This window comes from Balaenoptera ricei, chromosome 10 (assembly GCF_028023285.1).
Source record: "Balaenoptera ricei isolate mBalRic1 chromosome 10, mBalRic1.hap2, whole genome shotgun sequence".
NCBI classification, from domain to species: Eukaryota; Metazoa; Chordata; class Mammalia; order Artiodactyla; family Balaenopteridae; genus Balaenoptera; species Balaenoptera ricei.
This window is the reverse complement of record NC_082648.1, coordinates 97,086,719-97,227,358: the sequence shown is the minus strand read 5'-3', so window position 1 is coordinate 97,227,358 and position 140,640 is coordinate 97,086,719. Positions and strand designations below refer to the sequence as shown.

Genomic DNA, 140,640 nt, shown 5'->3' with positions numbered 1-140,640 from the left:
AGTGACTGAGGAAGAAGTTGGGCTCTCTAGCTAGAGTCTTCCCCCGGGCAGAATCCGGGGAAGAACCTGGCCCCTTGTCCAGATGCCTTTCCCTCTGTCCCAACCCCTCCCCAGGGGCACAGCAGGAGAGGAGTAGCAGAGTCCTAGAGCCTGGGGTGACATTGAGCTGGAGGTGCCAGGCCCTGGATTGCTGTGACTGGCTTCTGACATGTAGCTCAAAGCTGCCAATCACACAGCAAGAGTCCTCACCTGATTCCAAGCAGAGCAGTGGTAGCAACAGCAGGACCAGAGGTGAGAGAGCTTGTGGGACAGCCTGTGTGCAACTGACAACCTTCTACCCTGTGTGTCCCTCGATAGGGAGGCCCTGCCTGCTGAGGGCAGGCTGGGTCAGTCACCTTGTTGTGCACGAAGCCCTTGTTCTCGTCCAGAGGGACCCAAGCGTCACCATCCAGGATCTCCACCTTGTAGCACAGGTAGGTCTTACGAACCCTCATCTGATTCATGAAGTTCTCAGTGAAGGTGTTTTCATCCAACAGGCATCTACGGTCAAAGGCGGGAGAAGCCCGAAGACACGGGGCTCCTTCTGGGACTGCCCGGCGCTCCTCCCCTCCCCGCACACCCCTTCCTTCTGCACCCCACATCTCTGCTGGAGCCATGAGTCCTCCCCCTCTGACCCCTGCTGGGGGCTCCCAGGGAATTCAGGGTCTCCCCCCAGGAGCAATGCAAGATGCTCAGAGCCTCAATGAAGACCTGGCCCTCTGCTCGAAGTCGGACTGGGTCACGGCCTCTCCCCACCATCCCGCCCCTGTCCTAGCTCCCGCTGCCCTGCTCCCCTGTAGCGTGGTACCTGGTCCTGGGCGCTGTGCTGGCCTCCATGAGTCAGTTTCTTCACCGTCCCTGGCTCTGAGTCTTCAGTTTCTGTTCTCGGTCACAGCCTGTGGTCCCCTCCCTGAAGCTCTTCAAGCACCAGGAGCCTTATATACAATCAGAGCGCCTGGAAACCACTGTGTCAGCAGAGTTGGGCCTCACCCCTTCCTGAACTCTGGCCACTCATGACACCTATGAACTTCTCTGCCCAAACGCCATACCCTCACGGAGAAGTTTAAGTTTCCATTTCCCTGTTCTGACAAGGGCCCGACTTGGATGCCACCAGGACTGACCCTGGGCCAGTGAGGTCTGGGAGGGTGCGGTCATCTGGGCAGCAGGGACCAGCAAGGCAGGCGGTGAGGGGACAGACGAAAGGACAGGTGTCCGTACCCTGGAGGACAAGCTCCATGGCGGCCCATCGCTGAGTCTCCTGCAGCAGCCAGCACGGGCCGTGGCCTGGCGCTGGCTCCCTGGGGCCCGCTGGGCTGAGGGACCTGCGGGGCGCTCTCTGGGGAGGGGAGAAGCTGCTCGGACAGGCAGGCAACCGCCTTCATCCTTGGGGAAGGGAAGGGAGGGGGAGAAACCTGGGCCGAGCTCTCCTTAGGAGCCCCCCGTGCAAGGCCAGCAGACTGGACATGGAGCATTTTCACCCCGTTACACAGAGGAGAAGAGAAAGGCTCCCGGAGGGACCAGGCTGGACCAGGACCACACAGGGACACATGGCTGTGGGACGTACTTCGGCCTCAGGAAGCGTGGCCGCCCAGGCTCTCCCTGTCCCCCTCCAGGCCCAAGGAATGTGGGGACTGTGTCTTCCAGCCCCAAGTGTGACCCTGGCCCTAGCTGGCCCTGTTTGTCCCTGAGGGGCTGCCCCCTGTCCCACTGACTCCCCATCCTGCTCCTCTTAGAGCCCCTGCCCTGGCCCAGCGCTCCTCCCAGGGGAGCTGGCTACCCGCCCGCCCCGCCCCGAGGCCCAGCCTGGCCGCCTGCACTGGGGACCAGGCTGCTGACCCACATCCTCAGGGAGGAAACTCAGCACGGTGTCCCCCTCCTTCTCGGGCGGGTGCTCCTCCTCATGGAGGGTGCCCTCCGCCCCGCCCCCACCCTGGGCTGGGGCCCCTCTGTCCCCTCTGTCCTCTAGACCTGGTGCCCTGGAGAGCAGACACTGTCCTCCGGGTGGTGGCTCAGCCCCCATCTTTGTGGCAGGTGGTTTCTGGGTGAGAACGGCCCTGGGGTGTGGGGTGTCCTGAGCAGCGCCCACACTTCCCGGGTCACAGTCTGCACACCCAGCAGCCTCCATTCCTCCTGAGCAGGAGACGGGGTCTCTACGAGGACCGGGGTTACAGAGACCCGGCTGGGGTCCCTGAGAATCTCCCCAGAACCATCCCCCAGCTCTTGCCTTCCAGGGAGGGGGGATGTGGTCCTGATCCAGACCAAGCTCTCCTCCCGCACCCCTACAGAGTCTCCTCGTCACTCAACCCACTAAGTTCTTCTGGTTCCCCTGTGTCCCCATAGATTTCTGAGGGAGGGTCTCTGGAGCAGGAAGCCCGGTGCTGGGGGCCGAGGGTAACCTGAGGAGTCTGGGGCTCCAGCCGCTAAGCACCTGTGCCGTGGGGCACCCTTGGAGTACTGAGCCCCTGAGCCTGCCCCGCCCCTTGCCAGCTGGTTCCAGCAGCCGGAGCACCAGATCTCACTGGGCTCGGCCCTGCATCGCTTGCCCCTCAAGGCTGTGCTGGAGCATTTTGTGGGGAGACCAAGGAAGGGGCTCCACTGCAGGGAGATGCGCCCACATCTCCAGGGGAGGTTTCCCCGCCAGTCTAGCTCCTCATCCAGTAGCTCTGAGGTGTCCTCTTCTGGAATGTTCTCCAACACCTCCTCCTTCCCCACTCCCCATACCCCAGCCTGGCCAGTCACCCCTGGACCTTCTGCTCCCTGCTGATTCCCGGCTGTCCCTCTTCAATGCAGACAAGCCAGCCTAGCAGCTTGTCTCCACATCTGGGGGGTCCGTGTGGCAGCGATGGACCAGCACACAGGCGGCTAAGAGAATCCATGGTCTGTGAAGGTTAGAGGGACATCACATGTGACAATGTTTGACCTTCTCCCAAACGTTTTAAGTCTTGAGTCACCTGAGTCACAGCGAGAAGGGACGAGAGGATGAGGAGTTGCTAACTCAGATCTGGGTGGGCCTCACCCCCTCTTCTCCTCCTGCCCCAGCGTCTTCCCACATGCTCTCCCCAAAGCCCGAGGCCCTCAGGGCAGCAGGGGCCCAAGGACCAGTCTCCCTGAGGCCAGGGAAGACATGGTTTGGTAAAGGCACCAATAGAACCTAGTGATGAACTGTGGGTCCAAAAGTAGCGCCAAACACCACTGATGTGATGATAAGATGAAAGCGTGCAGCTCACCTCAGTCCAGCAGGTAAGAAGAAAGAAGAAAAGAGGTCCTGTCCTTTCTGGGGAATGACAGCCCCTCCCCCATGTCTGCCTCTGTCACGTAGAGTAAAAAGGTGGGGAAATTCCTACACCCTGCTGGAGTTCTCCACCAAAGTGTGGGAAGGTCCCAGAAGGGAAAACAGGACCTAGGTCCCCCCAGTGAGGGAGGGTGCGTGTGGGGAGAGTGGCCCTCTGAGCACGTGCAGACTGTGCTGGGATATGCCCCGTTCCCCCGTTCCCCCATCAGGAAAACTGGGAACAGGGCTGGATTCCCCCGGGGGAGCCCAGACTGGGGTCAGAGAGACAGACAGGGCCAAAGGACCCTGGGGAAGGGGGCCGGGCTGCTCAGCCTGAGTGCCTCAGGGACTGGAGTGAATGATCCTGAAGTTTCTAGAGTCCTGGCCAGGCTGCTCTGTGCAAGGTCCCAGCTCTGCCCTCCTGAGGGTGCCCCTTGCTCCCTAGAGCAGGATGGAGGACAGGCTGCCTGTGCCCAGCCTGGCTCTCCGCAGTGTCCCCAGGCTGTGTCATGTCCCCAGCACCTCAGGGTCCCTGTGTCATAGGCGAAACTCTGAGACCAGGGCCTGGGGAGATGGGCCCCTGGGAATGGGGGCCCTGGGGTGATGGAGGCAGGTCTGCCAGGAACCTGCCCTCTGACAGCCCGGGGTGGGGGCCCTTCAACCTGTCCACTGAGGTTGCACTCTTTGCCCAGAGGGCGTATACTTTGTGGATTTTGGGGTCACTTCAAGGAATGGAGTGGGGAGACGGGGAGGAGGGGCTGCTGTTGGAGCCCAGAAACCAAAACCAAAGGAGCAGATTTGATGATGAGTTTCTTCCCACAAACCACCCTCGGGAAGTGTCGACATCCTCTGATCTTCGTCAGAGCTGAGATAGTTTGGGTGTGTCTGGGGAACTCGAATCGGTTTCCTTTTTGTCAAGTCACTCTGTGTGTGTGTGTGTGTGTTTGTGTTCCTTGTGGGTCAGGACCATGGTTAGCTCTGTCTGCTCAGGCACAGTTGTGTGCCAGGCCTGATGTTTGTCATATATGTGGTAGCTGAGGTCCCACAGGACATCCTGAGGTGGGACCATCAGCTGTAACCAAGCAAATAAGCCATCAGTCCCAGGCAGGAAGCAGTGCAGAAGGCCCTGGGACAGGCACAGCTGAGCCAGGCCCGAGTCCTCTGTGGTCCCAGCACTGCGGTCCGTGTCTGCTCCCCGAGCCTCCTGCTCCAGGGCCGTAAGCCTCCTGGGGGCTGCTTCTCTTCCCCGCCCCTCTTTCTGGGCACAGCCCTGGACACCCGTCCCTTCCCAGGCTCCTTCCCCAGGAACTGGCCCTGTCCTGGGTCTCAGTCTGACCGCTCTGCGGAGGCTGCCTGCGCACCACGTCCCCTGGTGGCCAGTTGCACGTGGTGTAAGCCAGAACGTAGGAGGCCGGGTGGATTATTTGTGGATTGAGTGATACGCTGAAGGAGGGAGTTCCTCTCCTTTTCTTAAAAATAATAACATCACAATTTGTTGAGTAATAGCTATTTCAGACGATGTCTTAAGACACTCACATGGTCATTTAACCGTCACAACAGCTACCACGGTCGGTCACTGTCCTTGCCTCCGTGTTTCACTGTCCTTGCCTCCGTGTTTCAGGGGAGGATCCCAAGGCCCAGAGGCGAAGTCCCGTCCAAGGTCCCTGAGCATGAAGGGGGCCAGACCCAGGATCAAGTCCTCCTGACTCTGAGGCATCCCCATAGAAAGACTAACGCAGCTGCTCAGACACGGAGGAGGCAGGAGGAACCTCGGGAAGGAGCGTCTGCCCAGGAGTCTGGGTGGGGCTTCAGATGAGGGGTACGGCTGGAGCAGGACCAGACCCAGAGAGAAAGACCTGGAGAGAGGAGAGGGTGGGGCGCCAGGGCTGGGGACGCCCAGAGGGAGGAGCAGGCAGGCAGGAAGGCCTCAGACAGGGAGGAGGGAGGACAAGCGGGGTGGGGCCGAGGCCACCTCACCCAGAAACCACCTGCCACAGAAACGGGGGCTGAGCCACCACCTGGGGGACAGTGTCTGCTCTCCAGGGCACCAGGTCTAGAGGACAGAGGGGACAGAGGGGCCCCAGCCCAGGGTGGGGGCGGGGCGGAGGGCACCCTCCATGAGGAGGAGCACCCGCCCGAGAAGGAGGGGGACACCGTGCTGAGTTTCCTCCCTGAGGATGTGGGTCAGCAGCCTGGTCCCCAGTGCAGGCGGCCAGGCTGGGCCTCGGGGCGGGGCGGGCGGGTAGCCAGCTCCCCTGGGAGGAGCGCTGGGCCAGGGCAGGGGCTCTAAGAGGAGCAGGATGGGGAGTCAGTGGGACAGGGGGCAGCCCCTCAGGGACAAACAGGGCCAGCTAGGGCCAGGGTCACACTTGGGGCTGGAAGACACAGTCCCCACATTCCTTGGGCCTGGAGGGGGACAGGGAGAGCCTGGGCGGCCACGCTTCCTGAGGCTGAAGTACGTCCCACAGCCATGTGTCCCTGTGTGGTCCTGGTCCAGCCTGGCTCCTCCGGGAACCTTTCTCTTCTCCTCTGTGTAACGGGGTGAAAATGCTCCATGTCCAGTCTGCTGGCCTTGCACGGGGGGCTCCTAAGGAGAGCTCGGCCCAGGTTTCTCCCCCGCCCTTCCCTTCCCCAAGGATGAAGGCGGTTGCCTGCCTGTCCGAGCAGCTTCTCCCCTCCCCAGAGAGCGCCCCGCAGGTCCCTCAGCCCAGCGGGCCCCAGGGAGCCAGCGCCAGGCCACGGCCCGTGCTGGCTGCTGCAGGAGACTCAGCGATGGGCCGCCATGGAGCTTGTCCTCCAGGGTACGGACAACTGTCCTTTCGTCTGTCCCCTCACCGCCTGCCTTGCTGGTCCCTGCTGCCCAGATGACCGCACCCTCCCAGACCTCACTGGCCCAGGGTCAGTCCTGGTGGCATCCAAGTCGGGCCCTTGTCAGAACAGGGAAATCAAAACCTATTCGTATTAGAATTGGCCAAACTGAAGGGCAGGGGGGAGGCGTGGCTAACCGTGGGGGAGTGGCGGTGTGGAGCTAGTGACGATTGTCCTCGTGGGAAGACGGCTGCCTGAGGATGGACAGGCGGTAGGCGGCAGTTTCCTCACTGCTCACAAGCACTAGGCTTCAGTGAGCATCGGATGAGCTCCACAAATATAATACAGAATGAAAGATGTCACACATGAAGGAGTTCATTCTGATTCCATCTATATGAAGTTCAAAATCAGGCAAAGTCAATCTATGATCATAGAAGTCCTAATATGTGTTCTCTCTGGGCGGGGGACAGCAGGGAGGGGACACGAGGGATGCCCCACTTGGGATTCTAGAAGTAGCCCCACCTCAGTCTGGGTGGTGGTTACACTGCCTAGAAACCTAAGATTCTGCACTTAACTGTAAGTTATAACCCAATTTTAAAAAAAAGTTACAAAGCCTGTATTTTTAATAAGGAAAAAGTTTTACTAAAAGACATAAATATAATATCCCAAATAAATTGATAGAAATGCAAAACAAATACAAACAAAATCTCCATGATTGTTCTCAGGGTTTTTGGTTTTCTTTTTAATGAGGAAAAAAAAGGCTGTTTATGTCCAAATGACAGACTAAATGTGGTTGAAAGTGAAGAAGTGAGGGAGAAATGAGGAAGTGAGGCGGTCCTTGTAATATACTAAAAACTAGAAAAGCGATAAAGCCACTGTCATCAAAAGAGTGTGGTGTCAGCCAGGACCCGAAATAGACATGAGGAAGACACTGCAAAGAAATACATACAAGTATATCTGGGAACCTAAATGATGACAAAGGTGGAGTGGCAATGCGGTGGGGGCAAGGTGGGCATCATTCATTTCATGTTGTCAGCTGAACGAGAAATAAATCCTCATGGCGTCTCCATCGTGAAGCGAGATTCTCCTACACCGCTGCTCCTATTCAACTCTCTCAGCCCCCAGCCATCCCCACCCCAGCCTTCACCGAACCAACAGAAGCAGAAAGGCCCCCTCCCCTCACCTCCCCATCTAGAAACCTGCCTCCCTTGGTACTCACATTCATTCACCCAACACAAATTTTATTGAGCACCTACTAGGTGCCGCATGCTATCCTAGGGGCTGGATGAACTTTAAGCAAAAGAGACAAGATTCCTGACTCCATGGTCCGCCCGTTCAAAGTCCAACCTTCCATCTGTGCTCTGGGGCTCACGCCCTCTCTCTTCCAGTGGGTTTCTCTTCTGTGGTTTTCCGCATCATGCCCAGCACTACTGGATCATTCCCATCAGCAAACCACACGCTCAGGTACCTCCCACCTTTAAAAACAAACACTCTCCTTTGAGTCACATCTTCCTCCATTCTCTTCACTCCTTCATGGAGAAAAATAGATGTAAATAAATATACTTCTATCCGAAAGTTTTATGCATGTTCTATTCTGCATGTTTTGCTTCCTACCCACCTGTCTGTTTTCCTCCCATGACATTCCCTCTCCGCACCACTCCAGGGGACCTGCTCTCGACAAGGTCACCGATGATCCCCGTGTTGCCAGAAGAAAGGGATAGTTCGGGACTTCCCTGGCGGTCCAGTGGTTAAGACTCCACGCTTCCACTGCCAGGGGCTCAGTTTCGATCCCTGGTCAGGGAACTAAGAGACCACACGCCGCACGGCACGGCCCCCCAAAAGAAAAAGAAGAAAGGGATATTTTTCAGTGCTCCTCTTGCCCCTCCACCCAGCAGCAAGCAACATAGCTGAACGTAACCTCCGTCCTGAGACACTGCTCTCCCACTGTGGTGACAGCCCTGTCGCATGGTCTCCCTCCTCTTTCTGCTCACCTCCCAGCTTCTCTCTTCTCCTGGGTGACCTGGGTCTTCCCCCTGTGCATCCCACCACCTCCCCAGGAGACCCAGCCTGCTCCCCGGGCACACGGCCCACGTCTCCCGTCCTGCTGCTCTCCCGAGCTTGACACTCAGGTACCAGCTTCCTACCAGACATCTGCCCTCGGACATCTGACGGGCACTGCACACTTAACCTTCCCAACAGAACTTTTTGTGGGGTATTTTCCCCCAAAGCTCATTTTCCTCAGATTTCCCCAGCGCTCTAAAGGATATCACTACTTACCCAGCGAGTGGTGAGCTTGAGCCCAAACCCAATGGCAGATCTTGATTCCTCTTTTCCGTAACATCTAATCCATAACCAAGTCCTGATGATCGATGTTGCCGTCAAACTCACCGTTAATCTCCATCCCCACGGCCTCCGCTGTCACCGCTCACTGGGCTGATGGATGAAACTTCCAGCTTCCATTCTTCTTCCCTCTATTCAGTGTCCTCAGAGGTGCTGGATGGAGGCTTTAAACAGGAGGCAGGGCACCTTGATTCAACTCCTTACCCCCTCAACACACACACACACACACACACACACACACACACACACACAGTCTTTTTTTTTTTTTTTGGCCGCACAGCATGCGGGATCTTAGTTCATCAACCAGGGATCGAACCCATGCTCCCTGCAGTGGAAGCGTGGATTCTTAACCACTGGACCACCGGGGAGATCCCACAGAATCTTGTACTTAGCATATGATCTAAACTCCTGCCTATGACCAGCTGCCACCACCTCCCTGCCCCCAAACTTTGCTCCCTAGACATACCTCTCTTTTCTGCTTCCTTCCTGCCTCAGGGCCTTTGCACTTGAGTTATCTCTGCCTGGAAAGCTCTTCCCCCAAGGTCCTCTCAGGGCTTTTTCTCATCCTTTCTGTCCCGGTGCAGAAGGCACCAGCTCTGTGCACCCCATTTAAACAGCTCCCCACCATCTGGTCATCTCTATTACAGCATCCTGTTTATCTCTTCCGCAATTGCCTCGATCTGGAATTATCTTATCCGTTCCCATATTTTCTTATTTCCTTTGTGTCTCCCGCCGTCATGACATCATCGCCTTGTGGTCTGGAGCCCCCTGCACCTTACTCAACTTTGTACCCAGCACCTTGGACCAAGCCTACCTCCCCAGAAGGTACTCAATTAATATTAGTCAAAAGAATGAACACACACAAAAACTGAATAAATAAAGTGATGGGGAAATGAAATACACATTTTTTCTTCTTCCACAGAAGAGGGAGATTAGAGAGGAGGAGGATTGGCGATGAGAGAGAGGCTCTAAGCTTTCCCGTGAGATATCTCTGTACTACTTGACTTGTTGCGTTAAGCAAGCACTTTGTGAATCATTAAATGCTAATAAAGTCGCTGCGGAAGAAGAGGTTTCCAGGCTGACAAAGGTAGGGAGAGCCAGGTTCAGGCTGCCAGGGCCAAAGTCCACCTGGGCATCAAATACCGCCTATAAATACATGGCTGGGAGAAAGAATTCTGGTCCAGAGACAACTGTCAGCGCCCCACACAGGAAACAGGACAGTGAAGCATTGCTTCACCCGGTGTGATAGAACAAACCTCTCTCCTGTCCCCGGGTTATGAAAAAAAAAAAGAAACAACACAACACAATGAAAGGAGACAAGGCAGTGGGAGATGAGCCCCTGAAAACTGGACCCCCAAATGATGACAAGTCAGGATTTGTTAGTTGTCTCAGCAAAGGGTTTTCAGTAAAACCCAGATTAAATTCTGAGCTCTGGAGAGCGTTTCCATGTTAGCGTGTCCAAACTCCCTACTCTCCGCCCCTCCCTGTGGCTGGTCCTCCATGCAAGAAGAGGCAGGGAGCAGGAAGTTGCAAAGAAGGGAAAGCAGGGGTTATGTATTGGATGTGTTGTAGCTTGGATGTTATGTAGAAGGATGTGGCCAAGGATGAGGAGTCCACGGTGAGGCCCAGGTCCCCCTCCCCATCCTCTCCGGGCAATGTCATCTTTTCTCTGCTTCCCGGGTTTCCCAGGTGGTGAAGTTGGTTCCTTCCCCCGAGAGCTCCTCTTCTCCTCCTGGGCTCTCCCTGGATCTTCTCCAGAACAGCCCTGGCCACCTGCTCTCCCTCTGGGCTCCTTCCCCCCAGGAATGGGCCCTGTCCCTGGGGCTGGCTGTGACCGCTCTGTTGAAGCCCCCAAATCGGCTTCTCCAGCCCAACCCCCTCCAGGCTCCTGGCCTGGGCTTTGTGTCACCCTGGATTCTTTTCTGCCTGTAGTGCCAAATCCTGTCATTCCCGCCTTTGTAAGGGCCATGGGGCCTCCAGTATCTCTGTGGCTACTGGACAGACGTGTCCTTACCTTCTAACTTCGTAAGCAGATTTCAGGGCTTTCAGAAACCCTTGGACCTGCTAACCTTTCAGAACGTCGACTGAGGTGGAACTGAAACTATGTCGAAATGGATTTAAAAGTTCACAACATGTTCAGAGAGAATGTCCTTATTTCAGATCTTATGACCAAAAAGCCAGGTAGCCAGGCAAGGTTACACTGGTTCCTATGACGACGCTGTCAACTGTAAGAGCATCTCATTCACTCTTAAGGCCTGCTTACTGATTATTTCTATTATAACTACAGCCTATGTGAGCAATGTTTAAAATATAACTCTGTCATTAAAATGACTCATTCAAAAAAATAAAAAATAAAAAAATAAAATGACTCATTCAATGAGTATCTGATAATATAGAAAATGAGCAAAGTGAAAAGAATCTGAAACGAAAATCGTACTCAAGAAGTCATGGCAGAGGTGTGGAGAAAAGGGAACCCTCTTGCACTGTTGGTGGGAATGTAAATTGATACAGCCACTATGGAGAACAATATAGAGGTTCCTTAAAAAACTAAAAATAGAATTACCATATGACCCAGCAATCCCACTACTGGGCATATACCCAGAGAAAACCATAATTCAAAAAGACACATGCACCCGAATGTTCATTGCAGCACTATTTACAATAGCCAGGTCATGGAAGCAACCTAAATGCCCATCAACAGACGAATGGATAAAGAAGTTGTGGTACATATATACAATGGAATATTACTTAGCCATAAAAAGGAATGAAATTGAGTCATTTGTTGAGACGTGGATGGATCTAGAGACTATCATACAGAGTGAAGTAAGTCAGAAAGAGAAAAACAAATATCGTATATTAACGCATGTATGTGGAACCTAGAAAAATGGTACAGATGAACTGGGTTGCAGGGCAGAAGTTGAGACACAGACGTAGAGAACAAACGTATGGACACCAAGGGGGGAAAACTGCAGTGGGGTGGGGATGGTGGTGTGCTGAATTGGGCGATTGGGATTGACATGTATTCAGTGATGTGTATAAAATTGATGACTGATTAAAAAAAAAAAAAAGAAGTCATGGCAGAAACTGAAAAGGAAGAACGCATGAAAGGAACTGTACACGTCCACATCTGCAGGATTCCATTCCTAGAGCACTCCAATATTTCTCAAAATTTCTCAGTATAGCTTGTCTTTTAGACACAACTGTCAGCCATTTGGTTTTAGCATTTGATACAGGTTTTAAAACATCATTTCCTTCAACAATGAAAACCCTCCTTTTGAGCCTCTGGGGAGACGAGAGCTGCGCCTTTCCTCCTGCTTCATGATCCCCAGATCTGTCTAAACTGCATTTTAGTTACGGCTCCTGCATTTCCTCTCGCCCCATCTTTACTTTCACAGCCTAATGCACTTACTTTACAAGGTTACAGGGCAAAGGCAATAACACAGTGATGTCACCCCACTGTAGAGACGGAGCTGGCATTTCTGCAGACATCTGGGCCTGTGTCGGCTGCCATTCTAAGGCCTTGGTTACAGCAGTGACACTATGGCCAGGCCCCTTCTTTCATATAATCACAGTGATGAATTCTGTACAAAGGAGTGGAAGGCCCATCTGAATACAGCAAAATGTCAGTTTCATAATTAAATGAGAAATAAATGATGGAGAGGTGGATAGATGATAGATAGGTAAGTAGATGATAGATAGATAGATGATAGGTAGATAAGTAGACAGGCAGATGGAAGATGGAAGACAGATAGATAGACGATAGATAAACAAGTAGATAAGTAGACAAACAGATGGAAGATAGATGATGGATAGACAGGTAAACAATAGAGATAGATAGATAGATGGACGATAGATGATAGATAGATGATTGGTAGGGAGAGAGAACTCAATTATTAAAGCAAATGGGGGAAATGCTTACAACAGGTGAATTTGGATAAAGGGTATGTGGATGCTCTTTTTTTTTAACATCTTTATCGGAGTATAATTGCTTTACAGTGTTGTGTTAGTTTCTGCTGTATAACAAAGTGAATCAGCTATATGAATACATATATCCCCATATCCCCTCCCTCTTGTGTCTCCCTCCCACCCTCCCTATCCCACCCTTCTAGGTGGTAGCAAAGCACCGAGCTGATCTCCCTGTGCCATGCAGCTGCTTCCCACTAGCTATCTATTTTACATTTGGCAGTGTATATATGTCAGTGCTACTCTCTTACTTCATCCCAGCTTACCCTTCCCCCTCCCCGTGTCCTCAAGTCCATTCTCTACGTCTTTGTCTTTATTCCTGTCCTGCCCCTAGGTTCATCAGAACCATTTTTTTTTAGATTCCAGATATGTGTGTTAGCATATGGTATTTGTTTTTCTCTTTCTGACTTACTTTACCCTGTATGACAGACTCTAGGTCCATCCAGCTCACTACAAATAACTCAATTTCATTTCTTTTTATGGCTGAGTAATATTCCATTGTATATATGTGCCACATCTTCTTTATTCATTCATCTGTTGATGGACACTTAGGTTGCTTCCATGTCCTGGCTATTGTAAATAGAGCTGCAATGAACATTGTGGTACATGACTCTTTTTGAATTATGGTTTTCTCAGGGTGTATGCCCAGTAGTGGGATTGCTGGGTCATATGGTAGTTCTATTTTTAGTCTTTTAAGGAACCTCCATACTGTTCTCCATAATGGCTGTATCAATTTGCATTCCCACCAACAGTGCAAGAGGGTTTCCTTTTCTACACACCCTCTCCAGCATTTATTGTTTGTGGATTTTTTGATGATGGCCTTTCTGACTGGTGTGAGGTGATACCTCACTGTAGTTTTGATTTGCATTTCTCTAATGATTGGTGATGTTGAGCATCTTTTCATGTGTTTCTTGGCAATCTGTATATCTTCTTTGGAGAAATGTTTGTTTAGGTCTTCTGCCCATTTTTGGATTGGGTTGTTTGTTTTTTTGATATTGAGCTGCATGAGCTGCTTGTATATTTTGGAGATTAATCCTTTGTCAGTTGCTTCGTTTGCAAATATTTTCTACCATTCTGAGGGTTGTCTTTTAATCTTTTTTATGGTTTCCCTTGCTGTGCAAAAGCTTTTAAGTTTCATTAGGTCTCATTTGTTTATTTTTGTTTTTATTTCCATTTCTCTAGGAGGTGGGTCAAAAAGGATCTTGCTGTGATTTATGTCAAAGAGTGTTCTGCCTATGTTTTCCTCTAAGAGTTTAATAGTGTCTGGCCTTACATTTAGGTCTTTAATCCATTTTGAAAAATAAAAGATTTATTAGGAAAAATAAAAATATAAAAGAATCAACAACAATGAATCAACAAGGTAAAACAGAACCCCAATCTAAAAGAGGAAAAAAGAAAAGATAAGAAAAGAAGAAAGTCTTGGCTATGGGGGCGGAGTTTAGGCGGGGGTGGAACTTAGGCAGGGGTGGGGTTTAGGGTGGGGCGGGACCTAGGTGGGTGGCCGGGTGACGTTTGAGCGTGGGGCGGGGCCTAGGCGGGGCGGCGTTCAAGCGTGGGGTGGGGCTTTTGCTTAGGACCTGTGCAGAAGGGGAGCGGTAGCACAGGGAAAGAAGGGTCTCTGGGGTGTGGCGTTCCGGAGTTTGGAGGTAAGGCCCTGAGTGAGGGTGTGTGGGTGGGGTTTAGGCCCAGTTCCTTGGAGGGGGTCTCCGAGTGCAGAGGTAGGACCCTGGGTGGAGGTGTAGGGGTGGGGCTTGGGCTCTGCACGGCAGGAGGGAGGCTCCGAGGGCAGAGGATTTGGCCCGGGAGCCCAAGCGACTTGCCGGTGCCTAAGTGGACAGGGAAAGCACTGGCCCCATTCCCTTCTGTTCCTTCGTGCCCCTCCCCTGCCGTCTCCCCGAGGGTCTCCCCCCTCGCCACTGGACCCCTAACCGTGGGCGGGTCCCTCTGGGTGTAGGAACTCCTCCCCTCCCCCAGCCACTCCTCAGGGGTGCCGGTCCCAGAGGTACGGCCTTTACTTTTGCTCCCCTTTCCCTCCCTCCCATTCCCTCAGGACCCGTGCGGCTGGAGGGGGCCTCCTCGGTGGGCAGAGGATCAGGCCCGGGATCTCAACAAGCTCTTGGGGGGGGGGTCCAAGTGGGCAGGGGAAACCTGGCCACGCTCCCTTTTGATCCTCTGCCCGCCCAATGGTCCCCCAATTGACCCCTTCGGGCGTGGGATCCCTTCCCTTCCCCCAGCCGCCCCTCAGGAGCGCCAGTCCCATCCCGCCTCCACTTCTCCTCCCCCTTCACTGCCCCCAGGTCCCACGTCCCACCCGGTCGCTGGGGGTTCCTCCCGTCCCCTTCGGTGTCCGTGGTCCCCCACCGGTGCCTGGTAGGTGCCCTAGTTGTGCGGAGACGCGAATTCTGCGTCCTCCTAGTACGCCATCGTGACTCCACCCCCCTGGATGCTCTTTATATGCAACTTTCTGTAAGTTTGAACTAAAATAAGAAGCTTAAACAATAAAAAGTAAAATTAAAATGCTCACTATCTCTAGGTGGTAATATGAGTCGTTTTCTGTCGCAAATTATCTCTGCTTTTCAAATTGCCTACAGTGAGCGACTGTTGTTTATATAGTCACAGAAGTTATTAAGAAAGAAAAGTCTCGAAGCCATCATTTCTCCACAGGCCCTCTCAAGGGTGGACCTTGCCCCAGGCACAGTCTAATAAGGCCCCACCACGGGAGCCACCCTTTCAGTCTACAAAGAGCCCGTCAGGGAGGGTAGGGGCCAACCCTCTGCAAAGTGCTGCCCCGGGACCAGGTGGCGCCTCCCACGGGCCAAGAAGAGACAGAACACAGAACGCAGCTCCTCCAGGTAAGCAGCCCACACACGGGCTGCAGGAGCCAGAAGTTGAAGAACTGAAGTCACGTTCACCTAGAGAGAGCGCTCTCCTTTTTTCTCCCTCCTCGGATCTTTTCAATCAAGACGAGTTTTGCTTCTTCTTTTAATACCTCAAAGCCTAAGGACTGAGTGTTACCAACCTGTGCTTCTGGCTGCAGTGACTGATGGGTGATGACAGCCCAGCCTTGCTGGACGCTGGTCCCTTCAAAACCAGAGGTCAACAGAGTCTAATTTTGCCAGAATCCAGGAGAAGAGATGGGCCTGGCTTAGCGCCAAATTTCACGCTTCATGACTCTATATTCTTTAAATTCCGTATCCCAAGATGGCATGGTTTTCTGTTGTTTTAATCTGTTTGGGCTGCTGTAACAAAGTACCATAGACTGGATGGCTTATAAATAATATAAATTTATTTCTCACCATGCTGGAGGCTGGGAGTCTGAGATCAGGGTGCCAGCATGGCTGGGTTCTGGTGAGACCCTCTTCCGGGTGGCAGACAGCTGACTTCTCGTAGCCTCACATGCCCGAGGGCAGAGAGGAATCAAGCTCTGTGGGGACTCTTATAAGGGCACTAACCCTCATGATCTCAGCTAATCTTAATTACCTCCCAAAGGCTCCACCTCCTAATACCATCACATGGCTGGTGGGGTAGGGGGGTAGGGGGCGGTGTTCAACATGAGAATTTTAGGAAAACCCAAACATTCAGTTCATAACATCCTTCAGGACTTCCCAGGACCCTGACGCCTGGACAGTCTGGAGCCTCGCCCCCTCTCCGCTGGAAGTGCTGTGGAGGGGAGTGGGCAGGCAGGGCGTGAGGCTTCGGAACCAGGGGGAAGTTTGCATCAGAACCGCTGGGGCCACACGGGTCCAAGGTGAATGCCAAGAATTCCAGGGGCCCCAGAACTTGCCCAGGCACATTCTGACTTACTGAATACTTAACTGCAGATAAAAAGGGCGGGGCTGGGGGGCAACCTAGATCACGAATGGATTCCCAAAGCTGATTTTCATAAGGCTGTGATTCCCGACTGTCCTCTTCCTAATTCAGAAAGATGGGGCGGGGAGGGCCGGGAATGGACCAGGTGAAGAGGAAGAGGAAGGCACTGCAGACAAGGAGCCGAGCACAGCAAGGATGCAGAAGCAAGTAGAGGCAGGGGTAGGAGGGGTGTGGTCAGAAGTACAGCTCGCTGATGCCGCTGGTTGGTGACCTGAGGGCTAAGGGGCTGAGCTGGCAGTGAAGCCAGGACACAGAAGGCCTTTTTTGAAATTGTGGTGAAATATACACAACATAAAATTTATCTTTTTTTTTTTGTCTTGTAGGGATCTCAGTTCCCCGACCAGGGATTGAACCCAGGACACAGTAGTGAAAGCACCAAGTCCTAACCACTAGACCACCAGGGAACTCCCATAAAATTTACCATTTTTAAGTGGACAATTCAGTGGCATTAAATACATTCACATTGTTGTGCGACCATCACCACCGACCATGTCTAGAATGTTTTCATCTTCCTAAACTGAAACTGTGTACTCATTAAAAACTAACTCTCCATTCCCCCTTCCCCTCCAGTGGCAAAAATGTCACCTGTTTACAAAACATGTAGAACAGTTTCTACTTCGTGTCTGCAAGTCTTAATTTACAATAACAAATTATTTTCTGTTTTTTTATTTGGAAGGCACTTAGGATTGCAAAATTCGCTGCCCAATTTCACTCAGCCACCACACAAAAGACACAAATGACAGTCCCAACACTGCAAATTTTGAAGGATTGAGATAGTTTGTCTATAGTAGTTTTGACTTTTCTAGCCTGAAATTTTTGGCTGATTCTCTTAGGAAAAACAAATCTGTTTGGGGTCTAACTTTGCTAAATGGGGCTCCAGAGCATAGTGAACAAGAACCACAAATTCAAAGTGTGACAACTTTAAAGTCTTCTGTTGCTTATATGAACAGAAGACTCCAGAATTTTGCAAGTAGCATAAAGACAATTTTTTTTTTTTGATTTACAATGTTGTGTTGGTTTCTGGTGTACAGCAAAGTGATTCAGTTATATATATGTTATATATTCTCTTTCATATTCTTTTCCATATGGTTTATTATAGGATATTGAATATAGTTCCCTGTGCTATACAGTAGGACCTTTCTGTTTATCCATTCTATTTATAACAGGTTGCATCTGTGACTCCCAAACTCCCAATCCTTTCCTCCCCCACCCCCCTCCCCCCTTGACAACCACAAGTCTGTTCTCTATGTCTGGGAGTCTGTTTCTGTTTCATAGATAAGTTCATTTGTGTCATATTTTTAGATTCCACATATAAGTGATATCATATGGTATTGGTCTTTCTCTTTCCAACTTCACTTAGCATGGTAATCTCTAGGTCCATCCATGTTGCTGCAAATGGCATTATTTCATTCTTTTTCATGGCTGAATAGTATTCCATTGTATATATGTACCACATCTTGTTTATCCATTCGTCTGTTGATGGACATTTAGGTTGTTTCCATGTCTTTGTTATTGTAAATAGTGCTGCTATGAACATAGGGGTGCATGTATGTTTTTGAATTATAGTTTTGTCTGGATAATATGCCCAGGAGTGGGATTACTGGACCATATGGTAACTCTATTTTCAGTTTTTTGAGGAAGCTCCATACCGTTCTCCATAGTGGCTGCACCAATTTACATTCCCACCAATTGTGTAGGAGGGTTCCCTTTTCTCGACACTCTCTCCACCATTTGTTATTTGTAGACTTGTTAATGATGGTCATTTTGGCTGATGTGAGGTGGTACCTCATTGTAGTTTTGATTTTCATTTCTCTAATAATTAGCGATGTTGAGCATCTTTTCACATGCCTATTGGCCATCTGTATGTCTTCTTTGGAGAAATGTCTATTTAGGTTAAACACAGTTGTTTGTTCAATGGAATTGAAAAAATCCTGACCCAAATGACACTACTTAGCCCAAATGACCAAAGACTATTTTATAACAAATTTTAATTTTGAGAGATGGTTAACATCAATACTATGCATATTTTATGTGTCAAATTAAGAGTTCAAGAGTATATAAAATAGGGTCATGCATTACTACCTCTAAGAATATCACGTAGAAGGTAAACCCCAAGTGCTTATGACAGCGTTTCAGGTGGAAGCAGTCTTACACAAAAACAATCTAGTGTCTCTGCTGTGTGGGTATATATCTTAAAGAAATCTGAGGGATTACTGAGAGAAAAAAATCTTGGTCCATTAAAGATTGATAGAAAAGGTCAGTCTGGGGGATTTTTTTTTTTTTAAGTTTTTTTTTTTTAAATTATTTATTTATTTATTTTTGGCTGTGTTGGGTCTTCGTTCCTGTGCGAGGGCTTTCCCTAGTTGCGGCAAGTGGGGGCCACTCTTCATCGCGGTGCGCGGGCCTCTCACTATCGCGGCCTCTCTTGTTGCGGAGCACAGGCTCCAGACGCGCAGGCTCAGTAATTGTGGCTCACGGGCCTAGTTGCTCCGCGGCATGTGGGATCTTCCCAGACCAGGACTCGAACCCGTGTCCCCCGCATTGGCAGGCAGACTCTCAACCACTGCGCCACCAGGGAAGCCCCTGTGGGATTTTCAATGTTTGCTTTAAAAAAAAAAAAAAAAAAAACAGAATAAATCACTTTCTGTACAAAGAAAAATTGCAGACTTTTGGATGACCATATCTGATCACACGCACTAGATGATTTAGAATGAAACTATGTCTGTGGTTAAAAGCTATTTTCTACTTGACTTCTTCTTTCTTCTTTTATTTTTATTTTTTTTAAAGATTTCTTTCTTTCTATCTTTCTTTCTTTGGGTGTGCCGGGTCTTAGTTGCAGCAGGGGGACTCCTTAGTTGTGGCATGCACGTGGGATCTAGTTCCCCAACCAGGGATCGAACCTGGGTCCCCTGCATTGGGAGTGTGGAGTCTTACCCACTTACCCACCAGGGAAGTCCCTTGACTCCTTCCTTTAACAGCATTAATTTGTGAACTAAAGTTCATCTTTGGTTCAGCTACATTTATGGCTTAAGACCTCGTTTCCAAACCAGTGGTACCAATTTTCCTTAAGTGTAACAGTGCTCAATTTTTAGTAGCAACTATATTTTTAGAAGGTTAACAACTTGGACAAAAATATTTTAGCCATATTTATTTTTTACCTTTTTATAAATTATCAGTTGAAATATTTGCAGAAAGTTTAATCTACCTACAGGATGATCTTTCTCACTCTCCCATCCCACACCTTATTCAAAGGATTTTCCTCCTACCTCATTTCCAGCCTGGTTGGGGGAAGTGCAGGAATTTCAGAATTAGTCAAACACTGACAGCAAGTAGTAAATACAGCTTCTGATGAAAACTGCCTTTTGTTAACAACAACCCCCTAAAAGTCCCCAGCTCTGTAGAGTTGCACTTTGTGTTAAATTGCTCTTGAGTTATTAAAGGAAATAGTCATAGGAGATAGCTAGTGACAAAATACTAGTTGTGAAAACAGAGGCAAATGAGTTGACAAATTCTTGAAAATAGCAAGTGAGATCATTTGCCAAAATAAATACTGCACAATACAACACCAGTCCAAATCTGAAATCTATGAATTAAGATGGTGACCCTACGAAACAAGTTTTGGAATTGATGGAAATTTCTTGAGGCCCAAGAATGAGCATTTTCACCAGTTCCCCCCATAGAAGGAGTGGTGACTATGCAAGTGCTATGAAAGAGAAAACAGGGGGAAATGTACCCACAAGGAAGTGGATCTGACTTGGAGAAGCCACCATTAGAAAACAAACCACAGGATGATGTCAAATGGACCCCCCAAAATTGAATGCTGTGAAGAAAATGACACTCAAAAAACACAAGGTGGTGGTGAGGCACAGTTAAGACACATAAACATTTTTTTAATCCACATGGCTTTGGCCTATTAAAATATTTTACACTTTTTATTTTTTAAAGAGGATTTCAAAGCATCTGGGAAACGTGCAAATTGTTTGAAATCCCGGCATGGCAAATTCGTTTGCAAGTGTCATTCAGATGTTTGCCAAGGATAATAAAGCCGCTTCTCTCGGCTGACACTGTGCTCGGTGTCGGATGCTTACTCCCCTCTTACACTCGGTGTAACCCTGAGGTCTGTGCAGAGTCGCAAACGGTCTGCAGGAAAGGGGCGTGGCGTCTGCATCGCTCGAAAACAACTCAGCTCTCGCTCTCCAGATTTATGGGAACTGTGATTGCATCTTCCACGTGGAATCATTCTCCCCTTTGCCATATTCACAGAATCTCTCCCAATCTCATATTTCAGTGACGGTAAGAACATAAACATATGTGCTGCGCTGCGTTTATGGCATAAAATTTCGTTTTCTAAACCGTGGCCCCGATTTTCCGGTAGTATAACAGCACTCAATTTTTAGCGGCAATCCTATTCTTAAAAGGTTAACAACTTGGAGTCTTGGTGCCGCTCAAATCTGCCCAGGTGTCTCCCTAATTTTCCTCTGACGCCAGCCTCTTCGTAAACCTGCCTTCCGACAGCCCAGCCAGCCTCTCGCTGCAGCTCCATCCTCCCTCCAGCTGCGCGGTCTCGGGCCCGGAAGCGGTGCCAGGTCTCCCGCTCGCTGCTGCTCCGGCCGCCGCTCGAGGCGGGGCGATGGGGAGTCGGGGGCGCGGACGGCGCGCGGAGGCCGGCCAGGCGGGTTCCTGGGGTGCGCGTCCGCCTTTCTCCAACGAGCCCGGGCCGCAGCCGGACCCCCGCACCGCCTTCCTCCCCGCGCCCCGCGACATCCCCACCGCTATCAGGGCAGAGCGAGGCTCACGCTGGGCGCGGCGATGCCAGGGACTCGGCCGACTGCGCAGCAGCGCCGCGCTCCGGAAATCTCTGAATATTGCACAGATTCTTGTAATTACCATGGGCGACTTCAGGCCCAACATTAGCTTCAGTTTTTGTAAAAAAAAAATACTGTCGAGATTATTTCTGCTTGATGAAAATCCATACCAATAAAGTGATGTACTGAAAATATTCCTGATTTTGGGTGTGTGATTGGCAAACAAAAAAAGAATGGCGACTAGAATAATGAAAGCTTGAAAATATAGGAGTGTGCGTCTCTGTAAAAAAGAAGGCCTTGGGGAGTCAGGGGTTGGGGGTGAGGGTAGACCCGCTCATGGGATTCTGTGGGGCACCAATCAGGGGAAGCTCTCAGAAAGCGAACCTGGCAACGGGATCCACGTTCTTTATTTATATGCGCACCCACCTGTTTGGGTCAGAAGAGGCTAGTTATGCTGCAGGAACAATCAATCCTTGAAATCTCAGTGGCTTAAATCAGTGAAGTCTTATACAGATGGCCAAGAGACACATGAAAAGATGCTCAACATCACTAATTATTAGAGAAATGCAAATCAAAACTACAATGAGGTATCACCTCACACCAGGCAGAATGGCCATCATCAAAAAATCTAGAAACAATAAATGCTGCAGAGGGTGTAGAGAAAAGGGAACCCTTTTGCTCTGTTGGTGGGAATGTAAGTTGATACAGCCACTGTGGAGAACAGTATGGAGGTTCCTTAAAAAACTAAAAATAGAACTACCATATGACCCAGCAATCCCACTACTGGGCATATACCCTGAGAAAACCATAATTCAAAAGGACACATGTACCCCAGTGTTCATTGCAGCACTATTTACAATAGCCAGGACATGGAAACAACTTAAATGTCCAATGATAGATGAATGGATAAAGAAGATGTGGCACATATATACAATGGAATATTACTCAGCCACAAAAAGGAATGAAATTGGGTCATTTGTAGAGATATGGATGGACCTAGAGTCTGTCATACAGAGTGAAGTAAGTCAGAAAGAGAAAAACAAATATCATATGTTAACGTATACATGTGGAATCTAGAAAAATGGTACAGATGAACCTATTTGTAGAGCAGGAATAGAGACGTAGACGTAGAGAACGGACATGTGGACATGGGGGAAGGGGAGGGTGGGACGAACTGGGAGATTAGGTTTGACATAAATACTCTATCATGTGTAAAACAGATAGCTAGTGGGAACCTGCTGTATAGCACAGGGAGCTCAGCTCGGTGCTCTGTGATGACCTAGATTGGGGGGGGGCAGGGAGGGAGGTCCAAGAGGGAGGGGATATAGGCATACATATTGCTGATTCACTTCATTGAACAGCAGAAACTAACACAACATTGTAAAGCCATTTTACTCCAATAAAAAAAAAAGATTAAAAAAAAATCAGTGAAGGCTTTTTCTTGCTTATGTTCACCGTGCATGGTAGAGGGTAGGGAACACTCTATCCCACCATCCTTGCCAGCCTCCTGGATGCAGGTAGATGCCACTGCGCCTCCACCTGATCACTTAGGAACCTGGCAGGGACACTGCACATTACTCTCCCAATCTTAAAGCTTCTGCCAGGAAATGATGTGTCACTTTTGCTAACATCTCATTGGCCAAAGCAAATTACATGCTCACACCTAACCACAAAGGTGTCGGAAAGTGAAACTTCACCAAGGGCTGGAAGAAGGATAATGGGAATGTTCTAAAGTAGCCCTGATGGCCATCACATTATCGTATCACTGTGCTTAGCCAACTTTTTAAAAAAATTTATTTTATTGAAGTATAGTTGATTTACAATGTTGTGTTAATTTCTGCTGTACAGCAAAGTGATTCAGTTATACATTCTTTTTCATATTCTTTTCTGTTATGGTTTACCACAGGATGTTGAATATAGTTCCCTGTGCTATACAGTAGGACCTTGTGTTTTATACATTCTATATATAACAGTTTGCTTCTGCTAATCCCAAACTCCCAATCCATCCCTCCCCCAGCCCCCTTCCCCCTTGGCAACCACAAGTCTGTTCCCTATGTCTGTGAGTCTGTTTCTGTTTTGTAGATAAGTTCATTTGTGCCATATTTTAGATTCCACATGTAAGTGACATCATATGGTATTTGTCTTTCTCTTTCTGACTTACTTCACTTAGTATGATAATCTCTAGGTCCATCCATGTAGCTGCAAATGGCATTATTTCATTCTTTTTTATGGCTGAGTAGTATTCCATTGTATATATGTACCACATCTTTATCCATTCATCTGTCGATGGACATTTAAGTTGTTTCCATGTCTTGGCTATTGTGAACAGTGCTGCTATGAACATAGGGGTGCACGTATCTTTTTGACTTATAGTTTTGTCTGGATATATGCCCTGGAGTGGGATTGCTGGATCATATGGCAACTCTACTTTTAGCTTTTTGAGGAATCTTCATACTGTTTTCCAGAGTGGCTGCACCAATTTACATTTCCACCAACACTGCAGGAGGGCTCCCTTTTCTCCACACACCCTCCAGCATTTGTTATTTGTAGACTTTTCAATGATGGCCATTCTGACCGATGTGAGGTGGTACCTCTTTGTAGGTTTGATTTTCATTTCTCTAATAGTTTAGCTAACTTCTTTGTGAAAGTCTGAGCCAATAAATAAGCCCAGGAAAGGGAAAGAGGTATGATAATTCCAAAGAAGCTACATTTGTCAACACTATTTCTAGATTATTTTTCTATCATAGCTCCCCTTAAAAGGACAGAGGCCACAGCCTGGCAGAAGTTGGCATCAGTGTCCCAGCTCAGCACAGCATAGGCACAGAGCATGCACCTGCCTGGCATGTTCCTTACACACCTTACCTACCAGCCACCTCCTGGCCAATGAAAAAGCAAAATGTTTCTATAGAAAGGTGAGAACTGAGGGAAAGAGACTTCAGACAAAGTATTAATGGTCTCTCAATCCTGATATATTTTTTCAAAGGCTTGCTTGCTCTCACCCATCTACTTCCACCCCCACCCCATCTCGCTCACTCTCTCACACACACCAAAAAGATGCCATTGTGAAGCTTCAGAACATCAGGAACAAAAATAAAATCTTAAAAGCTACCAGTTAGAAGGGATATATTGCCTAGAAAGGAACGAGAATCAGACTGGCAGAGGGCTTCTCACTTGCAAGTTGTTTATATTTTTGAATTTCTATGGTTACTGTTATGTTGCATTTTATCTCCAGTTCCCAAAAATGGATCAATGCCTTGAAAGAGGTTCTTCAAAATGTAAAGTAATGATGAAATGGCAGCATAAATCATCAGAAGAACACAGTAAACATAATGAATAAATAGTTCTCCAGTGTATCTATGAAATATTAAACTGCGTATTCTAAGACAAACAAATTCTGGGGCAATGATTTTTACACATGTAGCCATAAATGAAAATTGTGAGTATAAGTTCAATGAAAAATATTTGAAAATTTCATTTATTGGACCAGCAGTCCATTGCTCCTAGTCCTCAACCTTACCATTAAAATTAAAACTTTGGTAAATAGTAGTCTGAAGCCATAAAAAAGGCTCCATTATCTTCCCCCAAAGCAACCAATCCAGTTTTTCCAGAACAAACACGAAATAATGCTTTCTAACATAAGATTAATTATCCTTGTTGCTAAAAGTGCAGAGGAGACCAAAGCTACCGAGGGATCGCTCTAAGCTGCTGCCCTCCTTTAAAAATGCACATAAAATGCACATAAAAGTCAGTCACAAAATTACCAAGAAGGCTGTAAACCAGCTGCAAAAACAATGATAAAGACTATTCTTGGAGAGAGAGCCAAAGGGACTATTGACAAAATTCCTTTATCAGATTACATTGTTAGACATTGCACAACATTAAGAATACACAAAGTAGAAGAGCAATTAGTGCGTACACATGCCAGTGGATACTTTGCTTTTCAGCAAGCCAAAACTGCTCACGTGTGGGGTATGAAGCAAGCCCTTGGCATATATGGGGTTCAGACATGAAGGAAAAAATGCTGCCTGGCTTGTCATTTTGTTTGTCGTGCCAAAGTATGATAAGAGGCTTCTCAGTTATAGATTATTTACTTTGTGAGTCATGTGCTAGAAATGGCACTTTGGGATCGGTGCCAGAGTTGAAGCAGCCATGGCTGCCATAAGCAAGGACTCTGCTCTGTGAATAAAAGAGGTTGCTCTTTTACACGCTGCTTTATTCACAGAAAAGCATTTATGGTCAACAAAATGCAGCTGGACCTTGATTCAGGGTTAAAGGAAGTAAAAAACAAAACAAAACAAAAACAGATATCATCTAATCCCAATGAAGTTAAATGCACATCTATTCTGCATACTGTGAGAAAAAAAAAACAGTATACAGGTCAGTATGCTTTTAGTCAGGGACGACAGAAACCCAATTCCAAGTGGATTAAACAGTAAGTGGAACTAATTAGATCGTTTGTGATGTCAGGGCTCTGGCTCCATTTCACCGCAGGTGCCTTGGCTCCGTCCTCCTCCTTGTATTGGCTTCTTTTCAGGCTAGCTTCCCTTGTGGTAGAAAATGGTTACAACAGAACCAGTCCCCACACGTTCAGCCCACACACTCCAGAGGAACAGAGTAGCTGTATCCCCGAATTCCCAGAAAAAGTCCTGAGACTCAGTGATTGGACGGGCTCAGGTCACATGTCCACTTCTAAACCAATCACAGTGTGGCTGGGGGGTGGAACCCACTGATTGCTCCACCCCTGGCCTAAAGACAAAAAGCCCGCAAAGCACAGCGGGAAGGGCGGGAAGGCGATCTTACCGATATGAAATTATTCTTAACGTTTAAAATACTGTTTTATCTTGTAATTTAAAATCATTGATGAAACTCTGCTTTTTTTTGTTGTTTTTTTTAATACTACAAATTGGTGATGTGTGGTGTGAAACCTTTGAGGAACTGTGCTTCAAGAGGATGCTTCAAAGATCTAATACCTAACGAATATCCCTTGCAAATCCATGTTCTCCTAAGTAGCAAATGCTTAAACAATTATTACAAATTCATACCCCCTAATAAAACTCTCCTTCATCCGTTCCCCTCATTGGGAATGGAGTCAGCAAGTGGCAGGGAGAGAGCTGGAAGCGGCAGGCCTGACTTTCCACTATGCTGTTATTCCGAACTCTGTGCTGACCTGGCACCAGCCCCACAATGTCAGTGTTCCCTGCAGGCTGTCCTCCCCAAGGCAGCGCCTCTGTCCGCCTCGTCCTTTTCTGTTTCTGCTTCTCCTTCTGCAGTTCCTTCATTCCATCCCTCATCAGTCTGGTGTCTCTTTCTGCACAAGGACTGTCATGCCTGTTCCAAAATGGCCCACACAGCCCCAGGGCTCTCTGACCTTCCAGGTCCAGCAGCCAAAGCTCACCTAGGAGAACCACTGCCTCTTAAGTCTAAGTCTCCAGAAGGGAGAATCTGATTGGCTCTGCTTGCATCAGGTGTCCACACCTGGTCCTATTGGCCATGGAAGCCTGTGGTTCCCACCAATGTGGGGGAGGAGGGAAGATCACAGCAAAGGGGACGCTGGTTCCATAAGTACTTCAAAGCTTGTCTGTAGATCCTTTGGAAGACAACCTCACATCCTCCTTTAAGGGTACTTTTCGAAGACAGTTTATAGGCCAGCATCGTCCATGCTTAGTGTATTAGCAGCACTAGTGGAGAGCAGCACTCAGGTGGACCAAGTGTAATCAAGATAAGCTCCCTGTAGGCTAGAAACTCCATTCTCTGGTGACATGAGGAGAGAGCTGGCCTGACGCGGATCCAGAGTTGGCTGCACCTTTGGATCTGATTGAAGTCTGGGTGACTGCCAAGGTGACTCATCCAGGAGCTGGAGAAAACCACCTGGCTGTAGCTTAGACCAAGCCTCATACCACATCACCTGAGCCATATCTTGTTCCCCTGCCAGATCTGTTGCATCTTTATTGGCTCTCCTAATGACTTCTTCTGTCACTGGAAGTTACTCATTACTTTTGCTGTCCAAAGCTGGAACATGCATGAGGCATTGAGATAGGGAAAAACCCTAGGCCCTGCTGAGGGTTGAGCCCATACTCTCCCTCCACCCCCAACCCTAGACCTAAGCTCCTGACCCCAAACCCTGATCGGCAATAGTTGCCATCACAAAACCAGCTCTCTAACCTTTTAACATGATCTCCAGACATTAAACAAGATGCTTGTACAGATTGCAAGCCCCTTTTTCCCTCGTGGAATTTATGTCTCTCTCCTTGCAAAAGAAGAAAGTAGCCAGTGATGATGGGAAACACATGGCCTTTGGAGTCAGCAAGACCTGGGTTTGAGCCCTAGACTCACCCACATGGGAGCAATGGGATCTCATTCAGGAGGCTTGCCTCTATGAGTCTGATTCTTGACTGGGAAATTCGTGATAAATCTCTCATGAGGATTAAACTAAAGAACCTAATATCAAATGGCTGAAACAGCTGAATCTCAAATGTTAGCCCCTATGCCCTCCTTCAGGGCAGGGATGAAAGCAAAACTTATTCTAAGTATCTAGTTCACACCCTTTCTCTTACACCCATCTTATCAATTCCACCAACACCTATTGAACACCTGCCACATACACTGGCAAGGCAATAAGGGAATCCAGCATGAAACCTGAACTCCAGGAATTCACAGTCCCATGTCTCTATCCTCATCTATACATTTACCATCAGTGGGAAATGGTGGGGTCATGTGCTTCTCAACTTCCCAGATGTCTTGGTAACCGTAAAACTTTGTGAATGACAGTCACAATAGTCCCAGTCTCTTCTCTCTGGAAATGTCTCAGCAGCAGTATTCTCCAAAGGGCTCAGTCTGTTTTTTTCCCTTCTCTCTATCTCTTACATCCTTGCTCACTTAATTCCCAGTCCCTGGGAGGGGTTGAACAGGAGTCACCACTGCCCCAGTGGAAGTGGAATAACAGCGCAATAAAGACCAGCAGCTGTGGTTCAGGACCACGAACAGCGCCAGATGGGCGCCTCCTGGTCCAGACAGGTGAGTCCTATTAGCCCAGGGCCTCACTGTATACAAGAGCCATTCTGACGGCAGAGCCTCCCTGCCTCTCATAGGTGTGGCTCCAGCTGCTGGAGTAACTGGATGGACACCAGCACTTGTGCTGTGACTTATGACAACCCTCCTCTCAGGGCTGAAAGACAGCTCTGAAAACCAAAAATACCCAGGAACACTTTCCATTTGGACCCATGTATGAGAAAGGGGAGCTCCAATTGTCAGCTTCTGGGGTAAGCAGATATAAAAGGATGGGACATCTGTGGATTTCCCTAAGAGCAATTCCTAAGCCAAGTCACATTGCTTTTCTGCTTTAAGCCCCCTATTCAAGTTAGTCAATGACTTTCAGGTACAGGAGTTCATGGAGGAGTGCCCCAGCAAAGGGCACCCAGAGCCAAACACAAAGGAGGGCTGAGCCTTTTCTGCTGGCCTGTCTGTTGCACCTGGAAGGTGAGATTTCCCTCCCCGAGAGTCCGCTTTTAGAGCAATGCCCCTCATAGCAAAACTCCTTGACTGACATTCCTTCCCCCTCCTCCTACCCCCTCACTGAAGGCCTTGACAAACACAAAGTCTGGGCCACTCTGTTGACTCTCTCCCTGTCCTCCTTTCCTTCTGTCTCCAACCTCAGGTCTCACCTCCTGTCTTTGCCTCCAAAATCTGCTTCACCATCCTGGATTCTTAAACTCTGGTCCCTGAGGCTATAGCCATATGGAATCACCTTTGGATCTTCCTCTCCTCTGTTATATATGCTAGTGACAACATTTATCCTTTCTTTAGAAAGTCTCTAAATCAACCATTCATCCAAAATCTGTGTAGACTGAAGAACAGGGTTTTTAATTATTTTACCAACTGCTAGTTGAAGTCGATGGGGTGATCACACACATTCAGCCGATTCCCCCCTGGAGACCCCTCCAAGATGACAGTAAAGAATAAAAAGGGAATAAACCCATAATTAAGAAGAGAATGAAAGAGAGGTCCTAGAGAAGAAAATAATCTGAAAGACTGAAAATAGATGGAAAAGAAAAAACCGATGATGCTTAGGGTATGCACAGAGGGAAATGCAACCAAGAAATGAGCTGATGTGCCCCCAAGGACTGCTCACAAAATGGAGGGGAGGGGCCAGCCTCACTGTTTGAAACCTTGGATCTTGGGTGGATTGTCCCCTGCTTGTGAAAAGAAGATCTGGAAGCCGGTGGGGGGGTACAGGTAGGGAGATAGAAACCTTGTGACCAGGGGCTGTGCTAACTTCCCGCTGCTCTGTCATTGGATCAGTCATTGCCCAGAGTAATACCAGAACGGTAACCACCTGAGCTACTGCTGTGAAACGGGATCAAGGTTGGGGCCTCAAAGACCCAGCAATTGAAAGATGCTCACAGGGAGGACTATCTAGAGGGAGAGAGGGGAAAAAAGAGAAACAGAAACAAAAGTTTCCTCTCAAAATAAGTCTGCAAACCAAAATTCCCAAAACATATAAAGAAATCTAATGCTAAGAAAGGAAGCCAACAAAATCAACACATGAAGTCACTACAGATTAAGTAATCACAGAACAATATGACAATGGCTTTAAAGAAGTAAATATATGGAGAAGAGTCAAACACCTGGACGTCTGCACGGACTCAAGACTGGGAGACACTGCAGAGAAGTTTCCTCTGGGATTTCCGGGAGGTGAGATTACTGACAGACGCTACCCTTGAACTGGCACTCATGGTGTACAACTTCTCTGCCTTTCACCACTTGCCAAACACCTAGCTTTGAGACTATTCCAACAGGCTTCCCAAGGAAGGTAACTGAGGCACCCCTGCGACCAGAGGAAGGAAGATCAAGCTGGACAATTAGAACACAGGCCTAGTGTGGTAGGCTGAATAATGCACCCCCAAAAGATGTCCATGTCCTAATCTCAGAACCTATGAACATGTTACCTTATATAGCAAAAGGGACTTTGCAGATGTTATTAAGCTAAGGGTTTTAAGATAGGAGAGTAGCCTGGATTATCCAGGTGGGCCCAATAAAATCACAAGAGTCCTTATAAGAGGGAGGCAAGAGGTCAGAGTCAGAAAAAGGAGATGTGGCAACAGCACCAGAGGTCAGAATGATGTGCTTTGAAGATGGAAAAAGTGGCTGTGAGCCAAGGAATGCAGGCGGCCTTGGGAAGCTGGAAAAAGCAGAGAAGCAGATTCTCCCCTCAGAGCCTCCAGAAGGAACCAGCCTTGCTCACACCTTGATTTTGGCCCAGTGAAACTGATTTTGGACTTCTGACCTCCAGAACTGGTAAGATAACAAATTCATGTTGCTTTAATACACCGAATTTTTGGTAATTAGTTACTGAACAATAGGGAACTAATATACCTAATGAAATAGAATCCAAGTGGATCTCATTTTTTAAATTACACACACACAAGATTTCTTGGAGCATAAAACATGGTTTTCAACTAAAAAAAATTCAACAGGTAAATTGAAGCTTATTGATACCCGGTTAGCAACGCTGAAGGTGACATACAGGAAATATCTCAGAAACACGGAGAAGATCACCCCCACCCCACCCCCAAATGTAATTTATGAGGGAAAGCAGAACAAAACCAGTAGATCTAATGGACAAATAATAGCTGTTCCAGATGGAGACGAATGCAAACAGATGGCGAAGAAGTCATAATTAAATACTAGAAGAAATTTTTCCTGAGCTGGGGGAAAATACGCCTACCAACTGATTTAAAGGCTCACTGAATTCTATCTGGATTGATGAGAAAGTCACACATGAGGGCACATCCTGGTAAAAATGCATGCTCTTAGAAGATAAAGAGAAAATCTTCCAGGCTACCAAACAGAAAGAACAACTTGAAAGGATGGAGTTCTAACTTACAGGATGCAGTTTATTCTTTGGGTTAGAAACCGATATATGGTGCTTTCTCTCTCATCGCCAGAATATATGAGTCTAAGAATTAAGGGATAGAAATAGGAGTGGGTCCTCTCACTATTACACCTAATAAGCTGCCTGCAGAACTTTTGCTTCCCTACCCCACAACTCTGAGCTCTGTGGGTTTGGAGGTTGCAGTTCCCAAGAGTTGCAGCTGCTACCAGCCGTTTTGGGTCTCCCTGCCACTAAACCGAGAAAGGGATTACTGCCTGGGGTGATTGATCTTGACTACAAGGAGAAACTGGTTTGCTACTACACTGCGGAGGCAGGGAGAGCGATATCTGAAACCTAGAGGATGTTCTGGGGTGCCCCTTAGTACTTTATGTCCAATCATAAAAATTAATGGAAAACTACAGCAGTCAAAAAGTCAGGAGCACTAAGAATTCAGAGGCTTCAGGAATGAAGATTTAGGTCACCTCATCAGCTAAAGAACCCCAGCCAGTTGAAAGCAAAAGATATGCAGAATGAGCAGTAGAAGAAGAAATTATAAATGTCAACTACAGCCTCATGACTTGTTACAGAAACAAAGACTGTTATCAACTGTGAATATGTTCTTCCATGCTTGCTATATGGGATGTGTGTGTGTGTATTTTTTTCTTCTCCCTCCCCTCTCCTATTATTATTTTATGTAAGTTTTTTTGGAGGTTAACTTTCCGATTTCGTATTTAGGTAACAGATAATTCAGATGGGATTGTGACTGGATTTGAGGAGTTATTAACATTACCCAGATATGGATACATGCCTGTTGGGACTTTGCATCTTCTCATTTGGGGGAGAGACTGAGAATGTCTTTATCTGCATGAAGGATTGTGGCATCATGTTAAATGGAAAGTTAGAGTTGGGACTTCCCTGGTGGTGCAATGGTTGGGAGTCCGCCTGCCAATGCAGGGGACACAGGTTCGAACCCTGGCCCGGGATGATCCCACATGCCGTGGAGCAACTAAGCCCGTGCACCACAACTACTGAAGCCCACGCATCTAGAGCCCGCACTCCGCAACAAAGACAAGCCATCGCAATGAGAAGCCCACACACCGCAACAAAGAGTAGCCCCCGCTCACCACAACTAGAGGAAGACTGTGCAAAGCAATGAAGACACAATGCAGCCAAAAATAAATAAATAAATTTATATTTTAAAAAAAAGAAATAGAGTTGTTTTCTTCTGTGAAAGTCAAATGCATGTATAATGGTGACTATGTATGCTGAGAAGCCCACAAGGTGGACTTGCCCCTTCTGAAGCTATTGCCTCTCAGCTCTAAACCCCCTTCTATATTCTGTGTCGTGATGCTGGAGCTGGGACACCAAACCTCATTTCAACTTGGCCAGCTGGTGCCATATTAGACTTTGCCAGTAGGGGAACGCTAGAGGGATAATAGGATTCCTGGGGAGGAAGATAGGGCTGCCTACTTTCCATCTGCTTCCTACGGAGAGTCGCCTAGCAGTTCGTCCTGCAACAGCAGCTGAATCCAGTTTGAAGTTTTCCAACACTTGTAGATCCAGCCTGATCTCACACCACATGCACACCCCAGAGACACCAGCACTATCCAGACTGTGCTCCCTCCTCACAAGTCTTGTTTCCAAGCCTGTGGGGCGTCTCCTCCGAGCTGAAAAACCCCTGCACCAGCCTGACAGTCCCTGCTCATTAGAAATCTGAGTTTCGCCTTTATGAGACCCCCCCAAGTCACTAAGTTTTAATAATTCTGACTTCATCCCTTTGTTTCCCCAACCCTAGGAGAGATACCTGCATCCTGAAGTTGCTAGCTGCAAATCTTAGATTTATCTTTTTACCCTTTCAGTTACCTAGTTAATGTCTTTGTACCTAGTTAACAATTCTTTCCATTAAATTCTCTCTGCTCAAATAACCGGTGTGTTTTGTATTTCCTGAGTAGACCCTGCCTGATACACTATTCATTCCGTGTATTTAATGGTTATAGGACTCTTCGTGTTTTCTACATCTTCTTGAGTCAATATTAGTAAGGTATATTTTTCTAGGCATTTATCCAGTATAAAATTTCAAATATATTGGTATAAGTTTGTTCATAATATCCCACTATTATCTTATGGATATCTGCAACGTGTGGAATTATGTCCTCCTTTTTTCATTCTGGATATTATTATATTATTTGTACCTTCCCTCTTTCTCTTGATCAATTTCAGCAGAAGGTTACCAAGTTCACTAGTATTTTTAAAGACTTACTGTTCTCTTTGTTGATCTGCTGTACTATATGTTTTCTCTTTCATCAGTTTCTGTACTTTAATATTTTTTCCTTCCCTTTTTGGGGGCTTTGTTTTGCTGCATTTTTTTTTAAACTTCTTGAGATGGATGAGTAAATGATAAATTTTTCGTCTTTCTTATCTTCCATTGCATGAAATTAAGGCTTTAAATTTCCGGGACTTCCCTGGTGGTGCAGTGGTTAAGAATCTGCCTGCCAATGCAGGGGACACAGGTTCAAGCCCTGGTCCAGGATGATCCCATATACCATGGAGCAACTAAGCCTGTGCGCCACAACTACTGAGCCTGCACTCTAGAGCCCGTGAGCCACAACTCCTGAGCGTGCATGCTGCAACTACTGAACCCGCACGCCTACAGCCCGTGCTACGCAACAAGAGAACCACTGCAATGAGAAGCCCACGCACGGCGACAAAGAGTAGCCCCTGCTCACCACAACTAGAGAAAGCCCGCACACAACAACGAAGACCCAACACAACCAAAAATTAAAAAAAAAAAAAGAACCAACCTGTACTTTAAAAAAAAAAACTTTAAATTCCTTCTAAATACTATTTTAACTGAATGACACAAGTTTTAACATGTGATATTTTCAGTATTATCTTTCACTTTAACATTATAATTCATCTTTGACTAATGGATTATATAAATGTGAGCACCTTAATTTCCAAATACATTAATAATCTATTATCTCTTTGTTGATTTTTAACTTACACACTATAATCATAGAAAGTGATCTGTATAATTTTAATCTTTGATATTTGTTGAGACTTGCTTTGTAGCATAGCGTGGTTAATTTTCACTAATGTTTCAAACCAATGAAAAATAGACAAATTGGGCTTCATCTTAATTTAAAACTTTTGTAATTCAAAGGACACTATCAAGAAAGTGAAAAGACAACCCACAGAACGGGAGAAAATATTTGCAAATCATATATCTGAAGCTATTGTCTCTCAGCTCTGAAACCACCATTCTATACTCTGCTTTGTACAGTATCAAGAATATGTAGAGTTCTTACAACTCAACAAAAGAAAGACAAGCAACACAATTTTTAAAACAAGCAAAGGACTTGAAAGGACATTTCCCCAAAGAAGATATACAAATGGTCAATAAGCACAGGAATAGATGCTCAACATCATTAGTCATTAGGGAAGTGCTAATCAAATCACAAGATACCATTTCACACCCACTGAGATGTCTATAATCAAAGACAGACAATAACAAGTGTTGGTGAGGATACAGAGAAACTGAAATTCTTGTACATTGTTGGTGGGTATGTAAAATGGTTCAGCCACTGTGGAAAACAGTTTTGCAGTTCCTCAAAAAGTTAAACAAATTACCATATGACCCAGCAATTCTACTCCAAGGTATATACCCAAAAGAATAGAAAATAGGTATTCAAACAAATACCTGTGCACTCATGTTCATAGCACCACTATTCACAATAGCCAAAAGATGGAAATAACCCAAATATCCATCAATGGATGAATGGATAAACAAATTGTAGTATATACATACAATGGAATATTATTTAGCCATAAAAAGGAGTGAAGTATTGATACATGCTACAACATGGATGAACCTGAAAACATCATCCTAAGAGAAAAAAGCCAAACACAAAAAAGTCACATGTTGTGTGATTACATTTATATGAAATATTCAGAACAGGTAAATCCATGGAAACAGAAAGCAGATTTGTGGTTGACAGGGGCTGGAGAGAGAGGAGAATGGGGAGAAACTGCTTAATGGGTATGGGGTCTTCCTTCGAGGTGATGAAAATGTTTTGAAACTAGATAGAGGTGGGAGTTGCACAACATTGTGAATGTACTAAATGCCACTGAATTGTTCACTTTAAGTGGTTAAACAACTCAATTAAAAAATGGGCAGAGGACCTGAATAGACACTTTTCCAAGATAACTTTTTACTCATACAGTGCTGTACTGTCAATTATATCTCAATAAAACGGGAAGAAAAAAATAATGCAAGTGAGGAAAAATAAATAGATGGTGACTTTTATGTTATGTGAATTTTATAGCAATTTTAAAAAGGCAAGAATTTTGCAGATTTGATATAAAAACAAAATCTAAGTTGCAAAGTAAACAGATAAAAAATATATACTGGGAAAATACCCAAAGAAAGCAGGTGTACATATTTTAATATTCAGAGGGGAAAAACAAGGGATTTCAGGGCAAAAATAAATAAAATAACTAATGACGCAGTGAGTCAGTTTATCTTTGACGCAAGGGATACAAGTTTCATCAGGAAGATAGAAAAATTCTAACCTTCATTGCCAATGTAGCTTCAAAATATATAAAGAAAAAGTTAACAAAACTACAAACAGAAATCGACAAATCACTGTCAGAGTGAATTATTTTTACACACTTTTCTCCATCCAATCATGCATTCATTCATTCAACTAATATTTTTTGAGTGCCTACCGTGTGCCAGGCACAATTCTCAGCAACTCCTATATAGAGAGAGTGATCAGATCATCTGTAAATAATGGCAGCTTTGTTTCTCCTGTTCCAATTTTATGTTCTTTATTCATTTTTCCTGGCTCTACCGTACTTTAATGTTGAATAAAAATGGTGAAAGTAGGCATCTTTGCCTTGTTCCTGATCTTAACATTTTATCACTTACTAACATGTTCAATTAATGTTTTTTTTTTAAATATCTTTTATTAAGTTAAGAGAATTTCTATTCCTAGTTTGCTTGGAATTTTTTAAGATCATAAATGGAGGTTGAATTTTATCAAACATGTTTTCTGCATTTATTGAGATGATCATATGGTTTTTCCCCTGTTATCTGTTAACGTGACGAATCACATTGCTTGATTTTCTAATGCATTGCTGGGACAAATCCAACTTGGTCATGATGCATTATCTTTCATATGTACTGTTGGATTCGATTTGCTGACGTTTTGTTTATGAAAAAGATTGGCCTATACTTCCTTTCTCCAACAGTCTTTGGTTTGGATACCAGGATTAAGCCAACTTCATAAAAAATGAGTTAGGGAGTATTGGTATTTTTTCTGTTCTCTGAAAGAGTTTGTATTAGATTGAAATTACTAAGTCTTTAAATGTTTGGTGAAACTCCTGATTTCTTTAAGAAGTTCAGTTTTGATATTCTTTGATATAAAGATTTTTGGTAACTAATTCAATTATTTATTTTTTTTTTAAAGCTTTTTTTGATGTGGACCATTTTTTTTTAAGTCTTTATTGAATTTCTTACAGTATTGCTTCTATTTTATGTTTTGGCTTTTTGGCCACGAGGCATGTGGGATCTTAGCTCCCCAACCAGCAACTGAACCCGCACCCCCTGCGTTGGAAGGCAAAGTCTTAATCGCTGGACCACCAGGGAAGTCCCTCAATTTTTTAAATAGTTACAACATTGTTCACATTTTAAATTCCTTCTGGAGCCAAATTTTATTACTTGTAAGTGTAGAAAATTGTGCACACTTGATTTAAATTTTCAAAATTTGATTTGATTTAAATTTTCAAAATTACTGGCCAAAAAGTGCTCCTAATATTCTCTTAACATATTTTAAATTTATTCTTTGTCTGCAGTCATGTTTCCTTTCAATTCCTCTCAATAGTTTATGGGTGCCACCTCTCTGTTTCCTGTTTAGACTGGCCAGAGGTTTGCCCGTTTTCTTAGTCTCTTCAAAGAACCAGAATTTGGCGTCATTAGTCACATCTACCTTATGGATGTTCTTTGTTTCATTTATTTCTATTCTTATCTTTTACATTTCCTTCTTCCTACTTTCTTTGAGTTTATTCAGCTGTTCTCTTGCTAACTTCTTGTGTTGAATGTTTGGCTTGTTGATTTTCAGCCTTTTTATCTCATAGAAGCCTCCCCTAGGTTCTGATGTGTGGAATTTTCATTATCATTCATTTCTAAGCATACTCAAAAATTTATTATGCTTTCTTTTTAGTCATGAATTATTTAAAGAGGATTTTTTTATTTCTACATTTTTTTGTTACTAACTACTTCTTGAATTACATGGTGGTCAGAAAATGTTATTTGTTCAAGACAACTTTTTGACATTAACCAAACATTGCTTTCTGATGGGCTAAATGGTCAATTCGCACAAATATTTCAGGTGTGCTTGAAAAGAATGTCACGTCTCCAGTTACTTGGTGAAATGTTCTAGAAATTCCCATGAAGTGACACTTGTAATTCCATAACTCTCATCTTCTTATCTTCATAGATTTTGTGGGGTGGAGGGCTGCTTGCTCCATCTGAGTTACTGAGTGAGGTAGGTTAGACACAGGGGGGAAAAAGAAGACAAAAGGACCAGCTGAACTCACGTCATGACAAGGAACCAAACAGACAAATCCAGAAGGTAGAACATTCTACAGGACAATAGCTTAGTTCCTTCAATTCACATTAGCAAAATAGGAACTGTTCTAATTTTTAAAAGATTTACAGTGTAAACAGGTTGGGCCCTGGATCCTAATTTAGAAAAACAGCTATAAAGGATATTTTGAGGATAATTGCTTTGGGGCTCTCTGAAGCCTGGGCCCCCCCCTGCCCAGGTCCAAGGGCATCCAAGTGTCCTGCCTTTCCAGATGGCCGGTGCTTTGGTTGTGCCAGAGGAAGGCTGACATTATCATCAACCTATTCCAACGATGATAAAAGGTCCAGTTGCTATAATAACAAAATATGGTCCCTAGCACCCGGAAGAGTGCCTGGAAAATGATAAGAACTTGAAAATACTGTTTTGAGTGATTTACCGGTGGATTTTAGAAACCGACTGTGTGGCTGGTCTTGCTGGGAAGGCTCCTTCGAAGTCTCTTGACTGCGGTGATGGTTTCACAGGTTTATGCATATGTCAAAACTCACTGATTGTACACTTTAAATATATACGTTTATTATAGGTAAATTATACCTCAATATAGCTGTTTTTAAAAAAGAATAAATGAGGGCTTCCCTGGTGGCGCAGTGGTTGGGAATCTGCCTGCCAATGCAGGGGACACGGGTTCGAGCCCTGGTCTGGGAGGATCCCACATGCCGCGGAGCAGCTGGGCCCGTGAGCCACAATTGCTGAGCCTGCGCGTCTGGAGCCTGTGCTCCGCAACAAGAGAGGCCGCGATAGTGAGAGGCCCGCGCACCGCGATGAAGAGTGGCCCCCACTTGCCGCAACTAGGGAAAGCCCTCGCACAGGAACGAAGACCCAACACAGCCAAAAATAAATAAATAAATATTAAAAAAAAAAAAAGAAGAATAAATGAGTATTGTTTTAAACCACTGAGTTTTGGGGTGTTTTGTTCGATTGCAAAAGCTTACTGATACTTCCCCATTGTTTATGTTTTGCTAAAACGTTTCCGCACTATCTCTTCAGACTGAGAAGCAAGGGCCATTTCCCAAAATGTAAAGATCAGTTTATCAGGGCTAGCTCAGAATGGATACGTCTGAATAGCAGACATCAGACCCATGTGACGTGTGTGTCTAAGTGTGGAGTCCTGACTCAGTAGTCAACGTCCTGAGAGAGAGCAGAATTCTTTTAATTGTTGTGAGAGTTAAGTGGTCCTACCAGGATTTTTTTTACAACAGCAAGGTCCCAGGTAAGCATGGGCTCTGAATCCCGAATCATCTTTCAACTGCCCATGTGACCCTGGACAAATGACCTAATCTCTCTGTGCTTCAGTTTCTTTATCTGTAAAATGGGAAAATTAATAGCACCTACCTCAAGAGTTGATAGAATTGAATGAATTAATACGTGAAAAGCACATAGAACTATTCCTGGCACAGAGTAGGCCTCCAGTAAACGTTAGCTACTAATATCATCACATGCAAAGGACTTTAGGTATTTTTATATATTTTAAGAGGCAAAATGATACAAAATCCAATCAATGATGTAGAAACGAAGGTCAGAGTTACAGATTTCCATGAACAGAGGGAAGAATTATGTAATGATATGATTCAAACCCAAGGATATGGACCAAGGGCTCTGAGATGACCCCACATGGGAGATCTTGAGATAAGCATCTATATATAGATCTCTGAATGGCCCATGAGGATCACAGGCGAGAATCCTGGCCTATAGGTCTTGGATCATTATGTGACTTCAAACGGCTGAGTAGGTATCCTCAAAAATTGCTTCAAATGACTAGTGAGTAAGTACTTTTTACCCCCAGGAAGATTTAAATTAGGTACAGAAATGTAAAAACAACAAAAACTGAAGTGTTCATATTTTTATGTGAAGGCGGTTTTGCTATTTTATATCCTTACAATGTTAAAGAGAACTTGGCTTATTAGAATAATAGATTGCCTTGTGATTCCAATTTAAAATATGTAATCGAGTAATTGATCAGCACTTAAGATTTTACTCTTTCATACACAGAACTGGGATAGCTCATAGAATTTCAAAGTCACCATAGTTTTAAGCTAAATGTGTTAGGCTTATAAGAATGTGTTAGGCTTAATTACTTGAGAAGGTTTGTCAGCCTATTATACTTAGGAAGTTAGGCAAATATATGTCCTGGATAATGCAGTATGAAATGTTTAAAGGAGTTTAAGTTTGGAAATGAGACCAAAATTTATCAAAGCCTTCTTAAAAGTGATTGCTAAACTTTGCTAGACCTATAATTAAAATAATAAGTAATGTAAGCTGAAATTAAGAGCTTAAGGATGAACTAGGGTTTTTCCTTTTATGCATAACTTTAATAAATTGAATATTAATTTTTAAAAACCGAAACAAACCCCTGAATCATCTTTTCTGCACACAAAAACCGCTTTTAAGGATATCCAAAAAATTCACAGTAATGTGTTTGTTATCTGAGACAGTCTAATCACCTCTTATTTCTGTTCATGCGGGGTCTAGAATAGGACAAATGCCAGCAGGCCCCTGAGCTGACCACCGGGCCCTCTTAAATCCACTCAGGAACTGGGCATGGGTCACGACTCTGCCTGCTATAAACAGCCATCACCAGTTACGGGTCCCACAGGACTTGGAGGGCAGAAGCGTCCCCAGCCCTCCTGCAACTAAGGTTGTGGCCCACGGTGTCCCCCAGAGAGATGTCCCATTTCTGTTTGAGAGATGGTGGCCTGAAGACCTAACCCAGAGTCTGAGGCCGAGATGCCCCAGGCCTCCTGCTCCCTCCAGGGCTCAGAACAAGAAGATCAAGATGCAAATTCTCTTCGGCAAAATCCTCATGGGCACCCCCTCCAGGTGAAGGCCTGTGCCCGACAGCAGGACTGCCCGGGTGGAAGAGTCCACCTTACAAATCGGGGTCACAGACACAATACTGGAATATTCTCTGACAGCCTTGGAGGAACGGTGATGAACTTGGCTGGTGACAAAGGTCGGGGGCAGCCTGCCCCAGCCGGGGGCCTCTACCAGAGTGACTATTTCTAAACTTCATAATCAGGCCGACACATTCTTTTGTCCTCTGGCTGCGGCCTACCTGCTCACCTGAGAACTCACACCCCTGGGAAATCCCTCCCAGTAATGGCTGAGAGGCCCAGATGTGTCCCCAAGCTCTGGAGACCCACTCCCCTCCCGCTGTATCTGGGCTGCGTAGCTGCACACAGCAGCTTTCTCTGCGGGGCGTGCATTTCACAGACAGAACTCAATAAATCCATTGGAGGGGTTCTTTCTAATTGAACCCCTAGAAGTTTATCTTTTAAACAGGCCCAGAACCGCTGTGTCACAGTAAGATTTTGGTCTTTACTATCATTTACCCTCGAGACCCCAGGGAAGGAGACAAAGAGGAAAAGGCAGAGGTGATGGGACACAGTGAGAGGTTCTCCTTCTCCGGCCAGGTCTGCCAGCTCTGGAGTGACACTGGTCCCCACTGTGAGCAGGAGCGGGGATGAAGCCAGGATGGTGAGGAGGGCAGGCCGCCAGCAGCCGAAGGCAGCAGCCAGCCTTCTCTGGCCCTCATGCTGGCCCACTGCCCCAGGGCGGGGGCCACGCGGCTTAGCAGAACTGGCTGGAGGAAACCAAAAGGAACACCGGCCTCTTGCTTCTCTTTCTCCCAGATGCAGCTTCCCAGCACCACCTGTCAGGTTGCACTAACCTTTCCTCGCAGTGAAAAAGGATCTGGAGAAATTAACATTGCCTCCCAAACAACCAAAAAGTATTCGGGGCGGGGGGAGTTTCTCAGCAAAACAGGAAGAGCAGGAAGAGGGCAAGTTCGCACAGAGCTGGCTTCACTCTGCTGGGAGAGGAAAGAGAACAGCCGTGAACTTTGTATTTCTTCTCATCTGTTTTGCATTCACTAGAAGAGGGAGGGTTCGCCAGGGCCAGGGGGCCCACAGGAGATGGAATCGGCCCTGGATTCTATCTGTAATTGCTCAGGAGTGAGCTTCTTCCAATCATGGCCTTGACCACCTCCCCCCAGTTCAGTCCTGCTGACCTCGCTGGGGGCCGCCAGCCTCAACAGCCAGACGGTTGTTGAAGAGAGAAACAAATTGTTCTACTTTGGGGCATCTTTGTAGAGAAGCTTAACAAACCAGCAGAGGAGGGGAACAGCTTCCTCCCCCTTGCTCACCTCTGTTAGAGGGTGCCCAAGCTTGGAGATTCCTGACACAGCTCTTTCCCTTTTTATCTACAGCCCTCTGCCTCTGCCCTGGACTTACATCCAGGAGGCTGGGCCGTGGCTGATTTGAGAAGCAGCCACAGCTTGGCTCTCAGGACCACTCCAACCACCCAAGGCTTTGCCTCTGTGTTAACCTCGCTGTGCCAGGACCCTTCTCCTCTTGCCGTGAGTTCTCTCCTGGAGCTTCCTTACTGCACTCAGAACAACGCCCAAGCTCTCCTTCGTGGCCTGTAAGACTCTGCATGTGGGCGCCCTGCCTTCCTGGAAGACCTCAGTCTCCACCTCAGCCCCCCAGGCTTCCTTCTGTCCCTCAGATATGCCGAGCACGTCCTTGCCTCAGGGCCTTTGCACCTGCTGCTTTTGCTTGGAAAACTCCCAGGTCTATGTAGCTGCCTCCTTTTCCTCATGCAGGGCTCACCTCAGATATGGCCCCGCAAAAGACCTGCTCTGACCACCCTAGCTGAGCACCCCATCCACCTACCCTGTTCCTCCCTACCATGCGATCTTAGTCTTTTTATAATACATATCCGGCCTGAAAATCATCTCCTTGTCTTGTGTGTTCGATGTCTGTCTGCTGCCCTCATAAGAATCTAAGCTTCTTTGTTTTTTTTTAAAGAAATTCACGTTCTTTTATTTATTTATTTATTTATTTATTTGTGGCTGTGTTGAGTCCTCGTCTCTGTGCGAGGGCTTCCTCCAGTTGCGGCAAGCGGGGACCACTCTTCATCGCGGTGCGCGGGCCTCTCACCACCGCGGCCTCCCCTGCTGCGGAGCACAGGCTCCAGACGCGCAGGCTCAGTAATTGTGGCTCACGGGCCCAGCTGCTCCGTGGCATGTGGGATCTCCCCAAACCAGGGCCCGAACCCGTGTCCCCTGCATTGGCAGGCAGACTCTCAACCACTGCGCCACCAGGGAAGCCCGAATCTAAGCTTCTTGAGGGCAGGTGTCTGTCTTTTCTCTGCCAGATCTCCAGCACCTAGAATAGTGCTGGGTACATGGGTGGCACTCAGTAAATATTAGTTGGTTGGCTACCCAATGTCAGGGAAGTGAGGGGTATAGGGGACCCTGCCCTCAGGGAGATCATGCTTTGTAGGAGGAGATGACAAGTGACCCAACAGAACTCTTCAGTGCTCCTGGAACTCTGCAAATACTCAAATGGGGCCAAGGAAGCCTGGCCAGTTCTATCTGGGGGACCAGATATGGCTTCATACAGAAGGACACCCCAGGACTGTGTTTTGAAAGATATGTGGTGCTTCCCAGATAAACCAAAGATGCAAAAGTGTGAAAAAGCAGAGACCATTCAGGAAACAGCAGGTGGTCTGATGAGACCAAAGGAAGGGGTTGTCTGGGATGGGGGGCAGGGAGTGGAAACCATCAGGAAGGGCCCCTTCGCCATGAGAAAGAGCTCAGGCTGCTTTCTAGAGGCAGCGATGAGCCACTGAGAGGGTTTTTTTCCCCCTGTTGATATTTTAGCTTCTTCCAGTGTTGAAAAGTCTTAAATGGAGGAATGATTTGGTCAGAACTGCCTTTCCAAAAGATCCCTCTGCCAAAATTGGCATTCCCTGTATCCCTTGCCCAATTATGACCGTATTCAGGCATATTTCCAAAAGTCTCTACTGCTCTCTTTCTAAAAATAGTTAGCCTTTCTTTGGGGGCACATAATTTCACAGCACAATATTTCAGAAGGAACTATACATGTTTCCACTCTTTGGGACTAGTATTGTCACCTGACTGCACATCTTCAGCTTTTTGTGTCCATAGTTTTGTAAGTCAAATTACATCACATGGCAGATCTCATCTGGTACCAGGAGGAGATGAAGGGCATCTAATGGATGTAGAACTTAAGTTTTGTTCATTTCAGCATCTTCCATGTTTGGGTAGAAACCCAATATCCTCAACAGTGAAGTGGAATAATAATAGTATCTACCTCATACGATTATTCTGAGAATTCAATTAGTTAATATCATATGTAAAGCACTTGGTGGAGTCCTTGAAACACGATGAACGCCACGTAAAGTGTTTGGTGTTATTTTTGACCAATACAGTTTCCATTTCTAGAACTGATCCAATAAACTGAGTTTCAGTGGAAGAAAAACTTGTATATACGTTGTGTGTGTGTGTGTGTGTGTGTGTATTTCTCTAGCTATGAGCTGGTCTAGGGCATATACATACACTCCCACTATCACATACCTACTATGTGCCGGACAGAGCTCCAGGTGCCATACTTACGTTATCTCATTATCCTCACAATAAACTTACAAGATAGGCATGGTTACCCCCATTTTACAGATGAAGAAAACTGAGGCTCAGAGAGGCTGACAACTAAAAGTTGCACAGCTCACATCACATCTGTTTGCACCTTCATCACTCTGTGCACCTCAGTTCCTAGAGCCCAATGCAGGGATGGAAGGGGACACTCAGTGGTGTTTGCTGGGTCCGAATCCACACATATGTTATAGGGTCAAACTTACTCTTTAAAAATCCCTTCAAGGTGGGGAGGGATAAATGGGAGATGGAGATCAACATATACACACTATTATATATGAAATAGGTAACTAATAAGGAACTACTGTATAGCACAGGGAACTCTACTCAGTACTCTGTAATGACCTATACGGGAAAAGGATCTAAAAAAGAGTGGGTATATGTATATGCGTAACTGATTCACTTTGCTGTATAGCAGAAAGTAACACAACATTGTAAATCAACTATACTCCAATAAAAGCTAAAAAAGAAAGAAAAAGAAAAATCCCTTCAATGGCCCATTCATGTATCCAACAAATATTTATTGAACACCTTGTGGTGTTGGACCAAATCTCAGACTGTGGAAGAGGTGGAAGGGACTTTCTCTCACGGAAGCTCTTGCTCTACTGACCTCTCTACCTGGGATGTCTTTCTCATTCTTCACTAGCAGGCAAGCTCCTCTTCATCTTTCAAGTTCCAAATTAAATGTCCCCACCTCTGAGAAGCCTTCCCAGCCTCCCTTCCTCCAGGCAGTGGGCTGCTCCCTTATCTAGTACAATGGTTCATTTTATGTGTCAGCTTGCCTGGGCTACGGGATGCCCAGATAGCTAGTAAACATTATTGCTCACAGGTCTGCATTAGATTCAGTACACCAAATAAAGAGGTCCACTCTCACCAATGTGGACAGGCACCATGGTATCCACCGAGGGCCCGCATAGAACCAAAAGGCAGAGGAACGGCAAATTCCCTCTCTTTTTGAGCCCGGACATTCATCTTCTCCTGCCCTCACACATTGGAGTTCCTCACACCCTTAGACTTGGGGACTTATACCAGCAGCCCCCTGGTTCTCAGGCCTTCTGCTACCAGCTTTCCTGGTTCTTCAGTTTGCAGACAGTGGACTTCTTAGGCCTCTATAACTATGTGAGCCAATTCCTATAATAAATCTCCTCTTATATATCTCTATGTATATCCTATTGGTTCTGTTTCTGGAGAACTTTGACTAATACATCTAGACTCCCAGGGCATCCTATACCTACTGTTTGTGGCAGGTTGAACAATGCTCCACCCACCCAAAGACGTCCACATTCTAATCCCCAGAACCTATGAACATGATACCTTATATACCCTATGTAATATGTTACCCTATGGTGAAAAGGACTTTGCAGATAAGGTAAGGGTGTCGAGATGGGGAGATTATCCTCGATTATCTGGATGGGCCCAATGTAATCACAAAGGTCCTTATTAGAAGGAGGCAGTTGGTCAGTCAAGGGAAGGCAAAAGTAAATACTAGAATGATGCAGCCATGAGCCAAGGAATGCCAGCAGCTGCTAGAAGCTGGAAGAGGCAAGGAATGGATTCTCTCCCTAGAGCCCAATGACACCAATTTGGAACTTCTGACCTCCAGAACTGTAAGATAATACATTTGTGTTGTTTCAAGCCACTGAGTTTGTGGTACCATTACAGCAGCCATACGAAATGAATACATTTTTATTCCAGCACTAATCACACTGCATAGCAGTTACCTTTCTCACCTGAGAGCTCCTCAAGCCTGGGGCACCTTTGTTTCTGACAGTTTAACACAAAGCCTCAAAAAGGGCTCACAAAAGCTGCCGAATGAACTAACAAATGAATTGATGCTTACCCGCTTCATCCGGCTGCCTGTGTCCCTCAGCCTGAGAACACACACACACACACACACACACAGACTCATATCCACATAGCTTACCTGTCCATCCACCCACACCACCCCCAGGAGGGCAGCTCTAGCCTTACACAGAAGCCCACTTTGGGCTGGCCAGCAAATAGCTATCTCTCAAGAGCATGTCGATTTTAAGGGGGGAGGGGGATTTCTCCCAAGGTAATAACTGGACAAATCAGCAGACATGCAGGAGTGAGAAGCAGAAATTTTGACGCGGTTGACTTGAAACCACAAGAATTGGTGTTGCACCACAGACATGTAAAAATCCTCCTTTCCAATAAATAAATAAATAATGAGCGCAAGAGACACCCCTAAGCCTTACCACATTCCCGTTTCTCTCCACCTCCGTCTCAACCCCACCACAGCCACTAAAATGATAGGGAAATCTGTACTTAGTGACACCAAAAGAGGTCCACTTTATCTCATTAAGAGAGACAAATGGATTCCAGCTAGTGTGATACGATCCCATTTTGCTAAAAAGAAAGAATTTAAATATATCTATATCATCTATATAGAGTGTGTATATGTGCATATATATGTGTGTTTATATAGGCATAGGACAGAGGCTGGAAGAAGATCCGTGAAGAGGTTAATGGTTTGACGGAGATTATAGACGGTTGCTTTTTTTCTTACTTTTAAAAAAATTTACAAAGTACAGGACTGTTGGTGTGATTTTAAAAAATAAATAAAGTTTAAATAATACAAAATAAACAAATTGGAGCGTTTTGTGTGACAGGGCTACTTTGCGTCCCTTCCAAGACAGCCTAGGTCTCCCAGCCCCTCCCCAAATAGGAAGCTGGGCTCTGGTCTCCCCGTGAGCAATGGCGGAACCATTAGAGGAACTGTAGGGGGCAGGAGGGTGACGCGGCACCGGGCCTGGGAATTAGAAAACATACAGGCGTGACCGCGAGGGTGGCTTCTGCCGAATGACCCAAGGATGACCCGCTTCGGGCCCAATCTGGTATGTAGGGAGTTCGTTGTCACCCCGCGGCCTCTCTTCCGAACCGCCCCACGGCCACATCTTCCTCGCTGCGTCTTCACCCGACCTCCCGGGCGAGGGCAGGTGCCGCCCAAGACCCCGGCAGAAAAACAGATGCAAAGGATCACCCCGGCCTTCCTCGGCCCCATTCACTGCCTCCCCCACCCTTTCCTGCGGTGGCGTTTTTGTTTTAATTCATCTGAACTGGTTACAAAACCACACTCCCACGAATACATAAATAATGGATAAGGGGTGGGGTGGGGGGCAATGTTTTAAAGAAATTCCCGCAGGGCCTGGCAAGGCAACAGCAAATGCATTTCTGCTGTATCATATTTAACTGTTTGCAAACTTCTGCTGGGAGGATGATCAGCGGCTGCAGAGACTCCACCGCCCTTCCCCGCCCGGGGCCAGGAGAGACTTGCAAGGGAGGGTTCAGAGGGAGAAGTTGTCAGCTCACGGGGGCCGAGAAGATGCAGAGGGGAATGAGAAAGTGTTTGTAAGATTGCACCGCCCCCAGCCCGGCTTCGCGCAGGCCAAGCATCTCCCTCCCGGCCTCCGGCCCCGGTTCCCCCAACCAGGCTAGGCCCCTTTAAGAACCAGCGCGCGCCCCCGCCCCGCGTGCGCTCACTTTCCCTAGCAACCGCCCCGGGGGAGGAGAAGGTCCTGGCAACGGCGCGCCAGCCCAGAGGGTCACGTGACGGCCCGCAGCTGGAACGCGAGCGCGCGCCCCGCCGCGCGCCCGCCCGCCGAGCTTGGGCGCTGTGGCGCGTGCGCGAGCGGTGCAGCACCGGCCGCGGGAGCAGGGAGTATTATGGGCTGTGGGTGCCGCTGAGCAAGATGGAGCTGTCTGCAGTGGGCGAGCGGGTCTTCGCGGCCGAATCCATCATCAAACGGCGGATCCGAAAGGTTAGCCGCCTCCCAGGGCGGGACGCCTAGCCCCGCAGCCGGTCCCCAGATCCGCGGGCCATCGGGGCGAAGCGGTCCCGCTAACCCGGGCTTTCTCGCCCACCCCCGCGCAGCCGCCTCCTCGCGTCCCCGCATCTTCCCCACCCCCACTCCCCCCTTTTTTCCTTCTCTGTTTTTCAGGGACGCATCGAGTACCTGGTGAAATGGAAGGGGTGGGCCATCAAGTGAGTGTCACGGGATCCAGGGGCGAGGGGGGAAGGGAGGCAGCGCACACCGGGGCCTTTTTTTTTTTTTCCTTGGAGGGTGCGCACATTTGCTCCCTCGCATGTGCCTCTGGCTCCCTGGTTTTCTTTTTTATTTTGTGCATGCGTAACTCGGCAGGTACAGCACTTGGGAGCCGGAGGAGAACATCCTGGACTCGCGGCTCATTGCAGCCTTCGAGCAGAAGTGAGTTTGGGAAGCTGGCAGGGGCGGCGGGGCTGAGGCTCGGCTGGGGCGCCGCGCGGGGAAGCGGGAGAGCCGGGGAGGGCAGCGCGGAGTGGGGCCCAGGAAGGGGCTCTTTTTAACCTCTGGCGTTTCTCGGCCGCAGGGAGAGGGAGCGTGAGCTGTATGGGCCCAAGAAGAGGGGACCCAAACCCAAAACTTTCCTCCTGAAGGTAACCTGGCCCAGCCCCAGCAGGCCCCTCTCGGGCCCCCAGCCCGGGCGCAACACGGGGCCTGCAGGGGAGGGACAGATCCGCGGCCGCCCAGGCGGGCGGGTCTTTCCAGAGGGGCCCCAGCTGGGCAGGGGGTGGTTGTGAGCCCCCGAAGAGCCCCTGGCAGCAGGCCCTGGCCAACTCCAGCTTCAGCAAGAGGGGCCTGGGAATGGGGACAGGGGGAAGGATAATCCTCACTGACAAAACCAGGGTCTGGGGAGGCCAGCAGGAAGCGGGTGGGTGAGGCAGGTGGGGTGCCCACCTGAGGGGGTGGCAGGGAGGTTGCTTCTGCACGTGAGAGCCCTCATCTCCCCCAGCCTTGAGCTGGTAGGGCTCTGCCTGGAATTAGAACCCAGGGGGAGAGAATTTGGTCTCCCTCATCCTGGGGAACAGGGAGAGGCTTTGGGGGGGGGGGGCACCTGCCTCCCTGCCCGCAGCTTCCCTCTCTCAGGATTTGTTCTGTATGCCTACCCTCCTGACAGAGGGATCCAACTTGAATTTGACCTTAAATCACTTCACTTTGAGTTTTATCACCCAGGCTGGGCCACTGGTTCTTAGTTTCGCCCACTTTTGGCTGTCTCTGGAGGCTCTAATGAGGATGGAGAGTGGGAGAGTAAAAGCAGAGCACATTAGCCTCGGCAAGGGAGGGCGACCTAGCTCCAGAGGAAGCCATCTTAGAGTTTTTTTGGTGTTTATTTTATTTTTTTTAGTGAGAAAGAACAGAGTCTGGGAAGGGAAGGCGAGATGACCCAAGGTGGCAGGCACGGCTGCAGGCGGGCCTCCGTGGGCAACCACAGTCCCCCCCACTAGTGCTAAGGTTGTCTCAGGGCCCCTTCCCACCCCGACAGCCTGTGACTTTGTGGCAGTTGGCACGGGAAGAGCATGCAGGACTCTGCAGAAAAGAGGCTGTGCAGAATGCAGAACTCAGAATCTCCAATTTGTCCTAAAGGCTCAAAGCCCAATTTGGGGGGGGCTCTCCAGCCCCCCACCCCCCAAAAGAACTGGGCAGAAGTGAAAGAAATAATGGTTTCCAGAATTACATATTTCTGTGACCCTTGTCGCCAAATTACACACATCTTAGGGGATCTCTGGAGTAACCTTAACTCTTGATGCTTCTTCGGAGGGATGGGGCAGAGCAGCTGGAGGGCCAGTGGGCTGTGTGACAGCCTCTCAGTGCAGCTGGAGTGCCCTCTAGCGGGGAAGTGAGTAATGACCATGAGCATTGATTCACAAAATGCTTTTCTTTTTTAATAGCTATATCTCCTGAGCTGGCTATGGGCCTAACACAGTGCTGAGCCCCACATGGATTATCTCCTTTAAATCTCTCAACAACCCTATGAAGTAGGGAATATTATCCCTATTTTGCAAATGAGAAGATCAAGGCCCAGGGAGGGGAAGTGATTTACCTGAGCTCCCACCACCCAGCTTCCTGGCTTCATCATGTCTCCTTTTCTTAACCCTGTCCCTCAGAGAGTACACGTCAGGTTAAGGGAGCAAGATGGACACACACACATACACACACAAAAAGGAAACTATGAAGGCTGTAGAGTTGGTGGGGCAGGGGATGGAGAGGCAGATGAGAGAACCTTGATCTGGACCTTAAAAACAGGTAGCATGAGAGAGATAGATATTTGCAAGGGGTGATGGAGATCAGCTTGGTCTGAACCCATTGCTCTGTGGGTCACCAAGAGGCAGTGTGTATAGTAAACAAATTACACTCAGATAGCACTCACTTTCTGCAGGGAAATATTCTGAAGAGAACAGGAGCCCCTGAGGTAGGCTGCATTATCCCCATTTTGTAGATAGAAAAACTGAGGCCAGAGAGATTAAATAACTTGCCCGTGGTCACAGAGAGTGAGTGGTAGAGTCCAGGTCTTTAACCTTCCACATTATGTATGTATAGTACATGCCAACCCCTCAGAGCCGTGCCTGTCACACAGAGTGCAATAAATGCCTTAGGCTGTGGTTACCAGTTTTAATCTACAGGCAGACCCAGGTCCCACCTTCCAAGAATTCTCAACCTGGGGAGAAGAGAGGAGGAGGGTGAACCAGCCCGTTTTTAAAAATAATAATAATGTTTAGACATTATAAAGTAAGAAATATTTTTGTAGAAAGGTTGGAAACCATACATTAGAAAAAGATTACTGCTCATAAGCACCCGCCCCGCCCCTTGGATAGTCTAGTATTCTTTGAGTGCTTGCTATGTGCCAGGCACTGTGCTAACCAGGTAACATATACTGTGGTCAGAGGAGGCCCACTAAGCTGGGGTTTCATCCTGGATCTGGTGTTTGCCTTGCCTGCGCTCCTTGCCAGTCCCCAGGGACCATGCATCACTGCTGGACTCCGGCATAACCATACTTACAGAGGTCCCGCTCAGACAGCAGGCAGAGAGACTAACCACCAACCCCTGGGGATCAGAAAGAGTGGGGAATCCCCTAAACTCCATGGGGGATGAACCTGCAAAAAGCCCTTGTTGCCATGCCAAGGGAAGGCTGGCTTTCTCCTGCCTTTGTCTGGGAAGGGGTGTGAGGGAACCAGTCCCTGGCTCCACTGGCTCGGAGCAGGAGGAGCTAGCAGCCCTGGCACAGGGCAGGTCGGGCCCACGCGTGCTGCCACCTAGTGGCTGGAGGGATGGTTAACTAAGCCACCCCAGGAAACCCCCAGCAGGGCTGGGAGGACCATGTGGCAGTAAAGTGTGCCTCTCCTACATTCTAAGTGACATCCTCGCTTATTCAGCATGTAAGTCCACAAACACCTCTTCTGGGGGTTGTGGTCAAATACAGTCTAGTCTTGTCTGAGAGGTGTACAGGCTGCCTCCCAGGTACTGGTCAAGCATCCAGCACTGTGGGGATGGGAGGTGGAGAGACCCTCAACCACAGATCCCACCCTTGGGGAGCTCACAGACTGACCATGGGAATGTGTCCTTCCTCTCTGCCACCCCTAGCTCACCTGGCTGGAGGCAGTCACCACCTAATGGTCCCTCTTCCCCCCAGGAACCAGGGTATCTGTATAGAACCCAGACTGGTCATCCATCTCTACCCTTTGTCCAGCCATTGCTTTCAGTCCCTTGGCCACTCCATCCTCTCATCACTGGGCGCTCTCTGCCTCCACCATTTGTCTTAGCAAGGCCCCTTCAGCAGGCCACCTGGGGCACAGTCAGCTCAGGAAGGACCAGGGTTTTTTCCTACTTAGGCTTCATCCTCCACAACTGGGACCTAATCTGTGCTCCTCTGGACTCCGTACTTCCTCTGTTGTATTGAATCACCCTGCACCCTAATTGCCTGTTACTTGTCTTCTCCGTGGAGCACAGCCCCCTAGGGGTAGAAGCTGTGTGTGGTCATAGTTGTAGCCCTAAGCAGCTGGCACGTGACTCATCAGTACTTTCTTAGTGAAGGAAGGACTGGCCATGGAGGATGGCTTACATAACCTTGTGAGTCTCTTGCCCTAGACCTGGAGTCTCTTAGGGCCCTGCCACGCACACCCACACCCCACACACACACCCCCTCGCATCTTCCATGAGACAGAAGGTGAGCTGCTGCAGAGCCCTGGCGGGGCTTTATAGTTTCACCCCTGGGAGTGTGTGCAGCTGGGCCCAGGAGCCTGGGACAGTATCCCTTGCTCCCCACAGACTTCTGCTCAGCCATCCGGTCCCAGGCCATCTTGGCACAGAGAATATGAAGTGGCTGATCCCACCTCTTAGTCCATCCCCACCAAACCCATGTCTACCTGGGGTGGATGCCAACCAGGCTTTAGGTGCTGGCTTTGGAGTCTGTTGGCACCAATTTGCTCAGACCCAGGCCCTGAGCCAGACCCTGGGCAGTCAGACGAATCAGACCCAGGAGGGGAAGTGCCGGGGGTGGGGGGGTGGGGAGTGGGGTGCTGGGAGTGAGGAGGAGGAGCCAAGGGTCTGTCCCAGAGCTGGTGATGAGCTGAGGAGGCAAGGCTGAGCTGGAGGTGCCTCCTGTTCAGAGGGAGAGAAGGAGCTCAGGGCATCTGCTAATAGGTCCGTAGGGCTGGGGTATGGGGTGAAGGTGGGAGGGGTCGCCCTCGCCTTTCTGTCACCAAAAATTAGTCCATGGAGGAACGCTGGGCTGGGATCCTCCCAGGGCGGGGTTGATCAGGGGCTTCTTTCCGTGCAGTGTCCTGGCTGTTGACACTCCTCTGTGTCAGCAAGGGCAGCCACCGACCCGTCTGTCCCTCGGACCCACGGCCAAACTTGGAAAGTTAGTCTTGGAGCTGGGCCTGGATGAGGGTCTGACTTGCCCTCCAACCTTCCACACTTTGTTATCACCCATCTGAACCTGTTTTCCTTTTATGGCTAAGGCAAGGTCAAGAGCACCACTGATTTCTTAAATGCTCTCAGGATGGTTTCTTGAGACCATACTTGTGGGTGGCTGGTGCAGGGGTGTCCAGAGGAGGTCAGCGGGCGGCCGAGCCCTCAGCCACTGCCTCCCTCTGTCCCGCAGGCGCGGGCCCAGGCGGAGGCCCTCCGCATCAGTGATGTGCATTTCTCAGTCAAGCCGACCGCCAGCGCCTCCTCGCCCAAGCTGCATTCCAGCGCTGCCGTGCACCGGCTCAAGAAGGACATCCGCCGCTGCCACCGCATGTCCCGCCGCCCCCTGCCCCGCCCAGACCCCCAGGGGGGCAGCCCCGGCCTTCGCCCGCCCATCTCACCCTTCTCCGAGACCGTGCGCATCATCAACCGCAAGGTCAAGCCGCGGGAGCCCAAGCGGAACCGCATCATCCTGAACCTGAAGGTGATCGACAAGGGCACGGGCGGAGGCGGCGCCGGGCAGGGGGCCGGGGCCCTTGCCCGCCCCAAAGTCCCTTCACGGAACCGCGTCATCGGCAAGAGCAAGAAGTTCAGCGAGAGCATCCTGCGCACGCAGATCCGCCACATGAAGTTCGGTGCTTTCGCGATGTACAACAAGCCCCCGCCCGGCCCTCTGCCGCCCCCGCCAGCCACCAAGGCCGACATCGCCGCCTCCCCTGGCCAGGGGCTGCTCCTGGCAGCCCCCAGTGCCCCGTACGACGCCCGCAGCTCCAGCTCCTCCGGCTGCCCTTCGCCGACCCCGCAGTCCTCCTCCGACCCGGATGACGCGCCCCCCAAGCTGCTCCCCGAGACCACGAGTCCATCTGCCCCCGACTGGCGGGAGCCCGAGGTGCTTGACCTGTCCATCCCTCCCGAGGCGGCGGCCACCAGCAAGCGGGCGCCTCCCGATGTCACTGCGGCTGCCAGCCAGGCCCTTCCCGCGGCCCCTCAGCCTGTCGGCGCCGCCTCAGAGCCCGAGGCTGGAGACTGGCGCCCTGAGATGTCACCCTGCTCCAACGTGGTCGTCACCGATGTCACCAGCAATCTCCTGACGGTCACTATCAAGGAATTCTGCAACCCTGAGGATTTCGAGAAGGTGGCTGCTGGGGTAGCAGGCGCCGCAGCGGGGGGTGGCAGCAGTGGGCAGAGCAAGTGAGGGGCTCCACCAAGGAGGGGGGTTTGGGGGGCCCTCCTGCCCAAAGTCATACTCTTGCTCCTGCCCCCGCCCCCGCACTCAGACAACCCTGCCTGTGCTTTGCTTGTTTCAAATGGCTCGGTGTTGACCCCGGGATGGGGCTGGGCAGTTGGAGCCCCCTGAAGCCCAGTGGGAGGGGCGGTCCTGGAACGGGGTGGGGCTAGGGTGGGGCCAGGACACCGGGAAGTCCTCCCTCTTGTGTCTTGGCCCCCTCCCTGCCCACGCACAGTGGGGCCTGCTGGGTGGCTCCTGGGGAGCCCCGGAACTTGGGGTTCAGCTGCCCCCTCCACATCCCATCTCTCCCCAGCTTGCTTCCAGCTCTCGCGCACAGCATCTGATTTCTCGGTGCTAACCCGGCAGCTGCTGGGGCCCCTTAGGGGACCCCATCCCAGCTGGGCACCGTCCCTTTCCTTCTTCCAGATGCCCGGGAAGGAGGGGCAGGGATGGGAAAGCCCGGACAGAGGTTGAGGTGAAGGCGGCCTTGGCCCCTCCTCGCCCCCCCCCCCCCCCACGAGGGCGGCAGGAGCAGGGCCCACTTTCGGACGAGACCCAAGCAGGTCCCCGTGGGCCTCACCCACCCATCTCTTTCCTCGTCCCACTCTCAGAGGCGGGAGGGACTGGCACGGGCCTCACCTGCCACGGCCTCCCAGCATCTAAAGGCCCCTCAGTTCTCGACCAAAGGTGCTACAAGAGCCTGCTGCGCGGACTTCCGATTGCGCATGCGCCTGCCGTCCAGGGTGGGTCTGCGTGGATCCGTGTGTGCGTTGGCCCCTGGGCCCGGCTCTCGAGGCTGCGCCCTTTAGGGTTCCTCACAGTAAGGTCGTCAGATCGAAGGCCTGGAACCCTCCCTTGCCATCAGCCGGGCCTGGGACCTGGCCCAGGTCTGAGGAGTTTGCTGTGGAGGCCGATCTTCCCAGCCCGCGTGTGCGGGGGGGCACGCATCCCACGCCCTTCTCCTTTGGGGCGGTCAGACGTGGCATGGTGGGGACCGAGGCAGAGGGGAGACCCCCGTCCCAAGCTTCCTCTTCCTCCCGGGTGTTCGGGGGGAGTAAGAAGCCTGGACACCGTTCCGAGGGTCTCCGGCTTCTCCGGCCCCCTCTCTCTTGCTTCTGACCGCCCAGGCTTTCTCACAGACCAGGCTGCTTGAAGCAGCGGGAGGCCTCTGGTGCCCTGGGCAGCTTCTCTTTCCTCTGCTGCCAGGGAGCTGAGGTGTCCATGCCAGTGGCAGAGACCAAAACCCCAATTTTAGGCCGGGTACTGGGAGGGGCAGGATGGCCGAAGCTGGGGTGGGGGACGGAAGAGGGGGCCTGTGTCCTTCAGGAGAGCGGGCACGTGCGGGACCAGGGGTCTGGTGGGCAGGGGAGACAGCCCTGCTGGCCAGCCCTGAGGCGCTGCCCGGACTCAGTTTGCCATGAGTGGCGTGTCCTTGCACGTGGCTCAAGGTGGCTTCCTGGTGTGTGGGCTGAGAGCCATGATGGCAGAAAGGGAATTCCAGTTCGGAAACAAACGCCTTGGTCGTAAGCACGGGAGGACTGTTTCTTCCAAATCTCCCCGCCAGGGATTGTGGCAGGGCCCCTGACCCTCCCCGCCCCAGGATGTAGAATGGGGGCCGTCACAGGGTTTGGGGGACTGGTGCTCCTGGACCCCTCCCCACCCTGCCCTTTGTGTTGGCTTTGTGGCCGTCCAAGTGCCAATTGGCTTCCCCCCAAATAAGGGCTGGTATTTCTCCTCTGTCCTTAGAGGGGATTTCCCCCCCAACCCCCACCCCAGGTGAGTGTCCACCTGGGTGCCAGTTACAGGTGTTTCCAGAGACCATAGAAATGTGTTTTCCTGAGAGTCCGTGTCATTCGTGACTTTTTTTGTAAAGAAGTTGTGTTTTCAGAGGTGATTTTATGACAGGAAAGTGAAAGAATTAGTTTTGCAAAAAACAGAAAAAAAAAAAAAAAAGAGGGGAAAAAAAAGAAATAGAAAAAAATATTGTGGGATTCCTATGGGGTTGGGGGGGGTGGGGAGAAAGAGATATTTAAAGAAAAACTAGTAACGCAGTGATTGCACAGGTGAGGCGGCAATGTTAGGAACGTGGATAGAGGCCCAGGCCCAGCTGGGAGGCTCCCAGGCACGGCAACTGCCCTCCTTCCTTGGCCCGAGGCAAGGTAAGCCCTCCCTCCTGCGCTGGACCCAGACTCCACACCTGTCCCCGCTTGAGGGGAGGGATGACCCCTGATCCCAAAGGAACTTGCCAGAAGCTGCAGGGGCCAGGCAAATAGAGCTGAGATTTGGGGAGGTAGGAGTCAACAGGGGTCCCACCATCACCGGGACCCATCGTTGGTGACTTTCTCCAGGAAGGCTGGTGAGTAGGTACAGTTGGGTTCCTTGCCTTCCTCCATTCCTTTGCCAGCCTGTTGGGCCGTATGGTCCCTCCACCGCCACCCCGTGGGGGAATCTCCCTCCCCATCGCCCCAATAACCAAGACACCCCCGAGCTTCCCTGGCCAGGTAGGGGATGCAAGCTTCAGGAAGACAGGAGCTATGGACTCTGGGAGAGTATTAGGTGGTGATCAGAGGGGGTTGGGGGTAGCTGTAGGGAGAGGGAGTGCCTGCCCCTTCTCCTTTCACAGGGAGGGTGCCGCCCTTGACTCCCAGCTGTGCAGCCCTGCCCCAGCCCGTGCAGAGGCACGCATGCACACTGCTCCTAGGCGGGCAGCTCCCCTGAGGGCCTAAGTGGGCACCTGGTCAAGAGCAAGCGGAGCCCTCCTTACCTCTCTCCCAGGGTGGCTCTGAGCGGGGTCCCACAGCCCCCCAGCACACGCTTGCACGGATCAGCCTCCCATGGGCCCTTCCTCCCCCATTGCTGCTTTTCCGTTTGCCTATTACCAAGCAGAAGTTGCAGTCTGGTTTGCTTTATTTTTATATGTGAAATACCCCTCAAAGCCGGATCTTCTCCCATGTTCAGTGGTGGCTGGGGTCATCTCCCCCTGATGCCACCCTCTCCCCACCCCCATGTCATAGGAAACAGATGAGGTCTGGTGTCTCTGGTTTGAGGTGGGAAGTTGGGACCCATTCCTGGCTCATTCCCCTCCCGGATCCTCAGTTTTCCCTTCTGTGAAATGGGTGTATTGGGCGGCACAGCTTTTTCATAAAGCACTGCTGGTGTCCAGGCAGCTGCTGAAGATTAGGTGGTGGTCGAGGTTGCTGGCACTGGGGCCTCCAGCCTCCCACAGTCCCGTTTCATTCTCACCCTGCAAAGTGGTCAGGGTCAAAGTGGGCTTCAGCCTTCCTCTGCCCTGGAAAGAGGTGATGATCAAGTCCCCAACCTCAGTGTGAGGCAGGCAGAGTGGGAGGGGTCACCCCACTTACAAGACCAGGAAACTGAGGCTCTAAGAGGCAAGCTACTTCACTGGAGCGAAGAGCCCAGCTGCTCTGGCCTTTTGGGGGAAGCCTCTTTAAAAGGTGGGGACCTGGGCCTTGGAGCCACTGCAAAGCCAGGGGGTACCCACGAGCCAGGCGGTCCCGGGTGAGGAGTCAGCCCAGAGGAGGAAACCGTTAGCTCGGGGAGCTGGGCTGCCACCAGCCTTTCTAGCCTCCGGGTGGACCCAAGTGGACGCACCGCCTTTTCTGCCTTTGGGGGTTTTGTTGGTTGTTGTTGGTTTGGTTTTTTTTGGGTTTTTTTTGCACTTGGCCCACGCTGGACAGTGGAACCCGCCTGGTCAGTTCCACTTCCAGGCTCCCATGCACTAGCCCAAGGCAGCCTCTTGAGGGCTTGTATGGTTTAAGGAATCACTTTTGAAAAAAGAAAGAAAAGTGTTTAAAGGTTTTCGTTTTTTCTCTGTCTGCATCTCCTCTCAGATTCAGAAAGCCCAGAATTAGGGGCTAAAACTCTAAGAGAGGGGGTGTCCCCGGCCTGACCCTGTCTTGCTGATAGTCACCAAGACGCCAAAATAGGGGGGACAGGCTGGGTGGAGACTGAGGCACCCGCTTCCCAGGCCTGCGGGGTCCCCCCCATCCCGCCTTGAAGGAGTCAGCACCCCACTCCAACAGTGTCTGAGCGCCTACTGTATGCAGTGCTCTGGCTAGGCAGAGCGGGGCTGGTGGTCTAACGAGGGACCCCCTTGCAAGAGGCCACAGTAGAAGGAACCAAGGGTTCTGGGTCTTCCCCCTACTGTAGGGCGGAGTAGAGATGGAGACTTCTTGTTGTTGGTTTTAATTTAAAAACACAAAGGCCTAAAGAAATGTATCTTATAATTTTTTTTAATTTTTGAAAAGCTCATTTAATGAATTGTGCACGAATGAATTCTATATATATAAAATATACATATATAGCTCTATATTTGGGGAGGGGCACTGTCTCTTTTTTCTCTCTCTCATTTTAAAAATGAAGTGTCGTTGCCTTCGTCTGTGGTTCAACCATCCAGCTCCCAGCTGGCTAAACTTTGCCTCCAGTGGTTCAGGACAGGAAACTAGTAGGGTGAACAGGAGACCGGAGATGGGGACGCCGCCTCAGCGTGGGGCTGGGTCCCCAGGCCACAGGCCCCTCTCCCAGAGGTTGCAGGTGGAGAAGACGCCTTGGGTTGGGTGTGGCTTTTGGTTCTGTTCCGGGTTCGGTTGTTTCTGGGCTGGGGGAGGGGCGTCTGTGCTGATTACTCTGTCTTGTATGTTTTGTTCTGCTGCTCTTCAATATCGTATCAATGCCAGGAAGGGGGCACGAAAAGCCTCTTTTGCCCCCCCCCCCCCCGTCAAATAAATTGTCACATTCCGAAGCTAAGGTCTAGCCCCAGGTCTGTCTCATTTCTTCCGGCTGGGACTGTGGTCTTTAGAAAGCTCAGGCCATGCCTCTCCTGGTGCGGGTGCAGCGAGGAGAGGGGGGGCCCTGGCCCTCAGCGGTGGCAGGCCAGCGCTCCGGCCCGATTCCAAGATCCCCGCCTCCCACCCCACGTCCACCTCGTAAGGGAGATGAGCTTGAGGAGAGTCCCCCTACACAGGTAAGCTGCAGTGCGTGCCACTTCTTGGAACCCGGAGACTACCTGGTCAGCGGGCCCGTGGGAGGGGTGGGGCTCCCGCCACTGTCCGCCCCCCAGTTGGAGTCACAGCACCCGCAGAGAGGGGGCCCCGGGGACTGGATCCCTAGCCAGCCGGTCACCACAGGGCCTGGGAGGGAGCAGGCCAGGGCTGGGGGCACGGGCTACCCTTGCCAGTAGTAGCCCTTGCTAACAAGCTGCTTCAGCTCAGAGAAACATCTGTTTTCTGGGCGCTCATGTGCCTTCTCTGATGAGACGAGCAGCACTGGGGAGCCCGTTGGACGCCCACAGGGATCCAAAAGCAGCAGACTCCGCAAATTCCCATGCCTTCCTCAAGGGTCTGCCACTGGGCCCATGTCCGTGAGCGGCACCTCCATCCCTCCACGGCCACCCGTTTGCCAGGCCTGGAACAGGTGTCGCCTTCCAACCCTCCCCTTCCCCACCACCCTCACCCCCTTGTTGTGAAACCCCCAAGGCTCGCCTCTCAAAGGTCTCCCCACCCTGCACCCCCATCTCACCTGTCCTGACCCCGGCTCCTTTGGCAAAACCTCCCTGATCTGTCGCACTCTCCCGGCACCTCCCCCCACTCTTCCACATGATGCGGATGCCGCAGGGGCCTGGCAGCCCTGCCGAGAGCCTTCAGGAAGCCCACTGCCCTCGGATCGTGTCTAAAGTCCTCCCCACCGCTCTATCCAGGGAGAGCTCCCTGCCTGAGCCCCCTCCCCATCCCCCGTCTCGCTACGCAAGAGTCGCAGCTCGGTGCCTGGCACATGGACCCTTGATTCATCTTTTTCTAACTGTCACCAAGCTCGGTTCTCCTTCCTTACTAACGCAGTCAGTGAGGCTTGGGAGCGGCCGAGCGGTAGACGTGGGGCGCCAGTGTGACTCATCCAGCTGGCCCTGGTCAAAGAAGAGCCCGTCTCTGTCCGAGTCTGGTCTCCGTACAGAAGCCGGGCAGCGAGATGGGGAGATGGGTGAGGGGGTGGAGCCCAGTGTGGAGTCAGGGCTGACCTCCTCCGTGGCACCTGCTCCACGTGCACCGCTGCCTTGCTTCCGCCTTGTCGTCTTGCCTGGCTCAGTGCTCTGTTCTCCAGAAGTCCTCATGCGGTACTTGGTTCAACAACAGCAGCAACACTGGTGAGCGCTCTCCCATCACCCCCCCCCACCCCTCCCACGCTCCCTGGTGACCAGTGCGGCCTCGAGCGGTGAGCCAGTGTCACTGGAGGAGGGCCAGGGGTTTGAAGACATTCCTTTGCCCCCAGTGGCACAGTGGAGGGGAACTTCCCTCCAGCACGTGTCTTTGCCCCCTGCCCCTGCCCATCTCTCTGGGATTGAGAACACGGGGGCTGCCCTTGGGAGGCGGGTGCGTTCAGGGATTAGTGTCACGACCGTCCCTTATCACGAGTGCTGCTGCCATCTCTTAGCAGCTATGTCTGCCTATTAGTTGCAGATGAATGAGTGTGACCATGGCAGCTTCTTAAGGTGGATGGGAGGGTCCGTGACGGGGACCGGGCAAGACCACGCAACTCGGCTGAGGTCAGTCAGGACGCTGTACGTGCGGTGCTGGTGTCAGGGGGCTTGTCTGCCAGGCAGTGCCTGACCAGTCCCCCCACCCACTCCCCTCGCCCTATTCCTGGGCCTCACCAGGAGTGCGGGTCAGCCATGGGGTGAAGTTCAGGATTTGGGGCAAGGTGTAGAGAGTAGGGGTTGAGATGGTATGAGAGTGACAATTTTGCAAAATTATTCAGTCGTTTCATAGAAGCTGAAAGTGTAATGGTTTTTCTGTCCTAGTTAAGCTGTACCTGAAGTGAAGGGGGTGGGTCAGAGTGGCAGCATCTAAAGGCCGAGCCCCCCTCAACCAGATCCCAAGCGTGTGTGCCCATCTGCACCCTCTTTGTTCAGGCTGCTGGCTTCTGAGGGTTCACACTTCACAAAGGCCTCTGGCTGGGAGAGGCCACACAAGGATAGCTCACCCACAGGGTGGGGCCTGGAACGGAGCAGCGGGTGAGCGGGCGTCCTGGCCTCCAGACATCTGAGCCTCTGAGAGTCAGAGGAGGGACAAAGGCCGGGACTTGAAATCACCTCGTGAGCTATGATGAGGCCTGGACGTGGCCGAGGCAGTGGGGTTGACAGGAAGTGGCCAGAGAGATTTAGAATATTGAGGATTTGGTGATTGGCTTTGAGTGCTGTGAGAGGGACCCTCTGAAAACCTCCTGGGTATCTGGTGTAGGCATATGAATGGGTGTTGGCATCACAGGCTGGGGGACCGGGAGAGGAGTCAGCCCGGGTGAAGCTGAGTGCAGTTTGGGACACCTTGGGTGCGAATCCGACAGAGGGGCCAGGAGGAATTTTTATCCAGAGATTTGAGACTCCTGCCCTCCCAGGTGCTGCTGGAGAAATCTGTCCCTTTGCTGAAGAGTCTTTGCCCCCAGGTGCACCTCAGCTCTGAGATGACGGGTCACCAGACATCCTGGAAGGACCAGGATGAGGACTTAGGTGCTTAGCTGCCGAGGCCACTGGGATATCCAGCCCCTGCCTGCCACCCCTACCCTCCCAATTTCATGCCTTTCATCTGGGTGAGGTTGTGAGGCAGGTGGCTGGGGGATGATGAACCCCATCAGACAGGTGAGGAGGAGGGGCAGGGGGGCTTCCCAGGGTCACTCAGAAGCAGAAGAGTGGACCCCAGGTCTCGGGCGTGATGGATAGAAGCTTCTGAAGAGCTAGCTGCTCAACACAGTACTTAGAGATACTAAAGAAAATAGAACATTCTTTTAAATACCCAACTGAGCTTCCAAGAGAGTAAAGAAATCCCCGGGGACCAAAAACAAAGAGGAAGCCAAAATCAGGGTGACAAGCAGATGCCGATCCTTAGGCTGCCCCGCAGGGTGGGTGGCACAGGGACAGGGGCGGGGAGGTGTTGGCCTTTGCCAATCTTGGTAACCAAGAAGCTTGGATTTTACATCTATGTAGGGATGGGAGACAAGACCTTGGGCCCCTTCCAAGAGAGATTTGGAACTGAAACACCTCAGTAAAGCTGGACCCGTATCCTCAGTGAAAGAGCAAATGGGGAAAAAACAAGAACAAAAAAACCCATCCTTTTGCAAAAAGCAGAAGAAGTTGTCAAAGAAGTTGGCTCATTTTTGGCTCTGTGGGAAAAATAAAAATGAAGTCTCTCTTGAGAAATTATAACTCTAGACCTTCCCTCACACAAAATTTGAGGTTTGGATTTGCATTGCCCACACAGTCCCAGAACTCCTAAGTCTGGAAATTAATATAAAAAGCAAATGTGGGGTGAGTTACACCCACAGAGCATGTCCCTCTCTGGAGGGACATTCCCATAGTAAAGGCCATGTGGGATACTCACAGATAAAACCGTTGTTAACATGAGCTCTCAATCCCAAATTACAAAACATACAAAGAAGCAAGCCACAAACAGCAGAACAACAAATAGCATATATAGAATCCTGCATCTGACGTGTTATTTTCAAACACACATCGAAGATTTCCAAAAATGATCATGAATATCATGTAGTAGGACATAAAGCAAGTCCCAATAAATTTCAAGAAGTTGGTATCACAGATCATGTGGAAGTTAAAAATCAATAGCAAAAATATAACTAAAAGACAAAACCTCGTGTACTTGGATAGTAACCCAGATCTCTCATTCACCTACATCTTGCTCCTTCCCCAAACGTCTGAAATCTCTTTAGAACAATGAGATTCCAGGATGGATGTAAAAGTGCTGGTAGACGGCAGTCACACAGGAGGAGCACAGCCAGTGTGAGCTGAAACTGGGTGGGAACAGGTCCCTCCCTGGTCTCTGGACGGGATGTGATCATTAGAGCAAAAGACCAAATTCTTCTCTGTCTTTTCCAAAAATGAGCTCAGTGTGTGACAAAGACATGAGCCTGCATTTAAATGACAGCCATCCGCAATCAGCCTTTATGAGCCAGAGGGTCTGGGAAACATTTATGCAGAGCCAAGGTGGGCTGATGGAAATGGGACAGAGCAGGTGGCAGGGGTTCTCAGTGCTGTGTCATAATGCCGAGGCCCCCTGCCGACGAGCAACGTGCTCTTTTGGGGTGGACTTGGAGGTCCCTAGGGGTTCTCTGTTAAGGCTCTGATACTCCCACCTGCGAGCCAGGAAATAGGACACACTTTGGAAGAGGCACGCGTGGACTCTGTCCCCCACAGGGACTCATTAAAGTGATTGTCATCTCACTGGCTCCCTAGGCAATCCTTGCAGGCACTCACAGCTCGGTTTCCAGGCAGTAGCGTCCTGATGGAGGCTTGCTGCCCTCCCCATCCCTGGCCCCCTCCCTTGCTCATCGCCTGCCTGCCTTTCACAACTCAGGCACTGTGAAGAGACCCTTGTCCAGGTTCAGGTGGCCAGGACACTCCCCTCTCAAGGCCTCGGTGTTCCTCAGCAGTAAAAGAGGCCAGGACTCCCTGCTTGGCACAGTTACTTGGGAAGACTGAACGTGACGGGTGAGAAAGGGTTTTGTTCAAGCACCGCATGGGTAAGAAGGGCCATCTTCCCCATCTATGTAGCCGGAGTCGACCACTCCTCTGACTTCCCGTCCCGGAGTTCTAGCCTTCTGTTCACCAGTTCTTGATGCGCTCCTCCCGTGTGACAGCTCGACGATGGTAGAAAAACAGTGGACAAGTCTGAGCTCTGCCAGCTGTGTGATCTCAGGCTGGTCAATCACCCTCTCTGGGCCTCTGTAACCTCTTCTGTAAAACGGAGGAGAGGGCTTCCTCGAATTGTCTTTTCCAACTCAGAATGACTCTAAGGATAACTAATGCATACAGAGTGGACTTCACAAGGACTGACTCATTAAATCCTCACAATCCAGACAGCACAGTACCCACAACATATAGATGAGGGAACTGAGCTCAGAAAGGCAAAGTAACTTGCTCAAAAATTCCTACGTGGTAGAGGTGGGGTTTGAACCCATGCAGTCATACTTACCCACCATGCCGGCATCCTCCCTGTGTAGCCTAGTAGGTGAGGGCTCAGTCACTGGAGCTGGACTGCCTGCCTGAGTGGGACCCTGGGCATGCATATTGCTCATCTCTTCTGTGCCTCCGTTTCCCCATCTGTAAAATGGGGGAAGAGAGTAATAACTCCCTTCCTCGTGGGATTGCAGGGCACTCCGCTGAGGGCTCCACGGGCCAGGCTCTGAGCTGCCCACTCGAGTTTCATTCCGGCCTTAACCCTCCCGTGGTACAGCCAAGGAAACTGGAGAGGCAGGTTGAGTCACTTGCTCCAGGTGGTGCTAACTTGTGGAGCTGGGACTGAAATCCAAAAGCCCTGGCTTCAAAGTCCATGCTTTCAACCACTCTGCTTCACCTCCATGTGATGCCCTCAAACTCCACGTTCAAAACCAAACTCTGGACTGCAAATTGGCACTCCCCGCAGCTGCCTGACTCACCACCCTCCCTGACGGGGGCCTGAACCCGGCACCTTGTCTTTGACTCATCCCTTCCCAGCTAGTCCCCAGCATTGTGACTCACTGACCCCTGAATGGAAAAGCCACTCCGATCCCTCCCTTCCTCCTCAGCCCTGCTGCCCGCCCCAGTCCAGACCCCAAAGCTAGGGACAATGGATACCAAGTACCCCCTTCCAATGGGTAGACTTGCAAAGGAGCTGGACGAAAATGCTCCTGGTCCCTCAGCCCTCCCAGGCCGTGGGGCTAAGGAGCCATGTGGGAGGTGGGGTTGGAGAGGGAACTGTCTTTAGAGACAGTTGGCATCACTCCCCAGCCTCAAGCCAAGTGAGGGAGCGTCAGAGAGCACGGGAGCATGGCATGTGTCCACTGGGATTTGGGAGGTGAGGCGACTAGGGACAAAGGCGAGAGGCTGGCTTCAGTCCCCTGTTTCCACAAGGCAGGCAGGGACTGAGCTGCTCTGGGGACAGTCTGCACTCCCAGCATTTGGGGGCCAGGATGCAAGAATGTTTCCCGGGGTCCCAGGGGGAACCTTGGAGAAGGTGGCTGGTTTGAGGTCATTTTGAATTAGGATCCGGCCCCAAGAGGGTTGGGGTGGGGAGGAATAATAAGGAAGGTTCACGTGATCCTATCAGAAGACTTCATGTTGGGTGGACCCCCAGTGACAGGTGCTGAAGGGGTGTTGTGAGTGCCAGCCAGGGGATGCTTTGCCCAGGTAGGAACTGCAGGTGGGACATCCCTAGTGATGCAGGCTCTCTGAGGAACCCACAAAAATGCCCCTAAGGAGAAAGAGCCAGCTCCCAGGCACTCACCTAACCCACCTGAGAACATAGGCTCTCCTGAGGACACCTGAACCAGCCAAGCCAGACTTACATTGTTACCTCTCTCTCCTCCCTGCCCCAAGCTCCAGCCCTGGAGAAACCAGAGGCAACTAGTGGGGGAAAGGGCAAGGGGAGAGCAGACCAAACTGGGGTCTTAGAGGAAAAGCCCACCATGCCTCCCTCCTGCTATATATGTCTTTGAATTTAAGGCAGACTTGAGCTGGGGGAGAGGAGAAGCTTTGACTAGAGCTTAGAGCTTTGCTATTAGACCCGACTATTTTAATACCTAAAAAATAAGATAAAGCCCAAAAGTGACTGAACAAGCTCTGAGATATGCCTAGGATCTCATCCAGAGGTAGGGAAGTTTGGGTCAACAGAACAGGTTAACAAGGCAGCCACTGAGAAAGGGTAAAATTCTTTCTGCCTGCTGCCCGCCAAGCACTGCTCATCCTGTGTCTCCCTTCACTGCCTCAGCCTCCTAACAGGCCCTTTTACTTTCTTCTCCTGTTCCTACTGACCCTTGAACCCCGTCCTAGTCTACCGGGCTGAGGCCTGCCAGAACAGCCTTCCCTGCACTGTGCTTTCATCCAGAGAGACAGTCTATCCTAGTGGTCATGAGCTTGGATGTCTCTGTTTGGATCCCAGCTCCTTGACTTGGCAGCTGAGTGACCTGAAACAAGTTGCTTAACCTCTCTGTGCTTCAGCATCACTGTCTGCAACGTGTGGATCGTGATAGCAGCATGCCTATTCCACTACGGTTTTGTGAGTCTTTAAATGATTACATATAAAGCCCTTAGGAACATAGTAAGAAGCATTTCAGCGTTAGTGATCATCATTATTCTCAAATGCTTCCTTCTTTTTTTTATATATTTATTTATGGCTGTGTTGGGTCTTCGTTTCTGTGCGAGGGCTTTCTCTAGTTGCGGCAAGTGGGGGCCACTCTTCATCGCGGTGCGCGGGCCTCTCACTATCGCGGCCTCTCGTTGCGGAGCACAGGCTCCAGACGCACAGGCTCAGCAATTGTGGCTCACGGGCCTAGTTGCTCCGCGGCATGTGGGATCTTCCCAGACCAGGGCTCGAACCCGTGTCCCCTGCATTGGCAGGCAGACTCTCAACCACTGAGCCACCTGGGAAGCCCCTCAAATGCTTCCTTCTTGCTGTGTAATCTCGGGAAAGTCCCTTTCCTTCCCTGCTTCTCAGTTTCTGTATCTGAAAAATAAATTGTGTGTGGGTACAATTTGCTTGTGGCTACAGCTAATGCTGGTGGCAGACAAACTTCAGTGAGGAGAGAGACCCAAGCCTGGACCCACCCCACGGTGGACCGAGAAGAGAGCTGGCAGGCTTGGCAGGCAGGAGTAGGGAGGGGTCCAGCCAGCAGGACTGCCCACTCTACCCTGGTCTCATGCCTTCTGCCTTCTTCTAGCCTCTAGGAGGGTCTCCCCAACCTGCCCCCACCTTCCCCTAGGGACCACCTTGGGTACCCAGTGCTAGATCAGGAAACAGATGGTATTTGAGGAGTAGTTGCCAGGCACCCTTCGTTCCTCACTGGACACACGTGAACAGCCATCCAGGTGAGGTCCCAGGTACCCGCCCCCTTAGCCTCTAGCCCCATCGCACACCTCTGCCTGACCCTGCAGTGTCCATCTGCCCCTGTTCCTCCTTCATCAGGAAGCCTTTCATCTTCCGTCATGTCTGTAGGCAGCACGGGACTGCCCATACCCATTTTACAGACTAAGAAAGGAAGGTTCCCTAAAACTCAGCTTTCCTGCCTCCAAGTGCAGTGTCTGCAAAATCCTGGGAGTCATCAAAAAACTGCCTTTTCTAGAGGAGCTAGAGTAATGGCCACTGGCCCTGAGGTTCCATCGTGCATGAAGCAAACACATCAGGAACACAGGCTGGGTGCCAGTGACCCAGATATGAAGCAGCCTCAGTACCAGACCTCAAGATGTTCTTGAACTTGTGGGGAACGCAAGTTACAGATCAGTGCAACGGAAACTGGCACTGGGACCACTGGTGAGGACAGGAGGGGTGCTGCAGTGGCTGATGGGTTTAGGCGGGCTCCTGGGGTCAGGGAAACGCCGGGAAAAGGGGGCAGCACTAAGCCGAGGGCGGAAGGAAGCTCCCAGGACGTACTGCTTCCTCACTGGGCAGGGGCTGATTGACTCTTAGAGTGAGAACATGCCACAGGAGGTCTGAAAACTTCTGGGTTCAAATCCCAGGTGTACACCCAGTGACCAGGGGACCTTGGTCAAATTGCTGAACCCTTCTGATTTCAACTTTCTTATGTGTGAAATAGGGATGATTAGAATACGGAGCTCCAGGGCTTCCCTGGTGGTGCAGCGGTTGAGAATCTGCCTGCCAATGCAGGGGACACGGGTTCGAGCCCTGGTCTGGGAAGATCCCACATGCCGCGGAGCGACTAGGCCCGTGAGCCACAGTTGCTGAGCCCGTGCGTCTGGAGCCTGTGCTCCGCAACAAGAGAGGCCGCGACAGTGAGAGACCCGCGCACTGCGATGAAGAGTGGCCCCCGCTCTCCGCAACTGGAGAAAGCCCTCGCGCAGAAACGAAGACCCAACACAGCCATGAATAAATAAATAAATAAATAAAATTAAAAAAAAAAAAAAAAAAAAAGAATACGGAGCTCCAGGGTTGCCACAGGTGAGGATCTGGCAGGGTAAAAAGTACGGCGAGGAGGACCTGGGAGCGTTTGGGATGCTGGTGAGACAGTGAGAGCCCCGGGCCGGCCCTTACAGCCTCAGAGAGAGGACGCAGCCTTATTAGGCAGCCACTCCTTCTGGTCCTTCTTAGCTGGGCCTGGACTCAGGCACACACGCTCCAGCCAACTCCCAGGTCCCCCATAGGGAGGACACCCGTTTCCTCCTTGTTTCTCAGCCCCTCCTGAGCTGGGAACAGATGTCCTCACTTCCTGCCCGAGCCTGAGAGGTGGGTTGGCTCCTTTCGCTGCTTCCAGGGAAGTAAAAACCCTGGATGGAAGTCTCTGGGCTTCCCCAGAGAGGAAAGCTCTCTCTTCCGAGGCTTCTGCCCCTCCTCTCTGGTTGGGCTCCTAATCCCAGCATCTGCTGCTAAAACACAAACATTTCTGGGCCCTACCGGAGCCCTGCTTCCCCGTGGAAGGCCCCAGTCTGGGATGTGTTGATTGAACACATACATGAGCCTTAGTCTGAATGATTCCCCAAATCTGCTCAGAAAGGGGGTGGGAGGGGAACGAAGAAAGGACAGAGCAACTATGGAGGGAGGCACTGTATGTACCTGGGGAATCAAGGTAAAGAAGTTAAAAAAAGGAAATTAACATTTACTGAGCACCTAATACATGTTAGGAATAAATAAGGAAGGGGGTAGCATGTACTGGGCATCTACTGAGTGCCAGGCATACTGAGTGCCCTGGGAATACAAAGCAGCATGGTAAGAACTGGTCCCAGCCCCTGAGTCCCTGGGAGGTTTCACATATGACATCTCATGTGGTCTTCTAATTCTCATTACAATCCTATGAGGTAGGTACCATGGCCCCACTTTTTAGATGAGGAAACTGAGGTGGCTCTAGTCCAGGGACAGCCCATCCCTGGGTGGAGACTGGACCCTTGGGATGGGGATGTCCAGGATGGGCACAGGGAGCTCTCTTTGTCCTCAGCCCCCACCTCCCCACCCCCTGGGGAAAGGAAGTTCTTTGGCCCAGGAGCACAGCCCAAGAGGCGTTGTCTTCATTCACTGGGAGTTTGAGTATCCACAAGGGCCAGACCCGGAGACCCAGAGATGAGGATGACAGCTGGTCCCTGCCTTTGAGGAGCTCACACTCTTTCAGGAGACAGGTAAAGGGGGAGATCCTGTAGTAGAGGGAAGCCCGGGGGCTGAGGAAGGCAGGAAGAGAGAGAGTCATGTGTTACCCAGTGTCCATTATGTACTAGCACTGAGGGAGTGCGATTTGGGGATAGTTAGGATGACTATCTGGCCAGATATGCCCAGGACTGAGAGATTTCCTGGGACACAGGACCTGCAGTGCTGAAACTGGGTGAGTCGGTCACCCTAAGCCCTGAGATCAAAGTCTAGCTCTGCCTTGTGCCTGTGGCAGAAACTAGTTACCTAACTAGCAACCAATCCCCCATTCTTTTAGCAATGACTTTATTATAGTCTGAAATTGCCCCCATACGATTCTACTTCCTCCCTCCCCTGCTTGCAGATATGTTGTGCATGGACTTTACTAGGCTAGGGAAGGAAAGAATATTCTTCCCCCCTTTACTCAGCAGAGCTAATAACAGAAGGCAGGGGGAATTTAGACTCGGTGGTGGAGGAGGGAGACAGTGAATTCCTTTTGGGGTCCCAAGACCAACTGTGATGGGGGCTGTGGTTCATCCTACCACCCCCCACTTCTAAATGTCCCCTCAGGAAGAGAGGCCCAGGGGACCTCAGAGGGGCTGCTCCCTGGTCGTGTGTGGAGAAGCAGATCTTCACGGGGCAAGGGGTGGGCTGTGGCAGCCTTGGAGGGCACCTTCAGGATGCATCACAGCTTTGGTTGGTTGGTTGGTTGGTTGGTTGGTTACAGCAGTTTTCGGTTCACAGCATATTGAGCACAAGGTATAAAGGTTTCCCATACAACCCCTGCCCTTATATATACACAGCCTCCCCCATTAGCAACATCCCGCACCAGAGTGGTACATTTGTTACAATCAATGAACCTACACTGCCACATCATTATCACCCCATGTCCATAGTTTACATTAGGGTTCCCTCTTGGTGTTGTACTTTCTATGGGTTTGGATAAATGTATATTGACATGTATCCACCATCATGGTATCATGGAGAGTTTCACTGCCCTAAAACTCCTCTGTGCTCTGCCTATTCATCCTTCCCTCCCCCATAATCCCTGGCAACCAGTGATCTTTTCACCGTCTCCATTGTTTTCCCTTTTCCAGAATGTCATATCGTTGGAATCATACAGTATGTAGCCTTTTCAGACTGGCTTCTTTCACTTAGTAATATGCATTTAGGGTAACTCCTTGTTTTTTCATGGTTTGATAGTTCATGTCTTTTCATTGCTGGGTAATATTCCATTGTCTGGATATATCAAAGGGCATCTTGGTTGTTTCCAAGTCTTTGCAATTAGGAGCAAATCTTCTGTAAACAACCACTTGCAGGTTTTTGCGTGGACATCACCCCAGCTTTTGAGGTGAAGCCACCCTCTTCTGGGGCAGTGCCCAATTAATGACTGGGCATGAAAATGGTACTAGGGATTGGGCATTTCTGCCCAGTGCAAAACTTCCCTGATGGGCATTGTTGGCCCTGGAGCACCCAGTTAAGTTGACCAAGGCTTTGTCAGATCTGCATGGAGGTCTGAGGTTCAACCTTCCCAATCGTCTTTCTCCTCTTTATTTTTCCCAGGCTTTAGCCCCCAGTCAACCACTTGCATGTCTAACGCCATCTCAGTGTGCTTCCCGAAGGACCCAACTAACAAACCCTTCCTCTGAAATCAATCCACAATCCACCCAATTCTCTCCATCATCATGACCTCCAAACCCCTCATTCCTCTCATCTGGATGGTTGCATGGTCCCTACTTGGTCTCCGTGTTTCCTCTCCTATCCCTTTATGACCCAGCCCCCACACAACTACCATTGACCTTTTACGAACACAAACCACATGGTGTTACTTCCCTGTTTAAAGCCCTCCAGTTGGGCTTAGAATCAAACCCATTCCCTTCCCCTGGCCTGTAAAGGCCCACATGACCTCACCCTGCCTTCCTCTCCAGCTTCCTTTCTCCCCGGGAGTTCACTCTGCTCCAGCTCCATTGGCCTTCTTTCTGTTCCTGGAATATATCAAACTCATTTCTGCCTCAGGGCCTTTGCACTAGCTGTTCCCTCTCCCTAGAACACTCAGTCCTTCCCCAAGTTTCTACATGGCTGGTTTCTCAGGTCATTCAGGTCTCAGCTCAAATGCACGCCTTTTCTGACAATCTTATAAGTAATGCCCATCTCCTAACTCCCCACCCCACACACACTTCCTATAACTTTCTATCACGTCACTTTTAAAACTTCCCTATCGTTCTCATTACTATTATAAATTAACTTGTTTATTTAATTATTCATTTATTTACTGTTTGCCTCCCCACTATAATATAAAACTGTGAGCTTGTCTTGTTTCCAGCTCTCCCCAGTGCCTGGCGCTACGCCTGGTCCAAAGTTGGTCTCCAAACATATATTTTGAATGAATGACTCTCTTTGTTCATTTAGGGCAGAATTCCCTTTCCCTAAGGATGGAATGAAAGTAAAGAAATAAAAACCTCAGAGATGTGAGTTTAGAGGGAAAATGTGAGGACTATTGCAGTCTTATGGAAGTTCCCCTGAGAATCCTGTTCTGACCACCTCTTGAGGAATTCTGTGTTAGGATCATGGGGGGTCTCTGGGGGTCAGAGCCCCAGAGAGATGGGTTTCAAGTCCTCCCTGTCCTAATCTCCCCCCTCCACCTCCAGCAGAAGCCAGGGTTGCCTGTGGAGGAAACAGTTCTACAAACATTCACCAAGCAGCTGCCCTGGGCGTGGCCCCATGCTGGATGCTGGGGATAGAGATGAATTACGGAAGAAGGAGGGGGTGACCTTCCAGGCAGGGGACAGTGTGAACAAAGGCAGAGATAGGAGACATTCTGTTGTTTGGGGGGAATTATGCACAGTTGGGTACTGCTCCAGCCAGCGAGGGTAGGAGATGAGATGAGGCTGGAAGGGTGAGCCATGTCCAGATTACCAACAGTCTCATAAACCAAGAGAAGCTAACATAATAAGGCCCAACGTTTATTAAGGCTTTCCATGTACTCTTATTCCCCCATTTTACAGATTGCAGAAACTGAGGCACAGAGAGGGTGTCAGGAACTATCAAAGACCTGAGACTTTACCCTCTTTGGAAACTAGGTCACACAACCAGTAACAGCTAGAGGCAGGGTTTGAACTAGGCCTTCTGGCTCCAGAATCCATGCCCTTGACCACTAGGTAATACTGCCTCTTAAGGAATTTGGACTTTATTCCACAAAGGGATGGGGATGGGGAGCCAGTAATAGGTTTGTAAGCAGGAGCGTGACGTGTTCATATCATAGATTTAAAAAGTCATTCTAGGGACTTCTCTGGTGGTCCAGTGGGTAAGACTCCGTGCTCCCAATGCAGGGGGCCTGGGTTCGATCCCTGGTTGGGGAACTAGATCCTGCATGTATGCCACAACTAAAGATCCCACATGCCGCAACTAAAGATCCCACATGCCGCAACTAAGACCCAGCGCAGCCACACAAAAAAAAGTCATTCTAGGGGGTAAACAAATCAGTTTAAACAAAATTCAGCTCCAGTCTCTGGACCCACTTATCCAACTGCTGTCCATCTCTCATGGGGCAGCTCACATAAAGGTGGCACCATTTGGTACCCAAGCCACAGAGGCTTTGCTGCTCTTGGCAGCAGTCCCCTCTCCTGGCCTCCTCTGTCCTTCCAGGATGTAATGTGTGTGCTTCTGTCTTCACAGAACACACGTAGATGCACCAGGAGTCCCGATGCCTCCCGCACCTGAAGGACTTCACAGCCCCCCTACTGCCTGCCTTCACCTTCAGAGATCCTGGCCCACCTCTCCATCGGGGAGGCGCTTCCTCCGAGCTGTGCTGCTTGGCAGGTTTCCAGGTCACTGCTCCAATGAGTATTAACTCACACGCACGCACATACGGCTCTGGGGGCTCATCGTGTACAGAGCTGGCATTTGATTTGCTCCTACTTTACAACTCAGGTAACCTTTGATTCCCAGAGATCAGGTAAGCAGGGCAGGCATTATCCGGAGGCTGGGGGTGGGGTTGGGTGTGTGGAACATGTGCCCAGGGACCACTGGGCAGGATCCCCATAGCCAAACAGGGTCTCCCAGGGCTGTTGCCTCCTGAGAAATGTTCTGGTCTCTCCCCACCGCTCTGCAGAGACCACACGGCAGCCATGGTGGTCCAGAGCCCCAGGGTGAGCCTTCCCTTCAAGTCAAGAATGCAGGCTTGGAAGGTTGACAGGCCTGGGTGTGGCCGTGGCCAGTGCTCCCACGAGCCATAGCCCCTCTCCTCTGTCCCAGCCTTCCGAACACCCTTCCAGCTCTGGGAACCCATGCTGGTCAGGAGATGCCTTGTGGAAAATTGGAGATGGAGCTGGATTGTGAAGGATGGTAGAATTTTTTTAAACATTTTTAATTTTTAATTTGCAGCAAAATATATATAGACTTTTTTGACAGGAGAAAGTAAAAGGCTCCTGCATCACCCCCACACCAGAGCCCTCTCCCACGCCTGCTTGTTCCTGCCACTGCCTGATCCACATGCCCACCAGGGTCTTGCCATGCTAATGTAGTCTGCAGTGGGGAGAGAGGTCTTCTCTGGGACCCTCGATGTCCTGTGCTCCCAAAGATTCAGAGGAGGGAACTTCTGCTGCCCTCTGAAATCACAGGAAGATTTTTTTTTTTGAAGGGGAGTGACCTCTGCTCCTTCAGGGAGTTGGCGGTGGGAAATGACAGGCAGGTGGCCATAGTATAACTAGAGGTTGGATCAAAATCTCCAGTCCCCTGCCCCCAGCACGGGCCTCTTTCCTTGTTCTCCCCACGCCCACCCCAGCTCCATTCCATAGTCTGGGTCCAGTCAGATGCGCCTGAGCTCAAATGCTGCTCCGGCGCATACTAGCCGCGTGATCTTGGACAGCGACCTGACCCCTGTGGGCCTCAGTTTCCTCATTTGTACTGTGAGTGTGTCCACGGTGAGGCTTAATTGTAAGCAAGCTCCTGGCTCCCTCAGCACAGAGCCCGACGCGGAGAAAAGCTCCCCGCAAGGTAGCAGGCGGCATCATGGGTTCCGGGAGGGGGCCAGAGCACAGGTGGCGTGGGGTGGGGGTCGCCCGGGAGTCCCGCCGCCCGGCCAGCGGGTCGCCGCCCTCTGCGCGGTGACGGCAGCGGATAAGGCTCTCGCCGCATCCCGGGCAGCGCCCCCACTCGGCGCCCGGCACGGAACTGGTGCGGGGCTGGGCCGGCCCGGAGGAGCCGGAGGGGCGGGGCCGCCGCGCCAGCTCCCCCTCCCCGCCGCCCGTCGCCTTCTCTTCCTCGCGCTTCCCGGGCTCAGAGCGGCGGCAGCAGCGGCCGCGGCAACAGCTTTGGCTCCGGCTCCTTCCGCTCCCGCTCCCGCTCCGGCCCCGCTCGGCCACACGCGCCCGGGCCCCGCGCCCCGACCCCGCCGCCGCGCCTGCCGGGGGCCTCGGGTGCCCCCGCCGCCCGCCTCACGCTGAAGTTCCTGGCCGTGCTGCTGGCCGCGGGCATGCTGGCGTTCCTCGGTGCCGTCATCTGCATCATCGCCAGCGTGCCCCTGGCGGCCAGCCCGGCGCGGGCGCTGCCCGGTGGCGCCGACAACGCCTCGGCCGCCTCGGGCGCCGCCGCGTCCCCGGGCCCGCAGCGCAGCCTAAGCGCGCTGCACGGCGCGGGCGGCTCGGCCGGGCCCCCAGCGCTGCCCGGGGCTCCGGCGGCCAGCGCGCACCCGCTGCCGCCCGTGCCCCTCTTCAGCCGCTTCCTGTGCACGCCGCTGGCGGCTGCCTGCCCGTCGGGGGCCGAGCAGGGGGACGCGGCGCCGAGCGAGCGCGAGGAGCTGCTGCTGCTGCAGAGCACGGCCGCGCAGCTACGCCAGACGGCGCTGCAGCAGGAAGCGCGCATCCGCGCCGACCAGGACACCATCCGCGAGCTCACCGGCAAGCTGGGCCGCTGCGAGAGCGGCCTGCCGCGCGGCCTCCAGGACGCCGGGCCCCGCCGCGACGCCATGGCAGACGGGCCCTGGGACTCGCCCGCGCTCATCCTCGAGCTGGAGGACGCCGTGCGCGCCCTCCGGGACCGCATCGACCGCATCGAGGTGAGCGCCGCCCCGCGCGCCGTCGGGACCTGGCCGGGGGATGGGAGGGGCCTCTCGAGGGAGTCGAGGGCGTCCCGGGGTCCCGCCGCCACCGCTGGCTGAGGGACCCTGGGGAGCCCCCGCGAGTCTCGGAGCCTCGGGTTTCCGTCTGTGCAAAGGGGATGGTTGGTCCTGCCTCCCAGGGGGAGAAGGGAGGAGTCCGGTAGCGCACCCAGGCCGGAGACTGACACTGTGACTAAGGCACAGGAGGCGCACGGGAAAGGCTCGCTCCCGATCCTTTTTCTTCTGTTAGCCTCAGTTTCCGAGTCTGTAAAATGGGTATAACGGTGTCCACCTGTAGTGTGGATTGATGAAAATGTAGGTACGTGAAAATGCTAGGCACGTACTAGGACCTCGTTAAATGTCCGTTTTATTTCCTTCTTTGAGACACCCCCAAAGCAGCACCAGCCACACACTCAGTCCCTATGGTCAGAAGATAGGAGCGCTGTCCAAGGGACTCGGGGTCCTCCTCTCCTGCGGAAGAGCAGGGAACAGTGTCTCATAAGCCAAACGTGGGTGCCCCTCACCGCCTCCACCCCTAAGCCCCCCACCGCCTCCACCCCTAAGCCCCCCACCTGGGCTCGGACCACGGACTTGATAGCAGGAGCTCAGATGGTGGTAGCCCAGACAAGATGCCTGGAAGCCGGCAGCTGTGGGGTGGGGGCTGAGTGGAGAATAGGGTCCCACCTGGGTCTCTCCCCCTCCACTCACCTTTTTCAGATGTTCCTGGCCCAGGCTCAGGGTCAGACACAAGGGGTCCAACAGGGGGAATCCGCTCTTGGCTGTCCTGTGATCCTGGACCAGCCATTTCTCCTTTGAAGCTGCCAGACCCCTACCTCCCTGTGAGAACTTATTTGGGGCCACCTGGAGGGGAAGCTGGACACACTAGGCAGGACAGACGTCTGGGAGACACTGACCACCCGCAGCCATCCACGACTTCCAGACTGCAGGGAAGGGGGTTAGCAACAAAACTAGATCCGTGGAAGAGGGGGGAGAAAGAGGCCATAGCACCAGCTGCCCCCTTTATTACCTCCCTCGAAACTGAGTGCAGCTGTCAAAGGGAAGAGAATGGCTGGGAGGAAGGAAAGACAGGGACTCCTCCCGCTCCATGGCTTTCTCAGTTACATCCCTGGCCAAGCAGCACAGGAGACGCTGCTGGTATGGAAGGTTGGCCATGCCCATGGCCCAGTGGCCCTCCAGAAAGTCCGTGTTGGTGTCAGCACCCACCCCGCAGGATGTCAGAGCACAGCCAGGCAGCTATCACAGCCAACCCCAAACCTGGGGCTCAGAGACCTCCTAAGGTGAGTGACAGATACAGGAGGAAAGCCCAGAGTCTTACCTGCCGGCAGCATCCCTTTTCCCACTCCAGCTCTGGGGATTCCTAGGATGAGAGCTGAGAGCAGGCAAATAATCAGGGAAATACGGAAAGTCAACTGTGAAGGGAAGTCTCAGTTTCCTCACCTGTAAAATGGGGACAGTATTAGCACCTACCTCACTGGAGTGTTAGGAGGATGAAGTGAGTTAATCTTTTTGAAGGGCCCAGAACAGTGTCCGGCAGAGGTATGCTCAATCAACTTGAGTGATTGCTATTTTTAACATTAAGCTCTAATATTACTAATTTTTTAAATAGCCAAGATTTAAAATGGGAACAAATCCTCCTTTTAGAAATAGATTTTATTAATGTAAAAAAAAAAAAGATCTGGTCTTCAATAAACTTCCCCTTGCCTGCCCTAGTCCCTGCCCCCACACCCAGATGGCACCCGTGGTTCCTCCCACGTCTGGGGCTGGCAGGGCTGGGCTTGCCCTGGACCTGCACCTGTGCATTTGGCAGGGTGGGCTCCCCTCCGGTTAGCCCGCTGAGGTTGGGGGTATCCTGGTGGCTGGGATTTGGCACCAGGTCAGCCTCCTAAGTGGGGGGGTCCTGCTTCCCTATACACACTCCTTCTGCTTTCTGAGTGCAGTGGATGTGGAGGGGCAGCCTGTCCTTCTGAGCCTGGCAGCCACCAGAGCCAGTCTCTTTGGGGTGTTTGGCAGGGGTCAGGGTCTGGAGCCCAACAGACTCGGAGTCAGACTACTGGTCTCAGCTGGACCCCTTGCACCTTTTAGCCACTGACTAGTTTTTCCCTTCCCTTCTCGTGCAAAAGCCTCAGAAGGATGCCCCCAGGTTTTCAGGGTGTGCTTTCTCACCACTAGTCTCTCTCCCACTTTGGTACACTGAAAGTGCTCGTGGTGACGTCACCGCAGTTGATAAATTGAACGGGAATGTTTCAGTCCTTATCTTTCTGGACCCCCCTCCAACATCTGACCCCGTTGACCATCCCCTCCTGCAAATCTCCATGCGGTTGGCTTCTAGGTACCTCTCACCTGCCCCTCCACCCTCTCTGCTTCTCTGTTCCCTCTTGGGTCCTCCTCCTGTAACACGTGCGCCCCTCCTGGCCTTCCTCTCACTGTCCCTGGGTGAACTCAGCCACACCCTGAGGCTTTCCAACACCATTCCACCGTGATGCCCCAAACCAACTTCGTCTCCAGCCCAGGTTTCTCTCCAAGCTTCAGACCAATAGATCCAGCTGCTTCCTGAGCACCTCCCTCTGGATGTCCCACCAGCCCCCTACCTTCATCATGTCCCAGCCTGAACTCAGGTGCGCTCTGAGAAGCCATACTTGGCTCCTCCCCTCCCCTCCCCCTTTCAGTCGGCCTCATCTCTCCGCGGCTCCTTGCAGCAGCCTCCTTGCTGGTCTCCCACCTGCCCAGGCACACCCCTCCATCCATCCTCCTCCAGGCAGCCCCAGGGATCTTCCTTAAGCCCACCCCGTAGGGCTCCCCTGTGGTGCAAACTCAGCCTGCCCCCAGGCTGCCATTTTGTATCTGGCCCATCTCCCAGTTTCTTCTTCTTCTGCCTAGATGACCCCCAGCATATCCATACTCATCATTTAAGTCTGCTCTGAGTACACCTCCTCCTAGAGGCCTTCCCTGATCACCCTCTGTCTCCTTCCTACCCCCACCCCTGCACATCTCAGCACACCGCTGCCCACCTCTCTGCATCACTCCCTTCCCCACCCCACTGGGCTGACTACCAAAGGAGAGGAAAGGTCCCCCTCGCCCACCCTCTCTCCACAGGCCTCAAGTTGGAGTCACATTTGAGGGCTTAGGAGAAATTGTTTGTCTTCTATGTTTTTATCTTTGTTGTTATTTTTGTTGTTAATTGAAAAAATGTCAAAAGATTTCAGGGGGAATTATATTTAATTCCACCATTTTATTCGTTTTTGCAGCCCCCCTTTTAGTCCTTTATCCAAGTGTAGACATTGTTCCTGAGTCGCTGGATTGCTGGTAATTACCATTTTAATGATGGCCATAATATCCTGGGATCCAACTCAGGCTCCACCATCCATCAATCCTTTGACTGTCTCCTGTTGCTGGAGATGTAGGTTGTTTCTGATTATTTTTGCTTCTAGATGCTCATTGCAGGATCGATTTCATGCAGATAGTTGTTTGTTTTTTTCTTTTTAAGTCTGTTGAAGTATTTCTTTAGGCTGAATTCCCAGGAGTGGTATTACTGGGTCAGATGCTATTGACTTTTATGGCTGTGGCCAAAAACCACTTTTCAAAAGGACCACTTATGTGGCAACCAGCCATGTATGCATGTTACAGTGTTCTGTTTTTGCACTAATCTATGTGTAAAATGAAATTTCAAGATAGATTTAAGCAGCAATTTTTTGACATAATTCACATTCTTAATCCTGCCTGGCAAGCGAGTTGCCTCCCCTCATCTTGGGGTGGAAGCCATGAAAAGGAACACCCTGATGATGGTCGCAGAGGCTCCTGGACTTAATAACAATTATAGCTCATGCTTCCTGAGCACTTACCATGTGTCAGGTACTGTTCGTTATCTCATTTAATCCTGATAAAATCTCCATGAGGAGGGTACTATTCTATCCCCCTTTTACAGATGAAGAAACCAAGGTTCAGAGAGGTTAAGAAACTGGCCCAAGTTCACACAGCGTTGGAACCTGGATCTGATCCTGTCAGTGTTTGGCTCCAGAGCCCTTGTTCTTCATCATTAACTCTAGATCCATCTGGAGGGGTCAGACCTCACCTATCTTCAGGAGAGTGAGAAAGACAGGTGAGAGAAGTGCCTCTTGTTGGATAGTGCCCTGGACCATGTCTATATGTTCTGCCTCAGAGCATATAAAACGAGAGTGATGAAGGCCAGTTCTCAAAGGCTCGTCGTGCTGGCTGGCAAGATAATCAGGAGGCTGAAAACAATAAATAATAACAACAAGTAACATTTATTAGGCACTTACTGTGTACGTGTTAGCTTATTCAGTCTTCAGACCTATGAAGCAGGCTGTATGCATTCCCATCTTACGGGTAAAGAAATGGAGGCACATAGAGTCTGGAGGAACCAGAGCCAGACAAATCACCTCCTGTCCTCCCCGCCCCCGGTTTCTGTTTCCCCTTCATAAAATGATACAGTGGGCAGATGCTCCCTAAACACCTTGCAGCTCTAAATATTCACTGAAATAGGAAGGCTGGGTGGCATAAAGTTGAGTTCTTCTTGCTTGTGACTTTAGGCTAATCACTTTCTCTCTCTGGGCCTCATTTTTTTTATCTGTAAAATGGTTAGGATGGGCTGGGTTTGGTCTGGGCCCTTTGGGCTCTAAATTCTGAGTTCTTGGGCAGATGTTTCCTGATTAGGAATTGCGGTGGGGAGTATGGAGGTTCCGTGTTTATGTGGCCCCCGACTCCCCAGCCACACACTCTCAGACCGCCAGTTCCTCAGGGGGGTCTGCAGATAAACAAAGTGGATTATAGAATATTTTGGTGCCTTTTTAAAAGTCCATTGGTTGCTTTTACTTTCCTCTTACATTCCTGCCCATCCTGGAAGCTTCTGCTCTGTGGGGGCTGGTTCCCTTGACCCTGCCTCTTTGGCCACAAAAGGGGCCAGCAGAGGGCTTCCCTGGTGGCGCAGTGGTTGAGAATCCGCCTGCCAATGCAGGGGACATGGGTTCGAGCCCTGGTGCCCTGATCCGGGAAGATCCCACATGCCACGTAGCAACTAAGCCCGTGCACCACAACTACTGAGCCTGTGCTCTAGAGCCCGTGAGTCACAACTACTGAGCCCGCGGGCCGCAACTACTGAAGCCCACGCACCTAGAGCCCGTGCTCTGCAACGAGAGAAGCCACTGCAGTGAGAAGCCCGCGGACTGCAACAAAGAGTAGCCCCCGCTCACTGTAACTAGAAAAAGCCCACGCGCAGCAACGAAGACCCAACACAGCCAAAAATAAATAAATTAATTAAAAAGAAAAAAAGGGGGCCAGCAGAGTGCAGTGAGAGAGCTTCTGCCCATCGGCCTTTTGTTGGAGGACGTGGAACCTAGTGCCCTCTAGGCCACCTGCAGACCCCGATGGCCCCTCTCCCTGTGGCTGGCCAACGCCCATCTATAGGTGGGGCACCCATACTGAGAAGCCCTTAACCCCTACTCCTACCAGTGTGGAACCTGCATTCTAGCAAGAAACCTTGGTTTTAAAAAACCCCAGCTCTGCCACCTGCTCACCGTGACCTCAGAAAATTCCTTCTTCTCTCTGATCCTGTTTCCCCATCTGTCAGATGGAAGCGTGGGCAGGACACCCAGAGAACCCCTCTTTCTCTGTCATCCTGTGCCCCGGAGGCCTCTTATCCCTGGCAGGCCTTCGCCTGGGAAAGGAGACCCTTCCTGCCGTTCCAAGCCTGGCAAGAGCCGCTTGGGCGGAAGACAGGGACTTACCTGTGGGGCTTTTTTTTTTTTTTTAAGGTATATCTTACATTCAGTATACGTAAGAGCTCACATATCTTACTTTAAAAAGACACAAATCTTAAGTGTACAGCTCAGTGAAAATTTATGTATGGCTGCATCCATGAAAGCACCACCCAGATAAGAGGACATTTCTGGCACCCCAGAAGGCTCCTTTGTGACCCTAAAGTCCATACTTCCCCAGAGGTACCACTGTTGCAGTTTCTGTCACTGTAGGTCAGTTTTCTCTGTGTTTGAACGTCACTCAGATCGACGCAGAGAAGCTGCACCCCTTTGTGTCTGGTGTTCTCTTTCAACATTGTCTGACCTTCAGCCGTGGTGTGTGTGTCTGTGGTTTGTTATTTTTCAGTGCTGTGTAGTGTTTCAATGTGTGGAGATACCTTAATTTATTTACCTATTCTTCTGTGGATGGACATTTGGGTTGTTTCTGGTTTGGGGTTATTACAGATAAAGCTGCCGCGAATGTACTCGTGATGTCTCTGGTTGGCTAAAAGTCCTCATTTCTTCTGGATGTATCCCCAGGAGTGGGATGCTTGGGTCCCAGGAGAGGCATATATTTAGCATTAGGAGTTTCTGCCAAACGCTTTTCCAAAGTGGCAGTGAGTGTTTGCACACCCACCTGCTGTGAAGCTTGTCAACCTTGCTATGGTCATTTTAAAGACACTCCCCGTTCTGGTGGGTGTGTAGTGAACTCGCTGTGGTTTTAATTTGTATTTCTCTGATGACTCATGATGTTGAGCACCTTTTCTCATATGTGTTGGCCATTTTGTGAAGTCCTTGCCTGTGGGAGGTGGACCGAGATCAGGGGCTGGCGCCCCCCCACCCCCCCGAGTGACAATGCCATTGGATTTCCCCAGGACAGTCGGGCACGTGATCCCCGCTGAACTTGGGACAGAGATCGAGGCAGCCAACCCGAAGCAGAAGCTCTTAGGTGCCCCCCCACACCCCTCGTTTGACTCCAGGGGAAGCTGAGGCTCAGAGAGGCTGAGTGACTTGCCCAAGGCCACACAGCACGGCAGAACTGAGCCAAGATGACAGCCAGGATTTTCTGTGAAAATGGGCTGAGGGTGGGGTCCTCAGTCTCTGCTGCAGATTCTTGGCCAGGGCCCAGAAGGTGTGTGGGCAGGCAGGGCCTAAGAGAGAATTTTGCGGCAGCTTGACGGGGAGTACTTGAAGGGAGAGGAGAAGGGGCCTGGGGTTGGGGTGCCTTGTCACTTGCTCTGGGGCCTCAGAGCCCAGGAGGGTGTATGGGCACACCCTCTGGGAGCCATCTCCCCTTCTCCCGGCCTCCTCCCCTCCCACACACCGACCGCCCTGACCTGGCACCCTTGGTGCACAGAGGTCCATTTGTCTTCTTTCCATTCCAGCTGCAAATTGGCAGTGGGGACCAGGACAAAGATCAGTCCGGCCTCTGCCACCTGCTCTCCTGCCCCTTCCCTGCCAGGGTTAGATGGAGACAGAGCAGCCCGCTGGGCCAGCTCCTGGGGAGGAAGGCGGGAGCAGAGCAGCCCCTCTGAGAGGCCTTCTCCGACTCACCATGCCCCCGCCGCCCCACAGAGAGCTTCTTGCGGGTGCTGTCCCCGTCACAGCTCCCAGACAGCCTCCCGCCCAGCTGGGGGCACTGCTGGGGCAGGCGCGGGCCTTATTTGCCTAGGGGGCCACAGCACCTGGCACTTAGGAAGAGGCATCAGGGCTGAGCGCGCCCTCTGTGCCAGCCTGTTCTAAGGGCCTTACAACTTAGTCCCATGAGAACCGTGGGACCGTTACTCTCCCCATTTCACAGATGAGAAAACCGAGGCTCAGAGAGGTAAGAACCTTGGCCAGAGAGGTTAAGAACCTTGCTTAAGAACTGAGGCTCGGAGAGGTTAAGAACCTTGAAATCCCACTCAGCTGGGATTTCAATCCTTGGCAGTCTGGCTCCAGGGCCCACATCCACAGAGTTACTACTCACTATGCTCTCCTGCCTCTCAATAATAGCAGGTAATAATAATGGTTATGACTCTTTATCAGCCATTTTTATATGCCAGGCTTTACATATTTTTTCATTTTGTCATTATGTATATCCTAAGATGTAGATACTATTATTATCCCCATTTTACAGTTGAGGAAACCGAGGGTCAAAGGAGTTGAGCAGCTTGCCCAGGGCCACAGATCCAGTAAGTGGGGGAGCCTGGGAATGACACGGGCCTGTCTGACCTGAGAGTCATGCTGGTACCCATGGCATCGTGTTGCCACAGCACATGTTGACAGATGGATGAATAAATGAATGAATGAGTGAATTAATGAGTGAGTGAGGACTCGCAGTTCCTCCAGAGACACCCTCTTTCCCTTTCCCTTTGGCACATCTTAGCTGAGGCGTTAGGGAAGCTGCCATCTGGAGGGTGAGGAGGCGTTGGCCAGAGGAGGTGGGATGGGGGCGGGAAGAGTGTTCTTGGCAGAAGGAACAGCATGTGCGGAGGCCCTAGGGTGAGAGGGAGCTGGGGACTTTCAGTCGGAATGAAGTGTAGCCTCTGGGGGTGCATAAGGGCTGAGATTAGAGGGGCAGGGTATTTATTGGTGGGAGAAGGGAGCTCTTGAAGGATTTCAAGCAACCTGCTTGGATTTGCAATTAGGTGCCTGCCTCTGGCTGCTGTGTGGAGGAGGGCCAGAGTCGGAGCCTCGTGATGGTGGCCTGGGCTGGGGTGGGGGACGCAGGAGCCGACTGAGGCTATGGTTCAGATTCAGGGTTAGATTCCACACTCAGAGACTCTGCTTTCGGATTTTTCTCCCGTTTTTTAAAAGAAATTTATTGTGAAGTACCTCAGAGATACACAAAGGTATAAAGACTACCATCCAGGTCCCCACCCAGGCTCAAGACCCAGAAGAGTTGCAACCAGCTGATGCCCCTCAGGGTCCCCCTCAGGTGGCAGAGGGTCACCACTGGCCCGAATTTGTCTTTATCTCTCCGTGCATTCCTTCTTGCTTTTATATATACATGATCTAGTTTTGAATTTTTGCAACTTTGTGTGAATGGCATCTGACTGTTCTTCTGTAACTTGCTTTTTTTCTCAATATAATGATTAAAAAAAAATTTATGGGTGGAGGTGGAGGGGAGGCTCCTTTAAGAGATGTTTCAGTAGTATTAAACATACAAGTTTAAGTAGTAATAACCATAATAATAACTGACACGTAGCACTTCATGTGCCAACTCTCAGGGCATTGTATCTATTAACTTATTTAATTCTCACTACAATGCTATGAGATAATATTATTTTTGTACCTTTTTTTGCTGATGGGGAAACCGAGGCATGCAAGCTTTGCATAACAAGGTCACTGGGCTGGTGGAGCCTGGGTGTGAGACCGGGCAGACTCACACAGGACTTGGGGGCTGAGCAGGTGTGGGAGATAGGAGGCCTGACCCACACCGCTGCCGCCGAGCCTGTTCTCTTGCCACCCTGCCCTGCTGCCCCTGGGGCTGGGCCTTGTGCTGTCTGGGCAGGGGTGAGCTCTGCAGAGGGTGGGACCTTGACCCCGAAATCCAGCACCTTCCCTCTGCTCCCCCAAGGAAAGGAGCTGTCCCCACTGGGGACAAGGTGGTAGGATCTTCCCCACGGCCCCCAGCCTCAGAGCCACCCTGCATAGGCAGGTCCCTCGCATCCAGGCGCCTCTGTGAAGCTGCCCCACAGCACGGTCTGACACCACCTGCCAGATCCTCCCAGCCTTCTCATGGCACTAAAACCTCTCCTGCTGGCCCTTGAGGCAGGCAGGGCAGCCGACACCGTGCCCATTTGGCAGACCAACAAACTGTCAGGGTAAGCGTGAAGAATGGGAACAGGTTCTGGAATCAGAAGGGGCTGGACTGGGGTCCAGGGTCTGTGACTTCGCAGCTGTGTGACCTCAGGCAGATGACTTCACCTCTCTGAGCCTCTGCTCTCTCATCTGTAAAGTGGGCCTCCTTACTTCCCCAGGTTGTCGAGAGGGGTTGTGGAATGTTTGCACAGTGCTTCTGGAGTGCAGGGCCTGGCACGCGGTGCGTGGCAAGGAGTACAGCTGCCTCTGTTGGCCTCTTGTTACTGAGTGCTAATGAGCCCAGCACGTTACCTGAGCTGGACCCGAACGCTGGGCTCTGGCTCCAGGCCCCATATACTTACACCAAACCCCACCCCGGACTCCCAGCACGACAGGAGTGGGTTCCAAGCCCCCATCAGGACCCTCGTGGGGTGATGGCATCATCGTCTCCCTATCGTCTTGTGCTGGGGGCCCACTTGGCATCAGGCCGAGAGCCCACGCGGCACAGCCCGCACCCGCAGCAGATGGGAAAGTGGGGGGAATCATGTTCTTCTGATTCAGACGTTGGGGTGGGGAGGGGGCCACACAGGATCCGGTGAGCCCACCTCCTCCCTAGCCTTCGTGCAGAGCTGGCGGCTCTGACAAAAGAACAGCTTGTGTGCCCACCTCCCTCGGCCTGCGCGGTGTCTCCTCGCAACGGCATCTGTGTAAATAGCACTTGACGTCCTGTTCCTTCCTGGCAGGTCCTTCTCGCTCCAAGGGAGGAGGACGCTTTGCTAGAGAGAGAAGGCTTTGGCTCCAGAGAGGTCAGCTTTGCCCAGCCCCATCCCTGTAGAAAATTCAAAAGGACTTCTGCCTCGGTTGACCCATCTGTGAAATGGGGACACTAAGAGTACCAACCAAAACAAGTGGCTGTGAGGATTCACAAGTAAATACATGGAAAGTGCTGAGGGTGGGCCTGGTACACTCTTCTTCAGAGGTGTGCCCCTCATGCCCAGCTAGGCCCAGTGGAAGGAGGGAAAGTGAGGCTGGAATGGTGCTGGGGCCAAGGAGACCCAGTCCCGGCCCTCCCAGTGCTGACGTGGAAGGCAATCCATGAGCTAATTGCCTCAGCCCAAGGTCTCCCGACAGTCCAGTCGCCTCAGATGCAGTGGGTGGCTGGCCCTCTCGCTCCATAAGCTGTCTGTGGTCAAGGGAAGATTGTGGAGGTAGCGAGCTCCCCATCAGCTGATGTAAACAAGCCTCACAGTGTGCATTCTGCTTCTACAGTCCACGAGGACCTGTTACTTCCACTGTTCCATCCTTACATCTGTCCTGTGGATGGACAGAGTGGGGCCCGTTGTCCCTGTTTTACAGAAGGGGAGACTGAGGCTTTGTGTTTAGTCAGCACCGGAGTCAGGATTCATACAAGGAGCCCCCCGGATAGTGGAAAGTGAAGATTAGTGTCACATGGGTGGGGCCGGGTGTACCGAGCAGCTCATCCCTCCGTGCCCCGCCCCCCTCACCTGGCCTCCCCACCTGGCGGGCCAAAGCAGGCGTCTGCATGGGTGGGTGGCTGTGTCCTCTCCCATGGGACACTGTGGAGGATAAAGTGGCCCACGCCGGGCCAGGCTTGGGCTCCCCTGATCACAGCCCCGCAAGCCGAGCACTCCAAGTCCCCACTTTATAGAGGAGGACAAATGACACCAGAGAGGTTAGCCCACCTGCCCCGGCTCTTGGGGTGGAGTGGAGGAACCAAGTGTCAGTCCCTCCAACTCCTCAGTGCAAGGTCACGTCACTGTCTGTGGTGGCCGCTCCCTTCTCTCAGGCGCTGAGTGTGGCAGTGCCACTCTGCCTGCACTGCCCTCCCCACCCCCAGCACTCTGAAGCAGGGGACACATTTATCCCCTCATCACACGGAGCTCAGAGAGGCTAAGGGACCTGCCCAGTGTCACACAGCAAATGACCAACAAGGCCAGGATTGGGCCAGTGAAGCTGGGAGGGGTCTTCTGTACTTGCCCTGAGCTGTGGGGCCATCCCTGCAGGCATGTGGCACTCACGGAATGGTAGGCTGTGCTCTTTGTTTTCTGTTGGGCCCTCGGCCGTCTCTTCAGCACCTGGTGCAGTGCCCAGCCCATAGTAGGTGCTCGCTGAATATTTGCTCGGTGAAGGAATCATGAGAATTCAGTGAGCTCAGGTCTGGAGCTAAGCCTGTGGTCAGGGCCCAGGGCAGGTGGAGTGAGAACCACCAGGGCCCCTGGGCAGTGAGGAAGCATTGGGCTGTCAGTAGGGAGCGTGGAGGAGGGGAAAAGGGAGATAGGGGACAGGGATGGTCTAATTTGGCTCCTAGAAGCTCACTGAATTATTAATTTCCTACCCACGTTCCTGTGATGTGTCTGCCAGAGGCTGCCTCCTCCCAGAGTCAAGACTTGTGGCCTCGCCTGCCTTCCTCCGCCCCAGAAGGGGCTTCCTCCAGTAGGGGAGGGGGAAGGAGAGGTGCCTTGGCTTCTGCCCCAGTTCTCCTTCCCGCTGGGGTCTTAAGACAGGAAAAAGGGGGACTCTAAACACTTTGTCCTCATCCTGGGCAGGATGGGGGTGTCAGAGACCACCCTGGAACACGCTGCCCTAGACAGTAAGTGCAGTAAATAGTCTCTGTTCATGGGCATTTACCACGTGTAATCATCCCCACAACCCTTCTAAATAGGTACCGTTGTCCCGTGTTGCATGAGAGGAACCAGGGGTTCAGAGAGATGGAGGCATTTGCCCCAGGCCACACAGCAGGTTGGTTCTCGAGCTGGATTTGAACCCTGGGCTGTATGCCTCCAGAGTCTGTGATCTTAACCACATGCTAGCCTGGAATGGCCGCAGCGCTGGAGCAATGTTCTAGAAGCCCCTGATTTGTGCCCCCCGGGTCTGCCCAGTGTTCACACAGAGCCTTGCACCACCTTAGAGAAGCTTGACATGTGACTAAGTGAAGACTAAGACAGTCCACCCCTTCAAGGACCCATCGGGATATAGCCTGCCCATGATGAAGGACTCAGTAGTGGCTCTCAACCCCAACTGCACGTTAGACCACCCAGGGGACTATTACAGCTCTCTACTGCCAGCTCCCCACCCCAGCATATGCTGAGCTGTCCTGAGGGCAGGAGCCAGCCTGCTTTCAGCTCCCCATCACGCATCAGCACTGGAAACAGCCTGCTAGACACCCAGTACACATTTGTTGCCTGAAGCTGGTATTGCCATCCCATTTTACATATGGGGAAGCTGAGGCTCACCTGGGGTCACTCAGCAGGGGTGGTGGGCATCTCTGGGCCCTTTGTCTCTTTCCTTCCTCCCTCCAAGTGACCGCGTGTGTCCCTTTCTGTGCCCCGTGAGCAGCAGGAGCTTCCAGCCCGGGTGAACTTCTCAGCGGCCCCGGCCCCTGCGCCCGTGGTACCCACCACCCTGCACTCCAAGATGGACGAGCTGGAGGGGCAGCTGCTGGCCAAGGTGCTGGCGCTGGAGAAGGAGCGCGTGGCCCTCAGTCACAGCAGCCAGCAGCAGCGGCAGGAAGTGGAGAAGGAGCTGGACGCCCTGCAGGACCGTGTCGCGGAACTGGAGCACGGTGGGTCCTGAGCCCCACAGAGGGCATGGCAGGCGAGACCTTGGTCCTCAGACGGGTCCTCAGGGTGGCAGATTCACTCGGGAAGCATTTTCATGCTCTCCAGAGGCTAAAGCTAGATGGGATGGTGGGGAAGAGGCTGTGAAACACAAGAAAGAATAATTGGGAGATAGCGTTATCATTATTGTTAACAGTTAGCATTTTCTGGCACTTATTGTATTCTGGGAGTGGGCTAAGTACTTGATACATCAGCTGGTTTAATCTTCACAGACCATACAGGGGTGGTACTGTTATCATCCCCATTTCACAGCTGAGGAAAATAAGGCTCAGAGAGGTCAAGTGACTTGCCCAAGGTCACACAGCCAGTAAGTAGTGGATCTAGACCTTAAACCAGGTCTGACTCCAAAGTCCATGCATTTAACCACCCCCACAGTAGCACCTTCAACATCAGAATTTTGTCATTTGTTTAACACCTGGGGCTGGCACCACCGGGGGGTCAGAAAAACATGACGTATTGGACAGTATACAGGTGTGAGCGTCAGGAGGCCTGGCTCCTCATTCCACAGCTGTCACTGGCTTGCTCTGTCACCTTGGAAGTTCACTTCCTCTCCCCAGGCCTCATTTTCCTCATCTGAAAGATGGGGATTTAGGACTCATGAGCGCTCAGGGACCTTTCATCTTTTAACCTTTGTGAGGAGCACCCTTAAGAGGCTTATAGACGAGTTGGGGCTACCAGGGGACTAGTAACCCTCATGGAGTATGCCCTGCCCACCCCCCATCAGTGTCCACTGACCCCCGCCGTGTCCACCTTGCTCACCCCGCTCAGGGTCCTCAGCCTACAGTCCCCCAGATGCCTTCAAGATCAGCATCCCCATCCGCAACAACTACATGTACGCCCGCGTGCGCAAGGCACTGCCCGAGCTCTACGCCTTCAGCGTCTGCATGTGGCTGCGGTCCAGGTCGGGCGGCACTGGCCAGGGCACCCCCTTCTCCTACTCGGTGCCTGGGCAGGCCAACGAGATTGTGCTGCTGGAGGCGGGCCATGACCCCATGGAGCTGCTGATCAATGACAAGGTGAGCGGGGGGCCGAGTGGGAGGGATGGGGGGGCGGGGCAGGGGGGGCCCTTTCAGGAGCACCTGTACTGTGCTGGGCCCCAAACCAGTTCTCCTGCTCAGCAGAATCAGCACACATGAAATGCCCGGTGTGTGCCAGGCTGGGTTTTGGGAATTCAAGACAAGCCAGACCTGGGGCTGGGAAGAGGAGCTGATGTCCAAGAGAGGCTGTCCGCGGTGGTGTGCCATTTACAGAGGAGCATGTGAGGCTGACAGAGATTAAGAGACTTCCCCAGCGAGGCAGCTATAGGAGCAGGGCTGGAAGTGTCTGCCCCCAGGGCCCTGCTCATTCTTCTGGACAAAGAGAGAAGCAAGTGATGTCCAAGGACCTCTCTGGGGAGGGAGGGAGGAAGGGCGGGAGGGAGTGCTAGTGGATTCCTTGCCCCCCTCCCCCCTGCAACCAGCCCCGTGCTCCTCCCCTACGTGGTGAGTAGGACAGTGCCATGGTCAGGCTCTGGGCTGCATGCTGGCTGTGAGTCCTAGTTCTGCCACTTACCCACTGTGTGACCTTAGACTAGTCACTTACCCTCTCCATGCCTCACTTTCCTCATCTGTAAAGCAAGAATGATAACACTGTCTACCTCATAGGGCTGTGGTGAGAAATAAATGGCTTAAATACATGTAAAGGCCTGTGAGCAGAGCCTAGCATTTAACAAACTTCAATAAATGCGAGCTATGTTTATTATTCCAGGCCCTGTGCTAGTAAATACTTTACCCATATTATCACCCTTGACCCAACTGCACCAGGAGGTGGACACCCTATTATCCCCATTTTGCAGATGGAAAAGCTGAGGCTCAGTGAGGGCAAATAATGCACCCTGGCCACATAGCTGGTGAAGGGGTGATGATGTGAATTGGGGTCTTGGGCTCCAGAAACCACCTCTTAACCCCTCCACTGTTCTGCCCTTGGGTCACCCATCTGCCCCCATGCCCAGGACTCCCACCCCCTCACCCCTCCCCCAGCCTGGCTTCAGGGCAGGACAAGGTAGAGGGACTGGGGGGAGTGATGTGGCAGGAGCATGGTGATCAAGGGGGAAGGAAGGGGAGCATCTTATCACCCCATTCCCCCCAAATATCTTCCCCAGCCTGCCACATTGCTTTGGGTCTTGCAGGCATGGTGGTCTTTTGAGACTCCCTGAAAATGCAGGCAACATATATTGCACCCACTTGTGACCAGGCCACAGCCACAGAGAGCTGCTAGGAGTGGCTGACACCCAGGAGAACCCTGCTTAGCAGGAGGTGCCTTTCATGGGTGTCCTGGAGGAGGAGGAGGGAGATGGGTCCGGGGGACAGTGAATTTCCCTTGTAGCCCAGTAGGTCCTAAGACCACCAGGGTAGCTGGATGACATCTAGATCCTACCTCCTGGTTCCCTTCATACACCCCCTGGCTGCCATTTTTGGCTCTGCCCATGGTTAGCACTCAGTTCTAGTAAAAGGAATTCAGCACCCTGGACAGGTCCCAATTCCCTGAACTTCTGGGGCCTTTTGAGCACCAACCTCACAAGCTACTCACAGTTCTCACTTTATTCCAACCTCTAAGCCTTTGCCTCTGCTGTGCCCCCCGCCACTTGGTTTGCTTTGCAGCGGAGTTGTCAGAGTCCATTGTACTTCCAGATGTGTTTAGATTTCACATCTTCTGTTCCCGCACCCCTCTCTGCCTCTGGGCCTTCACAGCCTCTGTACCTCCCAAATGGCCCCCATGTTACTCTGTCTTGTAATACTGTCCCTGAAGTCCTTCCCTCCTGTGCAGACTCAGCTTATTTTATGACCAGGACCAGATCCACACCCTCAGTGTCCAGAACAAGGCCTGGCACCAAGTAGGCCTCAGAGAATGCTGCAATAAATTGTGATCTCAGAGAACTTAGGAGATGAAAGAGCCCTTTGGGAGCCCCAAATCCAGAGACAGCAAGTACCTTTCATATCACAGGCCAACTCTAATCAATCATCAGTGGCTTCCGAGAGCACTTTGATGAGGAAGGTTCCTAGGGTGAGTCTAGGCTCATGATTGATTAGCCATGTCTGCCTTGAGTGGAGGAGGAGGCAGAGGTGGCTGCATATTTGCTGCATCCTTTGCCCAAACCCCTGACTTTACGATGAGGAGACTAAAGCCCAGGGAGGAAAGAGCAGCCTCCCCAGGGTCCCACAGGGGGTTGGTTGGCAGTGCCCGGCCTCTGAGTCTAAGGCTTGTTCTACCACTGCCAGTACTTCTTGAGCCCAGCTGTGTGCCAGGCACTGTGTGTGGTATTCAGGGGAAGGTAGGCTTGTGAGATTCAGCTCCCGCCCTGCATGACCTTGCAGGCCTGTTAGAGAGTGAATAAACTACCTAGAAACAACTGAAAACCAACACTGAATAATCCCTTGTGATCTGAGTGAAGCTGCCTGATTATATTGATATATTGTGGGGAAAGAGGAAAGAGTGGTCGGAAAGACACTGAGCTGGGAGGAAGGGGAGGGTCAAGCCTTGGGTCAGTCCCTGGAAGGAGGGACACCGGTCTCCCCATTCCCCATCCCACTTCTCCAGCCTTGGGCCTTGTGGCACCTCTGACCTGGGGCTGGGGGACCTCTTTTCAGGTGGCCCAGCTGCCCCTGAGCCTGAAGGACAATGGCTGGCACCACATCTGCCTCTCCTGGACCACAAGGGACGGGCTGTGGTCTGCCTACCAGGATGGAGAGCTGCGGGGCTCCGGTGAGAACCTGGCCGCCTGGCACCCCATCAAGCCTCATGGGATCCTTATCCTGGGCCAAGAGCAGGTAAGGCTCAGGGTGGGATGCAGCTAGATATCCCACCCACTCAGGGCCCCTGAGGAGGAGGGGTAGGCGGAGGGTCCCTGAAAGCACAGCAGTGAGCACTCAGTCTGACCCAGCCATTCTGTAGATGGGCAGACTGAGTGAGACCCAGAGAGAGCAGAGACTTGCGCAAGGGGCTAGAACCTAGGGGCGGGGCTAGAACCTGGAGGGGGTAGGACTTCAGCAGGGACAGGGGGTTGACTCTGAGTGCCTGCCTGTCTCTTCTGCTCCCTCACTCCATGTCTCTCTTCTTTCTCTCTGCTCTTTTGGTCCAGGATACCCTAGGTGGCCGGTTTGATGCCACCCAGGCCTTCGTGGGTGACATTGCCCAGTTTAACCTCTGGGACCACACCCTGACACCTGCCCAGGTCCTGGGCATTGCCAACTGTACGGGGCCGCTGCTGGGCAACATCATCCCCTGGGAAGACAAGCTGGTGGAGGCCTTTGGTGGTGCAACGAAGGCCGCCTTCGATGTCTGCAAGGGACGGGCCAAGGCATGAGGGGCCACCTCGTCCAGGGCCCCTCCCTTGCCTGCCAATTCGGGGGCCTTCCGGGGAGAGGTCACATTGCCTCCTCAGCCCACCCACATACTGGCCTCCTTTCTTGCCCCACTCCTGGCCACGCCTCCCGTTTCCGCCACCTATACCCACACCTCCAGAACGCCCTGCCCTTGACGGCTGTCCCCTCATCCCACTTGGATGAGGACAAGCAGCTCAAGTCAACAGGTCAAGCCTGGGGTGAGTGCAGGGCCTGGCAGTGGGTGCGTAACAGTGCCCACGGCTCTTCCCCGCCGCTGGCATTAGAGTGGAGCCATCTCTCACCTCCCACCCCACCCCGCCCGTCAACCACAACTGATTCCACTGATCTCACAGCTCCTCCCATGAGGCCGTGTATGGGGGACGGGCCCACTCTCAGCGGCAGGGCTGGTTATCTGCCCTCTTGTCCCCCATGCAACAGGCCTGTCCCCTTCCTCTTCGGGGCCATAACAGGCTGTAGAGCTGTGCCCCAGCTGAGAGGGAATGACAGAACCCTGGGAGGCTCAGATTCAGCCCTCCTTTATCTTTCTACCAGCTGCCGGTCAAGGGCAGTGGGATCTTGATGGAGCCTCTCCCCCCACCCCACCCCCACCTTCACCCCTCTCTTCCTCCTCTTTCCTTGTTTCTTTGTGTGCAGTGGTTTAAATGTTGGTTCCATGCCTGGCCCAGCCCCACCTCAATTTCCAGGACATTCCCTTCCCAGCTCCAGCCTGGAGGGTTAGGGACCAAGACTCCGGGAGGCCAAAGGGCCATAGTCACCCCTTGCGCCCATCCACAGCTGTGCCCACTGGCATGGTCACCTCTCCCCTTCTGCAGCCAGGACAGGGCCTGGGCCACTTCAGCCTGGGCTGGGGACAGCATGGAACAGAGGCACATGCCCCAGGGGACCCACAATACCTACCCACTCTGCATGGCCCTGCAGCCTTTGGGGGATGGAAAGAAGAAGCCGAGAGGGTAGGGAGAAGCATGGAGTGGTGTGCAGAGCACTGGATGAGGAGGAGGAGCGCTTGGTTCCTGGTCAGCCCTGCTGCTAACCTGCCGTGTAGTCTTCTGTAAGTCCCTGCCCTCTCCGGGCTGACCTTCCTCATTTATGAACTGAGGCCCTTGCTTCGGTCATTTCTGAGAGCTCTCCAGCTCAAAAGTGAGATGGTCTGTGATTTCAGGTGGATAGTGTGGGACAAGCCTGAGAACCTGCCTAAGGACTGAGGGGCACAGCAGGGGCAGGTCCCGGGACTGGGCAGCAGATGGGATCTGGCTAGGCTGGGTCAGGGTCAGAAGCTGGCTCCAAAGAGTCAGGGGCAAGGGCAAGGGTCAAAGCAGACCAACCTCATACACAGATTGTAAAGATCAGCTCTTCTGGATTCCCCCAGCCTGGCACCCTTGCCTATCTGAGTGTCTCAAAGGGCCGGTGGCTTCCTGGTTCCTACCCTTGAGTCCCCACCAGCTCCCCCAAGAGAGTAGAAGAATATCAGAGCTGAGAAAAGCCACCCAGTCTGACCTCTTGCTTGTACAGATGGAGAAGAGCTCAGAGAGGGCAAGTGACTTGCACAGGATCACACAGCACAATGGAGCAGAGCCAGGACTAGAACCCAGTGCTCTTTCCCCCACACCCTACTGCCCGCCCATGAGAGTCTTTGAGTCCAGCCTATACCTGAGAGAATGGATATTTGAGAGGTCAGAACGCTTTCCAACATGCCCACTGGCCCACCTTCCTTTATGAAACATACAAACATCTTGGCATTCCCACCCCCCACCCCCAGAAGGTAGGGGAGGAGAGGTGTGATCCCCGGGCACTCTGGCAGGAATGGAGACCTGAGAACACAGGTGTCCCTCCCCTTGCCAGTCACCTACCAGATGTCTGGGCAGCTGTTGGCTACCTGAGTCAGATGGGCACTGGTGGCTTTTTGCCCCCCTTTTGGGTCCCTGTCTCCGCTCCCCATGTCCACTTAGCCTGAGACACTAGGCAAGAGCTGCAGACTGTGGGTCCCAGGGCCATGGAGGCTTTTCCAAAACTTGTTGCTTCCAGCCCCCAGATCCTCGTTTTCATTTCAAGAGCACAGAAAGACCTTTCAGCCCCTCCAGCCCAACTCTGCCTAGAAGGAGTGATGGTGCACTTCCAGCCAGAACCTGCCGAGATCTGGGTTGCCCCGGTAACAGCCAGTGACATCAGCCCCAGTGCGGGGTCAAGCGTCTCATAATGACATACGCTGTTGCTGGGGTGACGGCGGAATTCGGAACTTAGATTTCTGGGACACTGGGTTTTATTGGGTTTCTGTTATTGTTTTTAAGGGAACAGCTTTTGTGGAGGCCTTGGGGGAAAGAAAGGGTCTTGAGAAGGAGGTGAAAGAACTTGTTTGATCACTTGAGCCCACCCAGAGGCATCAGCCCAAGTCCTTTATGCTTTCTCATGGTGATCATGAGACATCTGACCTGTGCTGAGTCACCCTGGTCATCCCTCCAGAGGGAACAGGAACAAACTGGAGACACTTGTAGGCTCTGAGTCTGGGCCATTGGTGAGTGGCCTGGATCCCCATTTCCATTCCAGAAAGATGAACGCCCCGAAGTCCCCCCCCCCACCCCCCCTTCATCTACTGACCATCCTTCTTACCTTTGCCGAACGCCTGCTGTTTGGACTCCAGTTTTGACCTTCAGCTGCTCCCAGGCACAGCCAAAAAGACGGGGAAGAGAAATGGTGCTCAGGTGCAGCCTCAAGCTACTCCTGGCTGAAAACGAGGCTGGAGCCATGTCTGTTATGCCCTTTTTAAGTGTCAGGCTTCATGCTGAGCACCTCACAGGGATCAACTCATTTATTCTCACAACAGTTCTAAGCTAGGACTGTTCTTAGCCCCATTATACAAGTAGAGAAACTGAGACCCAATGAGGTTAAGTAACCTGCCCATGTCAATCAGCCAGCAAGTGACGGAGTCCAGACTTCAAACCAAGGCAGGTGACATCCAGGACCCACCCCTCAGCCTGAGGGGACAAGGCACTACCACTGTCTGTGGAGTGGGATTCGGTCATCCATTGCTCCTGACCCCATTCACCCCACCGAGAGGAACAGAGATGCAGGGTGGGCTGACCCCAGGGCCAGGGTCCCCTTGCATGAGGCCATGGGAGGGTTCTCAGCCCCTTCAGGGAACATGTCCCTGCGCAGGGTGCCCTTCTCTCACCAGCTGGAGTTTCCAGGAGAGCTGAAAGGGGAGAGGAAACTGGGCGTCTCCTGAGAGTCCCAGGCTGTGAAGGGGAGAAAGTTGATATTTCTCAACCCCCTGCTTTGGGCCCAGCCCTGCGCCAGGTGCTTCACAGCTCTTATCTGCCAGTTTTCCCACCTTGTGGCACATGGTGCCCCCTAATCAACGTCCCAAGGGGGCAGATCACCTTGCCACCATTGTGCGTGACCTAGGACCCCAGATTTGGGCAGAAAGGGCTCCAAAGCCCTCGTTTTACAGATGAGGATGCCAGGGCCCAGGGAGGGTGAGCAGCGTTTGGGGGCGCCCAGCCGGGACACTGGGAGACCTGAACCCGGCTTTCTGACTCTGCATTCAGTGCTCTCTCCATGACTCAGTGGCCCCAGTCCCCGTCCCCCCGCCCCCCTGAAATGGGTCCCTCCTTTTCTACATTTCCCAGCACCCTTGCTCTGAGCAAACTGGGGAAGGAACACCTCTCCCAGAGATGGACTCATTCTCTTCACCCTCTTTGTCCCAGCTGCCTGCCACTCTAAACCCCTCCTCCTGGCACCACCCCCGACCCTGCTGGGTGGGGAAGGGGCTCGCATGGGCCCAGGCTGAGCAGTGAGAGAGCATGTCGAGCTGTCGGACACTGTGAAATTAGTGCATCCTACTGGAGACCCGCCTCCCCCTCTCCTTCTCCTGCCTGATTTTGTACATAAAGTGACATGAGATGCAACATGCGTGCGTGCGTGTGCGTGTGCGTGTGTGTGTGTATGATATGTCATGGTTTTTGTTACTTTTTTGTTTCTGTAAATTTGAATGTTCAAAATAAACATGATGTTTACTCTGAGGCTCTTCTTGCAAGGGTGGGGCTACCCTGGGGGTGCCGGAAGGGAATGAGGTGGCTAGTACTTGGGGCGGGGCAGTAGGCAAAGCCAGAGCAGGTGCCACCTTGGTACCCCAAAGCCTCACCCAAACCCCCCTGTGCCCCCCCAACCAAGATCTGCCAGGTCCCAGGTGTAGACACACCCCTTTTCTCAGGATTTATGCAGGAAGGATGTAAAGAACACAGGTCCCGCATGGAAAGTGTCCTAGTTCTGATAACCGGGCTTTGGCCTCATTCCTAAAACCTCATCCCTACCTCGTGCCCCAGTTATGGGAACCAGGTCCCTGACTTGTTCCCTGAGACCCAATCTGCCTGAGTTACTTGCCTGGACCCCCAGAGTGTTGCCTCCCTTGGGGTCCTGGGGAGATGGGGTAGGGGAGAGGGACGGCCCTGTTGTATTTCAACCCGTCCCCTCCCCACAGTCTACATGGACTCCTCTGACTCGTGTGGCCTCTAGACTGACTCGGTGACAGGGTCTGCTACCCCCACCCACCCCTCCAGCACCCACCCCAACCCTGAGAGGTCTTGATCCGGTCCTCAGCCCTCCCTGTGCCCACCATCTCAGGGGCACAGCCTCCACCCTCCTGCTCCAGCAATATTGTCACTGCTCTTAGTTGGACCTTAGATGGTCCCTGTGAAATGCCAGGGGACCAGTCAGGGGTAAAAGGGTGGGGGGTCACACCAGCAGAACAGCTTTCTCAGACTTTTCCAAAGTTTCCCAAACTTCCAACAAGAGGAATTCACCCCATAAGGAGCAGGGGGTATAGCTGGAAGCAGCACTTCAAATAGGAAAACCATATTTCAAGTCTACCGAGTAATCTGTAAAACTCCTGTTCTTTCCACATTCTACTCCAGAATGAATCCAGGTTTGTTTTAATATATTGCTTTCAATTACTTACCACTGAGCAAAATTAAGCTGCAGGCATATATGCCTTGTTTATCCTCTCTTGCACTGATTTACTTACAATCACCCTCTCTCCCTCTGTCCCACTCAGCTGGCACTGTCCAACCTTGGTTAAATCCCGCTGTCTACCTGCTTCGTGCCAGCACCTGCACAGCTGACCGCTGATGTGGAAAAGCTCAGGGCTCCTAAGTGTGTTGACTCTCATTTTAAATTCATGGGCAGAGATCTACAAGGGGCGTTTCTTCCTTTCCAGCAAGTAAAGTCTCTCTGGAGAAGATAACATCATCCAAACTCACATATTTTTGTTACACAAGGTTTGGCATTCAATAAGAAATTATCAGACATATCTGGAGACAAAACTGAATGACTGAAAATCAAGAGAAAAAAAAATTTTAAGGGCCAATAGACCTACACATATAAAATTGCATGGAAGTAAATAAACATATGCACACGCACAGGCACACATGCACGCATATACACACAGGTACAAGTAAAACTGGGGAAATTGGAATAATATCATATCAATGTCAGTATCTTAGTTGTGATATTGCATTATAGTTTTGCAGGATATCACCATTGGGGGTAACTGGATAAAGGGCACATAAAATCTCTCCATTATTTCTTGCAACTTAATGTGAATTTATAATTATCTCAAAATTAAAAGTCTAATTTTAAAAAGATCTCTATAGGAGATTCATAGAGTGGAGTTATAAGACCCAGGCTTGAAAATAATTATGATTAATATAACTAAGAATGTAGATGACAAATAGAATTTCAACAGAGAACTGTAAACTAAAAAAATAATTAAATGAAAATTCTAGAACTGAAAAATACATTAACTGAACTTATAAACTCAATAAGTCTAACAGCAGCCCAGACACAGATGAAGAAGGAATTGTGAACTCTATGAGAGACCTCAAAAGAGATGATCCTTAATAGAGACTGAGGGGAAAGAACGAAAGTACAGGAAAAAAAGCATAAGATTAATATGGATAAACCCACGCACATATGGTCACCTCATCTTTGACAAAGGAGGCAAGAATATACAGTGGAGAAAAGACAGCCTCTTCAATAAGTGGTGCTGGGGAAACTGGACAGCTATATGTAAAAGAATGAAATTAGAACACTTCCTAACACCATACACAAAAATAAGCTCAGAATGGATTAAAGACGTAAATGTAAGGCCAGGGCTTCCCTGGTGGCTCAGTGGATAAGAATCTGCCTGCCAGTGCAGGGGACATGGGTTCAAGCCCTGGTCCGGGAAGATCCCACATGCCACGGAGCAACTAAGCCCATGCACCACAACTACTGAGCCTGCACTCTAGAGCCCGCGAGCCACAACTACTGAGCCTGCGTGCCACAACTACTGAGGCCCGCACGCCTAGAGCCCATGCTCCGCAACAAGAGAAGCCACCGCAATGAGAAGCCTGCACACCGCAAGGAAGAGTAGCCCCCGCTCACCACAACTAGAGAAAGCCCGTGCACAGCAACGAAAACCCAACAGAGCCAAATAAATAAATAAATAAATAAATAAAATTAAAAAAAAAAAAAAAAAGAATATGCCTGCCAGTGCAGGGGACACGGGTTCGATCCCTGGTCTGGGAAGAGCCTACATGCCGTGGAGCAACTAAGCCCGTGCGCCACAACTACTGAGCCCATGTGCCTACAGCCCGTGCTCCGCAACAAAGAGAAGCCACTGCAAGGAGAAGCCCGCTCACCGCAACGAAGAGTAGCCCCTGCCCTCCGCAAATACAGAAAGCCCGCGTGCAGCAACGAAGACTCAACGCAGCCAAAAATAAATAAAATTAAATCTTTTTTAAAAAAGTAAATGTAAGGCTAGACACTATAAAATTCTTAGAGGAAAACATAGGCAGAACACTCTATGACATAAATCACACACAGCAAGATCCTTTTTGACCCACCTCCTGGCATAATGGAAATAAAAACAAAAATAAACAAATGGGACCTAGTGAAACTTAAAAGCTTTTGCACAGCAAAGGAAACCATAAACAAGACAAAAAGACAACCCTCAGAATGGGAGAAAATATTTGCAAACGAAGCAACTGACAAAGGATTAATCTCCAAAATATACAAGAAGCTCATGCAACTCAGTATCAAAAACCAAAAAACCGAATTCAAAAATGGGCGGAAGACCTAAATAGACATTTTTCCAAAGAAGACATACAGATTGCCAACAAACACATGAAAAGATGCTCAACATCACTAATCATTAGAGAAATGCAAACCAAAACCTCAATGAGGTATCACCTCTCACCATCAGAATGGCCATCATCAAAAAATCTAGAAAAAATAAATGCTGGAGAGGGTGTGGAGAAAAGGGAACCCTCCTGCACTGTTGGTGGGAATGTAAATTGTTACAGCCACTATGGAGAACTGTATGGAGGGTCCTTAAAAAACTAAAACTAGAACTATCATATGACCCAGCAATCCCACTACTGGGCATATACCCTGAGAAAACCATAATTCGAAAAGAGACATGTACCACAATGTTCACTGCAGCACTATTTACAATAGCCAGGACATGGAAGCAACCTAAGTGTCCATCAATAGATGAATGGATAAAGAAGATGTGGCACATAGATACAATGGAATATTACACAGCCATAAAAAGGAACGAAATTGAGTTATTTGTAATGAGGTGGATGGACTTAGAGTCTGTCATACAGAGTGAAGTAAGTCAGAAAGAGAAAAACAAATACCTTATGCTAATGCATATATATGGAATCTAAAAAAAAGGTACTGATGAACCTAGTGGCAGGGCAGGAATAAAGATGCAGACGTAGAGAATGGACTTGAGGACATGGGGGGGAAGGGGAAGCTGAGACGAAGTGAGAGTAGCATTGACATATATACACTACCAAATGTAAAATGGATGGCTAGTGGGAAGCAGCCGCATAGCACAGGGAGCTCAGCTCGATGCTTTGTGACAACCTAGATGGGTGGGAGGGTGGGAGGGAGGCTCAAGAGGGAGGGGATATATGTATACATATAGCTGAGTCACTTTGTTTTACATCAGAAACTAACACAACATTGTAAAGCAATTATACTCCAATAAAGATATTTTTTTAAAAAGATTAATATGGGACATAATGAAAAAATCTAACATGTAAGGAGCCCCAGAAATGGAGAGAGCAAATAGGGCAGAAATAATATTTGAATAGACAATGTCTGAGAATTTTCCAAAAACCATTGAAAGACATTAAGCCAGAGATTCAAGAGACTCAGGGAGGGCTTCCCTGGTGGCGCAGTGGTTGGGAATCCGCCTGCCAATGCAGGGGACACGGGTTCGAGCCCTGCTCTGGGAAGATCCCACATGCCGCGGAGCAGCTAAGCCCGTGTGCCACAACTACTGAGCCTGCACTCTAGAGCCCACGAGCCACAACTACTGAGCCCACGTGCCACAACTACTGAAGCCCACGCGCCTAGAGCCCGTGCTCCACAACAAAAGAAGCCACCGCAATGAGAAGCCTGCGCACCGCAAAGAAGAGTAGCCCCCACTCGCCGCAACTAGAGAAAGCCCGCGCACAGCAACGAGGACCCAACGCAGCCAAAAATAAATAAATAAATAGATTAAAAAAAAAAAAAAAGAGTCTCAGGGAACTTCAAGAATGAGAAATGCAAAGAAAACCATAACTAGGACTTTGATAGTGAAACAGCTGCAAATCAAAGACAAAGAAAAATTCTTAAATGGTCTCAGACAGAAAAGATGCATTACCTTCCAAGGACGGATGACCAGAACAACCGGTAACCTCTCAATAGAAGGAATGGAAAAAGGAAGACAATAAAATGACGTCTTCAAAGTGCCGAAAGGAAATAACTGCCACCCTAGAATTCTATATTTATTGAAGACCCTTCAAAAATGAGGATGACAGAAAGATGTTTTCAGACAAAGGAAAAACAGAATAGTTATTACCAAAGTTTTTTGTTACCAACAGAGCTTCTCTTAAAGGACAGACTAAAGGAAATTCTTTAGGGAGAAGGGGAAAAGGTCCTGAAAGGAAGTATGGAAATTCCAATGAAGAACAAAGGAAAGGGTGAATATGTGGTTAAATCTAACTTAATATTGATTGGAAAAAAATTATGGGGGCTTCCCTGGTGGCGCAGTGGTTGAGAGTCTGCCTGCTAATGCAGGGGACATGGGTTCGAGCCCTGGTCTGGGAAGATCCCACATGCCACAGAGCAACTGGGCCCGTGAGCCACAATTACTGAGCCTGCGCGTCTGGAGCCTGTTCTCCGTAACAAGAAAGGCCGTGATAGTGTAAGGCCCGTGCACCGCGATGAAGAGTGGCCCCCGCTTGCCGCAGCTAGAGAAAGCCCTCGCACAGAAACGAAGACCCAACACAGACAAAAATAAATAAATAAAATAAAATAAAATTAATAAAAAAAAAAAAGAGAGAATGTAAAAAAAGTTGAATTTAAAAAAAAAAAAAAATTATGTCTGTGAGTTTTGACATTCATGGTAGCAACAGAATTAAAAAGTGGGAAGAGGTAAAGGCAATTAAAATATTCTAATGTCCTTGCAGGGTCCTGGAAGTAGTAAAAGTATTAATTTTACATTAGAGTTTAACAAGTCTAGGATCGATATTGAATTTTCCTAGGGTAGTCACTAAAAAGACTATAAAAGAATATGTAACTAACCAGTTACTACAGGAGAAAGAAATAGAATAATAAAAATCCAAAGAAGGCCAAAAAAGGGGGAAAAAAGGAACCCAGAAAGGGAGGGATAAGTAGAAAATAGTGAGGTGATTGATTTAAACCTAAATTTAATGTCAGTGGGTAATTATATTAAATATTAAAAGATAAATATTCCAATGAAAATATTAATATTGTCGAACTGGACTTTAAAATAAGTCTATAGAAAGGTTGAAATTAAAAGGGTAGAAAAATATATACCATGCCAACACTAATTCAAAGAAGGTTGGTGTAGCTATACTTAGTTCAAAGTAGACTTTAAGACAAGAATCACTGCTAGAGATAAAAGGCACACTTCATGATGATAAAGAGTCAGTCTCTTAGGAAGATATAACAATTATAAATTTGTATGTGTGTATTAACACAGCATAATTATATAAAGTAAAAATTGATAGAAACAAAGGAAAAGTTGACAAGTCTGTAATTGTAGTGGGATATTTGAACACACCTATCTCAATAACGTATAGGGCTAGCAGAAGAAAAACAATTCAGCATGAGTATAGAACATCTGAACAAAATGATAAACAAACTTGACCTAACAGAGCAACTACAGAATCGACATTCTTTTCAGTTACATGTGAAAATTTTACCCATACTGACTATAGTAAGTAAAATAATGCCCTCCTCCCCCTACCAAAGATGTCTACTTCCTGATCCCCAGGACTTGTGAATATGTTGTCACATGGCAAAGGGAAATAAGGTTGCAGATGGAATTAATGTTGCTAATCAGATGACCATGAGATAAAGAGATTAACTAGGATTATCTGATTGGGCCCAAGGTAATCACAAGGGTCCTTAGATATGAAAGAGGCTGAAGAGTCAGTGTCAGAGGACGGCAGGAAGTTTTTAGAAACTGAAAAAGGGAAAGAAATAGCCTTCCTTAGAGCCTCAGGAAGGAACGCAGGCCTGGGGATACCTTGATTTTAGCCTGCTGAGACCCATTTCAGACTTCTGACTCCAGAACTGTAAGATAATAAATTTATGTCATTTTAGGTTACTATCCTTCCAATATCTGTTATTTGCAGCTGATGCAGTTGCTAACTGATTCCAGGGTGTCCACCATTAAACGTTCTAAACAGCAGGAGCAGTGCATGAAGAGGTGTAGCTAGAATGTAGGCTGAATCTTGGGGATCGACAAGAGCTGAGTCTGAAGAAGTACGGTAGGATCCTATCCACCCCATTCATTTTTTTTTTTTTAATTTATTTTTGGCTGTGTTGGGTCTTCGTTTCTGTGCGAGGGCTTTCTCTAGTTGTGGCAAGCGGGGGCCACTCTTCATCGCAGTGCGCGGGCCTCTCACTATCGCGGCCTCTCTTGTTGCGGAGCACAGGCTCCAGACGCGCAGGCTCAGTAATTGTGGCTCACGGGCCTAGTTGCTCCGCAGCATGTGGGATCTTCCCAGACCAGGACTCGAACCCGTGTCCCCTGCATTAGCAGGCAGATTCTCAACCACTGCGCCACCAGGGAAGCCCACCCCATTCATTTATTCATATAGTTATTCATGAAACATTTACAAAGCACCTACTCTCTGCTGGATCCTGTGTGAAACACAGAGATGCAGACATGAATAAGACAAAGTCCTTGCTCTCAAGGAGCTCACAGGGGAAGACAGAGAATTAAACTCAAGTGCAAAACAGTGGAGAAGAGCAGTGGCAGGAACATGCACCAGATGAGATGGGAGTACAAAGGACTTTTCTGGTTGCAAGTGGTGGAATCCCAACGTGTGCAAGCTAAGACCAAAAGAGTATGGGCTCCTATAGCCAAAAAGGAGGGACGGGCAGAGGAAGAATGTGGGCAGAGAGGATGTGTGAGCAAATGCAGGGAGGTGAGGAACAGTGTGGAGTGTGTGGAGAGCCGTGAGAGCTGGAGTGGCTGGAGTGTAAAGCACAGGGGAAGGAGAGGCAAGAAGGAGATGGAGATGCCCACGGGCCACGCCATGGGCTTGAATGCCAGGTCGTGGCATCTGGATGTCACTTGGTAGGCACTGGGGAACTGTGGAGGGAGGGAAGCAGTTGTTAAAGAGAGGAATGCAGTGGTGAAATTTGGGTTTTAGAAGTATCACATTGACTGTGGTATAGAGGGTGAATTAGAGAAGGGCAAGACTGCGGTCAGGTAGTCCTATTAGGAAGGTATTGCAATAATACAGGTGGGATCATGGCGCTGTGCACATGAGGAGTGCCATGAAGATGGCCAGAAGGGGCTGTAATCAGGACACAGCAGTTAGAATCAGCAGGCTTGTGATTGATTTGAGGTGGGTGATGGTAGGGGGAAGAGGGAAGGACAAGATTCCCTGATTTCTGATGGAGGCAACTGCAAGTGGTAGTGGTGCCATTTACTGAGACGGGGATGCAAGAGAGCAAGTTGGAGGAAGATGGATTCACTTTGGGACACTGAGTTTGAAGGGTTTGTGGGACATTCTGGTGGAGATGGCCAGTGGGCATTTGGATATTTAGGCCTGTAGCTCCAGTGAGAGGCCTAATCTGGAGAGAGAAACACAGGAGCCATCAGAATCTACAAGGACATTGACAATGGAACCGTGGGAGTGGATGAGATCCCCAAAGGGCAGTCCTTAAGGTAGCAATTCTCAACAAGATGTGTGTGGGGTGGCATAACTCCCTGGAAGAGTGTTTGGAATCACCAGAGAGGTTTTCCAAAATTCACACCCAACCCTCAATTCCTGTAAATACTCTAGGCAGCATGACTAAGGGAAACTCTTGCTGATGAGGAGGTGACCTAGGGTAGGAAGGAATTTGAGACCATTGATAAGAGGAGGGTCAAGGTGGGCACAGAGATCAAAGGAAGAAGGAGCCAGAAAGGAAGAGAGTTTTTAGGAGACCCAGGAGAATGAGGTGCCCCAGGTGTTAGGATAGAGCAGTGATTCTCAGTTGTGAGTGTGCACCAGGGGTGCTTGTGAAAAATACAGATTACTGCCCTTCACTATTCTGATGCTGTGGGGTCTTGGAATCTGTATTGTAAAGAGTTCTGCAGGCACTATCTTTGGGGTGGAGAATTTCACGTAGATGGTTGTAGTCGACAGATTTATGCCAGCAGGGGGATGGGTCCACTAAGATAAAGACTAAAAGGGTCTATTGGATTCTGCTCTTCAGGAGGTCACTGGTAACCATGGAAGAGGGAATTTTGGTGGTGTCGTGGGAGTGGAAGCCAGATTGCAGTGGGCTGAAGAATGAATGGGAGGTGAGAAAGAGAAGACAGCAAATGTGGACCCCTTTTGGGAGAAGTTTGGATCAGAGGCGGAAGCAAGAGCTTCATCCCCCTCAAAGGCCACCTTCCATCTCTTGGAGAAACTCGGCAAAGAGGATTGAGGAAATCTGGAGGCTGAGTCAGATGTCCCGTGGACCCTCAGAACACACCAGGGAGGCAAGTTGGGAACTGGCAAAGGCCTGGCGCACCTCAAGCTTCCAAGTCTCAAAACTAAACCTGCTGTGCCTGCCTTCACCTACCCATTCCAAATCCAGTCTACCATCTTCTCCATCCAAGTGATCTTTCCATAACCCAAATCTGCCCATGTTTCTGCCCTACTTAAAACCCTCCAGCAGCTACGTTCCCCCACTCTCACCTCACATCTCTGAACCTGGCATTCAAAACCCTACTTCCCTCTGCATCTTCACCTCCACTGTCTTCACCGTCCCCCTTCCCACTTGCACCACGTTCATCATCTACCCAGGCCTCATGGAGCCACCAGCAGTTCCCCAGTGAACTGTGTGTACCCTCCTAGCCGCTGGTCATCTTAGACTCAGCCAACTCAAGCACCACCTCTTCTGAGAGTTAGTTCCTCCCTCCTTGGAGAGAACCAGCACCTTGCCCACACCTCTACCGGAGCACAGGTAGAATGAATTACTCTCTATTTGTTGACATGACTTTCCCCACACTGGACTGTGCCTTCTCTGGGACCAAGGTCCTCATCTTACTCCCCTCTGAATCATCAGCACCTGGCCAGGGCTGAGTTCCCAGTAAATGCCAATGAATGTGAAGTGGGGTTCCACCCAAAGTACCCATCATGATAGGGTAAATGGTTAAAATATGGAGCACCCCACTGACCCTTTGATCCACCAATCAAATAATTGAATCTGCAGGTTCTTCTCCCCTCCCCCCTTTCCCTTCCTCCTAGTTGTACTCATATGTTCAGATTAATTTCTCCTAAGGGAAAGAAAAGGCAGGCTCTGGACAATGGTATCTTTAGGTCAGATGGTACAATGTCTCCCACGGGCTAGGACTAGTCAACTATATGAGGGTGTGCTGCTGTGCGAGAGCCCCTGGGTTCCTTCTCCAGGAACTTAACCTTGATTTTTTCCTTTTACAAGCTACTTAACCTCTCTGAACCTTAGTTCAGATGGATGTGGTTACGAATACTATTTGAATAGTATTCGTAACCACATCTCATTGTGGTGAGAACCAGGTGCGATACTCATTGTAAAAGCCCTACATAATGCTACTTAATATTAGGCTTTTGAGATCCCAATAAAGTAGCATCTTAGGGTCACGACACCGACAAATTGCATTTGTTATTTCGAATGACTAAAAGAAACTCCCCAGGCAATACTGCTTTTCAAAGTTTCTCTAAAACGAGAACTTCTTAAGGTGCCCGGCTCCTCAGGCCCACTTAAGACAACTATAAGTGAAGCCCCACCTTCCCAACCTCTGAGCCGCGCCCCTTTCCGTACAAATCTCTACGTTGTGGGCCCTTCAACATTGATTGACGTTTTTATTCACCAATAAGAAGTAAAATTTCTGTCAACGTCCGGTGAGGGGGCAAGACTTCCTTGCTGTTGCTAAGACACTCTTGTTTCCCTCCTTGACAACCCTGGCGAGGGTGTGCTCGCTGAGGCCCTGGCTCCGGCCCCCGCGGGAGCAGGTGAGGCCCGGGGGAGCGGTGGGCAGCCGGGCGGGGAGGGCCGGCCCGAAGGGGGGCCGGGAGGCATTGCGGGGCGGGCGGGGCCTCGCCCACCGCGGAGGCCCCACCTCAGCCTCCTGCCTGTTGGTCCCCAGTTCCAGGTCCTCCCAACCCCCATTTCCCTCCACCACCGCTTCGGGGACCTGCGAGTTCTGTTGAGACAGTTTCGCCGTCGCGACTCTGCAGGCCGCTCCTCCCTACCCTCCCGAGGTCCCCTCCAGCTTCACGATCCCACGTCCTCCCTAACCCAACTCCTCCTTGCGCCTTGATCCCACATCCTTCGCAGGGTAACCCCCTCCTCCCGCGGGTGGGCGGGTGGTCGCCATCGCCTCCACCCAGACCGCTTGACTTGGGCAGTTGACGACGTGCTGGGACTCGAGGCTGGTCATTTCCCTTTTTGGCCTCAGTTTCCCTATTTGTAAACGGGAAGTTAGGTTGAATGATCTCTAAGGTCTCTTTGACGCTGACGTTCTAGGATGTGATTCTTTGACCCAACTGTAGGCTTCCCTGACGATGTGGTCCTTTTGGGAAGTTTCGGGTGTAGTGAAAAGGACTTGGCAAACCTAATTTGGATTCCCAATTACAGGACCCTAGCAAGTTACCTAATCTCTCTGGAGTCCAGTCTGAGTATATACAGAATTAGGATACTGCAGCACATCTCCTTTGGGGATTCTGAGGATAATATGAACTTCCTTCCTTTGTCTCTTATTTCCGCACATTTTCCCCGTCTGAGAAGTGTCACCAGCTCCCTTATGGTCAGCTGTCATTTCTCCGTTTCTCCTTCAAATCCACATCTCTAGCTCTGATCTTTCTCCTGGGCTTCCATGGTTAGGGAGACTTTGGGAGTGGGGTTGGAGTAGAGATTGATATATTGATGTGGCGCTTGGGCTTGATGGCTTCCCTCCTGCCCCTGATAATCCATGATTCCATGATTCCCTGCTCCTGATGAGACACCTCCATTTGTGTATCTCACCAACAGCTTAAACTCAGGAGTTCAAAAATCAGGCCAGCTCGCATCTTTTATCTATCCATCTGTTCTACCTGACTTCCCCTGTCTGTCTCAGTGGCATCACCATCCTCCTGGGGCATCCTCCGTCACTCTGCCATGCCCATCCTACTTAGGCAGTGTCAAGTCTTTGATTCTGCCTTTGATTCTCACACTCTCAAGGGTCTCACACTCTATGCCTAAAGCCACCGTCCTGGTTCAAGTTTTTAATGCCCGTCACCCGGGCCATTGCTGTAGCTTCCTAACTGGTGTTCCTACCTCCAGTCTCTCCTGTTAACCCAGCCCACCAGAATAATTGCCCCAAAACACAACCATGTCACCAGCCCCCAAGACACTTCCAAAGGGCTTCTCTTTCTCCACTAAAAATATCCATACTTCTTAAGCCTGGGTCTTAGGGCCCTGCTATATGTCCACAACCTGACCCCAGTCGTTTTTCCCAGCCTACTTTCTCTTCTCTCCCTTGCCAAGTTCTGTCCTCAGGCCAAATTGGACTGTTCGACTTTCCCAGAAAACGCTTTGAGTTTTCTGCTTTGACATCACTGTGTTTGTTCATCTCTCTGCCTGGAAGGTCTTGCTCACCTTGCCCCCTCATCAGGATTCCCACTCACCTTTTAAGGTCTGACTCAAATGCTGCCCCTACCACCAAGCTTTTCTCGCTGTCCTCTGCCCCTTCCAGAATTCTCCTATTTCCTCTATCTCTGCACCCGGCTTGTGACACTTACTGCTTTCTGCCATGAACCATAGTTAATTCCTTGTGTATGTGTGTTGGTCTGTCATATTGGATTGTATGCTCCTTGAAAGCAGAGACTGTCTCTTGTTTATAGCAGAGTCGTTGAAAAAGCTTAATCCTGAAGTCATATATAGCTGATTGAATCCTAGCTCCTCCGTTTATTAGCCGGGTGGAAAGTCACTTTGCTTTTCTCAGCCTGAGTGTTCATCAGAGAAGCAGGGATAATAGTGCCCGTCTGACAGAGTTCTTAGGGGGAGTAAATGAACACCCATCCTGTCGTCTTGCTCAAGGTCAGTGCTTAATAAATGTTATTGAATGGATTTGATAGGTCCTCTCCCTTCCCAGGGGGCAAATGAAATATAATTTAGTTACAGTGTAGATATTTGTTGGGCTTCTGCCATGTGTCAGACATTGGATTTGGTGCTCAGGAGGACAGAGCAAGTCCTTCAGCCCCAGGTGGTTGTCTGGACTCACGATGCACTGCTGAGTCGTGACTGCTTGTGAGATGTCACCGGTAGTTAGCAATTGTGACTGATTTTTTTCAAAAAGTAAATCAGGGCTAACTCCAATTCATTTCTGTGATAACGTCGTTCTTAGTCCCTTACGTTCAAATCTGTTCTCTTGAGTGGGAAAGGAGGGGGTAGGTGGGAAAGTGGGGGGTGGGAGACTGTGTAATCTGCTGTCTGTAGTAAGCATCTGTTCTCCTGTGGAGCTGATGTCTGTGATAGTTATGGCTTTTTGTTGTACTTTGTATCCTGACAAAAATGTTTGGATTGGGTATGTCCATGAGGGTGTACCACATGAGTCAGTGTCGTTTATTGCATCATCTTATACATAAAGAAAATGTCTTGCTCTCTACCTCCCCATCTTTCTCTCTCCCTCTTTCTTTCCTTCCCTCCCCCTGGTTTAAGACACATCAGAAGTTTTCACTGGACCTCAGTGAAATGAGAAAAAATAAGGGTGATGTGAGAAAAAAAAGCCTTTGTGTGCATGAAAGGTAACTCTTTTCTTGAGAAGGACTGTTCTTTCTCCTGCGATCGTCTCTTTCTTACTCTTAAAACTTTCTTTTATAGTAGATGATGCATTTTTAAAAATAAATTTATTTATTTATTTATTTTTGGCTGCGTTAGGTCTTTGTTGCTGCGCAGGCTTTCTCTAGTTGCGGCGAGCGGGGGCTACTCTTTCTGGTGGTGCACGGGCTTCTTATTGCAGTGGCTTCTCTTGTTGCGGAGCACGGACTCTAGGCGCGCGGGCTTCAGTAGTTGTGGCACGCGGGCTTAGTTGCTCCGCGGCACCTGAGATCTTCCCGGACCAGGGATCGAACCCGGGTTCCCTGCGTTGGCAGGCAGATTCTTAACCAGTGCAGCACCAGGGAAGTCCCAGATGCATTTTAAACTGATTATGAAATCCAGATCTTCCGTGTTGTTTCCTGACTTCACCACTGACATCTTAGACGAATGCCCTCAAGTCTTTAGGTTCCTTTCTCCTCACCTTATGAGCTTTGCCCTTTGTTGGCCAGAAGGCAGAGGGCGGACATGTCAGGGAAAGGCAGAAAGATAACCAGGGTGCCGAGTGTGTGTGTAGCCCCCATACGGCTGGAAGTAGGAGGCCTGCCTGGACAGGGGGCTGGACCAGTGGCTGCCGAGGACTGACATTATTTGTGTTACTGTCTTGTTTCCTACTTGCTTGTGACAGGAAAGCAAGCACAGAAGGTAGCGTCAGAAGAATAGACGTGGGCTCCGATCCTGGCTCTGTTGTTGCTGGCTGTGTGCCCACAGGCCAGCCCCCAAACCTCTCTGAGCCCCAGTGTCTTTGTCTGAGAACCGGGAGTGGGTGCTGCCCCCACAGGTTGTTATGGGATGAAATGAGGCAGTAAGTGTGAAAGCGCAGTGTCACCACACCACAGCCCCCGGCCCAACTGTGTTTACCAAATTTCCTTGTGACTCCTTCCTGCTTCAGTACTAACAGCACCGGGGTGGGGAACTCGGTGAGTGTTGGTTTGTTTGGCCTAGCATTTAGCTGTTTAGTTGGCTGGGATATGAAGAAGGGCATTGCACTTCCCCTTCCTTCCACACCAGTAGCAAGAGCTGACATTTACTGTGAGGCAGAGTCTATTCTTAGGCCCAGTTTCCAGATGAGAAAACCAAGGCCTAGAGATGTAAACACTTATCCGAGACAGACCGAGGTGTGAAGTCAGACCTGCCTATGGAGCACGATGCCGTGCTCCAAGCGTGTCCTCCCACCTCTCGGATGCCGGAAGGTGGTAAGGGGTGGCGAGCCGTGGTCCACGAGCCAAGTGTGTTCCAGGCGCTGAGTGGCTTGGGGTGGGGGTCGGGGTGCTGGCTGACACTTTTGGCCTTATTTCCCAGAATTCATTCATTTTTCCTTCCTCCTTCCCACATCCCCTAACCCTCTTAAGGATTCTTCCCAAACACTTCAAAAGCAAAATAATAAGTAGTGACTGAGGTCACTGCCACAGAAGAACAAGGGGCACAGGCTTTACAAGAGGATGAGGTGGAGAGCCCTGCCTCTGCCTCCTGTTGCCTAGGAGAAGCCTCGCATCAGACACGGGCGAGGCTGTGTAAAGCTCCAGAGGGGCCCTCGGGTAAGGAGGAGAATAAAGGGCGGAGAGGGAGCAAGGCTGCCACCGGCTCTGTGCGCCAGGACGGGCCCCGGGACGGTCGAGCTCTGGTACCCAGCACATTCAAGTGCCCTGGCCAGGGGCACACTTACATTATTAAAGGGCTCTCTTTTAGACCTGGCGCAACTTCTTCCTGGCCTGATCCTGTCAGGCACACACTCATCTGCATGGAAGATTTATAAGGTTATTAAAACCTCTAGTTCTGCTATTTTCGGTAGCATTCTATCAGCAGGGTTTTAAAATCGTGGCTGAATGACTGTAGCTGTACCATAATGATACAGCATCATAAAAAATTCTCCTACCTCTCTGGATTTGGAAACACATCATCTATAACTGTTCCTTTTCATTCTGTGAGTCTCATTCCTTTTGGATCCGCAGGAGTACGTGCAGTGGGTAGGAAAAGTATTTGCAGTCGTGATCCTGAATCAATGCGGTTGAATGCTATTGACGAAGTGCTGGCTGATTCCGTGGTTTCTGTAAGAGCAGTGCGATGCTGAGTGCAGAGAGCTCTGCAATTTCACAGCGCGCACGTGCATCTCCTTGCTGCTCTCGACTGCTCTCTGAGAATGAGAAGGCGGGATTATCCCATTTCACGGAGGAAACCAAGACTCAGGAGGTTAAATTACTTGCCCAAGGCTGCAAAGCAAGGAAGAGGGCAGAATTGATTTCAGTTATAGAGCTAGTATTCCAGCCTTAATATTCCGCCTCGTGATCCTGTACTTTCTCTTCTCTACAAGGTGATGTCCCCCCTAAAAAAAACTGTCCCAGTGGCTTTTCCACTTTGTTCCTGAAGAATGGGCTCTGGTAATACCTCTGAAGTCTTGTTTCATCAGGATCCCATGTGTTGAAGCAGAGTCCAAGCAGCGGTCACAGACCCTGACCTCCCAGAGGGCAGACGTAGGCACAGTTGCCTCCGAGCTCCCCTCCACGCTAGTGCTTTTTAGCCCAGAGGATGAATTAAATTGAGTTGACATATTCAGGTGGAAGGGGCCTAAGCAGCTGCTTCAGCATTGTAAGTTGTTCCCACTTGAAAACCTCAGGAGGCGGTGGAAGCTTAAAGCCCTTATTCTTTTATCATCAGTGTGGCCTGCACCTTCTGTCACCCCTTGATGATGTGGAGGAGGAGGCAGTAAAGTGGCCTTTACCGAAGACAGCTAGGGGGACAGGGTGCAATGGGACCCTAACATTAACGAGAAAGGACGAAATGATTCACTGGCTTTGGTGAAATAAGAAACTTCAGCAGAGAGGACAATGAGATTGTACTTGGTAATTTGCAGGCTTATATGTAGAGACAAACAGAAACTGCTAATATCTGAGTGGTACAAATGCCCAGATGATGAGGTAAGAGGAGTTGTCCATCCGCTGGGAACTCAGAACATACCCAATGCTGTGGGGCGTGGGGTCGCTGCCAGACTTCCAGCCTCGCTCGAGGGAGCCGACCACACGGCGTGGCGCTGAGGACTTCTGCAGCATCAGAGGGTGGGGCAAGATTGAGAGCACAGCCCAGAAAAAGTGCACGGAAAGCTCAAGGCTTGGCCAAACAAGGGTCAAGTTAGCATTGGACCAGTAGACACCGAAAGGGAAGATCAAACGTTCCTCTCACTGCTGGGCTCATAGGAGCCGTGCTAGTGGTCACGCCCTAGAGGTCAGGTGTGTGGGCGCCCGCTACGTGTCGTTGCCGTGCGGAGGCCTTGTGAGGAGGGGTTGGGGTGACCGTGCCCAGATCAAACCCCAGCTTTGCCGCTCAGTAGCTGAGTGACCCTGCATTCGTGCAGGCCCTAACTCATGGGGTCGTTGGTGGCATGAGGCTGAGTAAATACACGTGGAGCACTTAGAACAGTGTCTGGCCCACAGGAAAGCCAAGAGACGTCCCTCGTCGTTACCTGCCCGTTAGTTACTACGCTAGGCGCCTTCAGGGTTCGGTGGCCGTGCACTGAAAACAAATTTATTTGGAAATGTGAGACGTGCTGGAATAACATTATTTGGCTGTATTTGTCCAAGAAGGATGGTTACAAAGGGCTTAACGACATGGCAGTTTGTACTTATTTGTATTAGTAGTACTTCTGAGATTAAAAGTTCTCTGAATTACAGGATAAAGAGAAATACCAGAATTTCCGGCACTGCTTCCAGTCCTTTAGGATCCAGACCCATCTCTTTAGAAAAAGCCCCATCTGTTTTTCCATAACTAGATTTGGAAAGAAAAAAAAAATCTGTACATGTGTATTAGGGTTTATAACTTTTCAGTCATATCCTTGTGTGATTCCCCCAGGAGCCAGAGGGAGGGAAGGACAATTTACTGAATGCCTACCCTGTGCCTGGCGTACACTGTCTCATTTGATTCTCATAACAGCCCCATGAGATAGATTGGACTACCTTGGTGTTACTGATGAGGCGTCTGAAGTCCAAGACCATGCAGCCAGTGAGCGGTAGGACCAGTACGGATGCCTAAGCCTCCCAACGCCTGGGCCAGCCAGACAGGTGGCCTGCGGGAGTGGATGAGAAGAGCTGGGCTACCAGACGTGCCAGGGAGGACACAGGGCATTGCTGGTCCCACTCCTCCCACAGAGCAGGGACCTGCGGAAGGAGGCACTCGTTTGCCCATAAACCCAGGACTGTTGAACGTGACCTGACATCTCACTTGCTAAGCACGTCTGCTGGGGAGCAAGGACTGCGTACATAGTGGGCATGCAGAGGAGCTACGTTCGTTAATTGCGAGCTCAAGGCTCCACCCTCAGCCTGGCCCGCAGTCAGTATTTGTCTTGATGATGACAGTGTGGGCTTGCAGCATCGTACCAACGTGTTCTTAACTGGGTCCCAGCATCTCGTGTTGACTCATCCTCCCGTCTGCAGACTTGCTGGCCATTTGGAAAAGGATGCAGAGGAGTTGAGATGGGGAGGTGTCAGATTGTTACCGAGACATTTCTAATTTGCGACGTATGGTTTTTAAGCCAACTCGTTTCTCCTGGTTTTTCCTGTTTTCTACAGCACCCCTTGGGGAAAGACATTTTCTGCTCCCACCAAGCTGGCTGGGCCTGCTTCCTGAATCTCCTGGGTGTGTCTTAATTACCAGTCCCAGCACCTCCTGAAAGCCCCGCTCTCTCCTCCTGGTCACAGAGGAAGGATCATGGGAGAAACAGAAGGGAAGAAAGATGAGGCTGATTATAAACGACTGCAGACCTTCCCTCTGGTCAGGGTAAGCCCCGGAGGAGGGAGGCGGGCCCCACAGAACCTGAGAGAGAGGCAGGGGGAGCTTGTCCCCTGCAGAATAGCAGTGGGAGGAAGTTAAGAAGGGCTCTGCTGGCCAGACCTAGAGACCGAGGGGTCAACAGTGATTCATTCTTTCATTCATTCATTCATTCGACAATTATTTATTTAGGCCACCTACTATATATCGGGCACTGTTCTAGGCACTGTGGATATAGGAGTGAACAAGGCAAAGGCCTGGCCCACATGAAAGAAAGGTTTAAAGAACATAATTTCAGGTAATGAGTGCTATGAAGAAGAATAAAGCAGGTATAAGGGGCTGGAGAATAGAGGATGGCTTCTAGAAAGGTTTCTCTGAGCAGAGACCTGAATAAAGTTAGGGAGCAAGCCTTGTGAAAGTCTGGGGGAGAACACTTCCCAAGCAGGGGAAGCAGCAGGCACGGAAAGCCTGAGTAAGCTCAGCATTTGGGAGGAACAGAAAGAAGGCCAGTGTGGCTGGAACAGGGTGCTGAGGGGGTGGCAGGACGTGAGTGTCGGCGTGACAGCAGGGCCAGGCCTCAGAGACCTGGGGGCCACGATGAGAAATGTGGATTCTATCCTGAGTTCAAAGTGGAACAGTAAAGAGCTTTAAGCAGAGGAGTGGGAGTACGGTGATTGGTTTTACGTTCAGTATTTCTAAAAGGTCACTAGCTGTTGGAAGGAGAATGGATTTTAGGGAACCAGGGTGGAAGTGGGGAGACCAGTCAGGATGCTATTGCAGAGACCCAGAGAGATGAGGGTGGCCGAGTCCAGGTCACAGAGTAGAGGTGGCAAGACATGGTAGGGTTCTGGACAGATCTTGAAGGTAGAGCAGTAGAATTCACTGGCGCATTGGATGCTGGGTACGAGGGAAAGCAGGCCAAGGGTGATTGCTAGGGTTTATTTTGTCCTGAGCGTGGGAGAGAAAACTGTGTCGATTACCAAGAGAGGGAAGACGGAGGAATAGGTTTGTGGGAAAAATCAAGAGTTATCTTTCAGACATCTGAGGTTGTCAAGTAGGCAGTTGGACATAGGAATCCGGAGCCCAAAAAAGAAGTTAAAGCTAAGGACGAACATGTGGGAACCCTCCCTGCATAGAAGGTGTATAAATCCATGGAGCAGGGTGGGGTCCCTAGAGAGCAGATAGCTGGAGAAGAGGCGAGGGTGGAGACGAAGCCCAGAGGAGGAGAGACATCCAGCAAAGTGGCCCGAGAAGGAGCACCCAGAGGGGCAGGAAGAAAAGCAGGAGCCCTGAGAGGGGCCACACCACCTCTTCAGGCTTCTGGGCGAGTCAGCTGTGCTCTGAGGCTACTGGTAAACCGTTCCCGTGGCCGGCAGGCTCCTGCCTGGGCCAGCCTTCATCCCGTGTCTGTCGCTGTAACACGTTGGTTGCACAGGGGCCCGGGGCGTAAGAGCTCGCAAGGCTTAGCTTGATTCCGTCAGGAGATGGGTCGTCTCTCTGGGCTCTGCCCGGGGCTGTGCCGGGGCAGCTCCCCGGTGTCCGTGCCTTACGCTTGGGACAGAGGCCAGCCCAGAAGGCAGGTCACAGGCTGAGACTCTCTCTGTTTGTCCCCTGCCTTGTCTCCAGCACTCGGACATGCCAGAGGAGATGCGAGTGGAGACCATGGAGCTGTGTGTCACGGCCTGTGAGAAATTCTCCAACAACAACGAGGTATTGCCATCCGTGCAGGCGGCCCCTCGTGTCTCTGGTGACCCCTGTGGCCCCAGTCCCCACAGCCAGCTCCAGAGAGTCCTGCTGGGACCAGGCTAGAGCCTTCCTTGGAAGCATTCGGACCGTGGGGAAGGCTGGTGAGGGGAGAGACCGGTGCTGTCTCTGGTACTGATCGATGCTCACGCCCAGCCCTAGAGGGAGAAGAGCCAGAGGGCTTTCCGTGACGCCCCTGCCCATGTTCCCAGTCTCAGGTGGGCTGCTGAATAGGGTACCTTTCCCCTTGGCTCCATCCCAGTGGAGAACAGAGGCCCGCCCAGGCATTCGTTCATGTATCCATTCATCCATGCAAAAAAGATGTTAAACACATCCCTGTGCCACGCACCGTTCTAGGTGCCGGCGATAACGACAAATCGGCATCGACACAGGGATGTCATTCATCAGTCTGGTGGTGAGCGAGAAAGAAGTCAGTGTCATGGCAGCTTGGGTGAGGCAGACCCTGGCTAGTGAGGACCCAGGCTTTGGGCCGGGGAGGCCCAAGTGCACATCCCATCTCCAGCCCCTCCTAGCTCTTGAACCTTGCACAGGCCATTTCTTATCACCCAGTGGGCTAGTCTATGGCCAGGGGTGAGGACGCTGCCTCCGCGCTGGGCGGTCGTGAGGAGACACGTGCTGAGATGGTGTGGGTGAGCTGCCCGGCACGGTGAGGGCGCTGCCAGTGCACAGCAAGTGCCTGAGCACGGGGCTCACCCCGCAGAGGCCGGGCCTCGCCCCACGCCCAGACCTCTTCTCGAAAGAGCGAGCGCGGGAAGGAGGGAGCCGGGCCAGCTTCTGTCCCAGAGCCCACCAGACCCATCGGGGAAAAGCCTTTCTGTTCCCTGAGGGCAAGCCTGACACCTCGTGGTGACGATGGTAATCCGTGCAGTCTGCAGTGTGCTCTCCGGGGGCTTGTTCATTTAGTGCTGAGAACAGCCCTGTGGCCCTGGCACTGGACGCGGGCACTAAGGGCAGAGCCCGAGCTCCAGCCTGGGGCCCTGTGTCAGGCCCGATGCCCGCTCTGCCACCTCGCCAGTGTCTTCTGACTGATGAGATAGTGTCTGGGTTTCCGTCCCTGTGTAACGACAGCCCCTGGCAGGAGGGGGCCCGTGCGGAAACCCTGTCCGAAGGTTCCGTAAGCAGAGCAGCAATATCAGGCAACAGGCCTCTCCCTTGCCAAGACTTCTGTCTTCCGGAGAGGTGTTGACTCACGCCCACTCTCTCCCCGAAAGCTCCCTCTCTGACGAGCACCCTCTTGGTTCCAGAGCGCCGCCAAGATGATCAAAGAGACCATGGACAAGAAGTTCGGCTCCTCCTGGCACGTGGTGATCGGCGAAGGCTTCGGCTTTGAGATCACGCATGAGGTGAAGAACCTACTCTACCTGTACTTCGGGGGGACCCTGGCTGTGTGTGTCTGGAAGTGCTCCTGACACTGTCCCCCGCCCCTGCCCCCGTCCCCTGCAGGCCTTTTCCTGCTGTTCCTCTGGGATGGGGAGCAGCCCCAGGCAGGTCCTGACTTTCCAAAGGAAAGCCGGGGTCTTTTCTCTTGTCCTGTGTACCGTTTCCTGAGCCGCGCCCGGTGTGTGAATTTGTTGACATCTCTGTCCCCAGGCTCGCAGCCATCTCACGTTGAGTCCCAGGGTGTGAGGGGGCGGCAGGGGAGGGGTGGGGAGATGTGACAGGGTAGAAGGAGCGGGGGAGATGGAACTTCTCGCACCGGGACACGCCAGCCCCGCCTCTCCGCGTGGCTGCTCACCCCTCAGAGCCCAGGAGCCCCCTCGCTCCCACCCACAGCACTGCAGGCAGGCGTCCGCTGTCCTCGGCTGTACGGGCCATATGCAGATGGCCTCGAGAGGGAGTCTCTCCTCGGGGGTCGCTGGCGCTTCTCTCCTTGTCCTCCGGAGAAGTGGTGACCCCCACCCCGCCCCAGAAGCCCCTTTCCCGGCCTGACCCCGGGCTGAACAAGCCACTGCATCTCGTTGGGCCGACAGCTTCACAGCCCCGGGCTTTGACGTGAGGACCGAGCAGCCTGTCCCCCTCCGTCCCCTCCCCGCTCCCCAGCCGCCAGGCCGCGTGAACCTGTTACCTTGCCTCACCTGTGCAGTTGGTAACCAGTGGCTGAGGGTGCGGGAACTGCGACTGCGCTGTTTCTCAAAGTGTCACTGACCTCCGGTGAGACGCCTGGGCCAGGGGTGCCCTCGCCGTGAGGCCTGTTTCAGCAGGGAAACCTGGCCTGCCACTTACTTCTCATCAGGGACCGCATGCTGATTTGTACTTCTTATCTCTGCTGGGTTTTCTATATTCTTTTTGAGTGTGGGGAGAAGGGTTTTAGTAGAAGGGTGAATCCTATTTTACACAGCGGTCTTATTTATATGAATGTCTTGGTTTTTACAATTAAAATAACCAAAAACTGACCTTGATCTACAGTCTCTTGAGGTTGGGGGGAAGGCAGGCTCAGTGTCCTCAGGCTGTGCTGGGTCCCGGGAACCCGGAGAAGCTTCTGGCTGGACCGCAAGGCTGCCGGAAACCCTGTGCCCAGGCACAACCCCGCGTGCCCAGGCCCTGCCCCCCCGCCGTTCCGTCACGGGTGCGGACTGAGCGCAGTTGGATGGGGCCCCGTGGATACTGACTGAGACACCGTTGGTGGCCAACCTGAGCCACTATAAAGACGTTTTCGGTCTCACATAATGTAGTTCAGTTCAAAGATGTTTATTCAGCAGCACTGAGTGCCAGGCCCCGGGAGTGGGGACACAAAGATGGAGAAGCCACAGACCCTGCCCTCAGTGAGCTCACAGTCTATCGCAGAAGAACACTTGAACCCAATTGTTTCAACTGGATGTGAAAAGTGGTGTAATAAAAGAGAGGACAGGATGTGGTGGGGTGGAAGGAGGGGCTCCATGCCCGGCCCGGAGAGTCACGGGGGGCCTCCGGTGGGGTGAGCCCCGAAAGCCAACTCTGGAAGGGAGAGGGGATTTTCCCCAGGGAGGAGATGCTCCAGGCCAAGGGGCGGTGGGGATAAGCGCACAGAGGCGGAAGTGGCTTGAGGATGAGGGGCTGCGCTGCAGGCCCGAGAAGCCCCTTCAGCTCAGGGGCTGGCTCCAGACTCTGAGTCTCACACCCCAAAATGCCGGGTCTGGGCGGAGCTGGGACAGACTGTCCTCCTCCCCAGCCCACCGTCCCTGCGCTCACGGGGCCTCCTGAGATGGCCCACCTAGGACATTCAGGCCTGGCAGTCCTGGCCCCCGGCCCAGTCACAGCCTCCTGAGGCTGAGTCCAGTTGTAACGGGTTCTGTCAGCAGCTCTGCTGGACGGCACCCTGTCAGTCAGCTGAGCTCTGCTCAAAGACCCGAGCGGCTGAGCAGGGAGAGGAGCACCGTCGGTCCACTTGAGAACCTCACAAGTGCTCGCTGAGTTGCCGCTGTGCGTGGGGTCCTGAGCTCAGTGCAATGGGGCAGAAAAGAAGGAGAAGTCAGGGTCACTGCCCCAAGGCTGACCATCAGGATCTAACTGTGGAGCGGGTCCTGGCCCTCTGGGACTTGGGGGGCGCGAGGGGCAGCTCCTTGACCTCAGACCTGCGCTGGCCCAAGCCCTGTGCCACGCCGGGTGCTGCCGGGAGATTGGCGAGGCGTGCAGATGGGAGTACAAGGAGAGGGGGCGCCGAGGCCTGGAATAGCTCTGGTTTAGTAACTGCCGGCTTTGCGGCTGTTCTCTCCTTTAATCCGCCACACGTGGGTGCCAAAAAGTAAGACAGGCTCAGCCTGCATCCCAGGCAGTGGGGTGGCAGTGGGGAGTGTGGGCTCTGAGGTCCACAGACCCGGCTCAGGCCCAGCCCTGCTCTTCCTAACCTCTCTGTGCCTCAGTTACTTTGTCTATAAAATGGGGATAAAAGGAACCAGCTCCTGAGGTTGCTGGGAGTCTCAGGCCTGTACCTGGAGCAGGTGGTACCCCTGTGGTGTACACTCTGCGTGCTTGGGCCTGCTACTCTCCTCCCAGCTGGAGATGGGGTGCTGACACCCAGCTCCCCCAGGACGGGGTGGAAATTCAGCAAGGTTTTACAAGCCGGCGCTGTACTGAGTGCCGGCCCCAGCAGGCACTCAGTACAGTGGTGCCACTTCTGTCTGCTGCGGCGGGCCCCTCCTCACTCGCCTCCCCCTCCTGCTCCCAGAGGGCGGTGTGCCCGCTGTCGAGATCGGGCCAGGTGACCCGGGACCATCACAGCTGTGTTTCCCGGGCACGTCTTCTCTTGACCTCAGTGGCTTTCCTTCCCTCTGCTCCCTGAGACCTGTGCCAGCCATGGTCACCCTGACCTTCCTCACAGGCCCCTCCCTGCTCATGGCCAGTGATTCAACAAGCATTTGCTGGCAGGGGCTGCAACAGGAGAGGGTCATGACGGTGAGGAACGCATCGGAACACACCGGCCTTGGCAGTGAGTGGCTGGCAGTCCACTGAGGGAGGCAGACCCAGGAGCAGAAAAGCAGGATGCATTTAAGTAATCTGCTAGCAGGGAGGGACGGTGGGGTTCAGGGGAATGTGGGGTTCGGGGAAGGGAGCAGCTCTCCCTGCCCGGGGCACTGGGGGAGGCGTCACAGAGGAGGTGGCATTGAACTAGGCCATGGCATTTCCAGGGGAGGGATGAGACGGGGGCAACGCCTGGGGAAGGCACCCTCGGGGGAGGGGGCAGGGGCACGTGCAGAACAGCGGGGGCCTGAGGACGCTGGTGAGATGGATGTTGGGGGCAGTGGAGGATTTGGGCGTGGAGCTCCCCAGAGGGCGGAGGGAGGAGGAGCGGCTGAAGGTGAGGGGCTTCTGGGCTTGAGGGCGAGGAAGCTTCCAGCTGCTGAGCGTCCCCCCCTGGCAGGCACTGGGCTCCCTCCCTTCTGCCCGCGGTGTCCTGCATCCTCCACAGACCTCCGAGGTGGCAATCACTGTCCCCATTTACCAATGAAGAAACTGAGGCTGGGCGGGCGGGGTATCTTGCCCAGGTCCAGTTAGGAAGCGACTTCAGCCGGGACCTAGACCCCGGCCTGCCGCCCTCAGCGGCCCTGCTCATCAGGGCACGAGCTGTGTTCACAGGCCTGCTGTTTACCTCCCGCCCAGTAGAGAGCAGGGGTCCCCACGGCCAGTCCGCGCCTCCGTCCGTCGGGCTCCCCGCGGCTTCCTTGCGCCGGCAGCAGGCCTCCACCTCCCCTCTGCTCGGCCTGCCGCAGCCCCGGACGTTCACTTTATGGTGGCAGCGACCACAGCCCTGCAGCCGCCGCCAGCCCCGGCCCCTCTGGTGCCGTCTGTGTGTGGGTGTGTGGGCAGCGGTGACTCGCCCACCTGCACCTCAGTCCCCTCTGCCGGGCCCAGCCAGAGTCAGCGTAGGGGAGATCGCAGCCTTCTCTGGACACGTCTGGAGGCCGAGTCACAGGGCCCGGCCCTCCGCCTGGGAGAGCAGTGCGCGCCGGCTAGGGGGAATGAAATGCTGGTCCCCTCACCGGGGCCCCACAGACGCCAGAACCGCAGGCCTCACCAGCGGGGGGTCGTGGGAGGGGAGCAGGGGCACCAAGGCAGTCAGCGGGAGAAGACGAAGAGCAAGGACTTGGTAACGGGGCCCGTGGCAACCAAGGCGGCACGCACACTGCCAAGGGGACAGGCTGCCTTTGAAGCTCACGGTGGGCCTGTGGAGGAATCTTCTGGTGAATATTTAATGTTGTCTTGGAAGTGGTGCAGAGAAGCTCCAGGATCCCACTTAGCCTACTTCCTGCTCCTCTGGCGAACGGAGCCTACGGGCAGGGAGGGGGTGTCCCCTTGGCTTGTGGGGTCCCAGGCCAGCGTCTCCCCCTCCCCGCAGCAGGACTGACAGAGCTATGAAGCAAGGCTTAGCTCCTCGAGAACAGGGAGCAGGAACGTCGGATGGTGTCCTTCAGGCCCCTCCCCCAGGTCTGCGAGGGGAATTGTTCAATTTTAGCCATAAGCCACCACCCTGTTCTATTTTCCTTTTGTTCTCCTCATCTCATATTTAAAGCAACCACCTCCCACTGCCAGCTGCTGTCTTCAATCCTTAGAAAGATGGGGCGGGGGGGTGGGGTAGAAAGAGAGCAAGCTTAGGAGGCAGAAGACCTGAATTAGTATTCATAATATTGCCAAACTATTGGGTGCCCCGAGTGTGCCAGGCCCTGCACTAAGCATTTTCCAAACTCTATCTCATTTAAGTCGTACATCCTCCCTGTGAGGAGGTACTCTCAGTATCCCCCTTTTACAGAGGAGGCATCCCAGAGAGGTCAAGCTCCGGGTCACACAGCCAGGATTCACCGTAGGCCTACAGGACACCAGAGCCCAGCTCTTAAACCTCTCCGGGAGTCTGCCCGCCAGCTGGGATGGCCACTCTGCTTCTCAGATCTCAGCTTTCTCACCTGCAAAATAGGGTTCCCAGCTTCTGCCCTGCCTCCTTCCCAGGGTTACTGTAGGGCACCAAGGAGATGGTGGCCATGGAGGTGGAATTGCTTTAAGGTTAGAAGTGCCGACTGGGGACTGGGGTCAGGGCCAGTCTGGGGAGCCATCTGCTGCCCTTGGGCCCCCACTTCCACTGGGAGACTTGGGAGTCTGGAAGGTTGGGCTCAGCAGGGCAGGTAGGAAATTGCCTCCAAGGCCCTGTCGGCACCGGTGCCCTGCAGGGTCAGAGCGTGAGAGGCAGGGTGACCACACACACACACATCCAGTGGCCAAGGATCCCAAACAGCCAGGACCAGACCTTCCGCCCTGAGCCGGAAAAGACAGTCCCAATAGCAGGCTGTGTCTGTCCTTCCAGCCTCAAAATGGCCCACTGAAGTGAGCCGGGTAAATTCCGTGAGGATCCCCTGCCCTAACAGTAGGGAAATGGCTTCATAGAGAACTTGGGATGTGCCAGAAGCGGGGGCTGGCCTGGGGCAGAGGTTTCTCCTCCACATACCAATAGCCTCAGAGACGTGGTAAGAGTGGTGCCAGCTCCTCTAGGACTCTTTCCCCCCTGTGGTCCCTGGACACTCCATCTAGAGGGTCACTTTGTGTCCCCACTGTGCCTCATCTTCTGTCCTGGTATCTACACTTGCTACATTTTATTGACTTGATGGTGGAGACGATGGCTTATCTCTCTATCACAGGGCCTGATATGTATCAAAGATGCATTGTGACTAGTGAGCAAGTGAATAAAGATGGTTGGAGGGAGGGAGGGAGGGAGGGTTGGATGGATGGATGGATGGATGGGTGATAAATGAGAGGAAAAGTCTTCCCCAGGAAGCTCAGAGCAACAGGGCACACGAGGCAGGCACATCAGTGACAGCTGGGTCAGGGGCGTCCCTTGATTCCTGATGCCCTCGGCCAAATTTCCTGGCCCCTCTCAGGAGGCCTCAGGTTTATTTGGGACTCAGAAATTCACTCCCCTTTGATCTGGTTCTTAAGAAAAGATGAAGACTCAGAAGCAGCATGAGTGGGTTCCTAAGGCTGGAGGATCTTGCTAAGCAGCAGCAAGAAGAGCATCCGGGCTGTGATCAGACCTGAGTTCCAACACCAGCTCCACCACTTGCTGGCCGTGTAGCCTTGAGTGAGTCCCTTTTCCTGAGCCCCATTCTCTTCCACGTGTAGAATGGGGTGAAGTCCTTGTCCTCCTATCCCAGAGGTCACTGGGAGGATTAAGCTTATGGAGCAGCCATTGAAAGCGGGTCAGGGGTGAGCTCCTGCTATTAAAGCCTCTGCCAGAGCGTCGTCATTGGCAGGTGAGCCTTCAACTCGGACCCCGCACCCCGAGTTGGCCTGTGACGACCGCCTTTTGCCTGCTGTCCTGGTGCTCTTCCCAGCCATCACTCAGCAATGATTTAATGAGCTCCGGAGGTGCCAGGCCCTGTGCAGAGGAAATAGGCACCCACTGCGGTCCCTTGCCGTTGGGGACACAGTCTAGGGCGGACGAGCTCTAAAGAGGCTTCCTGGAGAACGCTGTGCAGCCCGCGCGGAGATAAGCTGCTGGGTGTTCAGCAGACGCGTGTTCCAGGCAGAGTCCTCTGCGGAAGCCCCCGATCACCCTGGCAGGTGCAGAAGCTCTCCCTTGAACACTGTCTGGTCTGGAGCTCTTTCGGGAGCCTGGAGCCGAGGGGCTTTGCATTATATAACCCCCTACAGGGCTTAGCACAGGGCTTTGTACACAGCTGGTGCTCAATAAATGTCAAGTGAGTGCCCTTATCATTTGCAAAACCTTTCAGCACATTCTTTGTGCTGCTTCTGCTGGGGTCAGGGACACGGGACAGTGGGACAAGCTTGCCGACCTGGAGGAGCTGGCAGTTATGCAGACATGGAGCTAGCAGGAGAGCTCCATGTGCAAAGTGCCATCGTGGGGCATGGGTGCACCCAGGAGGGGCGCCGAGACCAGAGGAGGGACATTGAACTGAAATGGGCCTGAGTTCAATGCGAGGGGATGGAATTGAGGCAGAACTTGGGATGTGTACACAAGCCCTGAAGACAGAGAGCGTGACATTTTCAGAAAACAAGGCCATTTGGTGGGGCGGGGCCGGGGGAGATGAGCAGGTTGGGGGGACAGTTGAGAGATGCCTCCGGAGAGTCAGGCAGGGGCCAGGCCTTCGTGGGCCTTACTCGCTGCGGTAAGGATGGAAGTGGGGGCAATGAAAGAGGTGAGAGAATCCGCGTGGCAGCGTCCAGCTGCCACACAGAGGGCAGGCTGGGGGTTCAGGGGGAGGCCTGCACCGGGATGGAGAGGGTGCTGAATCGGGGGAAGCAACAGTGTGCAGGGACTCACTGAGTGTTGGGAACGCAGGGTTGGATGGAGGGCCTCGAGGAGGCGTGGGGAGGGGTCGCTCAGTTCTTCCTTGGGCTGGGTGGTCCTTGCATTTCCCCCGCCCCCAGCTTAGAGCCGCTGTGGACCTGGGAGGGGCAGTGCCACCCTGGAGATGGACCAGCATCTTTGGAGGTGTGTCCAGGGCCAGGAGTGGGGCAGGGTAAGCATTCTGTTATTGAGGAGCCCGGAGCCCAGCCCTGCCTTCCCCTTGGCCCCTTGACCTGCGGCCCCTTCTCTTATCAGTGCTCGTAACCCCACCCCACCCTAGCTGGCTAGGGCTCCCTCCCTTGCCCCGCCTCCACTGCATCCCCAGGGCCTTGCGTACTCCCTGGACTCCATCTCTGGGCACCCCTCCGGGAGATGGCCCTCCCTCCGTGGCTGGCTCCAGAAGATGCCACCTCGCTCTATCCTCGCAGTATCCGTGCCCCCTTTGAGGCTGCCTGTGTGACCCAGCTCCCTGGGCTTCCAGCTGTTTGCATAGCAGCCGTGGTACCACCTCCAGATCCTGGGGCTCATCTCGGTGGCCCTGCTGCTACACTTGGCCCTCCTCTTGGGCCCCTTTAGGTGGCCTTGTCACAGCCAGGGCATCCCACACCTGACCCCCCCCCCCCCCAGTTCAGGAGCCCCTGGAGGCACTTAGCCCGAAGCCACGGGGGCTTCAGGAGCCGCAGGACTTCAAGGGTGGCAAGGGCTCTGTGGAGAGAGGGGCTGGCCAGCAGAGCCTGGGGCCGCAGTCCTGCAGGAGGGCCGGGGTGAGCGAGGCGAGCTCTCTGCCCACCCCGTCTACACAGCCACGTCACGCTGGGGGAGAAGGACAAGCTCTTCCACGTCACCCAAGGAGAAGTTCGCTGACCAACAGCGAGAGTGCCGAACGGACATTCACGGACTCGAGGGTGGGCTCAGCTGGTTTCTCCCTCGCCTCCGGGCCCCTCTGTCCCCTCTCCCTGCGTCCCTCTCGCTGGGTGCTGTGCATGCCACTGGGACAGTCCCTACATTCAGCAGTGGCTCTACCCCCCGGGCCTTGGCCGAGAACCCTGCTAACACGGCGAGCTCTGAGCTCCCACAGGATGTGGTGCCAGGGAGAGGCCTTGCTGCCCAGACTGGCCAGGAGGCCTCTCAGAGGAAATAACATTTGAGCTGGGCCTGGAAGGGGTTTCTGCAGGCCCCAGGGAGGTGAGGAGGGGTCAGGGCGTTGCAGCTAAAGTCGCTGTGGGTGGGAGTGGACAAAGCTGAAACCGAGGCTGGGTGAGGCATACACCTGTCATCCAACTGGCAACAGGGAGCCAAGGAGGGCTTCTTGAAGGATCATGATGCCAGAGAGCCAGGAAAACAGGTCTCCTGGCCTCTTCTCCCAGCTCGGAGGGCTGACAGGAGACAGCCAGTGGGCCAGTCACCTGCCCTGCTAGTCAGGATGAGCTGGGCTGTGAGTTATGCTGTAGGCCCAGGAAACCACGGCCTCCTAACCCAGCTCCCTACCCACATCTCACTCACCCATCGGTGACTAGAAGGACCACGCTGCTCCCTGGTTTAACCCCCACCCAGTAGATTCCCCACTGCCGCAGGATGAAACCCAGCTCCTCACCCAGCCTGCAAGGCCCAGCATGGCCCGGCCTCACTGCTTCTCAGCAGGGCCCAGCTGCCTGGGCATCCAGCGCCAGCCCTGCCCCTTGGGTGTGGGGTTCCAGGGTCAGTGAGGGCCAAGCCAAGTTGACAGAGCCTCCCAGCCAGACCCCCTGGGGCACCTACCTCACCTGGTGATGCTCCCACATCAAGGGGGAGGAGTTGTACCCCCAGCATGACCAGCTGGGCCCGTCCTGATGGAGGAGGGGCTACCAAGAGGGTCGTGGCCTTGGGTACAGCCAAGTGCACCCCGTGGCCCCACCCCATGCTCCCCATCCACCAGCCCTGCCCTCCCCGACCCCATCTCCCCCTTGCAGTCCAGAAGTCTAGGGAAACCCAGACAAAGCAGCCCCAGCAGCAGGCCCTCTTCAGATCCAGGAGATGAGGACCTGGGAGGGGACCTCTAGGCTCTGCCGTGGACTAGCTGTGGCTCCCTAGGACCAGCCACCCCCCTCTGGGCTCATTTCCTCCTCTGTGCCGCTTTTGCAGTGCCCTTCGGCCAACGCTTCCATGGTACAATTCTCCAACGCTGCTCGGGCCGCATCCTGCTTCCTCCAAGGTGAGTTCCTTCCTCCACCACTAGGGGTCCTCTGGGAGGCGGGTCTCACTGCTGCTGGCGGTGCGGGGCGACCTCTCGTGGACACATGTGGGCATAACATGGCTCGTCCCTGACTGCCCCGGCCGGGACCGCAGGAGGGCGCTGGGAGGGCCGGCCCGGCTCTGCCCACACCCTGCTCTCCTCCCAGGCCCAGGGGGCCACAGGCCACCTCCTCGGGTTCATTGGGCCCAAGTGGGGAAATGGCGTGGTGGCTTTGAATCAGTCGGACCTGACTTCCTTCTGCTCTTCACTGGCAAACATTTACTGAGCACCTGCTGTGTGCCTTGCCTGTGTGGGTACTGAGACAGCCACCTAAGAGCAGGCAGGTCCCCACTCTTACTGAAGTTGTGGTCCAGCCAGGCCCCAGTGCCTCCACTTCACACTCCGAGCCCCACGTCCCTCCTGTAACTTTGCCTGCTCGACAGCCCCACCTCGCAGGGCTGCCATGACAACAGAGGCACCGGTGCTCGGGCCCTGGCCCAGGGCAGACACCCAGGACCCGGTGACTCCCTCGGTAGGTCACCAACCCCTCCTCCCCCACCCCTCCACCTCCACACTCGGCAGCCCCTTTTCCCAGAGGGTTGTTCCAAGGGTTCCAGCGGGACCCCCCCAAATCCCAATGCCTGAGCACCTCCGCCCACGCTGGGCCACCTCCTCTGGGAGATCATTTCGGTGCTACCCCCGCCCACCCAAGGAAGGGGTCAAGTTAATGGAATTTGACTGGGAAGCTCTTTATAAAATAAAGATCCTTTCATAGACTGAGGGAGCACTCTAAACTTTGCCTTTCAGGCCCCTTTGGATTTTCTGCTCAGTGGGTTTGCTTAAAGCGGGGCAGTTCTGAGCCCCTCTCCCCTCCAATGGCCAACCCAGGCCAGAGCATCTGGGCTCAAGTACTGTCATCCCAGGCCCTAGAGAAAAACACAGGCTGGGCCAGTCCCTCTCAGCCCCCAGGGAGTCCTCCCAGAAAGCAAGAAGGCAGACCCTTGGTACTTCATTCTGTGGCTGGGAGTGTCACGTCCAAAGCAGGGCCCCCAACCCCAAGCCTACAGTCACCCTGGAGAGGGACTCTTGCCATGCTCCACACTCCTCCCCAAAAAAGAAAAGAAAAAAAAAACCAACCCAGGGACATTCCTCCACAGCCACTCACACATCTGTGACTTACCTGGTGAGGCAGGGTGAGTACACTGAAGCACAGAGAGGTTTAGTATCCTGCCCAGGGTCACACAGCCATGGGAACTTCGCAGAGAAGGGAATCCAGAGCAGACTACAAGTGCAGTGTTCTGCAGAGACCCCAGGCCCATTTTCCTGGACCATCTGGCTCACCTTCAGAAAGGCCTGCCTGTGGACCAGTTTGGGAAGGAAGCCAGGGAGCCGGCAGGTAAGTGCGAGGCTCCCTGCTGGTTCTCATTTCATCCTCACCACGGTCTCTCAAGGTAGATGACACTATTCCACTTTTGACAGATGAGGAAACCAAGACCCAGGGAGGCAAAGCCACACCCACGGTCACACAGCTCTCCCACAGGTGCCGGATTCTGTCCCTGACGCTGCGGGCAGGTTGCTGAGACGCCCCCTCCACCAGGACAGCAGGTCTCTGGCCTCGAGTGTGGCTTCCGACCGCTGGGCTCTGGGGTGGAGGGCCAGGTAGGGAGTGGGCAGGGGGCCTTTCCATCTAATGTCAGGCTGACTCAGGACCAGGAGACCCCTGCCAGCTTCTACTTCTCTGACTTTGAGCAACACAATTCAGAAATGGCGGCTTTTCTCCTGGCTGGTGCGCCTCCCCCGGCCAGGTTCCTGGCAGCTCTGGGCCTGCGCCTCGGGAGCACAGACAGATCGGCAGACCTCCTCAAGCTCAACCCGGCCCTGGGGTTCCCTGCCCCCACCCCGACTCTCCAGGGACAGATTCTTCCCCTGATGCTTGGCCCAGAGCCTGGGGACCACCTGGGGGTTGGCATCCATTGTGTGTCAGACCCACTGGCCTCATCATTCACCAGATGCTTTCCTTGGACAAGCCCCTTAATTTCTCCAAGCCCAGCTTCCGGTAAAGGTGATGATCACCTTACATCTCACTTTTCAGAGATATTAGTGAGCTAATAGGTGGTAGGAAAGTTGCCTAGCCCCTGATTAACAGGCACTAAATAAAAGCGGGTTTCTTTCCCTTCCCTTTCTTCTGGGGCAGAATCCTGGATTTCTGGAGGTCCCCGTGGCCGTGGGCCGAAGGGTGAATATTATTAAGGAGATTTGAGACGTCACTACTAGCAAGAGAGCTCTGCAAAACCTTCTTCATGTCCCCAGGTGAGTGGGCCCACCTCTCCAGAGTCCCCGGCCTGGGGAGACAGGTGAATCGAGAGCCCTCCTCATGCTGAGCCATCCCCTGAGGCCTTCCCCTGCCCACTCTGTCCCCCACACCAGCCACACCCCAGTGCTTCTCCCTGGGCACCCTGCGGCCAGGGTAGACGCCGATGTGGTCCTCCGGACTCCGCCTACTGTCTGTGAGCTTCTCCTTGCCAGCCCCAGAGATGGAGCCTCAGACACTGGCCTGTCTCTGGCAGGGGACAGGGGGACAGTGCTAATGACAAAGGCAGCAGAGGTTACAGGGTACTGTGAAGGGACACATAGCCCACCCTGGGGGTCCAGAGGGACTTCCTGGAGGAGACGCCATTGTCACTAGGATTTGAAAGATTTAAGAGCGTCGGTGTGTGTGTGTGTGTGTGTGTGTGTGTCAGCGTGCATGTGCGTTAGATGAGAGTTAGCCAAGAGAGCAAAGGTGAGACAGGCTGCCAGGTAGAGGTCACAGCACCAACAGAAGCATGGAGCCTGGGAACAGCATGACGGGTGAGGGAAGCATAGGCAAGTCGCTGAGGCTGTTATTGGAATTTGAGGAGAGAAAGGAACAGACTGGGGACTGAGGTTCGGAGAAGTGGAGTGACTGACCGAGCAACACGGCTAGTGAATCAGCCTGGCCCCCGGGCCTGCGCTCTCTCTACTATCCCAGGCCGGCTACAGAGCGGGCATGGTTGTCAGGATCTGGGCACAGGTGTTGCTGGGATCTGGGCTAAGTGGCAGAAATCACATCAACCAGAGGTGGGTGCAGAGTCAGAGCCCAAGGGAGTCACCTCTTCCTGGCAGAAGGTGGGGCAGGGGTCCTTCTGCCCGCCCCCACCCCCGACCCCATGCCCAGCATCGGGGCCGGGGCCTTGCATGGGCTAAGCCTGTGGAGTCTGGGGAAACTGCTGAGGGCCGGGAGCCAGACAGGCCTGCCCAGGACCTGGCCCACTTGGCACCGCCCACGGCCTTCGTCCTCCCTCAGCAGAAAACCACGTATGCGCCTCCTACCGTGCAACGGAGCCCGCGCTGTGCGGCAGCCCCACGTGTCACAGGGCTCTGGGGTCCCCTTTCTGCCCAAAGCCAGCCTGGCCAAATGCCACAGCTGGTGCAGCCCCTCCAGATGCTCCCACAGCAAGAGCAAGGAGGCCAAGAGAGTCAGGGCAGACCGCTCATCTAGAACAGCTCTGGTCAAGCCACGGGCCTCCTTCTCATTGCCCACCATGGTCCCCCCACTTCTCCTCTAAGGTCTAGAGCAGTCACTGGTCAAAGGGAAAGAGGAATGTGCTTCGGAGTCAGAAGGCCCTGGCTTTGTTAGTAACTGGCTGTATGACCTTAAATCACATCTCTGAGCCTTAGTTTTCTCATCTGTAAAATGGAGACAACAATGCCTACCAGGGATGTTATTCATTCATTCAACAGGTATTTATTGAGCTCATACTATGTGCCTGGCCCTATATTAGGCACTGAGGATATGGCAGTGAACAAAACAGGTCAAATCCCTGCCCTCAGAGAGCTTACTTTCAAGAGGAGAAGTACCAACAATAAATAACAACCACAAATAAGTACAATGTAGGGTGTGTGTGGTGGTGATCTATGGAGAAAAGGAAGCAGGGAAGGCGGACTGGCGGAGGGGTAGGTGGGACTGTTCTTAACAGGGCGGTTTGAGAAGAACATGGCCTCCTTGGGAAGATGGAGAATGAGCCACGTGGCCATTGCAGGGACGGGCCCCAGGCAGGCAAGCAGCAGAGCAAAGGTTGAGGTAGGGCTGAAGATCACATGTCTGCAGCGCCTTGTGTGGTCCAGGCGCTGCCTCTTCTCCCCACCAGAGGTCAGGCCCCTCGAGGACAGGCATCGTGGTCCTGCTCACTGGGAACCCCTGGGCCTGGTGCGTGTTAGATGAATTAATCAGTGGCCACATCCTTTACTAGAGAAAACCGAGCCCCAGAGAGGAATAGTGCCTGAGCCGAGCTCCTTCCCCAAGTTAAGGGCACAAGTGGGATTGGGGCCCCGTCTGCCGACAACCCCCGGACCCTTTTCACGGCACCCTGAGCCTGTCGGCCATCGCCCTCCTCCCTGGGCCCAGCCTGGCTTGGCAATCTCCCCATCACTGGGGTGGCCGTGGGCTGCCCGGCGCTGCTGAGCCAAGCTGCGCCCCCCTTTTCCGGCCTCCCTCTCAGGTGGGGGGTGAACCTGGGCTGCTGTGCCAGGTCCAAGGGACTCCCACATGCTCCTTTCGTCAGCGTGACCATCCTGGGCTTCCTCCTGGGTGAGAAGCGGGCGCTGGGAAGCCAGCCAAGCCAGTTGTCCTTTTGGTTTGCTTGTTTTGTTTCTGGCAGCAGAATTCTTTTTGCAAACAACTTCGTCCAGGGAACCCCAGTGTGGGGAACAGAGAGTACAGACCAGCTCTAGCTGAGGGGATGGGGGAAGTCCAGCCTCCAGGAGGCCCCTGAGCCCTCTCAGATCTGAGGGAACACTGGGCGAGCTGCTCTCTCGGCCACATGCCCATCCTCTCTGTGGGCCGGTGGGGCTCAGAGGGCTGCGCTCTCTGCAGCTGGTCAGCCTGGCTGGTAACCAGGCCCGCTGCTGCCAGGCCTGTCCTCCAGTGCTGGCTGCGACCCGGCTCCTGACTCCCTTCTCGGTGGGTGGGCGCTGCAGGCTGCAGCCTCCCCACACCTGAGACCCCACCGGCCTCCCTGTGGTCCCCTATGGCTCCCCTCACCCGGCTTTGGGGGGCCTTCCCGACCTGAGCATTTCTAGAGCGACAGTAGCTGTAAGTCTTTGATGGGCAACCCTCTCACTATTACCCCAGTGTCCCCGCAGGCCCTTCCTACCTTTACCTGGGAACGCCCCCAGGGGAGAGCCCTCACTAGATCCTGTCTCTCCTCCCTGCCTTATCCCCACCCCAGGGAACCTGCACCACTACTGTTATGAGAGGTGCCAAAAGTGCGGCAGTGACAACTTTCTGCTACACCTGGACAACAGTTGGAGGTTAGGCCAGGACCAGCAGGGGCCGCTTGGGAGTGTGTGTGTGTGTGTGTGTGTGTGTGTGTGTGTGTGTGTGTGTGTCTTGGTACGTCTCTGTGTATCTCAGTGTGTCTCTGATGTATGTGTGTCTGTATGTGTCTATTGTGTTGTCTCTATGTTTTTTTTTTTTAAATAATGTACTTCTTTTTTTTTTTAATATTTATTTATTTGGCTGCTCCGAGTCTTAGTTGCAGCATGCGGACTCTTCATTGCAGCATGCGGGATCCAGTTCCCTGACCAGGGATCGATCCTGGGCCCCCTGCATTGGGAGCGCAGAGTCTTACCCGCTGGACCACCAGGAAAGTCCCTCTCTATGTGTTTCTATGTGTTCGTGTGTGTGTGTGTGTCTCGGTGTGTGTTTGGAGGTGACCACAAATTTCCCTCTGTCTCTCCAAGTGCTAAGGGAGCAGGGGAGGGCCACCCCAGGGGTGTTTTGCCCGCTGTCGCTCTGAAGACATCCATGAACCACCACAGGTGAGGTTCAGACACAGACACTGAGTTTCAGGTCTGGGGAGACCCAGAGGATACACAGTGCCACCCCTTCTTTCTCCTAAAATGTGCAGCACAGATTCATTAATTCAGTCATAATATTTCAAATGAGTTTTTTTAAAAATTCATTTGAAATAAAGATCATTTCATGTAACCCTCACAATAACCCCAGGGAGCATTATGGTCCCCAGAGAGGCAGCTTCGAGGGCTCCACGGCCGCTGCTACACGAGCACTAACAGCTGCTCCCTGGCTTATTGCGAAGTTGCATCAGTGGCCTCGCCCATCCCACCCCGACCCTGTTTGAGGCCATGGCTGAGTGGGCTACAGGGACAGTCCCCTTCTAGTCCCTCCAGGGCAGGGGGCCCCTGGGCCTGAGGCCAGGGTAGCTCCATGCAGACAGCCTTGTGGCCCTTGGTGATGTGGCCTCCCTCCTGATGGTCAAGACAGCAGTGACCACCCCAGGATGGGCCCCGGAACCCCAAGGACTAAGGAGGGGGAGCATTTCTAACAGCCAAAGCCCGGGTTGTTTTTCTGTCCTTCTCGAGTTCTTTCCCTGCTGCCCAGCCCGGTGTCTTTGCCAGCTGCTCCAGACCATGGTAGGAGAGGGCGTCCCCAGCCCCTGTCCAGCCACGAGTATTGTTACCAAGATATGAATCAAGTCAGGTGTCCTGCCAACTGTCACCAGCCCGACTCTCAGTCTCACCGCACTTCACAGACAAGAGGGCCCCCCAAAAAGCTACGTGCAAAAATCAGTCTTTCATTTATAACGCACACAAGAGGTTTGTCAGTGACAAAGAATTCGAGAAGAGAAGGGATCCTCCTTCACCTCCCCTGGTCAAGTCAAGAAGCTTTTGAGAAAGGAATAACCACCTCCTAACTACTTAGGGATCCTCGTATCAGCCAGCAGAGGCCCGGGCACACTTGTGCCCACAGCACAGGGTCACAAATGCCACGGCAGAGGGCAGGGGGAGCTCGGAGGAGGGGGCCTGTGTCCTGGTCTTGCAGGGGCAGATCGGCCCGCCAGGCGAGGGGCTGAGGTCAGCTCATGAAGCAGGAGGAGGAGGAGCAAAGGCACGGGGGCGCGAACATCCCTGGAGTTTTTGGTTTTTTAAGTAAATAGCTCTTATGTATTTTTTTTAGATTAATTAATTAATTAATTAATTTTTGGCTGCGTTGGGTCTTCATTGCTGCGCACGGGCTTTCTCTGGTTGCAGCGAGCAGGGGCTACTCTTTGTCATGGTGCACGGGCTTCTCATTGCGGTGGCTTCTCTTGTTGCAGAGCATGGGCTCTAGGCGCGCGGGCTTCTGTAGTTGTGGCACGCGGGCTCAGTAGTTGTGGCGCACGGGCTCTAGAGCACAGGCTCAGTAGTTGTGGCACACGGGCTTAGTTGGTCCGCGGCATGTGGGATCTTCCCGGACCAGGGATCGAACCCGTGTCCCCTGCATTGGCAGGGGGATTCTTAACCACTGCACCACCAGGGAAGTCCCCTTCATGGAGTATTTGAGGAAGGGTCAGTGTGCTGGGGCGCCCCAGAACACCCCAGGTTCCATGATTCTCTAGGAGGACTCACAGGGCCTGGCCGAGTCGTGGTCATGGCTATTTTCGCAAAAGGATACGGAGCTTGATTAGCAAAGGGAAAGGGCATGAGGGCCACATCTGGAGGAAACCAGGCTCAGGCCTCCGAGGGTCCCTCCCAGTGGAATCGCACGCGCTTAACGTCTTCAGCAACCAGTTGTGACAACACATGTGAAGTGTTGTCAACCAGGGAAGCTCGTTAGAGACCCAACACGCAAAACTTTTTACCGGGGGCTTGTCATGGAGGCATCCTCTGCCTGGCATGTACCCAAATCCAGACTCCCAGAAGGAAAGCAGGGGTTCAGCATAAACCACACTGTCTGTACAAACAGTTTAGGCCCAGTGGCCATGCTTATCAGGGAGTGGTGGGAACCTTCCTGAAATCCAAGTTTCCAGATGCCAGCCAAGGTCCAGCCTTGCAAGCAGAACTTTGTCTCAGGCCTGATGTGTTCATTCTTCTCTGCATCATTAGAATGAAGGGGAGGAGGGAGGCTGTGGGCCGGGGGCTGGGGGACACGTGGAGGCCATGTCAGGGAGGGCCTTCTAGGGCTGGACTTGATGGTGGGGGTGATGGAGCCACGGACAGGGGATAAGCTGGAGACAGGTGACAAGGTCCAGCCTCTGCTTAAGGAAGATCCTTCTGGAAACTTTATGGTGTCTGGAGGGGAGGGGGGACAGCTAGGGGAAGCTGCTGAAATCACCCAGAGTCCAGTTCTGGAACTGGGGTTCACTGGAGAGGACAACAGCATGAGAGGCCTCAGGGGGGCAGAGGGACTGTTGGGCGGGAAGGGGGAGGTGGCACGGCGCTGAGGGGTCCCGGGGGGCGGAGCGGCAGAAGGTGGTGCAGGATCCAAGGAGCCTGTGCTGGGAACGGGGCTGGTGGTGAGGGGTGGGGGTGGGGTGGGGCGTGAGACGGGGGCAGGGACCCAGCTCTGGAGGATCTGCGGTGGGCGCTGGGCGCTAGGGAGAGGCCGGAAGAGAAAGGCAGAGAAATTGCCTGAATTACGAATAGCCTCAGCCTCCTCGGCCCCTAGAGCAAAGCTGCTGAGAATTAAACACAGGAGGATGGAGTAACTGAGAGGTAGGGGGTAGTACAGGGAGATGCAGGCGAAAACAGGAGCATTTGAAGCACTTCAGACAATAAGCAGAACAGATATCAGCTCAGCTCCCACCCCTCCCAACACTCCCCACCCCTCCCAACACTCACAACACCTCCCAACACGCCACAACCCTCCCAACACCCCCAACCCCGCACAACACCCCAACCCCTCACAACACCCCCAACACCTCACAACACCCCAACACCCCCCACCCCTCCCAACACTCCCCACACCTCCCAACACCCCCCACACCTCCCAACACCCACAACACCTCCCAACACCCCCCACACCTCCCAACACCCCCCACACCTCCCAACACCCCCCACCTCCCAACACCCCCCACCCCTCCCAACACCCCCCACCTCCCAACACCCCCCACCCCTCCCAACACCCCCCACACCTCCCAACACCCACCACACCTCCCAACACCCACAACACCTCCCAACACCCCCCACCCCTCCCAACACCCACAACACCTCCCAACACCCCCCACCCCTCCCAACACCTCCCACCCCTCCCAACACCCCCCACCTCCCAACACCCCCCACCCCTCCCAACACCCCCCACACCTCCCAACACCCACAACACCTCCCAACACTCCCCACACCTCCCAACACCCCCCACACCTCCCAACACCCCCCACCCCTCCCAACACCCCCCACCTCCCAACACCCCCCACCCCTCCCAACACCCCCCACACCTCCCAACACCCACAACACCTCCCAACACCCCCCACCCCTCCCAACACCCACCACCCCTCCCAACACCCCCCACACCTCCCAACACCCCCCACACCTCCCAACACCCCCCACCTCCCAACACCCCCCACCCCTCCCAACACCCCCCACCTCCCAACACCCCCCACCCCTCCCAACACCCCCCACCTCCCAACACCCCCCATCCCTCCCAACACCCCCCACACCTCCCAACACCCCCCACACCTCCCAACACCCACAACACCTCCCAACACCCCCCACCCCTCCCAACACCCACAACACCTCCCAACACTCCCCACACCTCCCAACACCTCCCACCCCTCCCAACACCCCCCACCTCCCAACACCCCCCACCCCTCCCAACACCCCCACCTCCCAACACCCACAACACCTCCCAACACCCCCCACACCTCCCAACACCCACAACACCTCCCAACACCCCCCACACCTCCCAACACCCCCCACACCTCCCAACACCCACCACACCTCCCAACACCCCCCACCCCTCCCAACACCCCCCACCTCCCAACACCCCCCACCCCTCCCAACACCCCCCACACCTCCCAACACCCACAACACCTCCCAACACCCCCCACACCTCCCAACAACCACAACACCTCCCAACACCCCCCACACCTCCCAAAACCCTCCACCCCTCCCAACACCCTCCACCCCTCCCAACACCCCCCACACCTCCCAACACCCCCCACACCTCCCAACACCCACCACACCTCCCAACACCCCCCACCCCTCCCAACACCCACCACCCCTCCCAACACCCCCCACCCCTCCCAACACCCCCCACACCTCCCAACACCCCCACACCTCCCAACACCCACAACACCTCCCAACACCCCCCACACCTCCCAACACCCCCCACCCCTCCCAACACCCCCACACCTCCCAACACCCACAACACCTCCCAACAACCCCCACACCTCCCAATACCCACAACACCTCCCAACAACCCCCACACCTCCCAATACCCATAACACCTCCCAACACCCCCCACACCTCCCAACACCCCCCACACCTCCCAATACCCACAACACCTCCCAACACCCCCAACACCTCACAACTAACTGAGCTGTCCATGTGCCGCAGGCACTGTGCTGGGCATGGAGTCACGAAACTCACTCCCAGGCACGTCCTGGGGGCTGGAAAGTTTCGTGGAGGGTGATTGGAGCAAAGACGGGGGCAGCTACGGCCAGTGGGGAGGGCTGAGCCCGGGGTGGGCTCTGGAAGGGACCCCAGAGGCAGTTCATTCAGCCCCTGGGTGGGCAGGCTGAGGCTTGCCCCAGGTCACATCACTCCCAAGTAGCAGCCCCAGTCTACCATCCATGTTTTCCACACCCTCAGGTGTGTGCATGTGTGCACGTGCACACACACACACACACACCCCAGCAGCTAAAGGCAAGTCCAGTCTTGGACCAGTGGGGTGAAGGGGCAGCCTCTGGCCATCCCGCCCTGGACCCGCCCTCCCCTCCCACCCTTCGGCATCAAGGAGTCAACATTCCTGAGTCCACAGCTCTGGACCACCAGGCCCGACAGCCCGAGCAATGGCCTGGTGGAGTCTCTGAGCACCTGGAGGCCCTGGGCCGGTGGCTGCAGGCCATGCCGGTTATGATGCCCAGGGGCACAGACTGGGGGCCCTGGGAGGTGTTAGTGGAGGCCAGCCCATAGGCCTGAGCCAGGCAGGGGACCACATTTAATCTCTGCAGCCCTGCCTCACTCCACCTGTGTGCCACCAAAGCCAGCCACCCAGATTCCCCTACACCTGGAGGGCTTTGGCTCTCGGGAGGTAGAGACCTCCAGGAAATGGGCGGTGGGGGGCATGCTGGGCACAGAGGGTGGCCTGAATGAACTGGGGTCCCCAGACTGAAATGCCCTCAGCCATGACCCAGGGCCCGCCAGCCCTGCACCCTCTCTGGGGACCACACTGAGTGCCTCGTGATGGGACATGCCTCCCCAGGCAGGCTGCAGTGCTGATGGCTGGGTGCTGAGTGCCCCTCTGAGGTCTGTCCTGCCTGGGTGAGGCATGCCGGCCACACCAACAATAACACTGTGGCAGAGACTGGCCGCCTCGTGAGGACTCATGCAGCCCCTTCTCCCCAGGCCTTGGAGAACAGGGAAGGGCGGCAATGACCCCCATGCCCCACTGCACCCTGTTGTGCGGGTGGGAAAGCTAAGACTGGGCCGGGGAGGAGGGAGCTGGGCGAATGATGGAGGTTTAATTGGGACTGGGGAGGGGCTGGGGTTGTGCTGGGGCGTCTCAGGTTAGCCTGGGGGACAAGAGTGAAGGATCCAGTGACAGGGCTGGGATGGGGCAGAGGCTGTCCCCATGCAGTGGGCCTAATCTATCTGGCAACGTCCCCAAGAGCTGAGTGCTCTCCCAGCTGTCCCCTCTGTCCCCAGGCTACTCCTCCCGCCCTTCAGGTCACCATCTTTGGCAGCCTCTGTGACTCCCCGGATCTGGGTGAGGAGTCACAGCCAGACCTTACACGCAGCAGGCACGATGTCAGGGCCCACCACGCTTACAGGGCCCATGGAGATGTTTTAATTATTTTTATCAATCAGAAGGGGGGAAGGTGGATATAATACAGCCTGGATTATATTCTTCTTTATAGCAGCACAATCACAAAATATAATTTTTAACCCTTTTTTGTAAGAAGGGGCCCATAGAAGTCATACTGAGGCCCTGGTCACGGGGGATCCTTTGAGGCCTGTGTGCCTCCCGGGGCCTTGCTGTGTGGTGATGATCCGCTCACTTGACGGCCTCCTCCACCAGGGCCACGTCTTACTGTCAGAGCAGGCACACAGTAGGCAATGGGTGAATAAATACATGCTTGTAAATTAAAAAGTGGTTTACATTGACTGAGCACTTGCCCTGTGCCAGGCACTGTGCTCAGCTCCTGAGAAACAGACATGCCCATTTTACAGATAAGGACATGGAGGCTGAGAAAGGCTAAATGACTGGCACGAGTTGTTCACCAGGAAAGCCCAGGTGTCAAGCCTGCACCACTGGCCAGCAACGTCCCCACAGGAGCAGCTGGTGGATGTGTCATTTCCAGGAGGGACAACCTCACATAGACATCAGGCAAGTCCCCCGATGTCAGCCTCTGAGTTCTGACGCATGGGCCAGTGCCCTTGAAGGCCCCAGTGCCGCCCTGACCTTCCTCCAGGCCACAGCCCGTGCAGGCTGTTCCTCCATGCGGCCAGGCGCTGTGCTGGGGGCGAGATGAGTGATAACTGTAGCCCACACTCACTGTGTACCAGGCACCAGCCTGTCTAACCCTCATGGTACCCCTGGGGGCTGTAGGTGACTATTATTCCCGTTCCAGAACACCGCCTGAGAAGTGGGCGGAGAGAGGGATGCGGGAGCCATTCCTTCCACCTTGGGAACTTGGAGGCAGGGAAGCAAGCCTTCGTGAGACAAGAGACCTTTGAGCGCATCCATGAACGATTAGGAGTTCATCAGGTAGAGAAACAGGGCAAGGGCATTCCAGGCCAGGGCACAGCCTGAGCAAAGGTGTGGGAGTGGGAGGGGCCCCGGGGCGCCGTCGAGGAGGGATCTGCTCGGACTGCAAGCGAGGCCGCAGGGAGTATCGGACTGCTGGCTTTCCGAGGCTGTACGAGGGAGTGGGATGTTTGAAGACTGGGGAG

The 140,640-nt window shown here is 52.2% G+C and overlaps 4 protein-coding genes across 9 annotated transcripts in view; 3 read left to right on the top strand and 1 right to left on the bottom strand.

The window, feature by feature from the left end:
* APOBEC3A (apolipoprotein B mRNA editing enzyme catalytic subunit 3A) overlaps positions 1 to 938 on the bottom strand; it is a 2,921-nt gene extending 1,983 nt beyond the window's left edge. Inside the window, exons 1-2 of the mRNA XM_059936992.1 lie at positions 848 to 938; positions 396 to 540 (exon numbers count right to left, since the gene is read on the bottom strand). Of these exons, the coding sequence (XP_059792975.1) occupies positions 396 to 540; positions 848 to 876 (174 nt within the window). The 5' untranslated portion in view covers positions 877 to 938. The remainder of the gene's footprint in view (positions 1 to 395; positions 541 to 847) is intronic.
* A 46,764-nt stretch (positions 939 to 47,702) lies between these two features.
* On the top strand, positions 47,703 to 58,813 carry CBX6 (chromobox 6). Its single transcript, XM_059936989.1, has 5 exons — positions 47,703 to 47,850; positions 48,031 to 48,074; positions 48,232 to 48,297; positions 48,440 to 48,506; positions 53,012 to 58,813. Exons 1-5 carry the CDS (start codon positions 47,782 to 47,784, stop codon positions 54,011 to 54,013), a joined length of 1,248 nt encoding a protein of 415 aa, XP_059792972.1. The 5' UTR covers positions 47,703 to 47,781; the 3' UTR covers positions 54,014 to 58,813.
* A 15,166-nt stretch (positions 58,814 to 73,979) lies between these two features.
* NPTXR (neuronal pentraxin receptor) lies at positions 73,980 to 96,634 on the top strand. The gene is made up of 6 exons (XM_059937398.1): positions 73,980 to 74,090; positions 74,450 to 75,223; positions 88,180 to 88,405; positions 89,229 to 89,476; positions 92,087 to 92,266; positions 92,578 to 96,634. Exons 1-6 carry the CDS (start codon positions 73,980 to 73,982, stop codon positions 92,800 to 92,802), a joined length of 1,764 nt encoding a protein of 587 aa, XP_059793381.1. The 3' UTR covers positions 92,803 to 96,634.
* A 10,644-nt stretch (positions 96,635 to 107,278) lies between these two features.
* Positions 107,279 to 140,058, top strand: DNAL4 (dynein axonemal light chain 4). 6 transcript variants are annotated; one of them, XM_059934860.1, is made up of 8 exons: positions 107,279 to 107,382; positions 114,784 to 114,991; positions 116,609 to 116,692; positions 117,991 to 118,089; positions 127,638 to 127,707; positions 128,991 to 129,124; positions 129,208 to 129,333; positions 129,923 to 129,995. In XM_059934860.1, exons 2-7 carry the CDS (start codon positions 114,923 to 114,925, stop codon positions 129,286 to 129,288), a joined length of 537 nt encoding a protein of 178 aa, XP_059790843.1. In that variant the 5' UTR covers positions 107,279 to 107,382; positions 114,784 to 114,922; the 3' UTR covers positions 129,289 to 129,333; positions 129,923 to 129,995. The 6 variants fall into 6 exon arrangements, 5 of the variants coding, with proteins under 5 accessions (XP_059790843.1, XP_059790842.1, XP_059790841.1 ...); XM_059934859.1 differs by having other exon boundaries at positions 128,952 to 129,124; XM_059934858.1 differs by lacking the exon at positions 129,923 to 129,995 and adding an exon at positions 128,172 to 128,260 and having other exon boundaries at positions 128,952 to 129,124; positions 129,208 to 129,226.
* The last annotated feature ends 582 nt before the right edge of the window (positions 140,059 to 140,640 follow it).

Excerpts from the sequence above, each read along its gene's own strand:
- CBX6 (XM_059936989.1), top strand. The coding sequence starts at position 47,782 with ATGGAGCTGTCTGCAGTGGGCGAGCGGGTCTTCGCGGCCGAATCCATC. Across the intron at positions 48,298-48,439 it reads ATTGCAGCCTTCGAGCAGAA|GGAGAGGGAGCGTGAGCTGT; the intron begins GTGAGTTTGGGA and ends TCTCGGCCGCAG. Across the intron at positions 48,507-53,011 it reads CCAAAACTTTCCTCCTGAAG|GCGCGGGCCCAGGCGGAGGC; the intron begins GTAACCTGGCCC and ends TCTGTCCCGCAG.
- NPTXR (XM_059937398.1), top strand. The coding sequence starts at position 73,980 with ATGCGCCTGAGCTCAAATGCTGCTCCGGCGCATACTAGCCGCGTGATC. Across the intron at positions 74,091-74,449 it reads GTACTGTGAGTGTGTCCACG|AGCGGCGGCAGCAGCGGCCG; the intron begins GTGAGGCTTAAT and ends TCCCGGGCTCAG. Across the intron at positions 92,267-92,577 it reads TTATCCTGGGCCAAGAGCAG|GATACCCTAGGTGGCCGGTT; the intron begins GTAAGGCTCAGG and ends CTTTTGGTCCAG.
- DNAL4 (XM_059934858.1), top strand. The coding sequence starts at position 114,923 with ATGGGAGAAACAGAAGGGAAGAAAGATGAGGCTGATTATAAACGACTG. Across the intron at positions 116,693-117,990 it reads AATTCTCCAACAACAACGAG|AGCGCCGCCAAGATGATCAA; the intron begins GTATTGCCATCC and ends TCTTGGTTCCAG. Across the intron at positions 118,090-127,637 it reads GCTTTGAGATCACGCATGAG|TGCCCTTCGGCCAACGCTTC; the intron begins GTGAAGAACCTA and ends CCGCTTTTGCAG.